The sequence below is a fragment of the Heterodontus francisci genome, chromosome 19, assembly GCF_036365525.1.
Source record: "Heterodontus francisci isolate sHetFra1 chromosome 19, sHetFra1.hap1, whole genome shotgun sequence".
Classification (NCBI taxonomy): domain Eukaryota; kingdom Metazoa; phylum Chordata; class Chondrichthyes; order Heterodontiformes; family Heterodontidae; genus Heterodontus; species Heterodontus francisci.
In genome coordinates, this window is record NC_090389.1 from 12954493 (window position 1) to 13098671 (window position 144179).

The 144179-nt window shown below is 45.9% G+C and overlaps 1 protein-coding gene across 1 annotated transcript; it reads left to right on the forward strand.

The window, feature by feature from the left end:
• Positions 1–325: 325 nt before the first annotated feature.
• parp3 (poly (ADP-ribose) polymerase family, member 3) lies at positions 326–73713 on the forward strand. The gene is made up of 11 exons (XM_068051384.1): positions 326–439; positions 6866–7058; positions 35499–35624; positions 38481–38666; positions 39461–39596; positions 42068–42291; positions 43390–43548; positions 47601–47687; positions 55165–55342; positions 59301–59447; positions 71723–73713. Exons 2-11 carry the CDS (start codon positions 6879–6881, stop codon positions 71890–71892), a joined length of 1593 nt encoding a protein of 530 aa, XP_067907485.1. The 5' UTR covers positions 326–439; positions 6866–6878; the 3' UTR covers positions 71893–73713.
• The last annotated feature ends 70466 nt before the right edge of the window (positions 73714–144179 follow it).

A 144179-nucleotide genomic window follows, 5' to 3' on the forward strand; every position in this document is an offset into this window, starting at 1 on the left:
CTGGAAGGCCTGTCATGAAAGCCCACATGTGTTTTGAGTTGTCAGCTCTAACGGGCAAGCCAGCTTCAGCAGCTGGAGGGGCTCATTCCACACATAAAACATGGCAGGTGAATTTAACTCCTTGCCCTCTCCACTATGTTGGTATTTTTGTCTGTGAATGGCCCTGCAGAATCACAGTGAGGAGTGTGAATGCTGCAAGTGAAATAGCTGACTTCACCATGGCTGGAGCTGCAAGCCCTGTGCAGGGTTAACAGGGAGCTGTGAGAAGGAAGCTGTCCCTATTTTTGATTGGATCAGTGTTTGTTGTGGGAGAGGCCACTTCCTTAGTAGCTAATCCTGCTGCTTGTTTAGACTTGTTCAGCCTGTGTGACAGTGTGCCAGGAGTTTTCTCAGCCAGCAGATTTCATTCAGGATTGTGGGCCAGAATCCTACCCCTTCAGTAAGTAACGTGCAGGCTTTTTTGGGTTGCGGGTGACTGGAAATGCTGACGACCATTGCCCATTTGTACATGTCCTTGATTTGAGTGCCTTGCTGCTTTAGAGGGCAGTTAGGTGTTAACCTTGTTGGAGTAGAACTGGAGTTATGTATAGGCCGGACCTGGTAACGACGGCAGGTTTGCTTCCCTAAAGAACATGAGCGAACCATTTGAAAAGAAAGCAAGATTTGCATTTCTATATTGCTTTATACACCACTGGATGTCTCAAAGTGCTTTACAGCCAATGCAGTACTTTTGAAATGTAGTCACTGGATTTTAATGACAATCCAGCAGCTTCATGGTCACTTTTACTGATACCAGCTGTTTATTTCCAGATTTATTTCTAATTGAATTCAGATTCTTTAATTACAAGGGTGGGATTTGATCTCATGTTTTCTGGATTACCAGACTAGGCCTGTAGTTGAGGCTGTCGAGTTAGAACTTATGATTATATCATCACTGCACTCCCCCTGTTAGAAATACGGCTGCACAGCACTCTCGATTTCTAAGTACCTTAACTGTGAGCTGAAATGAGGCCTTCTACTTGATACCTGTGCTCACTGACTGAATTCATTCCCAGTCCAGCAATGTGTCGATTCTAAAATTATCATAGTTGATTTCAAAGCCCTCCATGGCTTGGCCACTCCCTATCTCTGAACCATAGAAACGTTACAGCACAGAAGGAGGCCATTCAGCCCATCATGTCTGCGCCGGCTGAAAAAAAACAGCCGTCCAATCTAATCCCACCTTCCAGCACCTGGTCCGTAGCCTTACAGGTGCATGTCCAGGTACCTTTTAAAAGAATTGAGGGTTTCTGCCTCCATCACCGTTCCTGGCAGTGAATTCCAGACACCCACCACCCTCTGGATAAAAAAATTTTTTCCTCATGTCCCCTCTAATCCTTCTACCAATCACCTTAAATCTGTGCCCCCGGTAATTGACCCCTCCGCTATGGGAAACAGCCCCTTCCTGTCTACTCTATTTAGGCCCCTCAAAATTTTGTACACCTCAATTAAGTCACCCCTCAGCCTCCTCTGTTCTAAGGAAAACAACCCTAGCCGATCCAATCTTTCCTCATAACTGCAACTTTCAAGCCCTGGCAACATTCTTGTAAATCTCCTCTATACTCTCTCAGAGCAATTATGTCCTTCCTGTAATGTGGTGACCAGAACTGTATTCAATACTCCAACTGTGGCCTAACCAGTGTTTTATACAGTTCCAGCATTACATCCCTGCTTTTGTATTCTATACCTCAGCCAATGAAGGAAAGCATTCCATATGCCGCCTTCACCACTCTATCTACCTGTCCAGTCACCTTCAGGGACCTGTGGACATGTACGCCAAGGTCTCTCACATCCTCTACCCCACTATCCTATCGCTACCCTCCTGTTTGTTGTGTATTTGCTTGTTTTGTTTGCCCTCCCCAAGTGTATTACCTCCAGATTAAATTCCATTTGCCACCTTCCCGTCCACTCAACTGAACCATTGATATAATTCTGGAGTCTACAGCTATCCTCTTCTCTATCAACTACATGGTCAATTTTTATGCCATCTACAAATTTCCTAATCATGCCTCCCATATTTAAGTCCAAATCATCAATATATACCACAAACAGCAAGGGACCCAACACTGAGCTCTGTGGAATGCCATTGAAACCATCTTCCATTCGCAAAAACATCTGTCAATCATTACCCTTTGTTTCCTGTCACTGAGCAAATTTTGGATCCAACTTGCCACATTCCCCTGTATCACATGGGCTTTTACTTTTCTGACCATTCTGCCATTGTCAACTGCCTTACTAAAATCCATGTAGACCACATCCACTGCACTTCCCTCATCAATCCTCCTTGTTACTTCCTCAAAAAATTCAATTAAGTTAATAAGACATGACACTCCCTTAACAAATCCATGCTGACTATCCCTGATTAATTCCTGCCTTTCTAAGTGACAGTTTATCCTCTCCCTCAGAATAGATTCTAATAATTTTCCCAACAGCGAGGTCAGACTGACCGGCCTAGAATTATTTGGCCTATCGCTCGCACCCTTTTTTAAACAGTGATACAACATTCGCTGACCTCCAAATTCTCTGGTACCTCGCCTGTATCTAGTGAGGATTTGAAGGTGATCCTCAGAGCATCCACTATTCTCTCTCTGACTTCCTTTAACAACCTGGGATACAATCCATCCGGTCCTGGTGGTTTATTCACTTTCAAGGATATCAGACCCTCTAGTACTTCCTCTCTCATTATGCTTATCGTATCTAATATTTCACACTCCTCTTTAACTGCAATGTCTGCATCATTCCTCTTCTTTGTGAAGGCAGAGACTAAAAACTCATTAAGATCCCTGCCCACATCTGCATCCATGCATAAGTTCCCTTGTACATCTCTGAAAGGCCCTACCCGTACCTTAGTTATCCTCTTGCTCTTAATGTACTGATAAAACATCTTTGGGTTTCCCTTGATTTTACCTGCCAATATTTTCCATATCCTCTCTTTGCTTCTCTAATTTCCTTTTTTACTTCACCCCTGCACTTTCTATTCTCCTCTAGGCTTTCTCAAGTATTAAGATTTATATGATTGTCAGAAGCTTTCTTTTTCTGCTTTAACTTACCCATAAGCTTCTAGATAACCAGGGGGATCTAGATTTAGCAGTACCACCCTTTTTCTTTTTGATAACATGCCTACACTGTGCTCGTAGAATCTCGCTTTTGAATGCCTCCACTGGTTCACCACTGATTTTCCTTCAAGTAGCTGTATCCAGTCTACTTTCGCCAGATCACCTCTCAGCTTCCTAAAATTTACCTTCCCCCAATTTAGAACTTTTATTCCTGTTCTATCTTTGTCCTTTTCCAGAATAATGCTATATCTAACTGTATCATGGTCACTATCTCCAAAATGGTCACCCACTGCTACTTCATCCACTTGCCCAGCTTCATTTCCTCAGACTATATCTAAAGTTTCGCCCCCTATCGTTGGGCTTGTTACATGTAGTTCAAGGATTTTGTGCTCTCTGTACCCAGTTTGTATCCCAGTTGATATTAGGGTAGTAGAAATGCTCAACTATTATTGCCTTATAGTTTGAACACTCAGAAATGTACCTACATATTCTTTTATCTCGCTCTCACTATTTGGGGGTCTATAATACGCTCCTAGTAGTGTGGCTGCCCCTTATTTATTTCTTAGCTCCACCCAAATGGCCTCATTTGATGATCCATTTAGCATATCATCCCTCCTCAAAGCTGTAATTGATTCTTTAATCAATAATGATACACCCCCTCCTTTTTTATCCCCCTCTCTATCCTGCCTGAAAACTCTATATTGAGCTGCCATTTTTGCTCCTCTTTAAACCACGTTTCTGTTGTAGCAATGATATCATGTTGCCACGTGTCTATCTGTGCCCTCAGCTTGTCGGCTTTATTTACTATACTCCTTGCATTTGAATAAACATTGCATTGAAACAAAGTCCCCAGCACTAGCATGGTGAACAAATGCAAGTTCATTACCTTCTTACTTATATCACTGTGTGTTTTCAAGCAACAGGAAAGCATATTTTAGTGACACTGCGCCTTTAAGAGTTTTTTAAAAGTCTGTTAATGCTGTTTATCTGTAGAGTTAAGTTGAGGATTTATTTCTGCCTCATTGTGCAGGAACCTCTCCTGGGTAGCAGCTGCACTGTCACAGGCCAGGCCTGTTTGTTGTGTTGCAGGCCCCAGACCTGGGTGTGATCGGCTGTCTTTTAAAACAACATCTTGTTCATCGCTTTACGGATAAACTAGAATTGCAGCTTTTGGACACTGCGGGCAATTTATGATCCAGGATGAAGGCCCAGAAATGTTGGTTGATGGGAAATCCTGGTTTTGCACATCCTGGTTTTACTTGCTATGTGAAAAATAGAAACATAGAAAATAGGAGCAGGAGTAGGCCATTCGGCCCTTCGGACCTGCTTCACCTTTGGCCCTTCGGACCTGCTTCACCATTCAAAAAAGATCATGGCTGATTGTCTAATTCAGTACCCTATTCCTGCTTTCTCCCCATATCCCTTGATCCCTTTGGCATTAAGAAATATATCTATCTCCTTTTGAATATATTTAATGACTTGGCCTCCACTGCCTTCTGTGGTAGAGAATTCCACAGGTTCACCACCCTCTAAGTGAAGAAATTTCTCCTCATCTTTGTTCTAAATGGTATACCCCGTATCCTGAGACTGTGATCCCTGGTTCTGGACTCCCCAGCCATCGGGAACATCCTCCCTGCACCTAGCCTGTCTAGTCCTGTTAGAATTTTATAGGTTTCTATGAGATCCCCTCTCATTCATCTGAACTCTAGTGAATATAGGCCTAGTCGACCCAATCTCTCCTCATACGTCAATCCTGCCATCCCAGGAATCAGCCTAATAAATCTTCTTTGCACTCCCTCCAAGAACATCCTTCCTCAGATAAGGAGACCAAAACTGCACACAATGCTCCAGATGTGGTCTCACCAAGGTCCTGTATAACTGCAGTAAGACATCCTTGCTCCTGTACTCAAATCCTCTTGCAATGAAGGCCAACATACCATTCGCCTTCCTAACTGCTTGCTGCACCTGAATGCTTGCTTTCAGTGACTGGTGTACAAGGACACCCAGGTCTCGTTGCACCTCCCCCTTTCCCAATCTACCCCCCACCCCCAACCCCAGTTTTGTGTTGTCTGCAAACTTGGAAATGTTTCACTCCTCATGGAATGAATCAGGAGAGAAATCATAGAGGCATTAAAATTTGTTTTATTATTTATGAAAATATTGGAGATGGAGGGAAATGACTGTTGGACTGCCCAGGGCTTGTGGAAGAGGGAGATCATGTAGGGAAATCCTCCACGAATATGTCCAACCAGACTTGGTGACCCTACGTCCATTTTAGCCGAGCACCATGGAGATGAAAGGCCTGTGTCATTTATTGGAAGGCCTTTGCAGGCTGCTCTTGCATTGTGGTTAAGCCTCATTTAAGTGTTGAAGTAAAATAGTCTCTCCAAAATTTGCTGGATTTTACATGAGGGTCCCAGAGGTGTCCAGGGTCTTTAACCATTAAATATAAATCATTAACAACCAGGTCTGGGTCCTACTGGAGTATAAGAGCCATAATAATGGTTCCGCTTTGTAAAGCCAAACTGTTTATGCTGCGGGGTTTGAGTTTTTCTATTCTTTTTATTGTGTTTTTTTAACAACTAAATTTATAAAATTAATATTTTAATCTTGTATCCTTCCCCTAGCTGATTTGAGCAGTACTGCCAACACTGGGCAGAGCCAAGGTGTGAGACTTAAGGCCGTCTGCTCAGGTTTGAACCAGAAGTCGGGTTTTTGGCAGTAGCCCATTCTATGGTTCTGTAAAAAAACAAAAACAAAACAGGCTCTGGGGAGAGAACGGAGCAGTTGGAACAGCTTGGATTGTTCAAGCACAAAGAGCCAGGACAGGCATAATGGGCTGAATGGCTTCCTTCTGTGTCACAGCTTCCATGGTTGTATCTTCTGAGGTGACTTTCACTGTGCGATACATTTAGAAAATGAGCAAGCAGTAAAATAAGGTAGTCCCTGAATGCTTTGACCTATTTTTTGCCCTTGAGATAAGTACAAAGTGGAAACACTCTTGAAGATTTCCATGAATTTTGGGCACACTTAAAAGAGCAATCGAATCTGTGTGACTAATGCAAAATCGGTGAGAGTTGCTACACCTGTGAAAATCTGCAACGCTCCAAATTTAAAGAAACTGAATTCATGCTCCTCCCCTCCCTGCCCCGTCCTGCACAGTGGAACCTCCTTCAACTCCGGCTTGCTGTGAGCTTGCTTTTGGGAAGGTGCCTGTCTGCCTTCAGTTTAGGGAGTGCCTGTAGCTGTGGTCTATGCATGGGATAGACTCCCAGCTTTGGTCATTGTTAATTAACGTTGTACAGAAAGAGCTGGGTACTACCAGATGGCTTAGTTAGCGGGCAAAGGAGCTGCTTAGTATGGTACAGGTCAGGGAAGCTCCAGACTTCAATCCCTGATCCATGCTTAGTTAGCGGGTAGAGGCAGCCTCAGTACAATTGGCTCCTGGCCAAGAGTGAAGTACAACAGGAAAGTACAAAGACTAGACAACGAAATCCCCAGCACAAGACACTGCCTTCTGGAGTGGATGGAAAGTGAAAACTGAGCTGGATGTATTTATAATTAGGAATGGAATGGAGGGCTGAAAGGATAACTATGGATGGAGCTCATCACGAGCTGTGGAAAATGATGGTCCCTGAAGGCTGTCAACTTATGACCGGCAGGGAAAGGAAGGAAGCAGGTTGGGGGAGGGGTGGAGGAAGCACGGGATGTGGAATTCAACATCAAAATTAGCCCTGGACCACTCACCTGCTCAGTTTTCTGTCTTCCAGCTCTGTTGCAGCCATGCCACCAAAGAGGAAATCGGCCGCCAGCAAATCGGCCACCGGGCAAAAGAAGGTCAAAGCTGAACCAGAGGAGGACAACGTCAAGTCAACCATTGAGGCTCTAAAAGCTGCCCCGAAAGACCAGGTCAAGGCCAAGATTGATGAGCAGTGCCAGTTGAGTTCTAACGCACTGGCTGCGGTAAGTGGGCTCCAGTGTTATGACATTCTTGGAATTCCCGGTTCTGGCACACACTCTCCTGCCATCATTTCCCTACACTGTCCAAAAGATCGTAACCCTTTGAGGACCACAAGGCACCTCTACACTGAAGCAATGTGTCAATGCCTCCCACTGTGGCAGACAATTCAAAATATTCCACTTTATCCCCAGAATTCTGGTTTTGTATTGAAATTAAAATAGTGAATAATCAAAAAAAACTTCCTTCCCCCAATCTCCTTTTCTGCAGTTCTGCAGCACAGTTCTGCAGTGTCAGCTGCCTGCCAGTGCCCAAGTAGCTATCATTCACTCACAAACCCAGACAGCGAGTGCCAGTTGGCTAGAAGCCCATCGGGGGTGGTGGTGGACATTTTACCAAACCCAATCCAATCTCTACACTCCCAGCAGGAGTCGTGGGCCAATTGAATTGTTTCATATTGTAACTTGGAAGGCACGGATTGATGTCACAGCGAGGCTGTGTCAGAGATCAGCGTGGGTGCTGAGGTCAAAGTTGAGCGCCCCCTCCAGCAGCCTCCCTGCTGAGGCAGCCCAACTCACCACAGGCTAGCGATTGAATTATTAGCTGCTGGGTTCACATTTTAGAAGTTTCCAGAAATCTCACTCGGCAAAGAAACTGGAATGAAGGCATAAAATGTCAGAAGCACACAGTGAGTCAGTTGACATTGGTAAGGAGGAAAGATTGGTTATGGCATTTAGGATGTTTACCCTGCATCAGAACTGAAGAGAAGAGGGCATTTCCAGAGAATCATATAGCACAAGAGGGGATCATTTGTCCCATTGTGATCGTGCTGGCTCTTTGATAGAGCTTTCAACTGGTAGCACTCTTTCCTCTGACCTGGAAGGTTGTAGGTTCAATCCCCACTCTAGGGGCTTAACCACAAAGATTCAGGCTGACGTTCCAGAGCAGTATTGTCTGAGATACCATTTTTCTGATAAAACATTAAACTGAGGTCTTGTCGGGCCAATCTTAAAAAAGAGCAGGTGAACCAACCAGAGAGCAGGTTATATTTGACTTGATATTGTGTAATGTGTCATTTCAATTAATTACCTCAGAATAAAGGCATTTCTAGGTAGCAGCGACCACAATATTATTGAATTTTACATCCAGTTTGAAAGAGAGAAAAATGGGTTTAAGACAAGTATTTTAAACTTGAATAAGGGGAACTATGTGGGCATGAAAGCTGAACGAGCTGAAGTGAACTGGGTTACTAGGCTAGGAGATAGATCAATAGAGAAGCAGTGGCAGACATTTAAGGGGATATTTCAGAATACTCAGAATAAGTATATTCCTACTACAAAGAAAAATTCTAAGAGGAGGACCCACCATCCGTGGTTAACTAAAGAAGTTAAGGAAAGCATCAAACTTGAGGAAAAGGCATATAATTACACAAAGATGAGTGGCAATTCAGATGATTGGTCAGAATATAAAGAATGGCAGAAAATAATGAAAAGGTTAATCAGGAGAAAGAAATTAGAGTGTGAGAGGAAGCTAGCTAGATATGTAAAAATGGATAGCAAGAGTTTCTACAGGTATTTAAAAAGGAAAAGAGTAAGTAAAGTGAGTGTTGGCCCTTTCGAGAGTAAGAATGGGGAGTTCATAGGAGATAATAAGGAAATGGTGGATGAAATGAACAAATATTTTGCTCTGTCTTCACAATAGAGAATACAAAAAACATTCCAGAAATAGCTGTAAATCAGGAGGTGGAAGGAACTTGGTGAAATTAGAATCGCCAGGGAAACGGTACTGAGCAAACTGATGGAGCTGCGGGCTGACAAGTCCCCAGGTCCTGATGGGCTTCATCCTAGGATCCTAAAAGAGGTGGCTAATGAGGTAGTAGATGCGTTCATGTTAATTTTTCAAAATTCACTAGTTCTGGAAAGGTTCCATCAGACTGGAAAGGAGCAAATATAACCCCTCCATTCAAGAAGGGGGGGGGGGGGGGAGGCAGAAAACAGGTAATCAGATTGGCAGAGGGAACATGGAAGACGAATTTGTAGAGTGCATCAGGGATTGTTACTTAGAGCAATACATTGCAGAACCTACCAGGGATCAGGCTATTTTAGATCTAGTAATGTCCAATGAGGTAGGATTAATATGAGATATCGTAGTTAAGGATCCTCTATGGGGTAACATGGTAGAATTTCAAATTCAGTTTGAGGGCGAACAACTCTGTTCTCAAACCAGTGTCCTCAGTTTAAACAAGGGCAATTATGGAGGTATGAAGAAAGAGTTGTCTGAAGCGGGCTGGGAAAATAGACTAAGGGGAAGGTCAGTGGATGAGCAGTGGCAGACACTTAAGCAGATATTTCATAACTCTCAGTAAAAATTTATGCCAGTCAAAAAGAAGGACTCGATGAGAAAGATGAACCACCCTTGGTTAACAAAGGCAGTCAAGGAGAGTATCCAATCAAAAACTAAGGCATGCAAAGTGGCGAGAAATAGTGGTAGGCCAGAGGATTGGGAATATTTTAGGAACCAGCAGCGGATGACTAAAAAGCTAATAAAGAGGGAGAAAATTGATTATGAAATTTAATTGGCAAGAAATATAAAAACAAACAACAAGAGCTTCTACGGGTATATAAAAAGAGAGTAGCTAAAGTGAGCGTGGGATCCTTGGAGGATGCGACTGGAGAATTGATAACGGGTAAATGGCAGATACTTTAAACCAATATTTTGCATCGGTCTTCACGATGGAGGACACTATAAACATCCCACAGATATCACATAAGCAAGGAGCTAATGCGAGGAAAGATCTTGTAACAGTCTCTGTCACAAAGGACAAAGTATTTGACAAACTAATGGGACTAAAGGCAGACAAGTCGCCAGGACCTGATGGCCTGCATCCAAGGGTTTTAAAGGAAGTGGCTGCAGAGATAGTGGAGGCATTGGTCGAAAAATTCCAGAACTCACTGGATTCCCAGAGGGTCCCAGCAGATTGGAAAACCGTCAATGTGACACCCCTGTTCAAGAAATGAGGGAGACAAAATGCTGGAGACTCTCGGCCAGTCAGCCTAACATCGGTTGTTGGGAAAATGCTAGAGTCCATTATTAAGGAAGAAATAGCAGGCCATTTGGAAAAGCTTAACACAATCAAACGGAGTCAACATGTGAAAGGGAACTCATGTTTGACAAGTTTGCTGGAGTTCTTTGAGGATATAACAAGCAGAGTTGACAAAAGGGAACCAGTAGATCTAGTGTATTTAGATTTCCAGAAGGCATTCAATAAGGTGCCACATAAAAGATTATTGCACAAGATAGGAGTTCACAGTATTGGGGGTAATGTATTATCATGGATTGAGGATTGGTTAACTCACAGAAGACAGAGTCAGGATTAATGGATCTTTTTCAGGTTGGAAAGACATAACTAGTGGAGTGCCACAAGGATCAGTCCTGGGGCCTCAATTATTTACTATATGTATTAATGACTTGAAGGAGGGGGGCAGAGTGTAATATATCCAAATTTGCTGATACAAAAATAGGTGGGAGGATATGTTATGGTGATGACATAAGGAATCTGCAAAGGGGATATAGATAGGTTGAGTGAGTGGGCAAAAGCTTGGCAAATGGAGTTCAATGTAGGAAAATGTGAGGCCATGCACTTTGGTAGGAAGAATCAAAAGGCAGACTATTTAAATGGAGAGAGACTTCAAAAAAGTGCAGCACAGAGGGATCTGGGTGTTCTTGTGCATGAAACAGAAAAGGTTAGCATGCAGGTGCAGCAAATAATTAAGAAGGCAAATGGAATTTTGGCCTATATTGCTAGGGGGTTGGAGTTTTAAAATAGGGAAGTCTTGTTACATCTGTACAGGGTGTTGGTGAGGCTGCAGCTGGAGTACTGTGTACAGTTTTTGTCCCCGTATTTAAGAAAGGATATACTGGCATTGGAGGCAGTTCAAAAGAGATTCACCAGGCTGATTCCTGGGATGAAGGGGTTGTCTTATCAAGAATGGTTAAATAGGTTAGACCTTTATTCATTAGGGTTTAGAAGAATGAGGGCTGGTCTTATTGAAACGTACAAGATTCTAAGGGTGCTTGACAGGGTAGATGTTGAGAAGATGTTTCCACGAGTAGGGGAAATCTTGAACTAGGGGACATAGAATAAGGGAACACTCATTTAAAACTGAGATGCAAAGGAATTTCTTCTGAGGGTAGGGAATGTCTGGAATTCTCTACCCCAAAGAGTCGTGGAGGCTAGATCACTGAAAGTATTTGAAGAGGAGGTCGATAGATTTTTGAAATATTGGGGAGTTGAGGGCTATGAGCGCTGACACGAAAGAGGAGTTGAGGTCTGGGGCAGATCAGCCATCATCTTATTGAATGATGGGGCAGGCTTGAGGGGCCGAATAGCCTACTCCTGCTCCTATTTCTTATGTTCTTGTGTTAACTATAGGCCAGTTAGCTTGACATCTGTTGTGGGAAGGTGTTAGAATTGATCATTAAGGAGTTTGTAGCTGGGCACTTTGAAAAACTCAAGATAATCGGAATAGTCAACATGGTTTTGTGAGAGGGAAATCATGTTTAACTAATTTGTTGGAGTTCTTTGAAGGAGTGACATATGCTGTGGATAAAGGGGAGCCTGTTGACGTACTGTACTTGGATTTCCAGAAGGCATTTGACAAGATGCCACATAAAAGGTTATTGCGCAAAGTAAGAGCTCATGGTGTAGGGGGTAACCTATTAGCCTGGATAGACGATTGGCTGGCTGGCAAAAACAGAGAGTATGCATAAATGGATCCTTTTCTGATTGGCAGGATGTGACGAGTGGAGTCCCACAGGGGTCTGTGCTGGGGCCTCAACTTTTTACAATTTATATCAATGACTTAAATGAGGGGAGCAATGGCATGGTAGCTAAATTTGCAGATGACACAAAGATAGGTAGGAAAGTATGTTGTGAAGAGGACATGGGGAGGTTGCAGACCGATATAGATAGTGTTATGACCAGGTGAGAAAGATGTCTAGGGGTCCCTTTCAGCCTTCACCTGGTCTGACTGGAACAGGGTTTTATTTTTAAACAGAATGTGTTTTTAGCTCCCCCTTGGTGAATCCTTGTTCACTGCTTTCCAATTATAGGGCAGAGAAGCCAGCACACGCACACTGGTTTAAAGAAGAACGATTGAAATTTATTAAAACTTAAACTCTAATTCGGTTCACGCCTACGGATTCATGACGCGCCCACGCGAGCATGCATATGCGATACACACATGCAAATAGAGACAGAAAAGAGCAGAAGAAATAAAGTGGAAAAGTTTGAGGCAATATCTGAAGAATTTTTGTGATGGGTCTTCGAGCTCACTGTATTGCCCTTGATTGTAGGTAGTTCTTGCTTTTCGTTGGAGCCCAGTATTCTTAGACTTATTCACTGCAGGAGACTTTTCTCTCTTGGGGTTCATGTGTCTTAAGTTAGTTTTTGGAGTTCCGTGAGAAAGAGATGGAAGCAGACGGGAGAGGCTGTGGTGAGCCTACCAGGAAAGGTCTTTACAATCCAGGAGCAAACAGCTTTTTGCCAGTTCAAGCTGTCTGTACAATTTAAAACTCCCCAAGTTGTCCAGCATGTGACCGACTGGTATAACCACTTCTGGCTTTATGTATTATGTGTGTCAGGGGATGGTCCTTTGTCTACAAGCAGTGTCTATTATGCAAAAATGTCCTGCCAGCCAGGTGCCTGGCAACCCCTTGTAACAGGCCTTCTCTTCCCAGCAACAATTTGAAATTTAATGTGGCAAAATTAATGTACCTCATTCTTGGCAGGTGGGGGCCTGCATGACAATAGGTTGAGTGCGTGGGCAAAAATCTGGCAAATGGAGTATAATGTGGGAAAATGTGAAGTTGTTCACTTTGGCAGGAAGAATAAAAAAGCAGAATATTACTTAAACGTAGAACAACTGAAGAATTCCGAAGTGCAGAGGGATCTAGGTGTTCTAGTGCATGAGTCACAAAAAGTTAGTATACAGGTACAGCAAGTAATAAAGAAGGCTAATGGAATGCTATCCTTTTTTATGTGAGGCATTGAAAATTAAAGTAAGGATGTTATGCTTTAGGTATACAGGGCACTGGTGAGACCACATCTCAAATACTGTGTGCAGGTTGGTCTCCATATTTAAGGAAGGATGTAAATGCGTTGGAGGCGGTTCAGAGGAGGTTTAGTAGATTGATACCTGGAATGAGCTGGTTATCTTATGAGGAAAGGTTGGACAGACTGGGCTTGTTTTCACTGGAGTTTAGAAGAGTGAGGGGAGACTTGATTCAAGTTTATAAGATCCCAAACGGTCTTGACAAGGTGGATGTGGAAAGGATGTTTCCTCTTGTGGGTGAGTCCAGAACTAGGGGGCACTGTTTTAAAATTAGGGGTTGCCCTTTTAGGATAGAGATGAGAAATTTTTTCGCTCAGAGGGTTGTGCGACTTTGTAACTCACTGCCTCAGAAGGTGGTGGAGGCGGGGTCATTGAATATTTTTAATGTGGAAGTAGATAAATTCTTGTTAGGCAAGGGAATCAAAGGTTATCGGGGGTAGATGGGAGTGTGGAATTCGAAACACAAACAGATCAGCCATGATCTTATTGAATGGAGGAGCAGGCTAGAGGGGCTGTTCGTAGTTATGCTGTCACCTGGCCAATAATAATCCCTCAATCAACATCATTAAAACAGATTATTTGGGCATCAACACCTTGCTGTTTGTGGGATCTTGCTGTGCACAAATTGTCTACAGTATTTCCTACATTACAACAGTAACAAAAGTACTCCATTGGCTGTAAAGTGCTTTGGAACGCATGTAGTCATGAAAGGCACAATAGAAATGTAAGTCTTTTTTTAATCCAATACATCCCGTTCCCCTGCTCTTTCATTCATTCATGCCACACAAGTGCCAGGCATCCCATCTACAACCTTAAACGTTGACTCCCTCCACCACTGACGCACAGTGGCAGCGGTGTGTACCATCTACATAATGCACTGCAGCAACTTGCCGAGGCTCCTTAGACAGCACCTTCCAAACCCACGACCTCTACTACCTAGAAGGACAAGGGCAGCAGATACGTGGGAACACCACCACCTGCAAGTTCCCCTACAAGTCTCACACCATCCTGACTTGGAACTATATCACTGTTCCTTCACTGTCGCTGGGTCAAAATCCTGGAACTCACTCCCTAACAGCACTGTAGGTGTACCAACCCACATGGACTGCAGTGGTTCAAGAAGGCAGCTCACCACCACATTCTCAAGGGCAATTAGGGATGGGCAATAAATGCTGGCCTAGCCAGCGATGCTCACATCCCAGGAACAAAGAAAAAAAAAATGCCCATACCCCTTCATTTCCTCTTCCTTTCAAATATTTATCCAGTTCCCTTCTGAAAGTTGTTGTTGAATTTGCTTCCATCACCCTTTCAGTCTCATTCCAGATCATAACCAATTGCTGCATTAAAAAAAAATTCTCTCATCTGGGTCTTTGAAACTTATCATAAATCTGTGTCCTCTTGTTATCATCTCTCCTGCCAGTCGAGACAGTTCCCCTGTCTGCTCTGTCAAAACCCCTGATACTTTTGAAAACCTTGATTTAAATCACCCCTTCACCTTTTTTGCTCTTAACAATCCCAACTTCTCTAGTGTCTCTATATAACTGAAATCCCTCATCCCTGGTATCATTCAGGTAAATCTCCTCTGTATCATCTGCCTGGTTGGAAAAACAAGAGGGAAAGAATCAGCCGCTGAGTTGAATGCTTAATTGAGGGGTAATCTGATCAACATGTTTAAAATGATAAAGGGATACAATAGGGTAAATACAGGGTTAGGTGGGGGGAGAATTTCTTTACCCTGCGGCAGGTGGTGGGTGAGAGAACCAACATGAGGGGAAACACATACTTGATCTCTTTTTGAGGATGTTACTTGCAGCAGAGATAAAGGAGAACCAGTGGATGTGGTGTATTTGGATTTTCAGAAGGCTTTTGATAAGACCCCACACAGGAGGTTGGTAAATAAAATTAGAACACGTGGGATTGGGGGTAATATACTGGTATGGATTGAGAATTGGTTAACAGACAGAAAACAGAGAGTACGAATAAATGGGTCATTCTCAGGATGGCAGGCTGTTTAGTTTAGTTTAGAGATACAGCACTGAAACAGGCCCTTCGGCCCACCGAGTCTGTGCCGACCAGCAACCACCCAATTATACTAATCCTACACTAATTCCATATTCCTACCACATCCCCACCTGTCCCTATATTTCCCTACCACCTACCTATACTAGTGACAATTTATAATGGCCAATTTACCTATCAACCTGCAACTCTTTTGGCATGTGGGAGGAAACCGGAGCACCTGGAGGAAACCCACGCAGACACAGGGAGAACTTGCAAACTCCACACAGGCAGTACCCAGAATTGAACCCGGGTCGCTGGAGCTGTGAGACTGTGGTGCTAACCACTGCGCCGTTATACTAGTGGGGTACTGCAAGGATCAGTGCTGGGGCCACAACTGTTGACAATCTATATTTTTTTAATTCATTCATGGGATGTGGGTGTCGCTGGCCAGGCCAGCATTTATTGCCCATACCTAATTGCCCTTGAGAAGGTGGTGGTGAGCTGCCTTCTTGAATCGCTGCAGTCCATGTGGGGTAGGTACACCCATAGTGCTGTTAGGAAGGGAGTTCCAGGATTTTGACCCAGCAACAGTGAAGGAACGGCGATATAGTTCCAAGTCAGGAGGGTGTGTGACTTGGAGGGGAACTTGCGGGTGGTGGTGTTCCCATGTATTTGCTGCCCTTGTCCTTCTTGTTGGTAGAGGTCGCAGGTTTGGAAGGTGCTGTCAAAGGAGCCTTGGTGTGTTGCTGCAGTGCATCTTGTAGATGGTACACACTGCTGCCACTGTGCGTCGGTGGTGGAGGGAGTGAATGTTTGTAGATGGGGTGCCACTCAAGCGGGCTGCTTTGTCCTGGATGGTATCGAGCTTCTTGAGTGTTGTTGGAGCTGCACCCATCCAGGCAAGTGGAGAGTATTCCATCACACTTCTGACTTGTGCCTTGTAGATGGTGGACAGGCTTTGGGGAGTCAGGAGGTGAGTTACTCGCCTCAGGATTCCTAGTCTGTGACCTGCTCTTGTAGCCACGGTATTTATATGGCTACTCCAGTTCAGTTTCTGGTCAATGGTAACCCCTAGGATGTTGATAGTGGGGGATTCAGCGATGGTAATGCTGTTAAATGTCAAGGGGAAATGGTTAGATTCTCTCTTGTTGGAGATGGTCATTGCCTGGCACGTGTGGCGCGAATGTTACTTGCCACTTATCAGCCCAAGCCTGGATATTGTCCAGGTCTTGCTGCATTTCTACACGGATTGCTTCTGAAGTATCTGAAGAGTCACGAATGGTGCTGAACGTTGTGCAATCATCAGCAAACATCCTCACTTCTGACCTTATGATTGAAGGAAGGTCACTGATGAAGCAGCTGAAGATGGTTGGGCCTAGGACACTACCCTGAGGTACTCCTGCAGTGATGTCCTGGAGCTCAGATGATTGACCTCCAACAACCACAACCATCTTCCTTTGCGCTAGGTATGACTCCAGCCAGCGGAGGGTTTTCCCCCTGATTCCCATTGACCTTAGTTTTGCTCGGGCTCCTTGATGCCATACTCGGTCAAATGCTGCCTTGATGTCAAGGGCAGTCCCTCTCACCTCACCTCTTGAGCTCAGCCCTTTTGTCCATGTTTGAACCAAGGCTGTAATGAGGTCAGAAGCTGAGTGGCCCTGGCGGAACCCAAACTGAGCGTCACTGAGCAGGTTATTGCTAAGCAAGTGCTGCTTGATGGCACTGTTGATTACACCTTCCATCACTTTACTGATGATTGAGAGTAGGCTGATGGGGTGGTAATTGGCCGGGTTGGATTTGTCCTGCTTTTTGTGTACAGGACACACCTGGGCAATTTTCCACATTGCAGGGTAGATGCCAGTGTTGTAGCTGTACTGGAACAGCTTGGCTAGGGGCATGGCAAGTTCTGGAGCACTTCAAGTACTATTGTCGGAATATTGTCAGGGCCCATAGCTTTTGCAGTATCCAGTGCCTTCAGTCGTTTCTTGATATCACACGGAGTGAATCGAATTGCTGAAGTCTTGCATCTGTGATGCTGGGGACTTCAGGAGGAGGCCGAGATCATAAGATCATAAGAACTAGGAGCAGGAGTAGGCCATCCAGCCCCTCGAGCCTGCTCCGCCATTCAATAAGATCATGGCTGATCTTTTCGTGGACTCAGATCCACTTACCCGCGCTCCCATCGTATCCCTTAATTCCTTTATTGTTCAAAAAGATATCTACCTTAGCTTTCAAGACGTTTACTGAAGAAGTGTCAACTACTTCACTGGGCAAGGAATTCCATAGATTAACAACCCTCTGGGTGAAGAAGTTCCTTCTTAATTCAGTCCTGAATCTGCTCCCTCTAATCTTGAGGCTATGCCCTCCTGTTCTAGCTTCACCTGCCAGTGGAAACATCCTCTCTACTTGTATCTTATCTATTCCCTTAATGATTTTATATGTTTCTATAAGATCCCCCCTCATTCTTCTGAACTCCAATGAATATAATCCCAATCTACTCAGTCTCTCCTCATAAGCCAACTCCCTCAACTCCGGAATCAACCTAGTGAACCTCCTCTGCACCCTCTCCAGTGCCAGTATATCCTTTCTCAAGTAAGGAGACCAAAACTGCACACAGTACTCCAGGTGCAGCCTCACCAGTACCTTATGCAGCTGCAACATAACCTATCTGCTTTTAAACTCAATCCCTTTAGCAATGAAGGACAAAATTCCATTTGCCTTCCTAATTACTTGCTGTACCTGCAGACCAACCTTCTGCGATTCATGCACAAGGACACCTAGGTCCCTCTGCATAGCAGCATGCTGCAACTTTTTACCATTCAAGTAATAATCCTTTTTCCTGTTACTCCTACCGAAATGAATGACTTCACATTTATTAACATTGTATTCCATCTGCCAGACCTTTTCCCACTCACTCAATGTATCTATGTTCCTCTGCAAAGTTTCACAGTCATCTGCACACTTTGCTCTGCCACTCATCTTAGTGTCATCTGCAAACTTTGATACCCTACACGTGGTCCCCAACTCCAAATCATCTATATAAATTGTAAATAATTGCGGTCCCAACACCGATCCCTGAGGCACACCACTAGTGACTGATTGCCAACCAGAATAGCACTCATTTATCCCCACTCTCTGCTTCCTGTTAGTCAACCAATCCTCTATCCATGCTAATACTTTACCCCTGACGCCATGCATCCTTATCTTATGCAGCAGCCTCTTGTGCAGCACCTTGTCGAAGGCCTTTTGGAAATCTAGGTACACCACATCCACTGGGTCCCCATTGTCCACCTTGCTCGTAATGTCATCATAGAATTCCAAAAGATTTGTCAAGCATGACCTGCCCTTCATGAACCCATGCTGTGTCTGCCCAACGGGACAATTTCTATCGAGATGCCCTGCTGTTTCTTCCTTGATAATAGACTCGAGCATCTTCCCCACTACAGAGGTTAAGCTAATCGGTCTATAATTCCCCATCTTTTGTCTACCTCCCTTTTTAAACAGTGGCGTCACATCTGCTGTTTTCCAATCTGCTGGGACTACCCCGGAGTCCAGCGAATTTTGGAAAATTACCGTCAGTGCACCTGCTATTTCTCCCGCCATCTCTTTTAGTACCCTGGGATACATTCCATCAGGGCCAGGAGACTTATCAATCCTTAGCTCCTTTAGCTTGCCCAACACTACCTCTTCCGTAATAATGATTGTTTCCAGGTCCTCACCTACATTCGTCTCTTTGTCAATTACTGGCATGTTATTAATGTCCTCCACTGAGAAGACCGATACAAAATACCTGTTCAATGCCTCGGCCATTTCATCATATCCCACAACTAAATTCCCCTTCTCATCCTCTAAAGGACCAACGTTTACTTTAGCCACTCTTTTTCGTTTTATATATTTATAGAAACTTTTGCTATCTGTCTTTATATTCTGTGCTAGTTTTTTCTCATGTTCCATCTTACTTTTCTTTATAGCTCTTTTTGTAGCTTTCTGTTGACCTTTAAAGTTTTCCCAATCTTCTAGTTTCATGCTGCTTTTGGCCACTTTGTATGCCTTCTTTTTCAATTTGATAGCCTCCCTTATTTCCTTAGACACCCATGGCAGATTACCCCTTTTCTTCCAGTCCTTCTTTTTCACTGGAATATACTTTTGCTGAGCACTTTGAAAAATTGCTTTGAAAGTCCTCCACTGCTCGTCAACTGTCCCACTGTAAAATCTTTGTTTCCAGTCCACTTTAGCCAAGTCCTCCCTCATTCTATTATAGTCCCCCTTGTTCAAGCACAGGACCCTGGTATTGGATTTTATCTTCACACTCTCCATCTGTATTCTAAATTCAACCATACTGTGATCACTCCTTCCAAGAGGATCCCTGACCATGAGGTCATTAATTATTCCTGTCTCATTACACAGTACTAGATCTAGGATAGCTTGCTCCCTCGTCGGTTCCATTACATACTGTTCAAGAAAACTATCACGGATACACTCAACGAATTCCTCCTCAAGGCTACCCTGACTGAGCTGGTTCGACCAATCTACATGTAGATTAAAGTTCCCCATGATGATTGCCATACCATTTTTACAGGCATTAGTTATTTCTTTGTTTATTGCCCGCCCCAATGTGATATTATTTGGTGGCCTATAGACTACGCCTATCAATGACTTTTTCTTCTTAGAGTTTCTAATTTCCACCCAAATGGATTCACCTCATTTTCCATAGAACCTATATCATCTCTCAGCACCGCCCTGATGTCGTCCTTGAGTATCAGAGCTACACCACCTCCCTTACCTTCCTGTCTGTCCTTCCGAATAGTCTGGTACCCCTGGATATTTAACTCCCAGTCGTGACCAACCTGCAACCATGGATCATCAACTCGGCACTTCTGGCTGTCGATTGTTGCAAATGCTTCAGCCTTATCTTTTGCACTGATGTGCTGGGCTCCCCCATCATTGAGGATGGGGATATTTGTGGAGCCACCTCCTCCAGTTAGTTGTTTAATTGTCCACCACCATTCATGGCTGGATGTGGCAGGACTGCAGAGCTTAGATCTGATCCATTGGTTATGGGATCGCTTAGTTCTGTCTATCGCTTGCTGCTTACGCAGTTTGGCATGCAAGTAGTCCTGGGTTGTAGCTTCACCAGGTTGACACCTCATTTTGAGGTATGCCTGGTGCTGCTCCTGGCATGCCCTCCTGCACTCTTCATTGAACCAGGGTTGGTCTCCTGGCTTGATGGTAATGGTGGAGTGGGGGATATTCCGGGCCATGAGGTTACAGATTGTGGTTGAGTACAATTCTGCTGCTGCTGATTTACATAATTTGGATGTGGGGATCGAATGTAATATTTCCAGATTTTCTGATGACACAAAGCTAGGATGGAATGTAAGTTGTGAAGAGGATGCAAGGAGGCTTCAAGGGGACTTGGATAGGCTACGTGAATGGCCAAGAACGTGGCAGATGGAATATAATGTGAATAGTGAGAAGTTAAGCACCTCGGTAGAAAAAACAGAGACAGAGTATTTCTTAATTGGTGCAAGGTTGGGAAGTGTTGATACCCAAAGAGACCTGGGTGCCCTTGTTCATGAGTCACTAAAAGTTGGCATGCAGGTGCAGCAAGCAATTAGCAAGGCAAATGGTATGTTGGCCTTTATCACAAGGGGTTTTGAGTACAGCAGTAAACAAGTCTTGCTGCAGTTGTGTTGGAGAAATCCAAATTATGCCAAATTGTTGAACAAATTCTCCGGACTCAGACGTTGAGAATAAACACTTTATTGCATGATATCATGGGCAACACACCTTACCTAAAGGCGGTCCAGTGCCACTCCACCGAACAAAGGAAAATCCACAACGGATATACAGTTACTCAGCCCATCCTGGCTGGACATAATCCAATCATAACGGTTATTGATTACATACATTACACATATTACCAATTAGATTACTCATTAGGCATCATGTGGCTACGTGATCAGCTCGTGCAAGCCCCCTGATCATCTTGTGATGTTTCTCAGACCCCATCAATTATCCTTGAGTCTTCCTTTCACCTTTATCAAGCCTGCATTCCTGAGTGCTTCGTGCAGTCTGCAGTTACACTGATGAGAGGGGCCCTGCTTAGTGTTTGTGCTAAGGCGTACCATGCTCAAGGCTGCAAGCTAACTAACTTGTCCCACAATGCCTTGGGTAAATACTCCATTTTGTAACAATATGTGGCTATACTTTCAACTTGTATATGAGTGTGTGTGTATATATATATATATATATATATTTCACTAGGATTATATTAATCTACTTACTCAAATAACAGCTTGCTACCACAAGTTGTATAGAGCCTTTGTGAGATCGCACCTGGAATATTGTGTACAGTTTTGGTCTCCTCATCTAAGGAAGGATATACTTGTCATAGAGGGAGTGCAATGGCGGTTCACCAGACTAATCCCTTGGATGGCAGGATTGTCCTATGAGGAGAGATTGAAGAAACTGGGCCTGTATTCTCGAGAGTTTTGAAGAATGGGAAGATCTCATTGAAACTTACATAATTCTTACAGGACGGTGACGGGGGGATGGAGATGGTACTATGAAAATGTTTCCATTTTTTGCTAAATATTTTTTGAGGACAACTATTTTAAGTATGGAAATTTGGAATTTGGAAGACTGAGGATTTCATAGATGCTGGACTTTGTTTTTTTTTGTTGAAAGTTCACAGAAAGGTCTTGTTTGAAAACAACCTGGATATCACCTGTCTTGAGCTCAATAAACAACAAAAATCTTGGTGACTTGGGAGAGATGTTTATGGAGAAGTGCCATGCCAAGATTTATGAGGGTCCAGAGGTGGTTTCGCTTCTGAGATATTGTTTGGTTCAGTTGGGGTGTAAACAGTGCTGAAAAGCCGTTGGTTTTGTAGCCTGCTGAAAAGAACCCTCCAGCTCATCTTTCCTTCAACTCTCTGAGACCCTGAGAAATCCAGTGTCTCAGCTCCTCTTTCTCTACCTCTTTGAAAAAACCCAGAGTATGATAACTGAAACCCCTGATACCACATTTCCCATGGAAAGCCTACTGGACTATTTCTCGACATCTCCAGAACAAACTGCTTCTGAAAAGATCCCAGTGACCTGTCGCCATATACCTGGACACCAGACCAAAAGGGATAACTGACATCCTTCCATATCTGATTTTTTTTCCTGCAATAATTAACAAGTATTTGGCTAAAGTATTCCTTTATTTCCCCTTTTTTCTGTGAAAGATCTCTGCAGGGAGAATTTCTTTTTTTTCCAGTATGTGTGTGAAGGGTGTTTAAAACAGGAGCTTTCATACTTCACTCTATGTGCTAATGCTTACTCCGTTACTGGATAAGTCTTGTTTTGTAATAAACTGAAATGTTGTTGTTTATTATAGATTTAAAGTGATTGGTAGAAAGATTAGAGGGGGATGAGGAAAAGTTTTTTTCACCCAGAGGGTGGTGGGGGTCTGGAACTCACTGCCTAAAAGGGTAGTTGAGGCAGAAATCCTCGACTCATTCAAAAGAAGTCTGGATATGCACCTCAAGTGCCGTATTCTGCAGGGCTACGAACCAAATGTTGGAAGGTGGGATTAGAATGGGTGGAAGGATTTTCGGCTGGCACAGACATGATGGGCCAAGTGGCCTCTTTCTGTGCTGTAAACTTTCTATTCTATGATTAAAGAAACCCGGTTGGTGTATTTTATTCTGGGATAAACAGCAGAGTCTATGATTGACTGTATCGATAACTGGGTAAATATTTAAAATACATGTTGTGACCAGTGCACTCCTCAGCCCTCGGTCGAAACAGGGGCTCTGTGTGCGATAACCCAAAGCCGTGCAATTGTAAGTGGGTGATAATAATTGAAAAGGGAAAAGGAAAACACCAGGTTGCTTGTGCATTAGAGTAACGTTTACACGACTGGAATGTCTTTCAGTTGGTAAGACCTTTCTGGGAAGGAGGAATTATCCCTGAGTGATTTAACAAAGGCTAAGCTAAAGGAATTGGCAGAAATGTTGGCATTAGAGTTAAAACCAGGAGCTAAGAAAGCTGACATAATTGAAGTAATAGCACAGCATTTGAAATTGGAAGAAGAAAAAGGCGATCCAGATGGTAGTTCAGTTGAATTAGCTAGGATTCAGTTGCAATTGGAAATGAAAAAGCTTGAACAGGAAAAAGAAATAAAGAAGGTTTCAACTACAATTTCAAAGGGTCCAATTAGAGTGGCAGGAAAGAGAAGGAAGGGAGTTTGAATTTTAAAAAGCTGGAACTAAGACAAAGGGGTGGCCTTGGCTCCAGTGAAAATTCTGGTGAGAAAAGAATTGACCCCAGCCCAGGACCCAGTGGGGAGCTGTTTAAATTTGTGCAAGCAATCCCAAAGTTTGAGGAAAGAGATGTTTTTTTCATTTCTTTTGAAAAGATAGCCAGATAGATGAAGTGGCCGAAGGAAAGGTAGACACTGCTATTGCAAAGCAGGTTGATGAGCAGAGCTCATGAAATTTCTGCTATGCTTTCTGAGGAGGCTTCTGCAGACTGAGATGGCAAAAAAAGGTTATTCTTACTGCTTACGAGTCAGTCCCTGAAGCTTGCCCGCAGAAATTTCAGACCTCCGGAGATTGTCTGGGCAGACTTGTATAGAATTTGAGAAGGTAAAGCAAATTAATTTTGATGGTTGGATGCAGGCACTAAAGGTAGAGGCCGCATATGAGAACCCTAGGGAAATAATTCTCCTGGAAGAATTTAAAATTCACTCCCTCTGTTAGTAAGAACCCACGCAGAGAACCAGAAGGTTTCAACAGCCAGACAAGCAACTGAGATTGCTGATGTTTACAAGCCAAAACCCTTTGTCCATCACCCCCACAGAGTAGGATAGAAGGTGTGAGGATGAAAGGAAGGCAAGTAGCCGGGGCAAGAAGGGACAGCTGGGAACACCCCAGAATCTCCTCCTCAGGCCAGAAAGGAAGATTCCCAGTGTGGAAGTGAGGTCCGCAAGCCAAAGTTTTATCATTGTCACAAGGTGGGACATTATCGTTCAGAATGCTGGAAGTTGAGGTAAACCTGTTGGGGTAGACAAAGCTAATCGAGAAAAAGGGGCTCTGACTGAGAGTACAGCAGATCAGGCAGCTGTAAAAACCAAATACAAAACCAATGTGAATGGAGGGGTTGTGAATACAATAACTGAAAATTATAGGGAATTCTTGTCAAAAGGAAAGGTAACTCCTTATCCCTCAAGTGAGGCAGGCAAACCTATCGTTATTCTTAGGGATACAGGAGCAACCCAAACTCTTTTGCTGGGGAAAGGTATAACATTTCCACCAGAGAACGCACTGAATGCTAATGTTTTAGTGAATGGTATTGGCGTGTGTATATACCCATACCTTTGTATCGAGTGCATGTAAATTGTGAACTAATGTCTGGGACAGTAACTGTAGGAGTTGTCCATATTTGCCAGTAGGTGGTATTGACCTATTCCTAGGGAATGATTTGGCCGGAGCAAAAGTATTAGTTTCTCCCGTAGTCACAGAGAAACCAAATGAAGTTAAAGAGATGGAACAATTACAGGAAAAAGTTCCAAGAATTTTTCCTTTGTGTATCAAAACCCGCGCAATGGCTAAGCAAGTTCCATTGTCAGAGGTTACATTGGCACCACAGACAGATAGCCGAATATCTGAAGCTTTCTTTGGAGATTTAGATAATCCAAATGAAATGTTTAATAAATCTTCTCTGATCACAGCTTAACAAGCTGATCTAGATTGAAATAAAGTGGCACAATCAGCTCTAACAGAAGCAGTGGCAAAAGGAATTCCAGAAGGCTAGTCTGCTAAAGACTGGGTTCTGATGAGGAAATGGGGATCACCTCGTAGACCTGCGGACAAGGTGGACGGTTGTTCGACAGATAGTGGTACCACCTAAATATCGCCGGGAATTAAGGTTAGCACATGAAATTCCCATAGCAGGACATATGGAGATCCGGAAGCCCAAATGACGTACAAGTCAACATTATTACTGACCAGGTCTTGCCAAGGACATGGTGCAGTTTTTGTAAAATATGCCATACATGCCAGATTGTGGGAAAACCGCAACCTGCCATCAAATCAGCACCTCTAATTCCCATACCAGTTATTGAGGAATCATTTAGTAGGGTGTTGGTACACTGCGTAGGACCCTTACCGAAAATAAAGGTGGGACGACAATATATACTCACTATCCAAGAGGCCATTCCCTTGATGACATTTACTGCTAAGGTAGTGGTAGAGACGTTAGCTCAATTCTTTGAGATATAAATTACCAATTGAAGTTCAGTCGGATCAAGGTTCCAATTTTATGTCTAAAATATTTGAAGATGTGTGGGTAATTTGGGTTTCCAACAGTTAAAATCTTCAGCATATCACCCACAGACATAGGGAGCTTTAGAAAGATATCATCACACTCTCAAATCAATGATTACAGCAGACTGTCATGAGTATCCCCATGATTGGGATAAAAGGCTAGACTTTCTTTTATTTGCCACTAGAGATTCACCAATGAGTCTACAGGTTTTAGTCCTTTCGAATTGGTTTACGGACATAAGATAAAAGGCCCTCTAAAACTAATGAAAGAAAGGTTTTTAGAACAGAGGGATGAATCTTCTGTATCCGTGTTCCGGGAATAGTTCACGAGAGCCTGCAAAGTGGCTCAGGAACACCTTAAAGCTTCCCAAACAACCATGAAGAAATGGGCAGACAAACATGCCAAGACCCGAATATTTCAACCAGGGGATGAAGTGTTAGTATCACTACCTTTACAGGGTGAACTATTAAAAGCACGGTAAAGTGATCGAAAGAATTGGTAAAGTGAATTATTTGATTGACACCCCAGATCACCAGAAAAAGAGTATGTCAGGGAATAGGGCAGTGAAGAATGAAAGGGATAGTGAGGGTGAGGCAGAAGGAGGCCTCGACAATTCTCAAATTAAACCTCCTATCCGATTAGCTAATACTGAATTGTTAGGAAGGCTGGACACCGTGCTTTCATATTTAGATGCAGAACAACAAGAAGACCTAACAAGGCTGCTCACAACGTTTAAAAAAAAAAGTCTGTAGGGAAAAGCCAGAATGTACAACCTCATCCACACATGATGTGGATGTAGGAGAATCCGTTCCTACAAAACAGCATCCTTACTGCTCAAGTCCAGACCAACAGACCCAAGCAAAATCAGAAATCCAATACATGCTGAAAAACAACTTAATTGAACCTAGTCAAAGCAGCTGGAGCTCAGCAATAGTATTAGTGCCTAAACCTGATGGGTCAACCAGACTTTGCATAGACTACAGAAAAGTTAATGCAGTAACAAAGGCAGACTCCTACCCAATTCCTCACTTGGAAGACTGTATTGACAGAGTGGGCAGTGCTATGGTTCTTTATAAAGATAGCTTTGTTAAAGAGATACTGGCAAGTCCATTTAACACCCCAAGCTAAAGAAATATGAGCTTTTGTCACACCGGACGGTCTTTACCAATGCCGAGTGATGCCATTCGGGCTTAAAAATGCCCTAGCAACCTTTCAAGACTAATGAACCAAGTGGTAGCCAGTGTTCCTAATTGTGTAGTTTATCTTGATGATGTGTGAGTATACAGTAACTCTTGGAAGGAACACTTGAAACAACTAGAAACTCTGTTTAAAAAATTACAAGCAGCTGATTTAGTGGTAAACCTGACCAAAAGTGAATTTGCAAAAGCGAGAGTGACCTACCTCGGACATATAGTAGGGCAAGGACAGGTGTTGCCAAGAACGATGAAAGTACAAGCCTTGGTGGAGTTCCGTACCCCTAAGACTAAGCGGGAAATCATGAGGTTTTTGGCGATGTGTGGATTCGACAGAAAGTTTGTACCAAATTTCAGCACTGTAGCTGCTCCACTATCATATTTGCTACAGAAAAGAAAACCAAGGTAGTGTGGTCAGGGGAGTGCCAGGCATCTTTTGAAAAGCTGAAGGCCATTTTGACTAATGAACCACTGTTGGCTGCTCCAAATTTCACGAAGCCCTTCAAGCTAGTGATTGATGCTAGTGACCTGGGGTCAGTGCAGTCCTGTTACAAGATGATGAATTGGGCATAGAAAGACCAGTGGGATACTTTTCAAAAATTAAATGGCCACCAAAAAGATATTCCACCATGAAAAAAGAAATGTTAGGTCTTTTATTAGCTTTTAAACATTTTGAAGTCAGTCTGCCATGACTACAGAGGAACACTCATATATACTGATCATAACCCATTCACTTTTGAAAAAATTTAAAACCCAGAATGCCTGAATATTTTGATGGCATTTACTGTTGCAACCCTATAATTTAAAACTTGTCTACATTTCAGGAAAAAATAATGTTATTGCAGATGCTTTGTCGAAATCTAACTTTGTTGGGTATATGATGTGGTATAAGTTGTGTATATGATGTGGTACAAAGCAAAATTGTATTAAGTACAAGTATCGAGTGAATTTTTTTGTAAAAGAGAATTTATTTTTTTCCTCTGTGTGTGTGTGTGTGTGTGTCATTTAAAAAGGGAACTTTCATATTTCAATCTGTGTGTTAATGCTTTCCTTCGTTACTGGATCAGTCTTGTTTTTATAATAAACTGATAATTTTGTTATTTATTAAAGAAACCTGGGTTACTGTATTTTATTCTGGGATAAAGAGTATATGATTGACTGTATTGGTAACTGGGTAAACATTTAGAGTACATGTTGTGACTTGTGGAGAAGTGGAACTCGAAAAGACGGTGCACTCCTCCCACCTTGGTCGTAACAGTAGGATGTTTCTCCTGGCTGGGGTTCTAGAACTGGGGGACATAGTCCCAGAATAAGGGGCAGGCCATTTAAGACTGAGATGAGGAAGGATTTCTTCACCAGGGTGGTGAATCTTTGGAACTTTCTACCTCAGAGGGCTATGGAAGCTCAATCATTGAGCATGTTCAAGACAGAAATCGATAGATATCTGGATACTAATGACAGCAAGGGATACAGGGATAGTGCGGGAGTGTGGCATTGAAGTAGATGATTAGCCATAATCTAATCGACGGGCTGAATGGCCTACTCCTGCTCCGATGTTCAACAATCTACCTGTAGCATCTGTTTGTGGCAGTATTGGTAGGAGTGACCTTTGTGAGTGACCCACAGTCTTTGTGGGGACAAAGTCCTATCTTCACACTGAGGTCACCTCCATCTTATAGTGTGGCACTACCACCATGCGAAATGGGATAGATTTCAAACAGATCTAGAAGCTCAAAACTGGGCAACCGTCAGGTGCTGTGGATCATCAACATCAGAATTGTATTCAAGCACAATCTGTAACCTCATGGCCCGGCACATCCCTCACTCTACCATTAACATCAAGCCAAGGAACCAGACCCAGTTCAATAAGGACTGCAGGAGAGCATGCCAGGAGCAGCACCAGGCATATCTAAAAATGAGATGCAAACTTGGTGAAGCTACAACATAGGATTACCTGCGAATGACAGCTAATCATCTACCTCAATGCCACACTCCTGCGCTATCCCTGTATCCCTTGCTGTCATTAGTATCCAGATATCTATTTCTGCCAAATAGCAGAAGCAGCATGCATAGACAGAACTAAGCGATCCCAGAATCAACAGATCAGATCAAAGCTTTGCAGTCCTGCCGCATCCAATCGTGACTGCTGGTGGACAATTAAACAATTAACAAGAGGAGGCTCCACAAATATCCCCATCGTCAATGATGGGGAGCCCAGCACGTCAGTGCAAAAGACAAGGCTCAAACTTTTGCAACCACCTTTAGCCAGAAGTGCCGAGTGGATGATCAATCTCTGCCTCCTCCTGAGGACCCCAGCATCGCAGATGTCCGTCTTCAGCCAATTCGATTCACTCCACATGATATCAAGAAACGGCTAAAGGCATTGGATAATGCAAAGACTATGCGCCCTGACAACACCCGGCTGTAATACAGAAGACTTGTTCTCCCAGAACTTGCCGCGGCCCTAGCCAAGCTGTTCCCGTACAGCTACAGCACCTGACTAATGTGGAAAATTTCCCAGGTATGTCTTGTCCACAAAAACCAGGACAAATCCAATCTGGCCAATTATTGTCCCTATCAGACTACTCTCAATCATCAAATTGATAGAAGGTGTCATCGATAGAGCTATCAAGAGGCACTTAAGTCAGCAACAACCTGCTCACCAATGCTCAGTTTGCGTTCTGCCAGTACCACCCGGCTCCTGACCTCATTACAGTCTTGGTCCAAACAAGGACAAAAGAGTTGAATTCTGGAAGTGAGGTGACGGGGACTGCCCTTGACATCAATGCAGCATTTGGCCGAGTGTGGTATCAAGGAGCCATAGCAATATTGAAGTCAATGGGAATCATGGGGAAACTCTATAGGTTGGAGTCATACCTCGCACAAATTTTGTGACTGAGGGTAATTAAGGTTTAGTTGTATCTAAAATCTAGTCTTTTAAGTAGTAAATTAACTTAACGGTTGCTGTTTGGGTTGGAGAAGGTGAGTTTTAGACTAGCTTTAAACAGAGTTCACTCAGGCTCTGCTTGCAGCTGCACCTTGTTAATTAGATAATTGGCTTAAACCTGTTTTTCAGGGGCTAGAGTCAGACAGTATAAAAGTGGGCCATCTTATAGTGCTGACTTGGGTTGCATTAGAGTGCTGAAGTGTGAGTTTTGTGACTGAGGGAGTTTGGTGAGGAGGGAGCGAGGAGCTCCTTTCATTTCCTACCTGTCCTCAAAGAGGGTGAGGGGAGCCGAGAGTTTCCACAGCGCACAGTTGACTGGTGAATAAGTCTTGGTGGGTATTTTTCAAACTGGGTTGAATTGTAAGTCATTGTTTTAGCAAGACTTAGTTGATTTATTTTTTATTATAATAGTCTTTTAAAGTTTTAAATTTAAAGGCTTTAGTCATGGCAGGAGAGCTTAAAGCCATGGTTTGCTCCTCTTGCTGCATGTGGGAATCCAGGAACATTTCCAGTCCCCGGGATCAGCATGTGTGCAGGAAGTGTGTCCAGCTGCAGCTCCTGGAAGCTCTGGTTTCAGAGCTGGAACGGCGGCTGGAAACACTGTGGAGCATCCGCGAGTCTGAGAGCATTGTGGATAGTGCGTATAGAGAGGTGGTCACACCGCAGCTGAAGGGACTTGAGGAAGGAAGGGAATGGGTGACCACCAGGCAGTCCAAGAGAATCAGGCAGGTAGTTCAGGAGTCCCCTGGGGTCCCATTTGCAAATCGGTATTCCATTTTGGAGGCTGATGAGGCTGGTTCCTCCAGGGAGTGCGGACAGAGCCAAACTTCTGGCACCACAAGCAGCCTGTCTGCACAGGAAGGGGGAAAGAGAGGAAGAGCAATAGTAATAGGGGATTCTATAGTCAGGGGAACAGATAGGCGCTACTGTGGCCATCAACGTGACTCCAGGATGGTGTGTTGCCTCCCTGGTGCCAGGGTCCGGGATGTCACTGAACGGCTGCGGGGCATCCTGAAGGGGGAGGGTGATAAGGCAGAGGTCATGGTACATGTTGGTACCAATGACATAGGTAGAAAGAGGGATGAGGTCTTGCATCAAGAATTCAGGGAGTTAGGCAGCAGACTAAAAAGCAGGACCTCTCGGGTTGTAATCTCTGGATTACTCTCAGTGCCACGTACTAGTGATAATAGAAATAGGAGAATAGTACAGATGAATGGATGGTTTAAGAGTTGGTGCAGGAAGGAGGGTTTTAGATTCCTGGACCACTGGGACCGTTTCTGGGGAAGGTGGGACCTGTACAAGTGGGACGGTCTACATCTGAACCAGAGGGGGACTAACATCCTTGCTGGCGGGTTTGCTAGTGCTGTTGGGAGGAGTTTAAACTAATTTGGCAGGGGGAGGGGATGCAGACTCCTAGCAGAATAGGGACACAGCTAAACACAGGAAAGCAAACAACTCCGAGGGAATACAGCGGAAGTAAGTTTCAAGGGAGTAAGACCGGGATGGATCGCCTCTACTTTAATGCCAGGAGTATTACAGGTAAAACGGATGAGTTAAGGGCAAGGATTGACATGTGGAATTGTGATATAGTAGCCATCACGGAGACATGGTTGAGGGAGGGGCAGGGTTGGCAGCTCAATATCCCGGGATATAGAATCTTCAGGCGAGAAAGAGGAGGAGGCATTGCAATATTAGTTAAGGAGTCAGTTACTGCAGTAAGGAGAGATGATATCTTGGAGGGGGCATCAAATGAAGCTTTATGGGTAGAGTTTAGGAATAAAAAAGGGACAGCCACATTGCTAGGTGTTTATTATAGACCCCCAGATAGTCAGTGGGAAATTGAGGAGCAAATATGTGCGCAATTTGCAGAGGTGTGTAAAAATAATAGGGTAATTATATAAGGTGATTTCAACTTTTCCAACATTAATTGGGATAGTCATCATGTTGAGGGCTTAGATGGAGTGGAATTCTTAAAATGTATACAGGAGAACTTTTTAGCTCAATATGTAGAGGAATCCAACAAGGGAGGGTGCAGTGCTGGACCTAATTCTGGGGAATGAAGCCATTGATGTGTTGGTGGGGGGGCATTTTGGTGATAGCGACCACAACATGGTACAATTTAAGCTTGTTATGGAGAAAGAAATAGACAAGTTGCAAAAAAAGGTTTTGGAATGGGGGAGAGCAAATTTTAGTAAAATAAGGCAGGATCTGGCCAAGGTAGATTGGAAAGAGTTACTTGTTGGGAAATCTACAGAACATCAGTGGGGGGCATTCAAAAAGGAAATGGGGAGGGTACAGGCCCAACATGTTCCCTCAATGGTAATAGGTAAGAGCAACAAGCCCAGAGTACCACGGATGACCAGAAACATTCAGGGTACGATGAGAAGGAAAAGAGAGGCTTTTAGCAAATACAAGGAGAGCAAATCAATGGAAGCATTAGTGGAGTATAGAAAGTGTCGGATGGAGCTTAAGAAAGCAATTAGGAGAGCAAAGAGGGGATATGAGAAAGCTCTGCTGGTAAAAGTAGGGAAAATCCCAAGATATTCTATGTATATCAATGGGAAGAAGATAACCAGGGAAAGAGTAGGACCCATTAGGGACCAAGGGGGAAATCTGTGGGTGGAGCCAGAGGACATTGGTAGGGTGTTGAATGAATACTTCACATCTGTCTTAACCCAAGAGAATGAGGATGTAGATATGGAACTTAGAGAGAGAGACTGTGAGGTTCTTGAGCAAATTGTCATAGGGAGTGACAAGATATTGGAGGTTTTGGCAGGCTTAAAAGTGGACAAATCTTCAGGTCCGGACGATTTGTGTCCCAGGATGCTGTGGGAGGCGAGGGTGGAGATTGCAGGGGCTCTGACCCACAATTTTAATTCCTCTCTGGCCACGGGAGTGGTGCCAGAGGACTGAAGAACAGCTAATGTGGTCCCACTATTTAAGAAAGGTTGTAGAGATAAGCCAGGGAACTACAGACCAGTGAGTCTCACGTCAGTGGTAGGGAAACTATTAGAGAAAATTCTGAAGGAGAGAATCTATCTCCACTTGGAGAGGGAAAATTTGGTTCAGAATAGTCAGCATGGCTTTGTCAGAGGGAGGTCATGCCGAACAAATTTGGTTGAATTTTTTGAGCATGTGACCAGGTGTGTAGCCTTTGACAGGGTCCCACGTGGGAGACTTATCAAGAAAGCAAATGCACATGGGATACAGGGTAACTTGATAAGGTGGATTCAAAATTGGCTTAGCTGTAGGAGACAGAGTGATGGCAGACGGCTGTTTTAGTGACTGGAAGCCAGTGTCCAGTGGCGTACCACAGGGATCTGTGCTGGGTCCCCTATTGTTAGTCATCTATGTCGTTTATATAAATGACTATGTGGGGGGTAGGATCAGTAAGTTCGCGGATGACACAAAGATTGGCCGAGTGGTTAACAGTGAGGTTGAGTGTCTTGGGTTACAGGAAGATATGGACGGGATGGTCAAATGGGCAGAAAAGTGGCAGATGGAATTTAACCCTGAAAAGTGTGAGGTGATACACTTTGGAAGGAGTAATGTGACACGGAAGTATTCAATGAATGGCCTGACACTGGGAAGTTCCGAGGAACAAAGGGACCTTGGCGTGTTTGTCCATAGATCTCAGAAGCCAGAAGTGCAGGTTAATAGGGTGGTGAAAAAGGCATATGGGACACTTGCCTTCATCAATCGAGGCATAGATTACAAAAGCAGTGAGGTCATGTTGGAGTTGTGTAGAACTTTGGTAAGGCCACAGCTGGAGTAGTGTGTGTAATTCTGGTCGCCACATTATAGGAAGGATGTGATTGCACTGGAGGGGGTGCAGAGGTGATTCACCAGGATGGTGCCTGGGATGGAACATTTAAGCTATGAAGAGAGGTTGGACAGGCTTGGGTTGTTTTCGCTGGAGCAGAGAAGACTGAGGGGTGACCTGATCGAGGTGTACAAGATTATGAGGGGCATGGACAGGGTGGATAGGGAGCAGCTATTCCCCTTAGTTGAAGGGTCAGTTACTAGGGGTCACAAGTTTAAGGTGAGGGGCAGGAGGTTTAGGGGGGACTTGAGGAAGAACCTTTTTACCCAGAGGGTGGTGACGGTCTAGAATGCACTGCCTGGGAGGGTGGTAGAGGCGGGTTGCCTCACATCCTTTTAAAAAGTACCTGGATGAGCACTTGGCACGTCATAACATTCAAGGCTATGGGCCAAGTGCTGACAAATGGGATTAGGTAGACAGGTCAGGTGTCTTTAATGCATCGGTGCAGACTCGATGGGCCGAAGAGCCTCTTCTGCACTGTATTACTCTGATTCTGTGAAAGGAATATCATCATTGTGATTGTTGGAAGCCAATCATCTCAACCCCAGGACATTGCTGCAGGAGTTTCTCAGGGTAGTGAACTAGGCCCAACCATCTTCAGCTGCTTCATCAATGCCGTTCCCTCCAACCTAAGGTGAGAAATGGGGGTGTTCACTGATTATTGCACAGTGTTCAGCTCCATTCGCAACTTCTCAGATACTGAAGCAGTCCATATCCATATGCAGCAAGACCTACATAGCATTCAGGCTTGGGCTGAAAAGTGGGAAGTTAGATTTGTGCCACCTAAGTGCCAGGCAATGACTATCGCCACCAAGAGAGAATCTAACTATCTCCCCTTGACATTCAATGGCCTTGCCATCGCTGAATCCCCACCATCAACATCCAAGGGGTTATCATTGACCAGAAACTTAACTGGACCAGCCAGATGGACTGCAGTGGTTCAAGAAGGGGGCTCACCACCACCTTCGCAAGGGCAATTAGGGATGGGCAATAAATGCTGGCCTCGCCAGTGACACTCACCACATGAAAAAAAAACATAAAAGAGCAGGCCAGAGGCTGGAAATTCTGTGGCAAGTATCTCCCCTCCTGACTCCCCAAAGCCTGTCCACCATCTACAAGGCATAAGTCAGGAGTGTGATGGAATACTCTCCACTTGTTTGGATGACTGCATCTCCAACAACAGTCAAGAATAGTCATTTGCAAGTACACAACTTGAGTATTGATGAAAATAAAGACATGTTGTCGAAGTTTTTCGTCTTGCACTCATCAAGACAATCCGCAAGAATACCAATGTAAGGGAAAACAACCACTTTATACTATGAGAAGAGTGCTGATTGGTTGGCTAGCGAACTCTGGTAGAGGCATTGCCATGGAGAATGCACCAGTTTACAGTGACTGACAGTTAACTGTCAAGCTTTGTTTGAAATTTAAACCAGGCAGCTTGACTCTGGTCAAGGCATTACCCTGAGGAATGAACTAGCGAATGGCTGTCTCTTATTTTGTTTAGCTGAAACAGGCGCGATGTTGGTACATGTTCTTTCTGTTTGCAAAGAACGGGGCTCTGTGTATTAATATATGTAGCCTCCAGTACGTGCAAATGCGCCACACTGCGAACCCTACTGACAATCTTAAATTGGTTGTCGTTGTCAAATGAAATAAGTGACAGCCATTCGCTGGTCAACACGTTTCCCCGAGGAATGAACCAATCCGAGTCAAGCTGCCTGGTTTAAATTTTAAATAACGCTTGGCAGTTAACTGTCAGTCACTGCCTTGCCAGTGACACCCACATCCCATGAATGAGTTAAAAAAAAAAGGCAGTGGGGTAAAGAGATAATGAGAACATAGGTCACAGCCAAAGCAAATCTGAAATTGAAACCATGAACTTTGGCAAAATTAAGGGCATCGCAACAAGTGTTTATAGTGCAGAAAGTCTGGCTAGGACCAGATTACATAGGTGTTACAGCTCAGAAACAGGCCATTCTCATGCGTATCTGCGGGACTGTAAGAATTCCCATTACACAGATCCGTGACAGCTTACTTTTGTTGCAGATTCATGAGGACTATGACTGCATGTTGAACCAAACCAACATCGGAAACAATAACAATAAGTTCTACATCATCCAGCTGATCAAACTGAATGACTCGTATTACTGCTGGAACCGCTGGGGCCGGGTGGTAAGTACCAGAGGCAGCTACAACATTTCTCCTTCCCACCCCAGACTTCTGAAGTGATTTATGACTTTAACCCCTTATAGGGACTAAACCAAATCAGGAGTACATCCCTATGAATCTCCTTTAATTAAGTTCAAACCAGACAAACTCTTATAGACACTTATTTGGGTCCAAAGAATTAAACTAGTTTCCCCTCAAAGAAAGAAAACTAACAGATAATATTACCATTTTTTGGATACTTTTTTTTAATAATTATGGCTAAGTCATAAATATCCCAGATATTATAAGGGTCTGGGAAACTCTTCAATATGTATCTCTCCACTTAGAGACACAGAGCAGGTTCTTGTTGTTGTATACAAATGCTACGAGACAATTTTTTAACTTTTATATATTTATTAAAGAATTTAACATGCAATACACTTTTAAGTGGATAAGTATACTACAATATCAAATATTACTAAGAGATGTAAAACATCTTATTTCTAAAATAGAATCCAAAAGTTCAACCTTGACAATGTTGCAGCAAAATATCTTAGAATATCCATCAAAATTCAAAGTAAACTGTTACCTTGAATCCCCCGAGTAAGCCTCCTGCTTAACAAGACAAAACATTGTCAGTTAAGAGCAGAATTCTCTTTGTCATGCAGTCAGCCGTTCTTACCATAGGTTGAGAACATTGATGAGGAATTTCAATACCTCTGATTTTTCGATTCAAAACTCTCACATTTATACTGTTTCTAATCTATTAACTCATCTTTTGGAATGTAGGTGTTACCTTTCTGTGCTTGTTTTTCCCGCTTTCGTTATCCATTTTTGATCATTTGATTAGCTACTTATTCCTAATTAATTAGTTGCTGAGAATTCCCTTCTCATGAAGTTGAGCTTTTATCTGGTCAAAATGTTTGTAGTGTTTTACAGTAATACCCAAGACTTAACTTTATAAATGTGTTTTATACTTGAAAGATATTTAATTACATTTGTGCAGTAAATCTTTTTCCTTTTAGGGTTAAATTGGGTTTACGTGGCATCTGTTTTTGTAGGTAATATTCCATTTTGTGATTGATCATCTGTGAGGGTTCTTTGTTGGTCCCTTGTACCATCTCCTTAAGTCATTCTGTCTATATCATAACTATAATCCTAATTAGTTGATAATATTAATCAGTACGGACCATGTATAGCCTGTCTCATTTAACTTAAAAGGTGTTTCTGGTACACATTCCATTGTAACGGGGATGTTCATGGATTTTTAACTCTGCCCTTGAAGGGAATTTCAGTGAGTCTTGAAAACTGACCATTTATTCAATCTTTAATTCTAAAAGGTATAATGTATTAATTATATCTAAATTCCACCTAATTAGGCCTATCATACCTATATTTCATCACACTTCAACGTAAACCCTACTAGCTGCTGGAACATTGTGTGGGGAGCTAATGTCCTTTCATCAAACCCTAGGGAAGGAATTGGGATAACCCAGGCAAAGATCAGGGCTGGGTGTGGGAGAGGAGGTTCTGGGCCGAGATTGGGACTGGGTAGGATGGTTGGTGGGAGTAGAGGCTGTGGTCTCTTATCAGGGCTAATGATGGTGAGAGACACTGCTCCAAGAGGATGAGGCTCTGGTCAATGTTTGGGATTGGTAGAGTCCAAAGGCATCTTTGTGAGGCCTGGGGAGAGCCCTCCTCCTACATAAGGAGGGCAATGTGGGCCTCGGATCAGATGCCAGGCAGCCGGCAGCGTGGGCCTCCCACCGCCAACCCCCATTTCCTGTCAAAGTTCAGTCGCAGCATTGACAATGTTATCAGGCAGTGACTTTGGACTGTTAATGAGGACCCTGCCTACCCCGGATCGTCACTGGACTGTTTTCTGTATGTTAAAGTCTAAAGGGGTGGGAATGGGACCGTTTGCCTGATCCTGAAATTTTAACTGCCATCCGACCCTTTCGCACCAATCGAATGTGGGGTGGGGTTTAAAATGGAAGACAATGAGCCACCCCATTAACAAAAATGTACCACGTCTCTTTGAAAGTCGCATTTCTTGTTTATTTTAACTGATTTTCTTTTCAAAATTAGTAAATATCTATGGAAATAACACATTAATAGTGTGAAGTAGTGGGAGGACTGGCAGGGTGATTAACAGGCTGACAGGGTGATGATAGTGTTGTTGTATGTTTACACTCTTCCTTTGGAGAACAGTGTGTAGTAGTGGGAGGATGTGCAGGCTAATTAGTGATGCGATGTGAATGCTCTTTTCTTGACTGTAGCCATCATTAAATTGGCTGGTAGATGGGTTAGTCCGATACAGCGGGAGGGATTTATGGGCTCCCCCGTCCACCAGACACGAGTATCCCACTTAACGCAACATTCCGAGCCGGAATGCTGGCCACTGCTCGCAGGGACTGTCAGGAGTGGTTTTCAAACCCTACACCTTTGGATTCAGACATGGGAATGTTACGACACTGCAGCATGTTGGAAGATCAACAAATTGAGAGAAATGCAGAAATGTGATGACTTGAGGGACCCTCTGGTGAATCCCTAGGGTCTGGGGGCCTGAGATTGAAAACCAATGATTTCGGAAAGAATGGCCTTGCTAGGCCTAAGTGCCCCAATTGCATTGAAAACCCTGTCCTGGTCTGAGGACACGCACTGAGTACTTGATGCTGGCTTTGGGGAACTAAAGTGCAAATGTGCTCCATTCTGTGAACCCCTGACTTTTTATCTCCATAAGCATAAAAAAAAACTACCAACATACTTTAGGAGTGGCATTTATGGGCCACTGATCTGAGTCCCTTTAATGTCCCTTGTTCTCTTTACCACCCCCCCCCCCCCCCACCCCCCCTCCCTCTCGTGCTCTTTCATGTTTAGGGAGAAGTTGGCCAAAGTAAGCTGAGCCCTCCGGGTACCCTGAATGATGTTGTGAAGGATTTTGAAAAGAAGTTCAAAGACAAGACCAAGAATGGCTGGGCGGACAGAGCTTCCTTCGTTGCACAGCCTGGAAAATACACAATGATTGAAGTGCAGCATGGCTATGAGGAAGCGACAGTTATGAAGGTAGGTTAAACTCAGGTTTATATCCAGTTTTAACTCACCTTTATTTAGTCTGGGATTGTGCAAGCCTCATGTCTCCCAGAGTTGGTTGTGGTTGGTTTACTTGACTGGAATCGAGTGGTGTGTTTCAGCTGGGCATTACGCAGTGAAAGCTATGACAGGGAGGAGGATAAAAAGGTTGGGATAGATTTCCGTGTTGACCACTGGGCGTCAATCTGTTGGAACCGATCTCCCACCTGTGACAGGCCCTGCCTGATGGATTATCGCCCAAGCCATGAAGGCAAAAACCTGCTTGTATTTAATTGGAGACATTTGGTTGAAGGTTTGAAGGCCTGTAGTGCAGGAAAAAACCAAGGCTCAAAAGAGATGAAGTAAATCAAATGCTTCTGGGTTTCAAAAAAACGGCAAATTGCACAAGGGTCAGGAGAATGTTTGAGGTCCATGGAAAGTATGGGTTGGAGTAGGAGACAGTATGAAGAATCTTGATTTTAACCAGGTGTATTGGAGTTTAGGAGTAACAAGAGATGGATATTTAGAGGAGAAAGGAGGATCTAATATTATAAAGTACAAAAAGATGAAAAGGTTGTGATGTGGAATTTGAAGGTTCGTGATAAGAGAGGAATGACTTATCACATGACAAGATGGAGACATAGTGAGGGTTGCCATGTTAACTGAATGTGTGGGCGTGGTGGGAAGGTTCCAAGAGCAGGACTGGATAGGGCAAGTGCTGGGTTTTGTCTACTTGGACAGAGTGATGAGTGGGAGAATTCTTATGCCACGCATTGTCTGATTTGCAGACTGATACTGTGGACGGAGGCTCTGTGGTGAATAAGAAAGTTCGATCTTGCACTTTAGACAAACCAACCCAGGATCTGATCACTCTCCTGTTCAGCCATGATATGTTCAAGGAGCAGATGCAAACCATGAATCTTGGTAAGTCCTTCATCTTAGTTTCACATTCTAACTAAGAAGCTGTTCATAAGGTAGTAGCCACAGCCTGATAGACCAGAACCTGGAACTTCAGATTAAAATGAAGCTAGACATCTGGACCATTGAACTTATTCCCTGCTCCTAAAGTTCAAGACAGAGGTGCCCAGAAGATGTGGCTCTCCACTGGGTATCTGCTTGTACTTCATAAATTCCCCTACTTCTTGCTTTGACTCAATAGCTTTGTGAAACAGTATACAGTATTTTACCCCCTCTGAGGTTCCATTGTGTCTCATCTACTGAATGTAAATAATGTTCTTCCAGTCTATACTCCCACAACCCCACTACACAGCAACTATCTACTCTTCACGTGCGGATATCATCCCTACCATTACACTGTCCCGTACTGAAAAAGATGGGAATCCCATCTACAGAATCGTTGGTGGTAAGATCTGTTTATCCACATTAAGACTTTACGTGTTCAAGGCCCTGGTGATGCTACAATGCTGCAATTATACTGTATAACTAATTTGGGCTGGAAAATATGTTCTAATTAGTTTGAGCAGTGGGAGGTTAGATGTCAGCCATGGCTCAGTTGGTAACACTCTTTCCTCTGAGTCAGAGGTTGAGGGTTCAAGCCCCACTCCAGAGACTTGAACACAAAATCTAGGCCGACACTCCGGTGAGTACTGAGGGAGTGCTGCACTGTTGAAGGTAGGGTCTTTTGGATGAGAAGTTAACTGAGGCATTTTCTGCCCTCTCAGGTTGATGTGAAATACCCGACTATTTCCAAGAAGAGCAGAGGCGTTCTCCCCTCTGTCCTGGGCCAATATTTATCACTCAACCAACACCACTAAAACAGATTATCTGGTCATTATCACTTTGCTGTTTGTGGGAGCTTAGAGCATGGCTACCCAACCCAAACCCGACAGGACCCGACGACATGTGTCGGGTTCAGGTCGGGTCGCACGTCCGGGTCCGGCATTCGGGCTCGGCTCGGGTCGGGTCGAACACGCTCCATCACCACCTCTGGTAAGTGGCTCCAATGTTAATGTACTTTTTGGACTAGAAAGGTTGTTTAGTTACAATTTTTTTTTAAGCTTATGCAGGTAAGTAACAAAAGGATAAAACAGAAAGTAGGTTAACTGATGGTCGGGTTGGGCCTGGGAAAAAAGGAAAGGACTCGGGCCGGGTCGGCCTCGGGTCAGATGTGGTTCCGTCGGGCTTCATTTGCAGACCTGAGCCGGCCTTTATGGGAGCTTGCAGTTCACATTGGCTGCTGTATTTCTTACTTTACAACAGTGACTACACTTCAAAAGTGCTTCATTGGCTATAAAGTGGTTTGCAATGTCCTCTGAAAGGTGCTATATAAATGCTAGTTCTTCCTATTTTCTTGTTTAAAATTGAAAGATAATCTACAGAGGGAATGGATGGTATAATAGTTTCAACGTTGACTTCTCACCTCTGGGACCTATGTTGATATAGAGCCTCTTCCTGTTCAAGATGAAGCTCTGTCAGCTGTAAGATCCTCAGTCAAATGAGTTTAGGCTGTTCCTAGTGGGTAAGTGCCTACAACACACAATTGTCCTGAATTCAGCACCATTTGAATGAGAAGCCTGCCAGCCCTCGGGTGCATATGAAAGATCCCATGGCATTACTTTAATGACAAGCGGGGGAGTTATCCCTGGTGTCCTGGCCAATATTTATCCCTCATCCAACATCATTAAAACAGGTTATTTTGTCATTATCACCTTTTGACATTAATACAAAAGCAAAATACTGCAAATGCTGGAAATCTGAAATAAAAACTGATAATGCTAGACACACTTATTTGGTCAGGCAGCATTTGCAGAGAGAGAAATAGAGTCAATGTTTCTTACCACGTGCCTCGATAACCTTTCATCAAAACTTTTGGTCATTTCCTTAACTTTATTCCCTCCAGTTACTGACTCACTGGCTGATGAAATAGCCAAGACTGCATATTTTTGAACCCCTCCACTAAATATCCTCTTAACCTTTGATGAGCAGAAATGTTTATCCTGCTCAATTATTTCCTCCAAAAGCTTTGAACAACGTCTTTGCTGATTGGCATTGGTGGCTAAAACATTGAGCTATGGGGGCTCGGAAGGTCCCAGGTTTGTTCCCTGTTCAATGCTGAGATAAGTAATCTCGGCTGAGGGGATAGTGGGGCATTGCTCTTGGCCTTAATATTCTGGACTACGGTAGAGAACATTTCAGTTTGCCTTCCTGTCCTGATTGCTATCCATTGGTCTCATTTTTTGCAAAATGTGTGTTTGGTGATGGTAGAATTGCTCTCCAAGCTCCTTACCGTGAGCTTACATGTGGAAAGACCAATTGGAGAGTTTACCAAGCAACATAGTGGACCCCAATCCTGGTTAAACCCCTTCAGGAGAGAAGCGGGGAGAAGGCTGTTGAGTTGCTTTAATGGTTGTTATGTTTGCTATTGGTCCAATCAGATCTGAAGAAGATGCCTCTTGGAAAGTTGAGCAAGCAGCAAATTGCCAAGGGTTTTGATGCGTTGGTTGAGATTGAGGAAGCCTTGAAGCAACCACGCAACAACAAGCAGTTGGAAGAGCTATCCTCAAAATTCTACACTATCATTCCTCACTACTTCGGGCGCAATAGACCCCCAGTGATTGATACTGCAGAAGTGGTCCAAAGCAAAAAAGACATGCTGCTGGTAATTGTCATTGAAAGTCGGCCAAAGTTTTTTGGTAGGACCATGATTGGTGTTAATATCAGTGTAGACTCTCTAAGCAGAACTGGGCAGAGATAAGGTACTTCAGAGTCTATCTCTTTCTGTCATATAACAAGGACCCATTGAGTTGGTGGGTTATGCAAGCCAATATTACTTGCCAGCCATCTTGTTCTTATTTTTGTGTTGTCCTCCGACAATGTTCATTGGGTCTAATAATGCCACTGATTAATCTCAACCTTACCACATCCATGGACCCCACCTTCTCACCATATCCTTCGATCAGGCACTCTGCACTCAGTACTGCCATTACAGTATGTAGAATTATCCAGCAACTGTTCAAACAGCTAACTAGCTGCACGTCATAGGGAAATTGTCCACATTTCCAATGGCATTGTAATGACAACTCCAAGAGCTTCCAGTCGAGGAGGTAAGCGCTGAGAGCAAAACCAACCAAAAAATATGGTCCATCCCAGAATGGCCATGACAACAATGAAGATAGAGCCAATCCTGATGACCTCATGTTCTCTGATATCACTATTCTGTGATGGTTGTCCTTTTATGAACAGGACATGTGATGGTTGTCTGTGATCCAACAGATCACCAAACCAGATGACACACCAGATCTTTGTGCTTCTGGTGTGAGTATGCTGGGCGCAGAGCCTACGGTCAATGTAGAAGTCACAGGATAAAGTAAACAATTTTGCTGGTTTGATTAATCCATGCTGAGTTAGTGGATCTTAGCTGGAACAGCAACAGAGGGTTTAACAATGAGCCTCATTCTCTCTGAGGTAGGGAGTGCTGACATCAGCACTCTTGATCGCTATGTAGCCGGCTCCTGCTGGGAAGTGTACGAGAGTGCTCGTCATGAGAGCAGGTTCGGTCGCCATGATCTGTTAGGCTGCTGGAACCTGCTCTCCAGACATGCATATGTTGAATGGCCATTTAGTCCAGTGCCATAGAACCAAAGGCCATCAGGAATTGGTTGAGGGGTAGAGGGAAGTGAAGCAAACTGATAATGTAGCTTTCCAAGAAATCATCAACATTCAGAGCTAAATTGTGAACTCCTATCTAAATAACCAGGTGCTTGCCGATATAGAACTCGCCCAGAGTCTTCAAGCTGAGAAAGAGCAGAAAGCCAAGACGGAAATTATTGAGGAGGTACCACATCCTCTGGATGAAGACTATAACCTGCTGAAGTGTGAGCTCTCGCTGCTGCCGCCCACTTCCGATGAATTCAAGGTAAAATTTGAACTCCACCTCACATCCAGTACGTCACTCCCGAGCCCCACCTCACCTCCAGTACGTCACTCCCGAGCCCCACCTCACCTCCAGTACGTCACTCCCGAGCCCCACCTCACCTCCAGTACATCACTCCCGAGCCCCACCTCACCTCCAGTATGTCAACCCCGAGGGACCCAACACTGAACCCTGTGAAATGCCACTGGAAGCTGCTTTCCATTTGCAAAAACATCCGTCGACTACTACCCTTTGTTTCCTGTCACTGGACTTTGGTTCCAGCCTGCCACATTCCTCTGTATCCCATGGGCTTTCATTTTTCTGACTGGTCTGCCATGTGGGACCTTGTCAGATGCCTTACTAAAATCCATATAGACCACATCCACTGCACTACCCTCATCAATCCTTCTTATTACTTCCTCAAAAAATTCAATCAAGTTAGTAAGACTTGAGCTTCCCTTAACAAATCCATGTTGACTACCCCTGATTAATCCATTCCTTTCTAAGTGGCAGTTTATCCTGTCCCTCAGAATTGATTCTAATAATTTACCCAGCATCAAGGTCAGACTAACCAGCCTAGAATTATTTGGCCTATGCCTCACACCCTTTTTAAACAATGGTACAACATTCGCAGACCTCCAATCATCTGATACCTCGCCTGTTATACAGAGAAGATTTGAAGATGATCCTCGGAGCATCCACTATTTCCTCCCTGGCTTCCTTTAGCAACCTGGAATACAATCCATCCAGTCCTGGTGATTTATCCACTTTCAAGGATGTCAGACCCTCTAGTATTTCCTCTGTCATTATGCTTATCGTATCTAATATTTCACACTCCTCATTTACTATAATGTCTGCATCATCCCTCTCCTTTGTGAAGACAGAGACCAAAAACTCATTAAGAACCCTGCCCACATCTGCATCCACGTGTAAGTTCCCTTGTACATCTCTGATAGGCCCTACCCTTTCGTTAGTTAGCCTCTTGCTCTTAATGTACTGAGAAAACATCTTCGGGTTTTTCTTGATTTTACCTGCCAATAATTTTTCGTGTCCTCTCTTTTTGCTTTTCTAATTTGCCTTTTTACTTCACCCTGCACTTTCTATACTCCTCTAGGCTTTCTAAAGAATTAAGTTTTTTGTGATCGTCATTAGCTTTCTTTTTCTGCTATAGCTTATCCTGTAAGCTTTTAGATAGCTGGGGGCTCTCGATTTTATCTTTGTGGGGACATGCCTACACTGTGCCTATAGAATCTCAATTTTGAATGCCCCCCACTGGTTTGCCACTGAATTTCCTTCAAGTAGCTACATCCAGTCTACTTTTGCCCGATCACTTCTCAGTTTCGTAAAATTTGCCTTCCCCCAATTTAGAACTTTTACAACTGTTTGATCTTTGTCCTTTTCCATGATTATACTAAAACTAACAGTATTATGGTCACTATCTCCAAACTGGTCACCCACTGCTACTTCATCCACTTGCCCAGCTTCATTACCGAGGACTTGAATTCCGCCCCCTCTTGTGCCCTTTGTGCCTTCACTCTGTTTATTGAAATCCCCAACTATTGTTGCCCTATAGTTTTTGCACTCAGATATTTGCCTACATATTAGTTCTTCTATCTCCCTCTCACTATTTGGGGGTCTATAGTATACTCCTAGTGGTGTGGCTGCCCTTTTTTTTATTTCTGATCTCCACCTGTATGACCTCATTTGATGATTCATTTAGCATATCATTTCTCCTCACAGCTACTATTGATTCCTTAACCAATAATGTTACACCCCCTTTTTTTATCCCCCTCTCTATCATGCCTGAAAACTCTATATCCAGGGATGTTGAACTGCCATTCTTGCCCCTCTCAAAGCCAAGTTTCCGTTATATCAATGATATCCTGTTGCCATGTGTCTCCCTGTGCCTTCAGCTCATTGGCTTTATTTCCTATACTCCTTACATTTAAATAAACATTGCATTGAAACAAAGTCCTCAGAACTAGCAACGTTATTCTCCTGCCGAGTGCTCACAGAATGTTGGTCATGAGCCAATTCTCACTGGTAGGGGGTTTAGGAAATTGCGCACAGAGTTCTGTAGATCAAAGACCTTTCCGACCCCAGCAACAACTAACCAACCTAACAAGAGACTCTGCTTTTATCCACTCAATTCCTTTGAGTAAGGGATGCAAAATTTGAAAGATAATGTCCAAGAGTAGAACAAGAGAACACTTCACAGCTCCTGCACAGTTCATAGCCAATTTCAAGTGCAACCATCACTGCCCAGGAAATCACACTCCAGTTTCACTTCACATGGCATTGAAATTCCTGTGAATGTGTGTCAGCTGTAGCTCAGTTGGTAGCACCCTCGCCTCTAAGTCACAAGGTTCTGAGTTCATGTCCCAACCTAGGACTTCAGCTCAAAAATCAACAGTGATACTCCAGCATAATACTGATGGAGTGCTGCATTGTTGGAGGTGCCATGGTTTGAATGAGACATTAAACTGAGGTCCCATCTGTCATTCTCAGGTGGACGTAAAAGATCCTATGGCACTATTTCAATGAAGAGCCCGGGAGTTGTGTCAACATCACAAAAACAGATTATCTGGTTCTTATCACATTGCTGTTTTTTGTGTGAAAATTGGCTGCTGGATTTCCTGCCTTACAACATTGGCTCTGATGTGCTTTGAGATGTCCAGTGGTCATGAAAGGCACTATCGAAATACAAGTCTTTCTTTTTTGCTCCAAATTGACTAGGTCCAAATTATGGAGTTTCATTCTGTTAGTGGTTGCAAAATACAGAGCCCAAGATTTACCCTTTAGCACTTCCTAAGCTAGTTTTCCACCCCCTGCCCCACCTCACCAAGAACAAAGGCCAGCAAAACCACTTTGGAGTGAAGTAAACGCAGCCACATGCATGAAAGCATATCACTCGTCTTTTAAAAATGAAACAGCGGCAAGTTTCCATATTGTGACACCATGTTATAAGATCATAAGAATTAGGAGCAGGAGCCTGCACGGCCATTCAGTAAGATCATGGCTGATCTGATTGTGGCCTCAACTGCACGTTCCTGTCTGTGCACCCGCCCCCATCATAACCCTTGGCTTCCTTGTCGATCAAAAATCAATCTAACTCAGCCATATTCAATGAGCCAGCCTCCACTGCTCTTCGAGGAAGAGAATTACAACCCTCTGAGCACTTCACTGTCTTCAAAGTCCACCCCTCTTTGAAGGACCATGTTCTGGAGAGTGCAGCAGACCACCACCATGCACAAGACCCTTGCAGGAGTGTACTGCAGGGCACCATCCGACTAGTCCAGGCACTGAAACCACATATTCATGTGCCCGATGGCCTGTTCAATGGTTATCCCATTTCAGGGTCATGGAAAGGGGTGAGTAGCCATCTCTTCCAGCGATATCCCTCGTCCCCTAGAATCCATCACGTAGTTTGGGGGCTCTCTGTGCTGCCGCTGGTTGCTTGAAATGGAAATTGTCCCACTTCTCAACATTGACGTTCCTCACTGTAATGACACAAAGTTCAACAAAAAATAAAGACTGGGGCACTGAAATTCCCTGAGTTGCATTTCCGCCCCTGGAACCCAGTTCCACCAGGATTCCGCGCCATTTAGACCGGACCTTTCTATTCTGGTCGGGGGTGCAGGGGGCCCCTGTGAGGATCTTCCACCTGCACCACAACATCAAGGGTGGGGGTTGCGGTTTGTTGGGAGTGAACTTGGGCTTCCCAGAAAGTTCCTTCACTGTTCAAGTCTCGCTTGAGACCTGGAATGAGTGGCTTTGAGGCCTCCTAGACCTGAACCCTTTACTGGACTGAGATGATTGATCCTGCTAGTCAGCAGTTTTTGCATTCGTACCATTAGTTCTAGCTACCTTCCGATATCACACTCAACCTCTGCAGCTTCTTTGTTTAAGCTCTGTTCATCGGGAAGGAGGGGAATTGTTTTCATTGCCAGCTCCTCACTGCTTCCTGCCTTTAATAGTAACCTGAATCATTTTCCTCACACCCCCCCACAACTCACTTTTCTAATGGGACCATCCAACTTTTTGTTTCATTACAGATGATTAAGAAATATGTGGATATGACTGGGAGCGGCTACAGATCACTGAAAATTCTCAACATCTGGACGTTGAACAGAGACGGAGAGGTGAGCTTGCAGGCAGGGGGCCAGGTCCCATCGTGGGTTTAGTGCAGACATGGTATTTGTGTTGTGACTGTCAGTGCCATCACACGGAGAGTGAAGGCTCCAACGCACCTACTGAGGTAAGTGCTGCCAGGACCTTTGCTGCTTTCTGCCAGAAACTGGTCAGTGCTCTCCTCACTGGGCTGTAGGAAGCATGTTTACCCTGGGGAGGGACCAGTCACAAGGTAACATTTGGGACAAAGCTCGAGCCCCTTGACAGAAAGGAAAGAGAAACACCTGGCATCGAAAATCTCTCAAAGAAGGTAAATTAAAATCAGTTTGAACAATAATGAACAGGATATTGCATGAATCTGGAAATGGGTATAAGTAGTTGAAGGTGAACACGAGACGGGACTGATTAGGAGACGGGAGGAGGGACAGTCCAACTAGACTGTCTGTCTGTGATGTGACCTTGCCATAAAATACACAAGAGGGGCCTGGGGTATAAAGGCTGCTATACCCTAGGTCCCTTTTGTGTATTTTATGTTGGGGGGGCCTTTATTCCTCAGGCCCCCCCTTATATACATTTTATAAAATAACAGTATGAAGACAGATAAATAACACAAAACTCAAATTAAAATGCCTTTCTCGGCATCAATTATGACCTCCAGTGCCTGCAGTGCTCACCGGTCATGGAAGGTTTCAAATGTACCGGCGGACACTGCATGTTCCTTCTCTAGGGACACCAGGGCGCGAATGTAACTGCGGAAGAGGGGCAGGCAATTAGGGCGGAGAGACCCCCCGACAGCTCGCGGCCTGGACCTGTGAATTGCCACCTTGGCCAGGAGCAGACCGACAAGGAGATCCTCCTCCCGGCCCACGCCCCTCTACACCGGGTGCCCAAAGATCAGGAGCGTGGGGCTGAAGTGCAGCCAAAACTTGAGGACCAGCCCCTTTAAATACTGGAACAGGGGCTGGAACCTCACACGTTCCATGTATACGTGGAACACGGACTCGTCCAGGCCGCAGTAATTACAGGCGGCCTGGGAGTCAGTGGACCTGCTTAAAAGTCTATTGCATGGGACTGCCCAGGTCCCCGATGTTAAGGGGGAGGACTTCCATGTAGATAGACCTCCACCGCGTTTCCCCTCACCGCCAGATGGCAGCACGGAACGCCAGGGTGTTTCCGGTTGGCTGACAAGGGCGGGGAAGTGGAGAGCGTGCAGGAGCAGCCCATACAGAAAACCCCTCCGCTCCATTTGGAATGGCATGGAGGGCATTTCCAAGAGGCGGCTCGGATTGTGTGGGACCGACTTCCAAGGAGGGTTTCGGGGACTAGGTCTGATGAGCAGTTCCAGCCGAGCGGGTATCAGCTCGGCCAGGAGCGCTCCGTACTCCCAAGCCCCCTCGTCACCCGCAGTGAGGGGTGTCCCAGTGGCTTCGGCTATTGCTCTGCCCGTCAGTCCGTTCCTGGGCTGGCCACCTGGACAGCCGAGGTGCTCTCTTCTGCTGGCAGGGGAGCACCCTGAAGGGAGGCGAACATGTTCCAGACTCTGAATAGATCCCAGTAGAAGACAGGCAACTCCCTCAGAGATGCACGGCTAACGTTCTCCGCTGGGAGCTGCGTGTCGTCTTGAAGGCAGTGCCCCTGGCGGAAAAAATACATCGCCAGCGCACACCATCTGGGAGGACACTCGACGTACAGGTATCTCTGCAGGGTCAGAAGGCGGAGAGTCGCAGCCTGTCGCACACCAGCGACTGGCTGCATTCCTCAAGTGGGAAACTCAGGACCGCGGCAGAGACCCAGTGTTTCCTTTTTCCCCAGAAGAAATCAACGAGCTTCTTCTGGATCTTGGTGGCAAATGCAGGGGGCGGGGTCAAAGTGACCAACCGGCACCACACCGCCGCCAGCAGTTGGTTTCTGACGAGGGCTCGGCCCCTGTAGGGAAGCACTTGGAGTAGTCCTGACCAGCGCCCCAGCCAAGTGGTGCCTTTCACCTCCAACTCGTGCCAGTTTGCCGGCCAGGCTTCCTCAGCGGGGCTAAGGTTGGACTCCCAGGTAGAGGAGGTGCGTGGTGCTCCATGCAAAAGGTGTTAAATCCTCCAGCAGAGAGTTCACCCACCAGGAGTCCGGAACACTTTTCCCAATTGATCCTTGTGGAGGACGCGGCAGAAAAGGTCTGCTGGCAGTCGCACATCCTCCACAAGTCAACGGGATCTGTGACCGTGAGGAGCACGTCATTGGTGTAAGCCGAGAGGCCGACCTGCATGGCTGGCCCACACAGAGCCAAACCCGTCAACCTCCTGTGAAGAAGGCACAGGAATGGCTCCATGCAGATGGTATACAATTGGCCAGACATGGGGCATCCCTTATGCACTCCTCTCCCAAAGCGAAGGGGTGCCGCCAAGGACCTGTTAACTTTAACCAGACATTCTGCGACGGCAAATAAAAGTCGTAGCCAGACCACAAAATGCGGCCCGAGTTCGAATGCGTACAGAGTCCCGAAAAGGTTATTTGTGATCCACCCTGTCAAACGCCTTCTCCTGATCGAGTAGTCCAGTCCTCTGGGAAAGATGGACCAGGTCCCGGACCAGGTGGATGTTGTCCTGGATGGACTAGCCCGGGACCGTATATTGGTCGGGGTGGATCATGTGGGCCAGCACGGAGCCCAAGCGGGTAGACATAGCCCGGGCAAAGATCTTATAATCCGTGCTGAGGAGGGACATCGGACGCCAGTTCTTAAGCGGAGATCGACCCTCTTAGGCAGCAGGACGATGACCGCCCTGTGCCACAAGAGGGGCATCTCCCCAGTCGGCAGGCTTTCCCCCAGGACCTGCGTGCAATCGTCCCCCCAGGACGTCCCAGAATGCCCTGAGGAACTCCATGGTCAGCCTATCCAGCCCTGGGGATTTGCCCCTCGAGAGCTGGTGGTGGGCTCTGGTCAGCCAACGTGAGCGGAGCTCCAATCCTTTCGGTGCCCTCTGGGCTGACCTTTGGCACGTCCTCCCACAAAACTCTGCGCGCGTCCTCGCTGGAAAGATCCGGAGAGAACAACACACTGTAATAGGTACGGACTAGGAAACCCGTTCCCTCCAAATCCATGATGGAGAATCCGTCATCAGCCAGCAGCCCAATGAGCTGCTTACAGACCCCCCTGCCATTTTTCTAGCGGGTAGAAGAAGGGCGAGGCGCGGTCCAAAATATTCCAGGATCTGGATCCATGACCTCATTTATGCGCCTCAGGAACCTACGAGCTGCAGATTCCCTCAGCGGACCCTTCTTCTCTTTGTATGCCTGCCACAGGGCCGGGTCTGCAACGGCATGACCGAGTTGGGACTCCAAGTCGAGCACTTCCCTCTCTAGGCAACCGACCTCTTGGTTGACCACTTCGTGTACTCTTGACAGAAGACACGGATGTAAGTCTTGCCCACAACCCATCATAGCCTCAAGGAGGGGAAGCTCCCCTGCTTCCTTCTCCAGTCGGCCCAGAATTGACGGAACGAGTCCGGGAATCGCTTGTCCTCCAGCAGCCGGTTGTTAAAGCCAATATGCGGACCCTGCCCACATACGAAGTGGAGTGAACTCCGCCCACACCAGGTGGTGGTTCGAGCACTGCACCAAGCACTTGGAGGCCGCTGAGACGTGGGAGACATACACCTGTGAAATGTAGAGGTGGTCGATTCGGGACCCTCCTCCTCCAGACCTCCATGTGAAGGCACTGGAGTCGGGACGGAGATTCCGCCTGACGTCCACCAAGTTGAGGGAGCTGATCAGTTCCCTCAACTTCTCCACCGACGCTTGGCTGCGCTGGGGACCGTAGTGGTTTCCCCCACCTCGAGGTACAGTTAAAATAACCACCCCCCAACCGCTCCCCCCCTGAGGATGATGCAATCGCCACTATCGATAGAGCTCAAGAGAGCAGACACTTCAAACAAGCACACTAGTGACGCACCGGGCCTAGGCGTGTACACGTTCACAAAGTGGAACGGCATGCTACCCAGGCGAACGGCGAGGTAGAGCAAACGGCCCGGCACAAGCTCCTTGACCCCAAGATCTCTGGCTGAAAAGTTGGGGCCAACAAGATAGCCACCCCACTAGAAATAGGGGTGAGGTGACTCATGTAGACTCCACCCTGCCACTCAATGAGTCAGGTGGCTTCGTCTCCCGGAACGGTGTGGGCTCCCTGCAGAAAGCTCATCGCGTATCTCCCTTCCCTGAGAACTGAGAGATTGTGAAATCTGCGGTGAGACCTCCTGCTACCACTGATGTTGAGGCTGGCTATGGTTATCTTCATGTCAAAAGTACTTCAAAACCTGTCACCAACACCTCACTGTGAGGAGGGAGCGGAAGTGCACCTGGCCTTCCACTCCCCCAGCAACCCATTGAGGAACACATTAAAACGGCGCCTCTCAACCAGTTTGACACCCGCGCGCTTGCCTGTTATCTTCAGGGCGGCACGGACGGACTGGATCATCAGCGCCAGATTCGACCAGCGGTCGAGGGCCAGCTGAACTTTATTGCGGCAGCCCCTGCAAACCGCGAGGAAATCCCGGAGTTCCGCTGTGCGGATGAGAGGAGATTCGGTGGGAGGCACGAGGGACTCCACCACCTCACTGGCGATGGAATCAAGGTCATCCTCCGTGCCCCCCACCGAATCCCCATCATCCTCCGGGTCGTCACCGCCAGCGGGCGACACATCCACCACACACGGTGGGGCGGAAGTCCCGACTGCGCCAGCTGGTCCTGCCTCCGTCACGATCCCACCCCCAGGATCGATGGCGGAGGAGTCCTCTCTGGGTTTTACTGTAAAACTGGAGCCTGTGGGCGCCAGCAGCCCAGGACTCCCCTCCACCTCCGTCCCCAGGCCAATGAGTGGTCCAGGGGAGACAGAAGTTCCCGACTCCGGAAATCCAGCTGGAGCCGAGACTGGAGGCGGAGAGAGGAGGCCATCTCCCGCTCCGCCAGCACCCACAGGCCCAGCAGATGGGGCAGCATTCTCAGTTTTCACCGGGTCGGGTGTCTCCTGGCTGGTGGTGGACTCCGGCTGGGAGGGCTGACCCTCTGGGGCGTCGCCCTCCCCTTCATTCAGGGCACCCGACCCAGTGGCAATGGCAGAATGGGCAGCATCCCCAGGCTCCCCCACCACAAGCAGGGCCCCACTTACTCCTTCAGGAGGGGCCTCATGTACCGAGGCCTTCCCCTCCCCTCCATCCTGAGGAATAGGGAGCTCCTGCCCGGACTTTGCAGCCTTGGTGGTGGCGGTAGGGGGAACCTGAGGACCCGAAACAGGAGGAGACAGCTCCCCTCCAACAGATGGGCCCTGCACCTCAGGGCCCTGTGTTATTTCTGTGGAGGGGTGCCTTCTCCTCTTTTTCCCACCAGGGCGCAGAGGCTCAGAGACCTCCATGTCATCAGAGGCCTCCACCTCCGCACCCTCCTTCTTTTTAGTCACCCTGGGCCTGAGCCCAGCCCTGGGACAGGTGGATCCCATGAGAACGGGCTTTGGGCTGAGCTCAGGCTCGGGTTGTTTCAATGTGTCCAGGGGACGCGCCTCTTGATGTTTCTTTTGCCTCCGCGTCTTCCTTCCACACGGACAGGCACTCCCCTCCCCGCTGGAGGCGGTGTCTGTTGGATGTGTGGGGGTAGTGGGAGGAGGTGCTGTGGAACCACCCTGGGCCGCCGAGGTGGAGCTGGTGGCCGGGAGGTTGGGGCAGTTCTTACGAACATGCCCCACCACCTTGCAGACGTGACACCGCGCCCCGTCAGAGGTCCAAAAGACGCAGTAGGCCGTCCCCTGGAACTCCACATTAAATTGGCCCTCCGTGTCCTCCTCCCGCGCCAGCTGCATAAATAACTGGCGGCGGAAGGAGTAGACATGTTGGAGGCTGTGTTCCCGAAGACCAAGCCGGACTGGGGTGATCCCCGACCTCACCTCCCCCAGATGGTGCAGGTGGGGGAGGAGGAGCTCACTGGGAATGAAGGGTGGGACGTTGGACAACATTATCCGATGCTCAGTGGCCCCCAGAGGGTCCACTGGCAGGAAGGTCCCCCCCCACAGTGAGCCCCTTACTCAGTGCCAGGGACACCGCCCGCTCGGTCCTCAAAAAGAACACAGCCTTCCCATACATCTTTGAGGCTGCAATAATGGCCGAGGGGCCGACAACCTCGGCCATAGCCTTTACACAGGCCTCAATAGACATGTTGGGGTGGGGATAGCTCTTCACCCCATGGCTGGATGTTAGTAATTTAAAGGGTGACGGTGCCACGTGGGCAGCCACAGAAGCTGCATAGGTAGTAGAGGGCCCCGCCACCGGTGATGAAGGGCTTGCCATGGGTCTAAGAGCTAAACCCACCCCAAATTGTGGCCTTGTATACCAAATATCAGCGATTCACCGAAAATATTCAATATGTATGAAAACAAAGCAAACAAACAATAGGTTAGGGGAGAGGCTGAGGGAATAGAGGAGAGGCAAAGGCAGGCTGTAAGGGATGACTTGCTTTCTGGAGGTGGTGCTCACAGCACACTTAAAACAGTCTTTGAACTTGGTCTTCTGGTTGGGGGAGTCGTCTTCACCTGGGTCAGCTGAAGCTGCCCAGGCACTATCTATCCCCTTCCATCTGTTTAGCCGGGCAGCTTCAGCTGATCCAGGCTTGGCAATTGGGGTGGGGAGGGAACTTCCCTGTGTGCTTGTGCAGCAGCACAGATTCCTGTTGAATTGGCAGCCCCACCCCTTGTTGTTCCCGCCACTTGTTCTTCCCCCAACAGTCCAAAGTAAATTACTGGTGTTCAGCACCCACCTCCAGACAAAGCCTCGTTTCCAACCAAAGTCTCTTTCTTAACTGTAAAGGTGATTGTTGTTCAAGCTTTCCTCTGCTCAGTGTGGCTCCTCTCTCCACCTCTGCAACCTCCAACTGCCACCAGCACTGTTAGCTGAGACTCGTTGCTGCAATCAGCAGTCAGCACCTACAATCAAGCAACAGCCAACCCTGTGCTGTACCTGTCCTGGGAGTGTTTGATGGGGACAGTGTAGAGGGAGCTTTACTCTGTATCTTATCTTTTCTTTTGTTTTTTAAGTTGTGTTCTCATTTCACTGGCCCTGATCTGGCTTGCTGTGAGGTATCCTGGCTGAAAGGGGCTAGAGACAGATTCTCTGATCAGTCGGGAATGGCTTTATCAAACACGACCGGCCCTCGCTTTCAGCACCGACTCAGAGGCCACTGAACAGTTTGGGTCGGGAAACCCATGGGGCTCTGTTTGCAATTGGGTGCAGAAGCACATTATAGGGATAGTGTAGTGGGAGCTTTACTCTGTATCTAACCTGTGCTGTACCGGCCCTGGGAGTGTTTGATGGCAACACTGAGAGCAAAAAGAGTAACGGTGATCCATTGCCCAGCACAAAGCCTGAACTAGATGAGAACACTGATCTGTGCAGGGGGGAGGAATATATCCGAGGTGCAGGCATCGCCAGACACTCATGCAGACTCTTCCTGTGTTTCTAGGGTGAGCGTTTCAAGGTCCACAATAACATTGAGAACCGTCGCCTCCTGTGGCATGGCACCAACGTTGCAGTGGTTGCTGCCATTCTGAAAACAGGGCTGCGGATCATGCCACACTCGGGGGGTCGTGTTGGATGTGGAATCTATTTTGCATCTGAAAACAGCAAGTCGGCAGGATATGGTAATTAAAGCAATCTGAGTGCACAAATTCCTGATCATCAGACACATCCCAGGAATGTAGTAAACATTGAGAAAGACAGTAACAAGAGGATAGACAGACTGGTAAACTGGACAGACACATGGCAGATGAAATTTAATGCAAAGAAGTATGAAGTGATACACTTGGGTCATGATTTAAAAATAAGGGATCGCCCATTTAAGACACAGATGAGGAGAAATATTTTCTCTCAAAGGGTCATGAGTCTTTGGAATTCTCTGCCTCAAAAGGCAGTGGAAGCAGAGTCTTTAAATATTTTTAAGGCAGAGATAGATAGATGCTTGATAAGCAAGGGGGTGAAAGGTTATCAGGGTTAGGTGGGAATGTGGAGTTGAGGTTACAATCAGATCAGCCATGATCTTGTTGAATGGCAGAGCAGGCTTGAGGGGCTGAGTGGCCTACTCCTGCTCCTAGATCCTTGATCGCCATGCACCCCTCTCCCATATAGTTTACTTCCTGCTTCCATTCCAAATTAAGGCTGATTAGCATTCTCATAAGGAAGGAAATTGAGTTCTGTGCTTTTATATTTGTTCATTCTGCAGTTTTGGTCATCAGAGAGTGATCTCTTTGTATTGCAAAAACTGTCTCCCTTATCCAGTCAGCTGACTTTGTGGACTCAGGTTTTCATGGGCCCATGATTCGATTGCTGAGATTCAGTAGCAGGTTTTACAATGTATACCCAGGAAGCCACGGTACAGATATCACTCTGCTATCAAGAGAACTGTAAAAGCACCAAATATAAAAGCACGTTTAGTTGTAAATGGAGACCTGATGACAGCATCAAGACTCAGGATAAACTCGGGCTGGGAATTTCTGGGCCCCCCGAAGCAGGGTCAGAGGCGGGAGGGCACAGAGAATCACGACGGGTGGCAGGGCAGAGAGCCTGTCACCTTCCCATCGCCCAGTGATCTTCCCGGGGGTGGGACAGGCTGACGATGGCCTTCCCGCCCTGAGGCCAATTTGAGGCCCTTAAGTGGCCACTAAGGACCTCTTCCAGCTGCTGCTGGGATCTTACCAGTGGCGGGGTGGGGGGGGGGGGGGGGCCTCCGCCGCATACGGTGGATGCCTTGTAAAATGAGGCACCCTCCCTGCTGGCTTGGCGGGTGGGGGTTGGTGAGGGTCCCTCCTTCGTGCGCAATTTCCCCACTGGGAACAACTTTATCCCCGGGACACCCCTCCTCCTGGACTGAATGACAAACCACCAGCCACCCCCCCCCCCACCCCCTCAAACCTGCACCCCTCACTGGGGCGTTCCGGACTAGCCCAGGTGACCCCGCCTCACTTACCTCTGCACCAGGGTTTCACTGCTGAGCCTGGGTCCAAGGCCTCTGCAGTACCGGCAATGGCCACCGCTCGCAGCAGTGCTGCTGATACTGCTGAGCTGCCGGCCCTCTGATTGGCCAGCAGCTCTTTAAAGGACCCTTTAAAGATCCACCTCCTAAAACCCTTTACTCAAAAAGACCGGAGGATTGCTCCGGGGGCGTGGGGGAAGAAGAGGTAGAGGCAGGGTTCCCTCTGCCTTTTCAGTCCAGCGCCGGGGGCCTTGCATCCAGCACAAAATCCAGCTCTATGGGGCACTTATAGGACAATTCCATCAGTGACACTCCATCCCCGTCAGTATAAACCATCCTAGTAACACTCACATAAGCAGATAGAAATAACATTGATATCACAATGATTCAGCATTTAATCATCCAGACACTAAATAATTAATTAATTTTCTTGTCTAAATGAATATTTTGGCAGGGGAAATCATATTTTGTATTTTACCATTTTAAATTATATTAAGTGAACTTCATCATAAAAAAATGATTACAACTTGATCAAAACTATAACATTTTCCATTGTGTCTTTTACTTAATATCAGTATAACATGTGTAGTCATATTATGCGTAGTTTATGCAAGTATTGGATGTCGGAAAATTTACAAACCATTCACTAATTGTAATGCTGCAATTGTTTATATAATTAGTGTGTACTGTGCCTTTAACAGTAGCAGGGTACTTATCTCTTTAAAAGTGATGAGTGCTGTTTTGTAAGAAGAGGTTGGGGGCTGAGCACAATATTAAAAAAGAAGCCAGCGTGCATTCAATGCCTTGCAGAGCTGCTCTCTGTACTCAGTTGGTGGTCAGCAAACAAAGAGTCAGCAACCCTGCCTCGCCCCAACTCCCTGAGCAGCAATCGAAAGGAAAATGCAGAGTAGTGCTGACCAGTTTACTTCATTTCAATTCTAACCCAGTATAAAGGTACAAAGATTGTGCTGGAGTCAGCCAAACAGATGAAGGATTTAACATTTGCTAGCAGCTTTCACTTATTCCCTGAATTTTCAATTTAAAGTGGTGCCTGCAGAAATTAAATGTATTCTAAGAAACCTCCTACCTGAAAGCAATTATACAATGCAATGTGTAGAAAACGTGAGACTTCAAGAGCCCAGTTGCAAGATTGCGAGAGAGACTTAATTTTACTAAGAAACTGCGTCTCCCACAATAAAATCGTGAAAGTTGGCTTGTCTTGTACACTAATCTCTAAAAATAGCAGGGCTAGTTAAAAAGGCAGACAGTATCCTGGGCTTTATTAACAGAGGCATAGAGTGCAAAGGCAAGGAAGTTCAGCTAAACCTTTATAAAACATTGGTTAGGCTTCCGCTGGAATATTATGTTCAGTTCTGGGCACTGCACTTTAGGAAGGATGTGAAGGCCTTGGAGAGGGTGCAAAGATTTACTAGAATGGTGCCAGGGATGAAGGACTTCAGTTACGTGGAGAGACGAGAGAACTTGGGGTTATTCTCCTTATAGCAGTGGAGGTTAGGGACAGGTTTGATGGAGGTAATCAAAATCATGAAAGGTTTTAATAAATATGGAAAAACTATCTCTGGTGGCAGGAGGATCACTTACAAGAGGACATAGATTTAAGCTAATTGGCAAAAGGATCAGAGGTGACATAAGGAGAAAAAAATTATGCAATGAGTTGTTGTGATCTAGAACTACCTGAAAGGATGGTGGAAGCAGATTCAATAACTTTCCAAAGAATATTGGATAAATACTTGATAGGGAAAGATTGGCAGGGCTATGGGGAAAGAGCAGGAGAGTCAGACTAATTGGATAATTCTTTCAAAGAGCTGGCATAGGCATGATGGGCCGCATGGCCTCCCTCTGTGCTAAATCATTCTCTGATTCTATTACAAAAGGAAGGGTTTTTTCACATGTACTCTCCTCCTCTCCTGAAGGTGCTGACACTCTCTGGGGTATGGCTGACATAGTGCTGCTGCCTCCCAGCACCTTGCACAACAACCATTCATCAGGTGTGCGCCTGGACGGTGAACGTCAGCAGGTTATTTGACTGTGTGGGCCATCACATTTGAGCCCAATCCCTGTTCTCTTTCAATTTCTGCACATGTAGTTTCCAGCAGGGGTCCCTGACAACTGATTGGGAGCATGAACCCTGGCTGATATATCCCCTTCGATGAATCCATGGAAGAATTGTAACCAGGACTGACGTCAGTTGAATTTGATCTTGATTCTTGCTGAGCACAGGGAGATTTGAATAAAGTCAACTTTGGAGCAGTTGTAATCTAGCTTATGGAATCAGGAAATTTAGTTCTGGCACAAGTGGCACTCTTGCCTCTGAGTCAGAAGCTTGTGGGTTCAAGGCCCGCTCCATAGACTGGAGTACTGAGGGAATGCTGCACTGTTGGAAGTGCCATCTTTCAGATGAGAGTTTAAACCAAGATTCCGTTTTCCCTTTCAGTGGATGTAAGAGATCCCATGGTAATATTTCAAAGAATAGCAGGGGTCTTCTCTTCTGAGCCAATATTTATCCCTCTACCAACATAACTAAAAGCAGGCGATCTGATCATTTCTCTCTCAGATAGCACTGAACCAGCATTAACATTGCACTGTGACAGTTCTGTTCTCTTTTGCAGTTGGATATACATCCAAGAACATTGGTATCATGTTCCTGACCGAAGTGGCTTTGGGGAAAGAACATTCGATTTTCAAAGATAACCACTGTCTGAAAACTGCTCCCAAAGGCTTTGACAGTGTTGTCGCCCGCGGTCAAACCGAGCCAGGTATGGACACCCTATATTCAGTAATGGCTTTCCCCTCAAACACACAGGATCAATACATTTTTTTTTTTACTTTTTCCCCCCATCCCCCCCACACCCAGTTCTCTCCCTCTTCTTGGGCCCTGGTTCCATGGGTATGATCAGCCTGTGGTACCTTCCCCAACTGGCTAGCTTGAGTAGTCAGTGAGTGTTGACTGTTTAACTGTGTCTGGATTGAGCCCGAATGTTGAACACGTGCCCAAGTCCACAGTGGCCAATGAAGAGTGATTGGGAGAGGAAACCAAGCTGATGCTCTGCTCTTCATCTCCTTCCCCAAGTCAAGGGTCAATCCTTGTTGAGAGGGATCAAATCTGAGACCTTGATCTCCATGACTGAACTCAACATTACATTTAACCAACAGTGTTTTTATCAAGAGGCAGAGCACATTATTATGTAAACTGTTTTACACACAGTAACATACATTGGGGGTCATTTTAACTCTGAATCGCTGGACCACAAGTGGGCACTAGCAAATCAGCCACCAGTTTTATGGCCATCCCACTGTCGTTTCTGAGTGCTATTATTGGTACTCCTGTATCAACAACAACTTGCATTTATGTAGTGCCATTAACATAGTAACACGCCACAAGGCACTTCACAGGAGCATTGCCAAACAAAATTTGATGAACTGCAAAAGGAGATGTTGGGTCAGATGACCAAAAGCTTAGCCAAAGAGGTTTAAGGAGTGTCTTAAAGCAGGAAAGAAAGGTAGAGAGACAGAGAGGTGTACGGAGGAAATTGCAGCACCTAGGGCCTAGGCTGCTGACGTTGCAGCCACCAGTGGTGGAGCCATTAAAATCGGGAATGCTCAAGGCCAGAATTGGAGGAGCACGGATATCTCAGAGCTGTAGAGCAGGAGGAGATTACGAAGGTGGGGGGAGTGTGAGAGGCCATGGAGGGCTTTGAAACAAGGATGAGAATTTTAAAATAGAGGCGTTGCTTAACTGAGAGCCAAAGTAGATCAGTGAGCACAGGGGTAATGGTGAACACGACTTGGTGTGAGTTAGGACACAGGCAGTAGTGTTTTGAACAAGCTCAAGTTTACAGAGGATCGAATGTGGGACACCAGGCAGGAATAGTCAAGTCTAGAGGTAACAGAGACATGGATGAGGGTTTCAACAGCAGATGATTTGTTGGGAGGGGCAGAGTCAGATGATATGGAAGTGGAAGTAGGCAGTCTTAGTGACGGCACAGGTAAGAGGTCGGAAGGTCGACTCGGGGTCAACTATGACACCAAGGCTGCAAAGAATCCGTTGAGCCTCAGTTGGCAGGGAGAGGGATGGAGTTTGCAGCTAAGGAATGGAGTTTGTGGTGGGGACTGAAGATGAGGACTTCCGTCTTCCCAATATTTAGTTGGAGCAAATTTCTGCTCATCCAGTATTGAATATCAGACAAACAGTCTGATAAACCAGAAACAGTGGAAGGGTTGAGCGAGCTTGGTGGAAAGATAGAGCTGCGTGCCGTCAGCATACACAATAAACCTGACATTGTGTTTCAGATGATGCCACCAAGGGACAGCAAGTAGATGAGAAATAGTAGGGAACCAAGGATAGATATTTGGAGGACACCAGAGGTAACAGTGCAGGAGTGGGAGCAGGAGCAGGAATTGAAGCCATTGCTGATGATTTTCTGGCTAAGACTGGATACGTATGAATGGAATCAGGTGCGAGCAGTCCCACCCAGCTAAAGGGCAGTGGAGAGACATTGGGCTGGATTTTTTAAGAGCCCACCATACTCTCGGCGGCAGGCTCAAAAAACGGTGGCCTGTATGCGTAGGCTGCACGCCGAAGAACCGCCACAATCTCCTGTGTGGTGGCTTATTTAAATAGCCGGGCCGGCCACCACCACCCCCCACCCCCCCCCCCCCACCCCCCCACCCAGTCACTTGGAGGGGGCAGGCTGTCCATCACTGGCAATGGTGTCAGCTGCCTGTGCGCAGGCACTGGCGCTGTTTTCAAAGGGCAGCCATCCCTGCTGCAAATTTGCATTTTTAAAGTCAACCCCACCCAAAATTTGCAAAATGAGATTGTAACGCCCCTTTCCAAACCCCCAGTAAAAATTACATTCGATAGTTGTCCTTTCTCCCCCCACAAAACACTTACCTTTGAATTCTGACCTTCTCCCCCACCCCATCCAAGACTGTACAAAGCTGAAAGTTTACCCCTTCCCTACACTGATGATGCTTATTTGACCCCATTCTCCACCCCCCCGCCCACCCCCCCATACACCGTATTATGCCTGCTATCCCCAGACGGGGAGTTGAAGGCGCGGGCGGTGCCAAAGATCGCGGTGGGACCGGAAGATTGCCGGTAAGTATATTTAAATGAATTTGCTTAATTGATTTAAATATGGAAATTAAGGTCCCATCACCCAGTGGCTGAGGGGCCACCACGGAGCCTTGCTGCTGCTGTGAGCATCTGGCCGGGCCCTCCTGGCATCGGTCTCCATGGCAGCCCTCTGCTGGAATCATCTTCCACCCCCATCCCCACCCCCGCCACAGAGCCTGATGTCAGAGGCTCAGTAAGATCCAGCCCATTGGAGGAGGATGGTATGGTTGATCATGTCAACGGCTGCAGACAGGATGAGAAGGATGAAGAGGGATAGTTTACCTTTGTCGCACTCCTGTAGGATATGATTTGTGACCTTGATAAGAGCTGTTTTGGTAAATGGCCGACCCCTAATCCTGAGTCTTTGACCCCTTGTTCTAGACTCTCCAGCCAGGTGAAATAGCGTCTCAGTATCCACTGTGTCAGACCCTTCTCTTGCCCATGAGGATGCTCTGATGGCTGGTCAGACTGTAGTGATGGGCAATGGAAGGCCTTGCAGCATGTCTTGGACCGAAAGGGCCATTCGTCACTCTGGCTATGCCCATGCTGCACCAGGTTGACTTTTAATTAATATTTCTGCCTTAAAGTTGTATCCTTGACCTTGGTCTCTTCTTCCTGAATTGTTATCACTTCCAGAAGAAAAAAAAGCATAAAACTCCAAAGAAGTGAAAAACCCACTAATTAGAGTAGAAAGTCTTTAATTTTGCCAGCCAAGGACAACTATAATTACAATAAGATGCCATAAAGCTAACTACAGCTAAGTACATTCTACCATATCACCGTTCTGACATGATTTGCACCTTCTTCAGCCATACAGTGGAATCACAGCAGCTCTAAACTCTGTAGCCTGCTTGCCTGATACTGGATCAAATTATGCATTCCAGACAAACTGTCAGGTGTATCTTGTCTTCCAAGGGGACAAATCAGAAATCTGGTCCAATCCACTTGTGTTGCAAATAAGCATGATCAAAACAGTATACATTTATTCCAGGCATGGTTTCACCAAAGCCCTATATAATTGCAGCAAAGCATCCTTACTCTTAGCCTTTATTGCAAGAAGGTCGGAGTATAACATATCATTTGCTTTCCTAATTGCTTGCTGTACCAGCATATTAACTTTCTATGATTTGTGTATAAGGACTGCCAAATCCCTCTGAATGCCAACAATTACTAGTCTTCAGTTTTTAAAAACATTTTTTCCCATTCTTCCTACCAAAGTGGATAATTTTACACTTTTCCCTTATTCCCCGTCTTCTTGCCCACTCTCTTAACCAGTCTATATCTCTCTGCTGTCTCTTTGCCTCCTTCACACTTACTTTCCCACCTAGTTTTGTATTATCAGAAAACTTGGATATATTATAGTTGGTTCCCTCATCTAAGTCATTGATATAAAATGTAATTAGCTGAGGCCCAAGCACTGATCCTTGCATCACCCCACTAGTTACACCCTGCCTTCCTGAAAATGGCCCATTTATTCCTGCTCTCTGTTTTCTGTCCTTTAACCAATCCCCTATCGAGGCTAATGTATTATCCCTAATCCCATGAGCCCCGAACAGATGTTACTTGCATCAAATGGCTACACTTGCAGGGGTTCAGGAAGACAGGCCTGTGAGTGGTTTGTTTGGGCACCTCAGAAGACCGTTAAGAGTCAACAATGTTTACATGGGACTGGAGTCACATATAGGCCAGGTAGGGACAGCAAATTTCCTTCCCGTAGGAATATTAGTGAACCACCTGAAGTTCTACAGCAAATTGACAACTTCATGGTCACTTTTACTAATGCCAACTACTTCTTCCAGATTTTAACTTAAATTTGAATTCTCAAACTGCTACAGTGGGATTTGAACTCCCATTCTCTGGATTACTGGTGTTGCAGCATAACCAGAATACTGTTGCACCGCTAATAGTAATGGGACATTGTATAAAGGATGGTAACAGAGATCACAGAGGTTTAACTCTCCACAGTGAGGGGAAGGAGGGACAATGAAAGGGCCAATCATCGGCCATCATGAAAGAAATAAGGCTGAAAATTGGATTGCACCGTTAATCAGGCATGGGGATTTCGATTTGCAACCTGCCCTTGCTGGTTCCAGTGGAGGTGGGCAACACGCAAATTTGGCGCTGCCACCTCATTTAACTGATAGGATAGGGCCAAGCGGCTGTCATGCTGCTGGCTGTCTCTGCACTCTGTGGGGAGCTGAACAGCGCTATGCAGATAGCACATGGTGCAGCCAGCCTTCTATTCTTAAAGGAAGTCTGTCCCTCTTAAAGGAAAGCTGCACTAAATTAAAGCAGGCTGCAGCTGAATACTATTGCTGCAATTGTAAACAAGAAAGACAGAAGACCAAAGCACAGAGAGGGCTGCAGGGTCACAAATACTATGTTGGAGGCTTTACTGGTGCAAATGGACATGAGGAAAGACTCCATGGTACCGCTAGGGGCCAGGTGGCCCTCAAGGACAACCCTCGCAAGGGATGGTGAACAGGTGACCAGGCAGGTCAATTCCGAGCGTCTGGACTCGAGGAGCTTGCATCAGTGCTATAAGTCTAATGACCTCATGTGAGCATCTCCAGACAATCGGACCACCAGTTTCTCACGCTGCTCCATGCACCATAACCCCATTACTCGCCCATCAGCACTCCCTGCCACTTGGGACTCATGTCTAACATCCAGATACTATGCCTCACCCTCACACACCTACCAATGCTACCAGCCTCACACCCACCTCTCACTGCCTGCACATAGCTCCAACTATGGCAGGCACATCACCCAAACACAATACAACACAATCATTGACATTCAGGACAAGGTTGCACACAAGAGAAAGGAGCAGAGCAGAACTGGTGGGAGACCAGGATGGGTGCATCTCCTGAACCCTACGGAGGCGATGGTGCTCCAGATCGTGGGGCCAGCTGCAACAGAGCCCAAGATCTGGTGTTGCTGATAACATTGAGGTTGATGGTATGGTCCTGCCTTATGCCGCTCCTCAACCCCCAGCTCAGCCTCATTGCTATCTGACATGATGAGCAAGTTGCAGACGGTGTAACCATGAATCTCTTCCTTCCCTACCCTCCTACCAACCTTTCCCTTCTGACTTTCTGCTGACACCTGAGAACTGTCGTCTTACCAGTTGGAGGTGAGAGAGCAATGCCAGGGCACTGCTGAAGAGGTCCCATCACTTGACCTGCCACTTGCAGGCACCAGCTCAGATCCTGGCACTGCACGTACCTTACAGGCTGGTATAGAGTTGGGAACTGAGTCACTGAGTATGAGTGGACTGCAGCCAGGCCAGGGGGAAAGGATGGTTTGTGTTCCAGCTGACTGGAGGATGAGGTGGCAGCCAAGTACTGCTGCAGAGGATTCAGATGAGGACCTCCATGGGGTGGCATACAGGGAATGCACAACGAGATGCTGGGTGCATTGTCTGGCCTGCCAGACAGCCTCCTGTCACTGTCAGGGAGCATGGAGGAGTCTGGTTCTGGTTGGCAGAGGGCCTCGCACAAAGCTTGCCCTCTCCACAACCTCTTCTCCATCTCCCCTGCAGACCCAGAGGCTTGACAACTCTAGCTCCCATACCTGTTGCAATCTTTGTGTGACCAGATCCTCTGCCCTCCCTGTGAGGATGCAGCACACTCCCTGCCAAATCCTGGAACACGCACAAGGTCTCCAAAAACACTCCAGAGTACTTCCAGAGACTTTGCAATTGCTGCAGTTGTTCAAAATCACTGTACCTGCAAGTCAGGTGCCAGGCCCGTTAAGTAACGTTAGTGCAGGGCCCAACTTGCAGCTGAATGCTTGAACTTTTTTGAGTGACATGTAAATTTGTGGAATGGACCTGTAGTGTCATATCAGACGGTAGGTCTGTGTAATGTTGAGAGCACAGATTCAGTTCCATCCCCTGGAGGGCGATTGGCTTCAGTGACACGGCCTCCAGCAGCACTAATAAACCAAATATTGCATCCGAAGGAGCACAGTACAAGTGGCTTAGCAGCTCCAGCCTTTGTCACCATTCAATGACATCATGGCTGATCTGTGATCTAACTCTATATACCTGCCTTTGCCCCATATCCCCTATATTTTTGTTAAGTAAAGTTATCAACCTCAGTTTTAAAATTAATAGATCTAGTGTCAATCTACCCAACAATGTGGAAAATTGCCCAGGTATGTTCTGTACACAAAAAAGCAGGACAAATCCACCTGGCCAATTATCGCCTTATCAGTCTACTCTCGATCATCAGAAAAGTGATGGAAGGTGTCATTGACAGTGCTATCAAGCAGCACTTGCTTGACAATAACCTGCTAAGTGACGCTCAGTTTGGGTTCCGCTAGGGCCACTCAGCTCCTGACCTCATTAAAGCCTTGGTTCAAATATGGACAAAAGAGCTGAACTCGAGAGGTGAGGTGAGAGTGACTGCCCTTGACGGCAAGGCAGCATTTGACTGAGCATGGCATCAAGGAGCCCTAGCAAAACTGGAGTCAATGGGAATCGGGGGGGAAAACTCTGCGAATTGCAGTCGGACCAAGCGCAAAGGAAGATGGTTGTGGTTGTTGGAGGTCAATCATCTGAGCTCCATAACATCACTGCAGGAGTTCCTCAGGGTCGTGCCCTCGGCCCAACCATCCTCAGCTGCTTCATCAATGACCTTTCTTCAGTCATAAGGTCAGAAGTGGGGATGTTCGCTGATGATTGCACAATGTTCAGCACCATACGTGACTCCTCAGATAATGAAGCAGTCCGTGTAGAAATGCAGCAAGACCTGGACAATATCCAGGCTTGGGCTGATAAGTGGCAAGTAACATTCAGGCCACACAAGTGCCAGGCAATGACCATCTTCAGCAAGAGAGACTCTAACCATCTCCCCTTGACATTCAACAGCATTACCATCGCTGAATCCCCCACTATCAACATCCTGGGGGTTACCATTGACCAGAAACTGAACTGAGTAGCCATATGAATACCATGGCTACAAGAGCAGGTCAGAGGCTAGAAATCCTGCAGTGAGTAACTCACCTCCTGACTCCCCAAATCCTGTCCACCATCTACAAGGCACAAGTCAGGAGTGTGATGGAATACTCTCCACTTGCCTGGATGGGTGCAGCTCCAACAACACTCAAGAAGCTTGACACCATCCAGGACAAAGCAGCCCGCTTGATTGGCACCCCATCCACCACTAATGCACAGTGGCAGCAGTGTGTACCATCTACAAGATGCACTGCAGCAATGCACCAAGGCTCCTTAGGCAGCACCTACCAAGCCCGTGACCGCTACCATCTAGAAGGACAAGGGCAGCAGATGCATGGGAACACCACCACCTGCAAGATTGCCTCCAAGCCACACACCTGACTTGGAACTATATCGCCGTTCCTTCGCTGTTGCTGGGTCAAAATCCTGGAGCTCCCCTCTTAACAGCACTGTGAGTGTACCTACCCCCATGGACTGCAGCAGTTCAAGAAGGTGGCTCACCACCACCTTCCTGAGGGCAATTAGAGATGAGCACTAAAAATTGGCCTAGCCAGCGATGCCCACCTCCCATGAAAGAATAAAATTTTTTAAAATGGCATTTGCGGAAGACTGTTCCAAATTTCTACCATCCTTTGTGTGTAGACGTTTTCCTAATTTCACTCCTGAAAAGTCTGGCTCTAATTTTTAAGACTATGTCCCCTAGTACTAAACTCCCCACCCAGCAGAAATAGTTTCTCTCGATTTTCCTTATTTGTTCCCCTTAGTATCTTGAAAACTTTAATCAAAGCATCCCTTAATCTTCTAAATTGCAGGGAATACAACTCTAGTTTGTGTAATCTCTCTTTGTAGGTTAACCCTTGGAGTCCAGATGTCATTCTACACTCCCTCAAGGGCCAATATATCCTTCCTAAGGTGTGGTGCCCAGAACTGCTCTCAATACTCCAGGTGTGGTCTAACCAGGGCTTTGCATAGCTGAAGCATGACTTCTACCCCCTTGTATTCTAGTCCTCTAGATATAAAGGACAGTATTCCATTAGTATTTTTGATTATTTTCTGTACCTGCTCATAATATTTTAATGATTGATCTACCTGGACCCCTAAGATTCTTTGGACCTCCACTGTTTCTAGCTTTTCACCATTTAGCAAGTACCTATTCTATCCTTTTTAGGTCTAAGGTGGATGACCTCATATTTGCCTACATTGAAATCCATTTGCTGCTGTTTTGCCCATTCACTTAATCGATTAATATCTCTGGAATTTTGTGCTTCCGTCTACATTGTTTACAATGTTACCTATCTTTGTGTCATCAGCAAATTTGGATCGGGGAGGTGGTGTTATAGTGGTAATGTCACTGGACTAGTAATCCATCGGCCTAGGCTAATGTTCTGGGGACATGGGTTTGATTCCCACCACAACAGATGGTGAAATTTGAATTAAATTGTTAAAAATTTGGAATTAAAAGCTAGTCTAATGGTGACCATGAAACCATTGTTGATTGTTGTAAACAACATCTGTTTCACTAATGTCCTTTAGGGAAGGTAATTTTCTGTCCTTGTCTGGTCTGGCCTATATGTGACTCCAGACTTGCAGCAATGTGTTGATTCTTAAATGTCCTCTAAAATGGCCTAACAAGTCACTCAGTTGTAGCAAACCCAGCCCTGTCGACCCTGCAAAGTACTCTTTACTAACATCTGGGGCCTTGTACCAAAAGTGGGAGAACTGTCCCACAGACCTGTCAAGCAACAGCCTGACATCGTCATACACTCTGAATCATACCTTACAGACAATGTCCCAAACCCCGCCATCACCTTTTCCGGGTATGTCCTGTCCCACCGGCAGGACAGACCCAGCAGAGGTGGCGGTGCAGTGGTATACAGTTGGGTGGGAGTTGCCCTGGGAGTCCTCGACATTGACTGCGGACCCATGAAGTCTCATGGCTTCAGGTCAAACATAGGCAAAAAAACCTACCACTCCCCCACCCCTGTCCCCCACCCTGACCTTGGCTGATGAATCAGTACTTCTCCATGTTGAACATGAATTGGAAGAAGCCCAGAATGTACTCTGGGTGGAGGACTTCAACATCCATCACCGAGAGTGGCTCGGTAGCACCACTACTGGCCGCGTGCTAAAGGACATAGCCGCTAGACTGGTCTGTGGCAGCTGGTGAGGGAACCAACAAGAGGGAAAAACCTACTTGACCTCGTTCTCACTAATCTACCTGTCGCAGATGTATCTGTGGATAACAATATTGGTAGAAGTGACCGCTGCACAGTCCTTGTGGAGACAAAGTCTTGTCTTCACATTGAGGATACCCTCCATCGTGTTGTGTGGCACTAGCACTGTGCTAAATGCAATAGACTTCAAACAGATCTACCAACTCAAAACTGGGCATCCTTGAGGCACTGTGGGCCATCAGCAGCAGAATTGTATTCAACCACAATCTGTAACCTCGTAGCCTGGCATATCCCCCACTCTGCCATTACCATCAAGCTAGGGAACCAATGCTGGTTCAATGAAGAGTGCAGGAAGGCATGCCAGGAGCAGCACCAGGCATACCTGAAAATGAGGTGTCGACCTGGTGAAGGTACAACACAGGACTAATTGAATGCCCAACGGAAGCAGCATGAGATAGGCAGGGCTATGTGATCCCATCATCAACGGATCAGATCTAAGCTCTGCAGTCCTGCCACATCCAATCATGAATGGTGGTGGACAATTAAACAACTAACTAGAGGAGGAGGCTCCACAAATATCCCCATCCTTAATGATGGGGGAGCCCAGCACATCAGTGCGAAAGATAAGTCTGAAGCATTTGCATCTATCTTCAGCCAGAAGTGCCGAGTTGATGATCCATCTCGGTCTCCTCCTGATGTCCCCAGCATCACAGATGCCAGTCTTCAGCCAATCCGATTCACTCCACGTGATATCAAGAAACGACTGAAAGCACTGGATACTGCAAAGGCTATGGGCCCTGACAATATTCCGGCAATAGTACTGAAGGCTTGTGCTCCAGAACCAGCCGCGCTCCTAGCAAAGCTGTTCCAGTACAGCTACAACACTGGCATCTACCCGGCAATGTGGAAAATTGCCCAGATATGTCCTGTACACAAAAAGCAGGACAAGTCCAACCCGGCCAATTACCGCCCCATCAGCCTACTCAATCATCAGCAAAATGATGGAAGGGGTCGTTGACAGTGCTATCAAGCAGCACTTGCTCTGCAATAACCTGCTCAGTGACGCTCAGTTTGTGTTCCACCAGGGCCACTCAGCTCCTGACCTCATTACAGCCTTGGTCCAAACATGGACAAAAGAGCTGAACTCCAGAGGTGAGGTGAGAGTGATAGCCCTTAACATCAAGGCAGCATTTAACCGAGTATGCATCAAGGAGCCCTAGCAAAACTGGAGTCAATGGGAATTGGGCTGTCCACTGTTTGGAATCATACCTAGCACAAAGGAAGATGGTTGTTGTTGTTGGAGGTCAATCACCTCAGCTCCAGGACATCACTGCAGGAGTTCCTCAGGACAGTGTCCTAGGCCCAACCATCTTCAGCTGTTTCATCAATGACCTTTCTTCAATCACAAGGTCAGAAGTGGGGATGTTCGCTGATGATTGCACAATGTTCAGCACCATTCGCGACTCCTCAGATAATGAAGCAGTCCGTGTAGAAATGCAGCAAGACTTGGACAATATCCAGGCTTGGGCTGATATGTGGCAAGTAACATTCGAGCCTTAAAGTACCAGGCAATGACTATCTCAAACAAGAGAGAATCTAATCATCTCCCCTTGATGTTCAATGGCATTCCTATCACTGAATCCCCCACTAACGTCCTGGGGGTTACCATTGAACAGAAACTGAACTGGACCAGCCCATAATTACTGTGGCTATAGCAGCAGGTCAGAGGCTGGGAATTCTGCGGTGAGTAACTCACCTCCTGACTCCCTAAAGCCTGTCCACCATCTACAAGGCACAAGTCAGAAGTGACTTGCCTGGATGGGTGCAACTCCAACAGCACTCAAGAAGCTTGACACTATCCAGGACAAAGAAGCCTGCTTGATTGGCACCCCATCCACCACCTCCAACATTCAGTCCGTTCACCACCGTAGTGGCAGCAGTGTGTACCATCTACAAGATACACTGCAACAACTCACCAAGGCTCCTTAGACAGCACCTTGCAAACCCGTAATCTCTACCACCTAGACGTAAAAGGACAACAGACTCATGGGAACACCACCACCTGCAAGTTCCCCTCTAAAACACACACCAGCCTGACCTGGAAGTATATCGCCGTTCCTTCACTGTCACTGGGCCAAAATCCTGGAACTTCCTTCCTAACAGCACTGTAGATGTACCTACACCCCAAGGACTGCAGCAGTTCAAGAAGGCAGCTCACCACCACCTTCTCAAAGGCAATTAGGGATGGGCAATAAATGCTGGCCTGGCCAGCGATGGCCACATCCAATGAACGAATTAAAAAAAAAAGTGGCTTTCACTCCCATCAGCTAAGTCATTAATAAATACAGTGAATAGTTGAGGTCCCAACACAGATCCTTGTGGATCACCACTAATCTCATCCTGCCAGTTCGAGTACCTGCCCATTATCGCTACTTTCTGTCTCCTTCTGCTGAGCCAATTTCCTAACCAGGTCAATAATTTGCCCTCAATTCCATGAGCTTCAACTTTAGCAAACCGTCTCTTATGAGGGACTTTATCAAATTCCTTCTACAAGTTCATAGATATTCCCTTGTCCACTATAGTTACCTCTTCAAAAATTCAATCAGGTTTGTCAGACATGACAAATCTATGCTCGCCCTGATCAGCCGGAAATTTTCAAAGTATTTAAGATACGAAATGCTCAGCGAGTGAAGGTGTGTGACATTAGTGCAGGGGTCAAGAATTTGAAATGTAGAAGAAAGTCTGTTATTTTTTTCTCTGTCTTGTTCTCTGAAGATTGTTTTCAGGACAAGGAGTTAATTATGGACGGGAAGAAAGTGATGGTGCCCCAGGGAAAGCCCAAGCAGATGAAGCTGCAAAAGGAAACCTACTTTTCCCAGAGCGAATACGTCATCTACAAGGAGAGCCAGGCCCGCCTTCGCTACATACTGCAGCTGAAGTTCTGAGTGGCCATCGCCACTCTTCCACCCTGAAAGGCTACATGTGCTCATTTCCCAGGAATGTTCGAGTTGCCTTAATTGAAGAAGAAAAGCAACATTTACTTTCTGCTGCGGTTTGGTACATTTTGGTTAGTACCCCTGCACACCTGTCTGGATTTGCTACTTTATCTGTTATCCCTGCTGTAACTATCAATTTCGTTAGCTCCTGTCTGCAAGATGTAACAGAAAGTGAAAGATGAAAACTGATCAGGAATACTCAGCATTCTGGGTTCCCCTTCCATTGATGAGTCTAATGCCGTTCAGCTGGGGCTTTTAGTGGCTTCATTCGCAACCCAGACTGCAGCCAAATTAATCATTAAACAATAGATACTGACTGAAAATATCAACTGTCACGATGTTGGTGCTGGGATTAAACAATAGATACTGACCACCAGGAGAGTTGCAGGCCATGGGGATATTAATCCTATACCGGCAACAGTGCTGATAGCTGGACAAGGGAGGGAACTGACAGGCCTCTGCCTCTACAGCCCAACCCCCCTTTCCCCCCACCCCCTCCCTAGGCCACACTGAGTAACCTTTACTAAACTGCTAGGCTCTGTCCCTCAGCTTCCCTCATCAGGCCACACTGAGTAAATCAGTGTACTGACCGGCTCTGCCCACAGGCCACTGAATGACTAGGGCATTCTGGCTCGAGGTTTCACCGCACCCCAACGCACCCTTCCCTCCCCTCCCCGCCACCAAAAACTTTCAGCATTAAATCTTTTGTAAAATCACTTTCGCTCACTGAATATTCCTGACTACAGATTGGCAATGCGAGCTGCACATGTCCCTCATCAATCAATATAACCTTAACTCTCATACAACCATCAGTAACATTCTCACATGGCTCTTGTGACTCTCTAGCAGAACAATAACTGACCCCTCCTGTCCAGTTATGCTGTATTTCCTGACGAACCAGTCTCTGTTCCCCAGCAGCCTCCCATAGGCCAACGGGAGACCAGCAGCAGACTGAAATATAGAAATGAGAGAAAGAGGTGCCTTGCTGCCAACTTCCAGCCATATTGGGCTGCAAGACTGGGTGAATCGGCGTTTGATCCTGGGCCCTCCCCATGACTTATCCTTAATCAGCCCATTCCCCTCAGGATCACATCCCCTTCCCCAGGCTGCATTAACTGAACTGACAAACTGCTCCCACCTGTATGCACCACCCCACCAACCATTATATTAAGAATTATGTTATGGACCACTTAACTGACATGCTGTAGTGACCTCCTGAACCCTAATAGACTGGTCCTTCTCATTGTAGGATGGAGTAAGGACAGTGCAGGCTGACCTTTGAACTGCAGTATGTGTGTGGTTGCCATTGGCCATGAAGAAAGACAGCAGTTTACGGTTCATAGGAAGTTGAGGGATGTGTGGCAAAAGCCCCACAGTGACCACACAGGCTCCACAGGCCTCTGTCTCCAAGCAGCTGTCATTAGCTGTATGGGGGAATGCAGGTTAAAGGTCGCCCTTGATATTCGGAGGTAAAATCATTTTTGGAAGTCAGAGGTGTTTGGAAGTAGAGCTGACTGCAGATTATCACCATGGAAGGCGACGATCCGAGGTTGCTTTACTGGAGAGACTGTGGTGCAGGACAAGTCCCCTGTGGCTGTACTTGGCGCTGTTACTCTGTTGGAAGCTGAGATTCCCCTCTCACTGTGGAAAATTTTCTATGTTAATAGATTGTATCCTGATAGCTGGTCATTGTTACCACTGTCCCCATTAGTCCTAACTGGATGGTCCCAGGCGTATGTTTGCACTATTAAAGCATTCTGTTATTCTGCACTCAACTCTAAACTGGATGAATTGACTCTTGTTATTAAACCCTTTTGCTTCCTTCAATGTCTCTCTCCCTGGACCCTCCCCCTCCCCCACCCACTCTCCTGAGGGTGCTGATTTATGCCTCTCTTGATATCGGCCCCCTCCTCTTTTGTACATCACTCCAATGACCTTTCTTCATGCAGGATCCTGGACAGTGAGTATCAGCAGCTTAATAGACTACAGGAGGAGGGGTGTTACAGCAGAGTCCAATCCTGTTTTCACCATTCCCCTGGTCCTACGGGGTGGTTCACCAACTGGGTTAGGAGATGGATTCCCTCCTCAGCTCAGAATCCTCTTTTTGTCCATTCCTCAGCTCCACACAGTATTTAATGACAGAGGCAGAGGAACCACTCTGAATTCTGCTTCAATCTTTTCTCCACTTACACTCACTGGCTGGCTGTGGCTCAGCGGGAGCACTCTTGCCTCTAAGTCAGGTCATGGATTCAGGTCCCACTCCAGAGACTTGAGCACACAATCTAGATTGACAATCCAGTGCAGTACTGAGGGAGTGCTGCACTGTCAGAGGTGCCAGCATTTGGCTGAGATGTTACAAAAGTGACTACACTTCAGAAGTAGTTTATTGACTTTGGACGTCCTGAGGCCATAAAGGCACCATATTAAATACAAGTCCTTTCTTTCTGACCTTGATCTGGTTGTTGCCACAAATCCCGAATGTTGCCTTGGTTGAGCTCAGGATGATGTATGTTGCTGACAAGCCTAGGGATTTTCTGGTGTGGTGCAGTTTAGTGTGATGGTAATGTTGTGGATGATCTATTTTACACAGTGCCCGGTAACACTGGGATCCCTGTCCCTCCACAGGAGGAAACATTTGTAGGGAACGTCAACCAGTGCTAGAGTCCTGTGCTGAGGTAAGTGGTCTCAGAGCAATGGGATCTGCCATGAAGTGAGTCTGGGTGCTGCATCAGATGTGATCCTACTGGGCCACACGGCCATAATTTGACATGAATCAGTCTGTCAGAGCACCCAGGGTCAGCCAGTGCAGGAATTCCAAACTTCACTCTTGAGCAGTAAGCGGTTTGATGGTCCACACTTGGGGCCTTTAGGACTGGGTTTATGATTTTGCTACAGCTGAGAGCAACCCTTATGTTGAGGCAAAGTGTCATGCAGGCCCCCACCTGCCAAGCATGAGGCATATTAATTTCGTCACATGGACATTAAATTTCAAACTGTTGTTGAAGTGAAGGAAGGACTTGCTTTAAAAAATTGCCAGATCTTGGCTGGAAAGACATTTGCATATTAACAGACAGTGTTTGGAAGGACAAAGCAGCCATTCCCTGACACGTTCTACCCACAATGGACTTTTGATCACCAGATGTTGAAGGTGGGGGAGGCTCACATTCCAGGTTGACTGCTAAGATGGCTGAATACACAAACAGACATAGTCAAACTAGCTAGTCACATGACTAACCTGCTGAGCAGCCTGATTTTTTTGAATTTGTACAAACAGTTTGGGCAGAAAAACAGAACGCTCCTGGACTGAGAAGATCTTTCCTGGCTGGCTTGCCACAGCCTCTCCTGCCTGCTCCATCTCTTTCTCACAAGCCTCTGAATCCACTGAAGACAGATGAATCCCAAGAGAGAAAAGTCTCCTAAAGAGAACAAGATTTATGAAGAATACTGGACCCCAACGAAAAGCAAGATCTGCCTACAATCAAGGACTCTACAGTGAGCTCGAAGAACCCGCAGTGGTTAGCACCACAGCCTCACAGCTCCAGCAACCCGGGTTCAGTTCTGGGTACTGCCTGTGCGGAGTTTGCAAGTTCTCCCTGTGACCGCATGGGTTTCCGCCGGGTGCTCTGGTTTCCTCCCACAGCCAAAGACTTGCAGGTTGATAGGTAAATTGGCCATTGTAAATTGCCCCTAGTGTAGGTAGGCGGTAGGAGATGGTTGGGATGTAGTAGGGAATATGGGATTAATGTAGGAATAGTATAAATGGGTGGTTGTTGGTCGGTACGGACTCGGTGGGTCGAAGGGCCTGTTTCAGTGCTGTATCTCTAAATAAAATAAATAAATAAATAAACCATAACAAAAACTCTTCAGATATTGCCTCAAACTTTTCCACTTTATTTCTTCTGCTCTTTTCTGTCTCTATTTGCATGTGTGTATCGCGTATGCATGCCAGCATGGGCGTGTCGTGTATCCGTAGGCGTCAACCGAATTAAAGTTTAAGTTTCATAAATTTCATCTTTTTTTCTTTAAATCTAAAATAGCCTGTTTGTGCTGGTTTCTTTGCCTTATAATTGAAAAGCAATGAACAAGGATTCACCAAGGAGGAGCGAAAAACACAGGCTGAGAGGGACCCGTAGACACCTTTCTCACCTGGTTGTTACACAAAGCTTTTATCTGCATTTAAATTATGGCGGTGCCACACCTGGCATGAGTATCCTCACCTTATCTACACAATCTCTTTGCAAAAAAAAATGCATATATCGTAACAACTATAGATGCACAAAGATTAATCCTTACCCTGTTGAACAAACAGGAACTCTATAGCGACATAGAGTAATCCTTACCTGGCTGAACAAACAGGAACTCTACAAAGTTATACAGTGATTAATCCTTACCCTGTTGAACAAACAGGAACTCGAGAGCGATGTAGAGTAATCCTTACCTTGGGATGTAAGGGAGTAGTGGCACCTCCCACCGGCAGGCTCGCCGCACTCCTTGGAGTGGCTCATCTAGGTCAAGGAACCACTGATATGGTGTTTGCAGTCGGATATTTCCAGGAGAAATGCCAAACACAGAACATAGACCTCTACACCCACATTTGTTGTCCTGTCCAAGGCCTTCAACACAGTCGTGAGGGCCTTTGGAAGGTAATGCAGAAATTTGGCTGCCCTGAGAAATTCATCACAATGGTTCGACAGTTCCACGAGGTAATGCTCGCGCGTGTCCTGGATGATGGTGATCCTGGTGTCAAAATCAAATATCGCATGGATGGGAAGATGTTAAGTCTGAGACGACTCTGGGCAAAATCCAAGGTCTCCAAGGACATACTTCACGATTTCCTGTTTGCCGATGACTGTGCACGAGTTGCTGGTTCAGAGCTGGACATGCAATGCAGCTTAGTCTTGTTCTGCAAAGCATGCGACAACTTCAGCCTTATGATCAGCACAAAGAAAACTGAAGTTATACAGCAGCCTGCTCCAGGAGAGCCCTATCTCGAGCCCAGGGTTTCAGTCCATGACCAGAACCTGTCAGCAGTGGATAAGTTTACTTATCTCAGCAGCACACTCTCTCGAAATGTGTATACGAGACACATGCAAGAATTGTGAAAGCAAGTGTAGCCTTCAGCAGACTTTGAACCTCAGTCTGGGAATGAAGAGGAGTAAGTCTGCCCAGCAAACTGAAAGTCTGTTGAGCAATAGACCTGCCCATTCTGCTCTAGAATCTGCATGCGAGACTTTGTGTCCCATGTCATCGAAGCTCAACCACTTTCACTTGAGCTGCCTTCAGAAGCTTCTAAAGATCAGAGGGCAGGACAAAATACCAGACAATGAGGTGCACACCCAAGCTGGCATTGCCAAGCATTCACACCATATTGCGACAGTCACAACTGAGCTGGGCTGGACATGTAACGAGCATGCCTGACACTCGCTTACCAAAGCAAATCTTGTATGGAAAGCTTGAGACTGCAGTGCGCTCTCATGGCAGTCATAGGAAGTGCTACAAGGACACTCTGAAAGCTTCACTTAGGAATTTTGACATTGACCCCGAGTCCTGGGAGAAGCTCACCCAGAATCGCTGCATGTGGCATGACCAAATAAACAAGGGTGCAGTCTCCTTCGAATGCAAGCACATTTCTGAGGCAGAGAGAAAACACAAGGAGAGGAAATCCCGAGCCAGCAGCACAGCCAAAACTCAATCGTCTGTGGTATCCTGCACTATTTGCAGCAAAACCTTTGGGTACAGATTGGCCCTAGCTGCCACCTAGGTACCCACCAAAACTCTGCCAAACACCCCAGATGATGGACATGGTCACCTTCACATCAAAGGATGAACGACAATCCTTACCCTGTTGAACAAACAGGAACACTATATAGTTATACAGTGATTTATCCTTACTCTGGGAGCAACTCGGTAATGTTACACAGGAAGTGAACCTAAAACTGCTGAGTCAATTGATATTCAGTCCAGTGAAGACTCCAACCAAAACTTGGATCTTTTCGAACATTAGGCTTCATTCCACAGCCCATCAGGTTGAAGTATTTAGTTAGATCTTGTCAGTTGACACAATGAACTTTTAATTACGGGAGAGACTATGATAGAAAAGAGATCCCTGATGCATACAGTCCTAATGCTTGGCTGTTTTAATATGAATTCTCTTAAAAGTATGAAGAGAAAAAAATATATGCCATCTCAGAGATTGTTTAAGGAGTAGGATTCAGAGAGGAAGCTTTGAGAATCAGTAAGTCAGACTAAACAAACTCTGTCAACAGAAACAGGTAAAATAGGCTGCGTGTACCAGTCCAACAAACTGATCCAGGTGGTGACACATAATGCAGACCAGCATTCTGGACTCACAGTTCTACAGATGCTCATACACAGAACATACATTCCTTGGGTGATATTGCACTGAACAGACTCACATTCCCCAGGTGATTATACACTGAACACAGACTCACATTCCCAAGGTGATCATCCACAGAACACTGACCCACATTCACCTAGTGATCAGACACTGAATACAGACCAACATTCGCCCTGTGATTATGCACTGAACACGGACCCACATTCCCCAGTGATAACACACTGAACAATGACCCACATTCCCCATCTGATTATAAACTGAACACTGACCCAAATTCCCCATCTGATTATACTCTGAACACTGACCCACATTCCCCATCTGATTATACACTGAACACTGACCCACATGCCCCTCGTTTTTATACAGTGAACACTGACCCACATTCCCCATCTGATTATAAACTGAACACTGACCCACATTCCCCATCTGATTATAAACTGAACACTGACCCACATTCCCCATCTGATTATACTCTGAACACTGATCCACATTCCCCATCTGATTATACACTGAACACTGACCCACATGCCCCTCGTTTTTATACACTGAACACTGACCCACATTCCCCATCTGATTATAAACTGAACACTGACCCACATTCCCCATCTGATTATACACTGAACACTGACCCACATTCCCCATCTGATTATAAACTGAACACTGACCCACATTCCCCATCTGATTATAAACTGAACACTGACCCACATTCCCCATCTGATTATACACTGAACACTGACCCACATTCCCCATCTGATTACACACTGAATAGTGAACCATTTCCCCATCTGATTATACACTGAACACTGACCCACATTCCCCATCTGATTATACACTGAACACTGACCCACATTCCCCATCTGATTACACACTGAATAGTGAACCATTTCCCCATCTGATTATACACTGAACACTGACCCACATTCCCCATCTGATTATACACTGAACACTGACCCACATTCCCCATCTGATTACACACTGAATAGTGAACCATTTCCCCATCTGATTATACACTGAACACTGACCCACATGCCCCAAGTGTTTATTCACTGAACACTGACCCACATTCCCCATCTGATTACACACTGAATAGTGAACCATTTCCCCATCTGCTTATACACTGAACACTGACCCACATTCCCCATCTGATTATACACTGAACACTGACCCACATTCCCCATCTGATTACACACTGAATAGTGAACCATTTCCCCATCTGATTATACACTGAACACTGACCCACATTCCCCATCTGATTATACACTGATCACTGACCCACATTCCCCATCTGATTACACACTGAATAGTGACCCACATGCCCCCAGTGTTTATACACTGAACACTGACCCACATTCCCCATCTGATTACACACTGAATAGTGAACCATTTCCCCATCTGATTATACACTGAACACTGACCCAAATTCCCCATCTGATTATACTCTGAACACTGACCCACATTCCCCATCTGATTATACACTGAACACTGAACCCACATTCCCCATCTGATTATACACTGAACACTGACCCACATTCCCCATCTGATTTTACACTGAACACTGACCCGCATTCCCCATCTGATTATACACTGAACACTGACCCACATTCCCCATCTGATTATACACTGAACACTGACCCACATTCCCCATCTGATTATACACTGAAGACAGAACCACATTCCCCATCAGATTATACACTGAACACTGACCCACATTCTCCATCAGATTATACACTGAAGACAGACCCACATTCCCCATCAGATTATACACTGAAAACTGACCCACATTCCCCATCAGATTATACACTGAACACTGACCCACATGCCCCGAGTGTTTATACACTGAACACTGACCCACATGCCCCCAGTGTTTATACACTGAACACTGACCCACATGCCCCTAGTGTTTATACACTGAACACTGACCCACATCCCCATCTGATTATACACTGAACACTGACACCCATTAGCCATCTGATTATACATTGAACACTGACCCACATGCCCCGAGTGTTTATACACTGAACACTGACCCACATGCCCCCAGTGTTTATACACTGAACACTGACCCACATGCCCCTAGTGTTGATACACTGAACACTGACCCACATCCCCATCTGATTATACACTGAACACTGACCCCCATTCCCTATCTGATTATGCACTGAACACTGACCCACATGCCCCTAGTGTTTATACACTGAACACTGACCCACATGCCCCCAGTGTTTATACACTGAACACTGACCCACATGCCCCTAGTGTTTATACACTGAACACTGACCCACATCCCCATCTGATTATACACTGAACACTGACACCCATTAGCCATCTGATTATACATTGAACACTGACCCACATGCCCCGAGTGTTTATACACTGAACACTGACCCACATGCCCCCAGTGTTTATACACTGAACACTGACCCACATGCCCCTAGTGTTGATACACTGAACACTGACCCACATCCCCATCTGATTATACACTGAACACTGACCCCCATTCCCTATCTGATTATGCACTGAACACTGACCCACATGCCCCTAGTGTTTATACACTGAACACTGACCCACATGCCCCTAGGGTTTATACACTGAACACTGACCCACATCCCCATCTGATTATACAATGAACACTGACCCCCATTCCCCATCTGATTATGCACTGAACACTGACCCACATTCCCCATCTGATGATACACTGAACACTGACCCACATTCCCCATCTGATTACACACTGAATAGTGAACCATTTCCCCATCTGATTATACACTGAACACTGACCCAAATTCCCCATCTGATTATACTCTGAACACTGACCCACATTCCCCATCTGATTATACACTGAACACTGACCCACATTCCCCATCTGATTACACACTGAACACTGACCCAAATTCCCCATCTGATTATACACTGAACACTGACCCACATTCCCCATCTGATTATACACTGAACACTGACCCACATTCCCCATCTGATTACACACTGAATAGTGAACCATTTCCCCATCTGATTATACACTGAACACTGACCCAAATTCCCCATCTGATTATACTCTGAACACTGACCCACATTCCCCATCTGATTTTACACTGAACACTGACCCGCATTCCCCATCTGATTATACACTGAACACTGACCCACATTCCCCATCTGATTATACACTGAACACTGACCCACATGCCCCCAGTGTTTATACATTGAACACTGACCCACATGCCCCATCTGATTATACACTGAACACTGACCCACATTCCCCATCTGATTATACACTGAAGACAGACCCACATTCCCCATCAGATTATACACTGAACACTGACCCACATTCCCCATCAGATTATACACTGAAGACAGACCCACATTCCCCATCAGATTATACACTGAACACTGACCCACATTCCCCATCAGATTATACACTGAACACTGACCCACATTCCCCATCTGATTATACACTGAACACTGACCCACATGCCCCGAGTGTTTATACACTGAACACTGACCCACATGCCTCTAGTGTTTATACACTGAACACTGACCCACATCCCCATCTGATTATACACTGAACACTGACCCCCATTACCCATCTGATTATACATTGAACACTGACCCACATGCCCCCAGTGTTTATACACTGAACACTGACCCACATGCCCCTAGTGTTGATACACTGAACACTGACCCACATCCCCATCTGATTATACACTGAACACTGACCCCCATTACCCATCTGATTATACACTGAACACTGACCCCCATTACCCATCTGATTATACACTGAACACTGACCCACATTCCCCATCTGATTATACACTGAACACTGACCCACATCCCCATCTGATTATACACTGAACACTGACCCACATTCCCCATCTGATTACACACTGAATAGTGAACCATTTCCCCATCTGATTATACACTGAACACTGACCCAAATTCCCCATCTGATTATACTCTGAACACTGACCCACATTCCCCATCTGATTTTACACTGAACACTGACCCGCATTCCCCATCTGATTATACACTGAACACTGACCCACATTCCCCATCTGATTATACACTGAAGACAGAACCACATTCCCCATCAGATTATACACTGAACACTGACCCACATTCTCCATCAGATTATACACTGAAGACAGACCCACATTCCCCATCAGATTATACACTGAACACTGACCCACATTCCCCATCAGATTATACACTGAACACTGACCCACATGCCCCGAGTGTTTATACACTGAACACTGACCCACATGCCCCCAGTGTTTATACACTGAACACTGACCCACATGCCACTAGTGTTTATACACTGAACACTGACCCACATCCCCATCTGATTATACACTGAACACTGACACCCATTAGCCATCTGATTATACATTGAACACTGACCCACATGCCCCGAGTGTTTATACACTGAACACTGACCCACATGCCCCCAGTGTTTATACACTGAACACTGACCCACATGCCCCTAGTGTTGATACACTGAACACTGACCCACATCCCCATCTGATTATACACTGAACACTGACCCCCATTACCCATCTGATTATACACTGAACACTGACCCCCATTCCCCATCTGATTATGCACTGAACACTGACCCACATGCCCCTAGTGTTTATACACTGAACACTGACCCACATGCCCCTAGGGTTTATACACTGAACACTGACCCACATCCCCATCTGATTATACAATGAACACTGACCCCCATTCCCCATCTGATTATGCACTGAACACTGACCCACATTCCCCATCTGATGATACACTGAACACTGACCCACATTCCCCATCTGATTACACACTGAATAGTGAACCATTTCCCCATCTGATTATACACTGAACACTGACCCAAATTCCCCATCTGATTATACTCTGAACACTGACCCACATTCCCCATCTGATTATACACTGAACACTGACCCACATTCCCCATCTGATTACACACTGAACACTGACCCAAATTCCCCATCTGATTATACACTGAACACTGACCCACATTCCCCATCTGATTACACACTGAATAGTGAACCATTTCCCCATCTGATTATACACTGAACACTGACCCAAATTCCCCATCTGATTATACTCTGAACACTGACCCACATTCCCCATCTGATTTTACACTGAACACTGACCCGCATTCCCCATCTGATTATACACTGAACACTGACCCACATTCCCCATCTGATTATACACTGAAGACAGAACCACATTCCCCATCAGATTATACACTGAACACTGACCCACATTCTCCATCAGATTATACACTGAAGACAGACCCACATTCCCCATCAGATTATACACTGAACACTGACCCACATTCCCCATCAGATTATACACTGAACACTGACCCACATGCCCCGAGTGTTTATACACTGAACACTGACCCACATGCCCCCAGTGTTTATACACTGAACACTGACCCACATGCCACTAGTGTTTATACACTGAACACTGACCCACATCCCCATCTGATTATACACTGAACACTGACACCCATTAGCCATCTGATTATACATTGAACACTGACCCACATGCCCCGAGTGTTTATACACTGAACACTGACCCACATGCCCCCAGTGTTTATACACTGAACACTGACCCACATGCCCCTAGTGTTGATACACTGAACACTGACCCACATCCCCATCTGATTATACACTGAACACTGACCCCCATTACCCATCTGATTATACACTGAACACTGACCCCCATTCCCCATCTGATTATGCACTGAACACTGACCCACATGCCCCTAGTGTTTATACACTGAACACTGACCCACATGCCCCTAGGGTTTATACACTGAACACTGACCCACATCCCCATCTGATTATACAATGAACACTGACCCCCATTCCCCATCTGATTATGCACTGAACACTGACCCACATTCCCCATCTGATGATACACTGAACACTGACCCACATTCCCCATCTGATTACACACTGAATAGTGAACCATTTCCCCATCTGATTATACACTGAACACTGACCCAAATTCCCCATCTGATTATACTCTGAACACTGACCCACATTCCCCATCTGATTATACACTGAACACTGACCCACATTCCCCATCTGATTACACACTGAACACTGACCCAAATTCCCCATCTGATTATACACTGAACACTGACCCACATTCCCCATCTGATTATACACTGAACACTGACCCACATTCCCCATCTGATTACACACTGAATAGTGAACCATTTCCCCATCTGATTATACACTGAACACTGACCCAAATTCCCCATCTGATTATACTCTGAACACTGACCCACATTCCCCATCTGATTTTACACTGAACACTGACCCGCATTCCCCATCTGATTATACACTGAACACTGACCCACATTCCCCATCTGATTATACACTGAACACAGACCCACATGCCCCCAGTGTTTATACATTGAACACTGACCCACATGCCCCATCTGATTATACACTGAACACTGACCCACATTCCCCATCTGATTATACACTGAAGACAGACCCACATTCCCCATCAGATTATACACTGAACACTGACCCACATTCCCCATCAGATTATACACTGAAGACAGACCCACATTCCCCATCAGATTATACACTGAACACTGACCCACATTCCCCATCAGATTATACACTGAACACTGACCCACATTCCCCATCTGATTATACACTGAACACTGACCCACATGCCCCGAGTGTTTATACACTGAACACTGACCCACATGCCTCTAGTGTTTATACACTGAACACTGACCCACATCCCCATCTGATTATACACTGAACACTGACCCCCATTACCCATCTGATTATACATTGAACACTGACCCACATGTCCCCAGTGTTTATACACTGAACACTGACCCACATGCCCCTAGTGTTGATACACTGAACACTGACCCACATCCCCATCTGATTATACACTGAACACTGACCCCCATTACCCATCTGATTATACACTGAACACTGACCCCCATTACCCATCTGATTATACACTGAACACTGACCCACATTCCCCATCTGATTATACACTGAACACTGACCCACATTCCCCATCTGATTACACACCGAATAGTGAACCATTTCCCCATCTGATTATACACTGAACACTGACCCAAATTCCCCATCTGATTATACTCTGAACACTGACCCACATTCCCCATCTGATTTTACACTGAACACTGACCCGCATTCCCCATCTGATTATACACTGAACACTGACCCACATTCCCCATCTGATTATACACTGAACACTGACCCACATGCCCCCAGTGTTTATACATTGAACACTGACCCACATGCCCCATCTGATTATACACTGAACACTGACCCACATTCCCCATCTGATTATACACTGAAGACAGACCCACATTCCCCATCAGATTATACACTGAATACTGACCCACATTCCCCATCAGATTATACACTGAAGACAGACCCACATTCCCCATCAGATTATACACTGAACACTGACCCACATTCCCCATCAGATTATACACTGAACACTGACCCACATTCCCCATCTGATTATACACTGAACACTGACCCACATGCCCCGAGTGTTTATACACTGAACACTGACCCACATGCCTCTAGTGTTTATACACTGAACACTGACCCACATCCCCATCTGATTATACACTGAACACTGACCCACATTACCCATCTGATTATACATTGAACACTGACCCACATGCCCCCAGTGTTTATACACTGAACACTGACCCACATGCCCCTAGTGTTGATACACTGAACACTGACCCACATCCCCATCTGATTATACACTGAACACTGACCCCCATTACCCATCTGATTATACACTGAACACTGACCCCCATTGCCCATCTGATTATGCACTGAACACTGACCCACATGCCCCTAGTGTTTATACACTGAACACTGACCCACATCCCCATCTGATTATACACTGAACACTGACCCACATTCCCCATCTGATGATACACTGAACACTGACCCACATGCCCCAAGTGTTTATTCACTGAACACTGACCCACATTCCCCATCTGATGATACACTGAACACTGACCCACATGCCCCAAGTGTTTATTCACTGAACACTGACCCACATTCCCCATCTGATGATACACTGAACACTGACCCACATGCCCCAAGTGTTTATTCACTGAACACTGACCCACATTCCCCATCTGATTAAACACTGAATAGTGAACCATTTCCCCATCTGATTATACTCTGAACACTGACCCACATTCCCCATCTGATTACACACTGAATAGTGAACCATTTCCCCATCTGATTATACTCTGAACACTGACCCACATTCCCCATCTGATTCTACACTGAACACTGACCCACATTCCCCATCTGATTACACACTGAATAGTGAACCATTTCCCCATCTGATTATACTCTGAACACTGACCCACATTCCCCATCTGATTCTACACTGAACACTGACCCACATTCCCCATCTGATTACACACTGAATAGTGAACCATTTCCCCATCTGATTATACTCTGAACACTGACCCACATTCCCCATCTGATTCTACACTGAACACTGACCACATTCCCCATCTGATTCTACACTGAACACTGACCCACATTCCCCATCTGATTACACACTGAATAGTGAACCATTTCCCCATCTGATTATACTCTGAACACTGACCCACATTCCCCATCTGATTCTACACTGAACACTGACCCACATTCCCCATCTGATTACACACTGAATAGTGAACCATTTCCCCATCTGATTATACTCTGAACACTGACCCACATTCCCCATCTGATTCTACACTGAACACTGACCCACATTCCCCATCTGATTACACACTGAATAGTGAACCATTTCCCCATCTGATTATACTCTGAACACTGACCCACATTCCCCATCTGATTCTACACTGAACACTGACCCACATTCCCCATCTGATTACACACTGAATAGTGAACCATTTCCCCATCTGATTATACTCTGAACACTGACCCACATTCCCCATCTGATTCTACACTGAACACTGACCCACATTCCCCATCTGATTCTACACTGAACACTGACCCACATTCCCCATCTGATTACACACTGAATAGTGAACCATTTCCCCATCTGATTATACTCTGAACACTGACCCACATTCCCCATCTGATTCTACACTGAACACTGACCCACATTCCCCATCTGATTACACACTGAATAGTGAACCATTTCCCCATCTGATTATACTCTGAACACTGACCCACATTCCCCATCTGATTCTACACTGAACACTGACCCACATTCCCCATCTGATTCTACACTGAACACTGACCCACATTCCCCATCTGATTACACACTGAATAGTGAACCATTTCCCCATCTGATTATACTCTGAACACTGACCCACATTCCCCATCTGATTCTACACTGAACACTGACCCACATTCCCCATCTGATTATACACTGAACACTGACCCACATGCCCCCAGTGTTTATACATTGAACACTGACCCACATGCCCCATCTGATTATACACTGAACACTGACCCACATTCCCCATCTGATTATACACTGAACACTGACCCACATGCCCCCAGTGTTTATACACTGAACACTGACCCACATTCCCCATCTGATTATACACTGAACACTGACCCACATTCCCCATCTGATTATACACAGAACACTGACCCACATTCCCCCAGTGTTTATACATTGAACACTGACCCACATGCCCCTAGTTTTTGTACATTGAACACTGACCCACATGCCCCTAGTGTTTATACACTGTGCACAGACTCACATTCCCCATGTGATTATACACTGAACACTGACCCACATTCCCCGTCTGATTTACACTGAACACTGACCCACATTCCCCATCTGATTATACAGTGAACACTGACCCACATTCCCCGTCTGATTATACACTGAACACTGATCCACATTCCCCGTCTGATTATACACTGAACACTGACCCACATTTCCCATCTGATTATACATTGAACACTGACCCACATGCCCCATCTGATTATCCACTGAACACTGACCCACATTCCCCATCTGATTTACACTGAACACTGACCCACATTCCCCATCTGATTATACAGTGAACACTGACCCACATTCCCCATCTGATTATACACTGAACACTGACCCACATTCCCCATCTGATTATACATTGAACACTGACCCACATGCCCCATCTGATTATCCACTGAACACTGACCCACATTCCCCATCTGATTTACACTGAACACTGACCCACATTCCCCGTCTGATTATACACTGAACACTGACCCACATTCCCCGTCTGATTCTCCACTGAACACTGACCCACATTCCCCATCTGATGAAAGATTGAACACTGACCCACATGCCCCTAGTGTTTATACACTGAACACTGACCCACATTCCCCATCTGATTATACACTGAACACTGACCCACATTCCCCATCTGATTATACACTGAACACTGACCCACATTCCTCATCTGATTACACACTGAACACTGACCCACATTCCCCATCTGATTATACACTGAACACTGACCCACATTCCCCATCTGATCATACACTGAACACTAACCCAAATTCCCCATCTGATTATACACTGAACACTGACCCACATGCCCCTAGTGTTTATACACTGAACACTGACCCACATTCCCCATCTGATTAGACACTGAACACTGACCCACATTCCCCATCTGATTATACACTGAACACTGACCCACATTCCCCATCTGATTAGACACTGAACACTGACCCACATTCCCCATCTGATTATACACTGAACACTGACCCACATTCCCCATCTGATTAGACACTGAACACTGACCCACATTCCCCATCTGATTAGACACTGAACGCTGACCCACATTCCCCATCTGATTATACACTGAACACTGACCCACATTCCCCATCTGATTAGACACTGAACACTGACCCACATTCCCCATCTGATTATACATTGAACACTGACCCACATGCCCCTAGTGTTTATACACTGAACACTGACCCACATTCCCCATCTGATTATACACTGAACACTGACCCACATTCCCCATCTGATTATACACTGAACACTGACCCACATTCCCCATCTTATTATACACTGAACACTGACACACATTCCCCATCTTATTACACACTGAACACTGACCCACATTCCCCATCTGATTATACACTGAACACTGACCCACATTGCCCATCTGATTCTACACTGAACACTGACCCACATTCCCCATCTGATTATCCATTGAACACTGACCCACATTCCCCATCTTATTATACACTGAACACTGACACACATTCCCCATCTTATTACACACTGAACACTGACCCACATTCCCCATCTGATGAAACACTGAACACTGACCCACATTCCCCAACTGATTATACACTGAACCCTGACACACATTCCCCATCTGATTATACATTGAACACTGACCCACATGCCCCTAGTTTTCATACACTGAACACTGACCCACATTCCCCATCTTATTATACACTGAACACTGACACACATTCCCCATCTGATTATACATTGAACACTGACCCACATGCCCCTAGTTTTCATACACTGAACACTGACCCACATTCCCCATCTGATTATACACTGAACACTGACACACATTCCCCACCTTATTACACACTGAACACTGACCCACATTCCCCATCTGATTATACACTGAACACTGACCCACATTCCCCAACTGTTTATACACTGAACACTGACACACATTCCCCATCTGATTATACATTGAACAGTGACCCACATGCCCCTAGTTTTCATACACTGAACACTGACCCACATTCCCCATCTTATTATACACTGAACACTGACACACATTCCCCATCTTATTACACACTGAACACTGACCCACATCCCCCATCTGATTATACACTGAACACTGACCCACATTTCCCATCTGATTATACAGTGAACACTGACCCACATTCCCCATCTTATTATACACTGAACACTGACCCACATTCCCCATCTGATTATACACTGAACACTGACCCACATTCCCCATCTGATTATACACTGAACACTGACCCACATTCCCCATCTGATTATACACTGAACGCTGACCCACATGCTTCCAGTGTTTATACATTGAACACTGACCCACATGCCCCATCTGATTATACACTGAACACTGACCCACATTCCCCATCTGATTTTACACTGAACACTGACCCACATCCCCATCTGATTATACACTGACCACTGACCCACATTCCCCATCTGATTATGCACTGAACACTGACCCACATTCCCCATCTGATTATACACTGAACACTGACCCACATCCCCATCTGATTATACACTGAACACTGACCCACATTCCCCATCTGATTATGCACTGAACACTGACCCACATTCCCCATCTGATTATACACTGAACACTGACCCACATTCCCCATCTGATTATACACTGAACACTGACCCACATTCCCCATCTGATTATACACTGAACACTGACCCACATTCCCCATCTGATTATACACTGAACACTGACCCACATCCCCATCTGATTATACTCTGAACACTGACCCACATCCCCATCTGATTATACACTGAACACTGACCCACATGCCCCTCGTGGTTATCCACTGAACACTGACCCACATGCCCCCAGTGTTTATGCACTGAACACTGACCCACATTCCCCTAGTGTTTATAGATTGAACACTGACCCACATTCCCCATCTGATAATACACTGAACACTGACCCACATTCCCCATCTGATTATACACTGAACACTGACCCACATTCCCCCAGTGTTTATACATTGAACACTGACCCACATGCCCCAAGTGTTTATACATTGAACACTGACCCACATTCCCCATCTGATTATACACTGAACACTGACCCACATTCCCCATCTGATGATACACTGAACACTGACCCACATGCCCCTAGTGTTTATACACTGAACACTGACCCATATTCCCCATCTGATTATACACTGAACACTGACCCACATTCCCCATCTGATTATACACTGAACACTGACCCACATTCCCCATCTGATGATACACTGAACACTGACCCACATGCCCCATCTGATGATACACTGAACACTGACCCACATGCCCCTAGTGTTTATACACTGAACACTGACCCACATTCCCCATCAGATTATACATTGAACACTGATCCACATTCCCCATCTGATGATACACTGAACACTGACCCACATGCCCCTAGTGTTTCTTCACTGAACACTGACCCACATTCCCCATCTGATTATACACTGAACACTGACCCACATTCCCCATCTGATGATAAACTGAACACTGACCCACATGCCCCTAGTGTTTATACACTGAACAATGACCCACATTCCCCATCTGATTATGCACTGAACACTGACCCACATGCCCCTTGTGTTTATACACTGAACACTGACACACATGCCCGCAGTGTTTATACACTGAACACTGACCCACATTCCCCATCTGATTATACACTGAACACTGACCCACATTCCCCATCTGATTATACACTGAACACTGACACACATGCTTCCAGTGTTTATACATTGAACACTGACCCACATGCCCCATCTGATTATACACTGAACACTGACCCACATCCCCATCTGATTATACACTGAACACTGACCCACATTCCCCATCTGATTATACACTGAACACTGACCCACATTCCCCATCTGATTATACATTGAATACTGACCCACATGCCCCTAGTGTTTAGACATTGAACAATGACCCACATGCCCCATCTGATTTTACACTGAACACTGACCCACATCCCCATCTGATTATACACTGAACACTGACCCACATTCCCCATCTGATGATACACTGAACACTGACCAACATTCCCCATCTGATTATGCACTGAACACTGACCCACATTCCCCATCTGATTATACACTGAACACTGACCCACATTCCCCATCTGATTTTACACTGAACACTGACCCACATCCCCATCTGATTATACACTGAACACTGACCCACATCCCCATCTGATTATACACTGAACACTGACCCACATTCCCCATCTGATTATACACTGAACACTGACCCACATTCCCCATCTGATTATACATTGAATACTGACCCACATGCCCCTAGTGTTTAGACATTGAACAATGACCCATATGCCCCATCTGATTTTACACTGAACACTGACCCACACCCCCATCTGATTATACACTGAACACTGACCCACATTCCCCATCTGATGATACACTGAACACTGACCCACATTCCCCATCTGATTATACACTGAACACTGACCCACATTCCCCATCTGATTATGCACTGAACACTGACCCACATTCCCCATCTGATTATACACTGAACACTGACCCACATTCCCCATCTGATTATTCACTGAACACTGACCCACATTCCCCAACTGATTATACACTGAACACTGACCCACATGACCCTCGTGGTTATCCACTGAACACTGACCCACATGCCCCCAGTGTTTATGCACTGAACACTGACCCACATGCCCCTAGTGTTTATACACTGAACATTGACCCACATTCCGCATCTGATTATACACTGAACACTGACCCACATTACCCATCTGTTTATACACAGAACACTGACCCACATGCCCCCAGTGTTTATACTCTGAACACTGACCCACATTCCCCATCTGATTATACATTTAACACTGACCCACATGCCCCTAGTTTTTATACATTGAACACTGAACCACATTCCCCATCTGATTATACATTTAACACTGACCCACATGCCCCTAGTTTTTATACATTGAGCACTGACACACATGCCCCATCTTATTATACACTGAACACTGACCCACATTCCCCATCTGATTATACACTGAACACTGACCCACATTCCCCATCTGATTAGACACTGAACACTGACCCACATTCCCCATCTGATAATACACTGAACACTGACCCACATTCCCCCAGTGTTTATACATTGAACACTGACCCACATGCCCCAAGGGTTTCTTCATTGAGCACTGACACACATGCCCCATCTTATTATACACTGAACACTGACCCACATTGCCCATCTGATTATACACTGAACACTGACCCACATTCCCCATCTGATTATACACTGAACACTGACCCACATTCCCCTCGTGTTTATAGATTGAACACTGACCCACATTCCCCATCTGATTATACACTGAACACTGACCCACATTCCCCTCGTGTTTATAGATTGAACACTGACCCACATTCCCCATCTGATAATACACTGAACACTGACCCACATTCCCCCAGTGTTTATACACTGAACACTGACCCACATTCCCTTCGTGTTTATAGATTGAACACTGACCCACATTCCCCATCTGATTATACACTGAACACTGACCCACATTCCCCATCTGATTATACACTGAACACTGACCCACATTCCCCCAGTGTTTATACATTGAACACTGACCCACATGCCCCAAGGGTTTATACATTGAACACTGACCCACATTCCCCATCTGATTATACACTGAACACTGACCCACATTCCCCATCTGATGATACACTGAACACTGGACCACATGCCCCTAGTGTTTATACACTGAACACTGACCCACATTCCCCATCTGATTATACACTGAACACAGACCCACATTCCCCATCTGATGATACACTGAACACTGACCCACATGCCCCTAGTGTTTATACACTGAACACTGACCCACATTCCCCATCTGATTATACACTGAACACTGACCCACATTCCCCATCTGACCATACACTGAACACTGACCCACATGCCCCTAGTGTTTATACACTGAACACTGACCCACATGCCCCATCTGATTATACACTGAACACTGACCCACATTCCCCATCTGATTATACACTGAACACTGATCCACATGCCCAGAGTGTTTATACACTGAACACTGACCCACATTCCCCATCTGATTATACACTGAACACTGACCCACATTCCCCATCTGATTATACAGTGAACACTGACCCACATTCCCCATCTGATTATACACTGAACACTGAACCACATGCCCCTAGTGTTTACACAGTGAACACTGACCCACATTCCCCATCTGATTATACATTTAACACTGACCCACATGCCCCGAGTTTTTATACATTGAACACTGACCCACATTCCCCATCTGATTATACACTGAACACTGACCCACATTCCCCATCTGATTATACACTGAACACTGACCCACATTCCCCATCTGAGTATGCACTGAACACTGACCCACATTCCCCATCTGATTATACACTGAGCACTGACCCACATTCCCCATCTGATTATGCACTGAACACTGACCCACATTCCCCATATGATTATCCACTGAACACTGACCCACATTCCCCATCTGATTATGCACTGAACACTGACCCACATTCCCCATCTGATTATACACTGAACACTGACCCACATTCCCCATCTGATTATACACTGAACACTGACCCACATTCCCCATCTGATTATGCACTGAACACTGACCCACATTCCCCATCTGATTATACACTGAACACTGACCCACATTCGCCATCTGATTATGCACTGAACACTGACCCACATTCCCCATCTGATTATCCACTGAACACTGACCCACATTCCCCATCTGATTATGCACTGAACACTGACCCACATTCCCCATCTGATTATACACTGAACACTGACCCACTTTCCCCATCTGAGCATACACTGAACACTGACCCACATTCCCCATCTGATTATCCACTGAACACTGACCCACATGCTTCCAGTGTTTATACATTGAACACTGACCCACATGCCCCATCTGATTATACACTGAACACTGACCCACATTCCCCATCTGATTATCCACTGAACACTGACCCACATTCCCCATCTGATTATACACTGAACACTGACCCACATTCCCCATCTGATTATACACTGAACACTGACCCACATTCCCCATCTGATTATCCACTGAACACTGACCCACATTCCCCATCTGATTATACACTGAACACTGACCCACATTCCCCATCTGATTTTACACTGAACACTGACCCACATCCCCATCTGATAATACACTGAACACTGACCCACATCCCCATCTGATTGTACACTGAACACTGACCCACATTCCCCATCTGATTATACACTGAACACTGACCCACATTCCCCATCTGATTATACACTGAACACTGACCCACATTCCCCATCTGATTATACATTGAATACTGACCCACATGCCCCTAGTGTTTAGACATTGAACAAATACCCACATGCCCCATCTGATTTTACACTGAACACTGACCCACATCCCCATCTGATTATACACTGAACACTGACCCACATTCCCCATCTGATGATACACTGAACACTGACCCACATTCCCCATCTGATTATACACTGAACACTGACCCACATTCCCCATCTGATTATGCACTGAACACTGACCCACATTCCCCATCTGATTATACACTGAACACTGACCCACATTCCCCATCTGATTATTCACTGAACACTGACCCACATTCCCCAACTGATTATACACTGAACACTGACCCACATGAACCTCGTGGTTATCCACTGAACACTGACCCACATGCCCCCAGTGTTTATGCACTGAACACTGACCCACATGCCCCTAGTGTTTATACACTGAACATTGACCCACATTCCGCATCTGATTATACACTGAACACTGACCCACATTACCCATCTGTTTATACACAGAACACTGACCCACATGCCCCCAGTGTTTATACTCTGAACACTGACCCACATTCCCCATCTGATTATACATTTAACACTGACCCACATGCCCCTAGTTTTTATACATTGAACACTGAACCACATTCCCCATCTGATTATACATTTAACACTGACCCACATGCCCCTAGTTTTTATACATTGAGCACTGACACACATGCCCCATCTTATTATACACTGAACACTGACCCACATTCCCCATCTGATTATACACTGAACACTGACCCACATTCCCCATCTGATTAGACACTGAACACTGACCCACATTCCCCTCGTGTTTATAGATTGAACACTTACCCACATTCCCCATCTGATAATACACTGAACACTGACCCACATTCCCCCAGTGTTTATACATTGAACACTGACCCACATTCCCCCAGTGTTTATACATTGAACACTGACCCACATGCCCCAAGGGTTTATACATTGAGCACTGACACACATGCCCCATCTTATTATACACTGAACACTGACCCACATTCCCCATCTGATTATACACTGAACACTGACCCACATTCCCCATCTGATTATACACTGAACACTGACCCACATTCCCCTCGTGTTTATAGATTGAACACTGACCCACATTCCCCATCTGATTATACACTGAACACTGACCCACATTCCCCTCGTGTTTATAGATTGAACACTGACCCACATTCCCCATCTGATAATACACTGAACAGTGACCCACATTCCCCCATTGTTTATACACTGAACACTGACCCACATTCCCTTCGTCTTTATAGATTGAACACTGACCCACATTCCCCATCTGATTATACACTGAACACTGACCCACATTCCCCATCTGATTATACACTGAACACTGACCCACATTCCCCATCTGACCATACACTGAACACTGACCCACATGCCCCTAGTGTTTATACACTGAACACTGACCCACATGCCCCATCTGATTATACACTGAACACTGACCCACATTCCCCATCTGATCATACTCTGAACACTGACCGACATTCCCCATCTGATTATGCACTGAACACTGACCCACATGCCCCTAGTGTTTATACACTGAACACTGACCCACATGCCCCTAGTGTTTATACACTGAACACTGACCCACATTCCCCGTCTGATTATACACTGAACACTGACCCACATTCCCCATCTGATTATACAGTGAACACTGACCCACATTCCCCATCTGATTATACATTGAACACTGACCCACATGCCCCTAGTTTTTATGCATTGAACACTGATCCACATGCCCCTAGTGTTTGCACATTGAACAATGACCCACATTCCCCTTCTGATTATACACTGAACACTGACCCACATTCCCCATCTGATTATACACTGAACACTGACCATCATTCCCCATCTGATTATACACTGAACACTGACTCACATTCCCTGTCTGATTATACACTGAACACTGACCCACATGCCCCTAGTTTTTATGCATTGAACACTGATCCACATGCCCCTAGTGTTTGCACACTGAACACAGACCCACATTCTCCATCTGATTATACACTGAACACTGACACACATTCCCCATCTGATTATACACTGAACACTGACCCACATTCCCCACCTGATTATCCAGTGAACACTGACCCACATTCCCCATCTGATTATACACTGAACACTGACCCACATTCCCCACCTGATTATCCAGTGAACACTGACCCACATTCCCCATCTGATTATACACTGAACACTGACCCAATTTCCCCATCTGATCATACTCTGAACACTGACCCACATTCCCCATCTGATTATACACTGAACACTGACCCACATTCCCCATCTGATTATACATTGAACACTGACCCACATGCCCCTAGTTTTTATGCATTGAACACTGATCCACATGCCCCTAGTGTTTGCACACTGAACAATGACCCACATTCCCCTTCTGATTATACACTGTACACTGACCCACATTCCCCATCTGATTATACACTGCACACTGACACACATTCCCCATCTGATTATACACTGAACACTGACCCACATTCCCCATCTGATCATACTCTGAACACTGACCCACATTCCCCATCTGATTACACACTGAATACTGACCCACATTCCCCATCTGATTATGCACTGAACACTGACCCACATGCCCCTAGTGTTTATACACTGAACACTGACCCACATTCCCCATCTGATTACACACTGACCACTGACCCACATTACCCATCTGATTATACACTGAATCCTGACCCACATGCCACTAGTGTTTATACACTGACAACTGAGCCACATTCCCCATCTGATTATACACTGAACACTGACCCACATGCCCCGAGTGTTTATACACTGAACACTGACCCACATCCCCCCAGTGTTGATACACTGAACACTGACCCACATGCCCCTAGTGTTTATACACTGAACACTGACCCACATTCACATCTGATGAGACACTGAACACTGACCCACATTCCCCATCTGATTTTGCACTGAACACTGACCCACATTCCCCATCTGATTGTACACTGAACACTGACCCACATTCCCCATCTGATTATACACTGAACACTGACCCACATTCCCCATCTGATTATACACAGAACACTGACCCACATTCCCCATCTGATTATACACTGAACACTGACCCACATGCCCCATCTGATTATACACTGAACATTGACCCACATGCCCCTAGTGCTTATACTCTGAACACTGACCCACATTCCCCATCTGATTATACACTGAACACTGACCCACATTCCCCATCTGATTATCCACTGAACACTGACCCACATTCCCCCAGTGTTTATACATTGAACACTGACCCACATGGCCCAAGTGTTTATCCATTGAACACTGACCCACATTCCCCATCTGATTATACACTGAACACTAACCCACATGCCCCTCGTGTTTATCCACTGAACACTGACCCACATGCCCCCAGTGTTTATGCACTGAACACTGACCCACATGCCCCCAGTGTTGATACACTGAACACTGACCCACATGCCCCTAGTGTTTATACACTGAACATTGACCCACATTCCCCATCTGATTATACACTGAACACTGACCCACATTCCCCATCTGATTATACACTGAACACTGACCCACATGCCCCATCTGATTATACTCTGAACACTGACCCACATGCCCCCAGTGTTTATACACTGAACACTGACCCACATTCCCCATCTGATTATTCACTGAACACTGACCCACATGCCCCTCGTGTTTATCCACTGAACACTGACCCAAATGCCCCTAGTGTTTATACACTGAACACTGACCCACATTCCCCATCTGATTATACACTGAACACTGACGCACATTCCCCATCTGATTATTCACTGAACACTGACCCACATGCACCTCGTGTTTATACACTGAACACTGACCCACATTACCCATCTGATTACACACTGAACACTGACCCACATTCCCCATCTGATTACACACTGAACACTGACCCACATTCCCCATCTGATTATACATACAACACTGACCCACATGCCCCTAGTTTTTATGCATTGAACACTGATCCACATGCCCCGAGTGTTTGCACACTGAACACTGACCCACATTCCCCTTCTGATTATACACTGAACACTGACCCACATTCCCCATCTGATTATACACTGAACACTGACCCAAATTCCCCATCTGATCATACTCTGAACACTGACCGACATTCCCCATCTGATTATGCACTGAACACTGACCCACATGCCCCTAGTGTTTATACACTGAACACTGACCCACATGCCCCTAGTGTTTATACACTGAACACTGACCCACATTCCCCGTCTGATTATACACTGAACACTGACCCACATTCCCCATCTGATTATACAGTGAACACTGACCCACATTCCCCATCTGATTATACATTGAACACTGACCCACATGCCCCTAGTTTTTATGCATTGAACACTGATCCACATGCCCCTAGTGTTTGCACACTGAACAATGACCCACATTCCCCTTCTGATTATACACTGAACACTGACCCACATTCCCCATCTGATTATACACCGAACACTGACCCACATTCCCCGTCTGATTATACACTGAACACTGACCCACATGCCCCTAGTTTTTATGCATTGAACACTGATCCACATGCCCCTAGTGTTTGCACACTGAACACTGACCCACATTCCCCTTCTGATTATACACTGAACACTGACCCACATTCCCCATCTGATTATACACAGAACACTGACACACATTCCCCATCAGATTATACACTGAACACTGACCCACATTCCCCACCTGATTATCCAGTGAAAACTGACCCACATGCCCCTAGTTTTTATGCATTGAACACTGATCCACATGCCCCTAGTGTTTGCACACTGAACACTGACCCACATTCCCCTACTGATTATACACTGAACACTGACCCACATTCCCCATCTGATTATACACAGAACACTGACACACATTCCCCATCAGATTATGCACTGAACACTGACACACATTCCCCATCTGATTATACACTGAACACTGACCCACATTCCCCACCTGATTATCCAGTGAACACTGACCCACATTCCTCATCTGATTATACACTGAACACTGACCCACATTCCCCACCTGATTATCCAGTGAACACTGACCCACATTCCCCATCTGATTATACACTGAACACTGACCCAATTTCCCCATCTGATCATACTCTGAACACTGACCCACATTCCCCATCTGATTATACACTGAACACTGACCCACATTCCCCATCTGATTATACATTGAACACTGACCCACATGCCCCTAGTTTTTATGCATTGAACACTGATCCACATGCCCCTAGTGTTTGCACACTGAACAATGACCCACATTCCCCTTCTGATTATACACTGAACACTGACCCACATTCCCCATCTGATTATACACTGCACACTGACACACATTCCCCATCTGATTATACACTGAACACTGACCCACATTCCCCATCTGATCATACTCTGAACACTGACCCACATTCCCCATCTGATTACACACTGAATACTGACCCACATTCCCCATCTGATTATGCACTGAACACTGACCCACATGCCCCTAGTGTTTATACACTGAACACTGACCCACATTCCCCATCTGATTACACACTGACCACTGACCCACATTACCCATCTGATTATACACTGAATCCTGACCCACATGCCACTAGTGTTTATACACTGACAACTGAGCCACATTCCCCATCTGATTATACACTGAACACTGACCCACATGCCCCGAGTGTTTATTCACTGAACACTGACCCACATCCCCCCAGTGTTGATACACTGAACACTGACCCACATGCCCCTAGTGTTTATACACTGAACACTGACCCACATTCACATCTGATGAGACACTGAACACTGACCCACATTCCCCATCTGATTTTGCACTGAACACTGACCCACATTCCCCATCTGATTGTACACTGAACACTGACCCACATTCCCCATCTGATTATACACTGAACACTGACCCACATTCCCCATCTGATTATACACAGAACACTGACCCACATTCCCCATCTGATTATACACTGAACACTGACCCACATGCCCCATCTGATTATACACTGAACATTGACCCACATGCCCCTAGTGCTTATACTCTGAACACTGACCCACATTCCCCATCTGATTATACACTGAACACTGACCCACATTCCCCATCTGATTATCCACTGAACACTGACCCACATTCCCCCAGTGTTTATACATTGAACACTGACCCACATGGCCCAAGTGTTTATCCATTGAACACTGACCCACATTCCCCATCTGATTATACACTGAACACTAACCCACATGCCCCTCGTGTTTATCCACTGAACACTGACCCACATGCCCCCAGTGTTTATGCACTGAACACTGACCCACATGCCCCCAGTGTTGATACACTGAACACTGACCCACATGCCCCTAGTGTTTATACACTGAACATTGACCCACATTCCCCATCTGATTATACACTGAACACTGACCCACATTCCCCATCTGATTATACACTGAACACTGACCCACATGCCCCATCTGATTATACTCTGAACACTGACCCACATGCCCCCAGTGTTTATACACTGAACACTGACCCACATTCCCCATCTGATTATTCACTGAACACTGACCCACATGCCCCTCGTGTTTATCCACTGAACACTGACCCAAATGCCCCTAGTGTTTATACACTGAACACTGACCCACATTCCCCATCTGATTATACACTGAACACTGACGCACATTCCCCATCTGATTATTCACTGAACACTGACCCACATGCACCTCGTGTTTATACACTGAACACTGACCCACATTACCCATCTGATTACACACTGAACACTGACCCACATTCCCCATCTGATTACACACTGAACACTGACCCACATTCCCCATCTGATTATACATACAACACTGACCCACATGCCCCTAGTTTTTATGCATTGAACACTGATCCACATGCCCCGAGTGTTTGCACACTGAACACTGACCCACATTCCCCTTCTGATTATACACTGAACACTGACCCACATTCCCCATCTGATTATACACTGAACACTGACCCAAATTCCCCATCTGATCATACTCTGAACACTGACCCACATTCCCCATCTGATTATACATTGAATACTGACCCACATGCCCCTAGTGTTTAGACATTGAACAAATACCCACATGCCCCATCTGATTTTACACTGAACACTGACCCACATCCCCATCTGATTATACACTGAACACTGACCCACATTCCCCATCTGATGATACACTGAACACTGACCCACATTCCCCATCTGATTATACACTGAACACTGACCCACATTCCCCATCTGATTATGCACTGAACACTGACCCACATTCCCCATCTGATTATACACTGAACACTGACCCACATTCCCCATCTGATTATTCACTGAACACTGACCCACATTCCCCAACTGATTATACACTGAACACTGACCCACATGAACCTCGTGGTTATCCACTGAACACTGACCCACATGCCCCCAGTGTTTATGCACTGAACACTGACCCACATGCCCCTAGTGTTTATACACTGAACATTGACCCACATTCCGCATCTGATTATACACTGAACACTGACCCACATTACCCATCTGTTTATACACAGAACACTGACCCACATGCCCCCAGTGTTTATACTCTGAACACTGACCCACATTCCCCATCTGATTATACATTTAACACTGACCCACATGCCCCTAGTTTTTATACATTGAACACTGAACCACATTCCCCATCTGATTATACATTTAACACTGACCCACATGCCCCTAGTTTTTATACATTGAGCACTGACACACATGCCCCATCTTATTATACACTGAACACTGACCCACATTCCCCATCTGATTATACACTGAACACTGACCCACATTCCCCATCTGATTAGACACTGAACACTGACCCACATTCCCCTCGTGTTTATAGATTGAACACTTACCCACATTCCCCATCTGATAATACACTGAACACTGACCCACATTCCCCCAGTGTTTATACATTGAACACTGACCCACATTCCCCCAGTGTTTATACATTGAACACTGACCCACATGCCCCAAGGGTTTATACATTGAGCACTGACACACATGCCCCATCTTATTATACACTGAACACTGACCCACATTCCCCATCTGATTATACACTGAACACTGACCCACATTCCCCATCTGATTATACACTGAACACTGACCCACATTCCCCTCGTGTTTATAGATTGAACACTGACCCACATTCCCCATCTGATTATACACTGAACACTGACCCACATTCCCCTCGTGTTTATAGATTGAACACTGACCCACATTCCCCATCTGATAATACACTGAACAGTGACCCACATTCCCCCATTGTTTATACACTGAACACTGACCCACATTCCCTTCGTCTTTATAGATTGAACACTGACCCACATTCCCCATCTGATTATACACTGAACACTGACCCACATTCCCCATCTGATTATACACTGAACACTGACCCACATTCCCCATCTGACCATACACTGAACACTGACCCACATGCCCCTAGTGTTTATACACTGAACACTGACCCACATGCCCCATCTGATTATACACTGAACACTGACCCACATTCCCCATCTGATCATACTCTGAACACTGACCGACATTCCCCATCTGATTATGCACTGAACACTGACCCACATGCCCCTAGTGTTTATACACTGAACACTGACCCACATGCCCCTAGTGTTTATACACTGAACACTGACCCACATTCCCCGTCTGATTATACACTGAACACTGACCCACATTCCCCATCTGATTATACAGTGAACACTGACCCACATTCCCCATCTGATTATACATTGAACACTGACCCACATGCCCCTAGTTTTTATGCATTGAACACTGATCCACATGCCCCTAGTGTTTGCACATTGAACAATGACCCACATTCCCCTTCTGATTATACACTGAACACTGACCCACATTCCCCATCTGATTATACACTGAACACTGACCATCATTCCCCATCTGATTATACACTGAACACTGACTCACATTCCCTGTCTGATTATACACTGAACACTGACCCACATGCCCCTAGTTTTTATGCATTGAACACTGATCCACATGCCCCTAGTGTTTGCACACTGAACACAGACCCACATTCTCCATCTGATTATACACTGAACACTGACACACATTCCCCATCTGATTATACACTGAACACTGACCCACATTCCCCACCTGATTATCCAGTGAACACTGACCCACATTCCCCATCTGATTATACACTGAACACTGACCCACATTCCCCACCTGATTATCCAGTGAACACTGACCCACATTCCCCATCTGATTATACACTGAACACTGACCCAATTTCCCCATCTGATCATACTCTGAACACTGACCCACATTCCCCATCTGATTATACACTGAACACTGACCCACATTCCCCATCTGATTATACATTGAACACTGACCCACATGCCCCTAGTTTTTATGCATTGAACACTGATCCACATGCCCCTAGTGTTTGCACACTGAACAATGACCCACATTCCCCTTCTGATTATACACTGTACACTGACCCACATTCCCCATCTGATTATACACTGCACACTGACACACATTCCCCATCTGATTATACACTGAACACTGACCCACATTCCCCATCTGATCATACTCTGAACACTGACCCACATTCCCCATCTGATTACACACTGAATACTGACCCACATTCCCCATCTGATTATGCACTGAACACTGACCCACATGCCCCTAGTGTTTATACACTGAACACTGACCCACATTCCCCATCTGATTACACACTGACCACTGACCCACATTACCCATCTGATTATACACTGAATCCTGACCCACATGCCACTAGTGTTTATACACTGACAACTGAGCCACATTCCCCATCTGATTATACACTGAACACTGACCCACATGCCCCGAGTGTTTATACACTGAACACTGACCCACATCCCCCCAGTGTTGATACACTGAACACTGACCCACATGCCCCTAGTGTTTATACACTGAACACTGACCCACATTCACATCTGATGAGACACTGAACACTGACCCACATTCCCCATCTGATTTTGCACTGAACACTGACCCACATTCCCCATCTGATTGTACACTGAACACTGACCCACATTCCCCATCTGATTATACACTGAACACTGACCCACATTCCCCATCTGATTATACACAGAACACTGACCCACATTCCCCATCTGATTATACACTGAACACTGACCCACATGCCCCATCTGATTATACACTGAACATTGACCCACATGCCCCTAGTGCTTATACTCTGAACACTGACCCACATTCCCCATCTGATTATACACTGAACACTGACCCACATTCCCCATCTGATTATCCACTGAACACTGACCCACATTCCCCCAGTGTTTATACATTGAACACTGACCCACATGGCCCAAGTGTTTATCCATTGAACACTGACCCACATTCCCCATCTGATTATACACTGAACATTAACCCACATGCCCCTCGTGTTTATCCACTGAACACTGACCCACATGCCCCCAGTGTTTATGCACTGAACACTGACCCACATGCCCCCAGTGTTGATACACTGAACACTGACCCACATGCCCCTAGTGTTTATACACTGAACATTGACCCACATTCCCCATCTGATTATACACTGAACACTGACCCACATTCCCCATCTGATTATACACTGAACACTGACCCACATGCCCCATCTGATTATACTCTGAACACTGACCCACATGCCCCCAGTGTTTATACACTGAACACTGACCCACATTCCCCATCTGATTATTCACTGAACACTGACCCACATGCCCCTCGTGTTTATCCACTGAACACTGACCCAAATGCCCCTAGTGTTTATACACTGAACACTGACCCACATTCCCCATCTGATTATACACTGAACACTGACGCACATTCCCCATCTGATTATTCACTGAACACTGACCCACATGCACCTCGTGTTTATACACTGAACACTGACCCACATTACCCATCTGATTACACACTGAACACTGACCCACATTCCCCATCTGATTACACACTGAACACTGACCCACATTCCCCATCTGATTATACATACAACACTGACCCACATGCCCCTAGTTTTTATGCATTGAACACTGATCCACATGCCCCGAGTGTTTGCACACTGAACACTGACCCACATTCCCCTTCTGATTATACACTGAACACTGACCCACATTCCCCATCTGATTATACACTGAACACTGACCCAAATTCCCCATCTGATCATACTCTGAACACTGACCGACATTCCCCATCTGATTATGCACTGAACACTGACCCACATGCCCCTAGTGTTTATACACTGAACACTGACCCACATGCCCCTAGTGTTTATACACTGAACACTGACCCACATTCCCCGTCTGATTATACACTGAACACTGACCCACATTCCCCATCTGATTATACAGTGAACACTGACCCACATTCCCCATCTGATTATACATTGAACACTGACCCACATGCCCCTAGTTTTTATGCATTGAACACTGATCCACATGCCCCTAGTGTTTGCACACTGAACAATGACCCACATTCCCCTTCTGATTATACACTGAACACTGACCCACATTCCCCATCTGATTATACACCGAACACTGACCCACATTCCCCGTCTGATTATACACTGAACACTGACCCACATGCCCCTAGTTTTTATGCATTGAACACTGATCCACATGCCCCTAGTGTTTGCACACTGAACACTGACCCACATTCCCCTTCTGATTATACACTGAACACTGACCCACATTCCCCATCTGATTATACACAGAACACTGACACACATTCCCCATCAGATTATACACTGAACACTGACCCACATTCCCCACCTGATTATCCAGTGAAAACTGACCCACATGCCCCTAGTTTTTATGCATTGAACACTGATCCACATGCCCCTAGTGTTTGCACACTGAACACTGACCCACATTCCCCTACTGATTATACACTGAACACTGACCCACATTCCCCATCTGATTATACACAGAACACTGACACACATTCCCCATCAGATTATGCACTGAACACTGACACACATTCCCCATCTGATTATACACTGAACACTGACCCACATTCCCCACCTGATTATCCAGTGAACACTGACCCACATTCCTCATCTGATTATACACTGAACACTGACCCACATTCCCCACCTGATTATCCAGTGAACACTGACCCACATTCCCCATCTGATTATACACTGAACACTGACCCAATTTCCCCATCTGATCATACTCTGAACACTGACCCACATTCCCCATCTGATTATACACTGAACACTGACCCACATTCCCCATCTGATTATACATTGAACACTGACCCACATGCCCCTAGTTTTTATGCATTGAACACTGATCCACATGCCCCTAGTGTTTGCACACTGAACAATGACCCACATTCCCCTTCTGATTATACACTGAACACTGACCCACATTCCCCATCTGATTATACACTGCACACTGACACACATTCCCCATCTGATTATACACTGAACACTGACCCACATTCCCCATCTGATCATACTCTGAACACTGACCCACATTCCCCATCTGATTACACACTGAATACTGACCCACATTCCCCATCTGATTATGCACTGAACACTGACCCACATGCCCCTAGTGTTTATACACTGAACACTGACCCACATTCCCCATCTGATTACACACTGACCACTGACCCACATTACCCATCTGATTATACACTGAATCCTGACCCACATGCCACTAGTGTTTATACACTGACAACTGAGCCACATTCCCCATCTGATTATACACTGAACACTGACCCACATGCCCCGAGTGTTTATTCACTGAACACTGACCCACATCCCCCCAGTGTTGATACACTGAACACTGACCCACATGCCCCTAGTGTTTATACACTGAACACTGACCCACATTCACATCTGATGAGACACTGAACACTGACCCACATTCCCCATCTGATTTTGCACTGAACACTGACCCACATTCCCCATCTGATTGTACACTGAACACTGACCCACATTCCCCATCTGATTATACACTGAACACTGACCCACATTCCCCATCTGATTATACACAGAACACTGACCCACATTCCCCATCTGATTATACACTGAACACTGACCCACATGCCCCATCTGATTATACACTGAACATTGACCCACATGCCCCTAGTGCTTATACTCTGAACACTGACCCACATTCCCCATCTGATTATACACTGAACACTGACCCACATTCCCCATCTGATTATCCACTGAACACTGACCCACATTCCCCCAGTGTTTATACATTGAACACTGACCCACATGGCCCAAGTGTTTATCCATTGAACACTGACCCACATTCCCCATCTGATTATACACTGAACACTAACCCACATGCCCCTCGTGTTTATCCACTGAACACTGACCCACATGCCCCCAGTGTTTATGCACTGAACACTGACCCACATGCCCCCAGTGTTGATACACTGAACACTGACCCACATGCCCCTAGTGTTTATACACTGAACATTGACCCACATTCCCCATCTGATTATACACTGAACACTGACCCACATTCCCCATCTGATTATACACTGAACACTGACCCACATGCCCCATCTGATTATACTCTGAACACTGACCCACATGCCCCCAGTGTTTATACACTGAACACTGACCCACATTCCCCATCTGATTATTCACTGAACACTGACCCACATGCCCCTCGTGTTTATCCACTGAACACTGACCCAAATGCCCCTAGTGTTTATACACTGAACACTGACCCACATTCCCCATCTGATTATACACTGAACACTGACGCACATTCCCCATCTGATTATTCACTGAACACTGACCCACATGCACCTCGTGTTTATACACTGAACACTGACCCACATTACCCATCTGATTACACACTGAACACTGACCCACATTCCCCATCTGATTACACACTGAACACTGACCCACATTCCCCATCTGATTATACATACAACACTGACCCACATGCCCCTAGTTTTTATGCATTGAACACTGATCCACATGCCCCGAGTGTTTGCACACTGAACACTGACCCACATTCCCCTTCTGATTATACACTGAACACTGACCCACATTCCCCATCTGATTATACACTGAACACTGACCCAAATTCCCCATCTGATCATACTCTGAACACTGACCGACATTCCCCATCTGATTATGCACTGAACACTGACCCACATGCCCCTAGTGTTTATACACTGAACACTGACCCACATGCCCCTAGTGTTTATACACTGAACACTGACCCACATTCCCCGTCTGATTATACACTGAACACTGACCCACATTCCCCATCTGATTATACAGTGAACACTGACCCACATTCCCCATCTGATTATACATTGAACACTGACCCACATGCCCCTAGTTTTTATGCATTGAACACTGATCCACATGCCCCTAGTGTTTGCACACTGAACAATGACCCACATTCCCCTTCTGATTATACACTGAACACTGACCCACATTCCCCATCTGATTATACACCGAACACTGACCCACATTCCCCGTCTGATTATACACTGAACACTGACCCACATGCCCCTAGTTTTTATGCATTGAACACTGATCCACATGCCCCTAGTGTTTGCACACTGAACACTGACCCACATTCCCCTTCTGATTATACACTGAACACTGACCCACATTCCCCATCTGATTATACACAGAACACTGACACACATTCCCCATCAGATTATACACTGAACACTGACCCACATTCCCCACCTGATTATCCAGTGAAAACTGACCCACATTCCCCATCTGATTATACACTGAACACTGACCCACATTCCCCACCTGATTATCCAGTGAACACTGACCCACATTCCCCATCTGATTATACACTGAACACTGACCCAAATTCCCCATCTGATCATACTCAGAACACTGACCGACATTCCCCATCTGATTACACACTGAATACTGACCCACATTCCCCATCTGATTATGCACTGAACACTGACCCACATTCCCCATCTGATTACACACTGACCACTGACCCACATTACCCATCTGATTATACACTGAATCCTGACCCACATGCCACTAGTGTTTATACACTGACAACTGAGCCACATTCCCCATCTGATTATACACTGAACACTGACCCACATGCCCCGAGTGTTTATACACTGAACACGGACCCACATCCCCCCAGTGTTGATACACTGAACACTGACCCACATGCCCCTAGAGTTTATACACTGAACACTGACCCACATCCCCATCTGATGAGACACTGAACACTGACCCACATTCACCATCTGATTTTGCACTGAACACTGACCCACATGCCCCTAGTGTTTATACACTGAACACTTACCCACATCCCCATCTGATGAGACACTGAACACTGACCCACATTCCCCATCTGATTGTACACTGAACACTGACCCACATTCCCCATCTGATTTTGCACTGAACACTGACCCACATGCCCCTAGTGTTTATACACTGAACACTGACCCACATCCCCATCTGATGAGACACTGAACACTGACCCACATTCCCCATCTGATTGTACACTGAACAATGACCCACATTCCCCATCTGATTCTACACTGAACACTGACCCACATTCCCCATCTGATTATACACTGAACACTGACCCAAATTCCCCATCTGATTATACACAGAACACTGACCCACATTCCCCATCTGATTATACTCTGAACACTGACCGACATTCCCCATCTGATTATGCACTGAACACTGACCCACATTCCCCATCTAATTATACACAGAACACTGACCCACATGCCCCATCTGATTATACACTGAACACTGACCCACATTCCCCATCTGATCATACTCTGAACACTGACCGACATTCCCCATCTGATTATGCACTGAACACTGACCCACATTCCCCATCTGATTATACTCTGAACACTGACACACATTCCCCATCTGATTATGCACTGAACACTGACCGACATTCCCCATCTGATTATGCACTGAACACTGACCCACATTCCCCATCTGATTATACTCTGAACACTGACCCACATTCCCCATCTGATTATACACTGAACACTGACCCACATGCCCCATCTGATTATACACTGAACACTGACCCACATTCCCCATCTGATTATACTCTGAACACTGACCGACATTCCCCATCTGATTATGCACTGAACACTGACCCACATTCCCCATCTGATTATACACTGAACACTGACCCACATTCCCCATCTGTTCATACTCTGAACACTGACCGACATTCCCCATCTGATTATGCACTGAACACTGACCCACATTCCCCATCTGATTATACACTGAATACTGACCCACATGCCACTAGTGTTTATACACTGACAACTGAGCCACATTCCCAATCTGTTCATACTCTGAACACTGACCGACATTCCCCATCTGATTATACACTGAATACTGACCCACATGCCACGAGTGTTTATACACTGACAACTGAGCCACATTCCCCATCTGTTCATACTCTGAACACTGACCCACATTCCCCATCTGATTATACACTGAACACTGACCGACATTCCCCATCTGATTATGCACTGAACACTGACCCACATTCCCCATCTGATTATACACTGAATACTGACCCACATGCCACTAGTGTTTATACACTGACAACTGAGCCACATTCCCCATCTGTTCATACTCTGAACACTGACCGACATTCCCCATCTGATTATACACTGAATACTGACCCACATGCCACTAGTGTTTATACACTGACAACTGAGCCACATTCCCCATCTGTTCATACTCTGAACACTGACCGACATTCCCCATCTGATTATACACTGAATACTGACCCACATGCCACTCGTGTTTATACACTGACAACTGAGCCACATTCCCCATCTGTTCATACTCTGAACACTGACCCACATTCCCCATCTGATTATGCACTGAACACTGACCCACATTCCCCATCTGATTATACTCTGAACACTGACCCACATTCCCCATCTGATTATACACTGAACACTGACCCACATGCCCCGAGTGTTTATACACTGAACACTGACCCACATTCCCCACCTGATTATACACTGAACACTGACCCACATTCCCCATCTGATTATACACTGAACACTGACCCACATGCCCCGAGTGTTTATACACTGAACACTGACCCACATTCCCCACCTGATTATGCACTGAACACTGACCCACATGCCCCGAGTGTTTATACACTGAACACTGACCCACATTCCCCATCTTATTATGCACTGAACACTGACCCACATTCCCCATCTGATTTTACACTGAACACTGAACCACATTCCCCATCTGATTATACACTGAACACTGACCCACATGCTTCCAGTGTTTATACATTGAACACTGACCCACATTCCCCATCTGATTATGCACTGAACACTGACCCACATTCCCCATCTGATTATACACTGAACACTGACCCACATTCCCCATCTGATTATACACTGAACACTGACCCACATGCCCCGAGTGTTTATACACTGAACACTGACCCACATTCCCCACCTGATTATGCACTGAACACTGACCCACATGCCCCGAGTGTTTATACACTGAACACTGACCCACATTCCCCATCTGATTTTACACTGAACACTGAACCACATTCCCCATCTGATTATACACTGAACACTGACCCACATGCTTCCAGTGTTTATACATTGAACACTGACCCACATTCCCCATCTGATTATGCACTGAACACTGACCCACATTCCCCATCTGATTATCCACTGAACACTGACCCACATTCCGCATCTGATTTTACACTGAACACTGACCCACATGCCCCGAGTGTTTATACACTGAACACTGACCCAGATGCCCGCAGTGTTTATACACTGAAAACTGACCCACATTCCCCATCTGATTAGACAGTGAACACTGACCCACATTCCCCATCTGATGAGACAGTGAACTCTGACCCACATTCCCCATCTGACCATACACTGAACACTGACCCACATGCCCCGAGTGTTTATACACTGAACACTGACCCAGATGCCCGCAGTGTTTATACACTGAAAACTGACCCACATTCCCCATCTGATTATACACTGAAAACTGACCCACATTCCCCATCTGATTAGACACTGAACACTGACCCACATTCCCCATCTGATTATACACTGAACACTGACCCACATGCCCCCAGTGTTTATACACTGAACACTGACCCACATGCCATTAGTGTTTATACACTGAACACTGACCCACATCCCCATCTGAATATACACTGAACACTGACCCACATTCCCCATCTGATTATACACTGAACACTGACCCACATCCCAATCTGATTATACACTGAACACTGACCCACATCCCCATCTGAATATCCACTGAACACTGACCCACATCCCCATCTGATTAAACACTGAACACTGACCCACATTCCCCATCTGATTATACACTGAACACTGACCCACATCCCCATCTGATTATACACTGAACACTGACCCACATGCCCCTCGTGTTTATCCAATGAACACTGACCCACATGCCCCCAGTGTTTATGCACTGAACACTGACCCACATTCCCCATCTGATTAAACACTGAACACTGACCCACATGCCCCTCGTGTTTATACACTGAACACTGACCCACATGCCCCCAGTGTTTATACACCTAACACTGACCCACATTCCCCATCTGATTAAACACTGAACACTGACCCACATGCCCCTCGTGTTTATACACTGAACACTGACCCACATGCCCCCAGTGTTTATACACTGAACACTGACCCACATTCCCCATCTGATTATTCGCTGAACACTGACCCACATGCCCCTCGTGTTTATCCACTGAACACTGACCCACATGCCCCCAGTGTTTATACACTGAACACTGACCCACATTCCCCATCTGATTATACACTGAACACTGACGCACATTCCCCATCTGATTATACACTGAACACTGACCCACATTCCCCATCTGATTGTTCACTGAACACTGACCCACATGCCCCTCGTGTTTATCCACTGAACACTGACCCACATGCCCCCAGTGTTTATACACTGAACACTGACCCACATTCCCCATCTGATTATTCACTGAACACTGACGCACATTCCCCGTCTGATTATACACTGAACACTGACCCACATTCCCCATCTGATTATACACTGAACACTGACCTACATGCCCCATCTGATTATACTCTGAACACTGACCCACATGCCCCCAGTGTTTATACACTGAACACTGACCCACATTCCCCATCTGATTATTCACTGAACACTGACCCACATGCCCCTCGTGTTTATCCACTGAACACTGACCCAAATGCCCCTAGTGTTTATACACTGAACACTGACCCACATTCCCCATCTGATTATACACTGAACACTGACGCACATTCCCCATCTGATTATTCACTGAACACTGACCCACATGCACCTCGTGTTTATACACTGAACACTGACCCACATTACCCATCTGATTACACACTGAACACTGACCCACATTCCCCATCTGATTACACACTGAACACTGACCCACATTCCCCATCTGATTATACATACAACACTGACCCACATGCCCCTAGTTTTTATGCATTGAACACTGATCCACATGCCCCGAGTGTTTGCACACTGAACACTGACCCACATTCCCCTTCTGATTATACACTGAACACTGACCCACATTCCCCATCTGATTATACACTGAACACTGACCCAAATTCCCCATCTGATCATACTCTGAACACTGACCGACATTCCCCATCTGATTATGCACTGAACACTGACCCACATGCCCCTAGTGTTTATACACTGAACACTGACCCACATGCCCCTAGTGTTTATACACTGAACACTGACCCACATTCCCCGTCTGATTATACACTGAACACTGACCCACATTCCCCATCTGATTATACAGTGAACACTGACCCACATTCCCCATCTGATTATACATTGAACACTGACCCACATGCCCCTAGTTTTTATGCATTGAACACTGATCCACATGCCCCTAGTGTTTGCACACTGAACAATGACCCACATTCCCCTTCTGATTATACACTGAACACTGACCCACATTCCCCATCTGATTATACACCGAACACTGACCCACATTCCCCGTCTGATTATACACTGAACACTGACCCACATGCCCCTAGTTTTTATGCATTGAACACTGATCCACATGCCCCTAGTGTTTGCACACTGAACACTGACCCACATTCCCCTTCTGATTATACACTGAACACTGACCCACATTCCCCATCTGATTATACACAGAACACTGACACACATTCCCCATCAGATTATACACTGAACACTGACCCACATTCCCCACCTGATTATCCAGTGAAAACTGACCCACATTCCCCATCTGATTATACACTGAACACTGACCCACATTCCCCACCTGATTATCCAGTGAACACTGACCCACATTCCCCATCTGATTATACACTGAACACTGACCCAAATTCCCCATCTGATCATACTCAGAACACTGACCGACATTCCCCATCTGATTACACACTGAATACTGACCCACATTCCCCATCTGATTATGCACTGAACACTGACCCACATTCCCCATCTGATTACACACTGACCACTGACCCACATTACCCATCTGATTATACACTGAATCCTGACCCACATGCCACTAGTGTTTATACACTGACAACTGAGCCACATTCCCCATCTGATTATACACTGAACACTGACCCACATGCCCCGAGTGTTTATACACTGAACACGGACCCACATCCCCCCAGTGTTGATACACTGAACACTGACCCACATGCCCCTAGAGTTTATACACTGAACACTGACCCACATCCCCATCTGATGAGACACTGAACACTGACCCACATTCACCATCTGATTTTGCACTGAACACTGACCCACATGCCCCTAGTGTTTATACACTGAACACTGACCCACATCCCCATCTGATGAGACACTGAACACTGACCCACATTCCCCATCTGATTGTACACTGAACACTGACCCACATTCCCCATCTGATTTTGCACTGAACACTGACCCACATGCCCCTAGTGTTTATACACTGAACACTGACCCACATCCCCATCTGATGAGACACTGAACACTGACCCACATTCCCCATCTGATTGTACACTGAACAATGACCCACATTCCCCATCTGATTCTACACTGAACACTGACCCACATTCCCCATCTGATTATACACTGAACACTGACCCAAATTCCCCATCTGATTATACACAGAACACTGACCCACATTCCCCATCTGATTATACTCTGAACACTGACCGACATTCCCCATCTGATTATGCACTGAACACTGACCCACATTCCCCATCTAATTATACACAGAACACTGACCCACATGCCCCATCTGATTATACACTGAACACTGACCCACATTCCCCATCTGATCATACTCTGAACACTGACCGACATTCCCCATCTGATTATGCACTGAACACTGACCCACATTCCCCATCTGATTATACTCTGAACACTGACACACATTCCCCATCTGATTATGCACTGAACACTGACCGACATTCCCCATCTGATTATGCACTGAACACTGACCCACATTCCCCATCTGATTATACTCTGAACACTGACCCACATTCCCCATCTGATTATACACTGAACACTGACCCACATGCCCCATCTGATTATACACTGAACACTGACCCACATTCCCCATCTGATTATACTCTGAACACTGACCGACATTCCCCATCTGATTATGCACTGAACACTGACCCACATTCCCCATCTGGTTATACACTGAACACTGACCCACATTCCCCATCTGTTCATACTCTGAACACTGACCGACATTCCCCATCTGATTATGCACTGAACACTGACCCACATTCCCCATCTGATTATACACTGAATACTGACCCACATGCCACTAGTGTTTATACACTGACAACTGAGCCACATTCCCAATCTGTTCATACTCTGAACACTGACCGACATTCCCCATCTGATTATACACTGAATACTGACCCACATGCCACGAGTGTTTATACACTGACAACTGAGCCACATTCCCCATCTGTTCATACTCTGAACACTGACCCACATTCCCCATCTGATTATACACTGAACACTGACCGACATTCCCCATCTGATTATGCACTGAACACTGACCCACATTCCCCATCTGATTATACACTGAATACTGACCCACATGCCACTAGTGTTTATACACTGACAACTGAGCCACATTCCCCATCTGTTCATACTCTGAACACTGACCGACATTCCCCATCTGATTATACACTGAATACTGACCCACATGCCACTCGTGTTTATACACTGACAACTGAGCCACATTCCCCATCTGTTCATACTCTGAACACTGACCGACATTCCCCATCTGATTATACACTGAATACTGACCCACATGCCACTCGTGTTTATACACTGACAACTGAGCCACATTCCCCATCTGTTCATACTCTGAACACTGACCCACATTCCCCATCTGATTATGCACTGAACACTGACCCACATTCCCCATCTGATTATACTCTGAACACTGACCCACATTCCCCATCTGATTATACACTGAACACTGACCCACATGCCCCGAGTGTTTATACACTGAACACTGACCCACATTCCCCACCTGATTATACACTGAACACTGACCCACATTCCCCATCTGATTATACACTGAACACTGACCCACATGCCCCGAGTTTTTATACACTGAACACTGACCCACATTCCCCACCTGATTATGCACTGAACACTGACCCACATGCCCCGAGTGTTTATACACTGAACACTGACCCACATTCCCCATCTTATTATGCACTGAACACTGACCCACATTCCCCATCTGATTTTACACTGAACACTGAACCACATTCCCCATCTGATTATACACTGAACACTGACCCACATGCTTCCAGTGTTTATACATTGAACACTGACCCACATTCCCCATCTGATTATGCACTGAACACTGACCCACATTCCCCATCTGATTATACACTGAACACTGACCCACATTCCCCATCTGATTATACACTGAACACTGACCCACATGCCCCGAGTGTTTATACACTGAACACTGACCCACATTCCCCACCTGATTATGCACTGAACACTGACCCACATGCCCCGAGTGTTTATACACTGAACACTGACCCACATTCCCCATCTGATTTTACACTGAACACTGAACCACATTCCCCATCTGATTATACACTGAACACTGACCCACATGCTTCCAGTGTTTATACATTGAACACTGACCCACATTCCCCATCTGATTATGCACAGAACACTGACCCACATTCCCCATCTGATTATCCACTGAACACTGACCCACATTCCGCATCTGATTTTACACTGAACACTGACCCACATGCCCCGAGTGTTTATACACTGAACACTGACCCAGATGCCCGCAGTGTTTATACACTGAAAACTGACCCACATTCCCCATCTGATTAGACAGTGAACACTGACCCACATTCCCCATCTGATTAGACAGTGAACTCTGACCCACATTCCCCATCTGATTATACACTGAACACTGACCCACATGCCCCCAGTGTTTATACACTGAACACTGACCCACATGCCATTAGTGTTTATACACTGAACACTGACCCACATCCCCATCTGAATATACACTGAACACTGACCCACATTCCCCATCTGATTATACACTGAACACTGACCCACATCCCAATCTGATTATACACTGAACACTGACCCACATCCCCATCTGAATATCCACTGAACACTGACCCACATCCCCATCTGATTAAACACTGAACACTGACCCACATTCCCCATCTGATTATACACTGAACACTGACCCACATCCCCATCTGATTATACACTGAACACTGACCCACATGCCCCTCGTGTTTATCCAATGAACACTGACCCACATGCCCCCAGTGTTTATGCACTGAACACTGACCCACATTCCCCATCTGATTAAACACTGAACACTGACCCACATGCCCCTCGTGTTTATACACTGAACACTGACCCACATGCCCCCAGTGTTTATACACCTAACACTGACCCACATTCCCCATCTGATTAAACACTGAACACTGACCCACATGCCCCTCGTGTTTATACACTGAACACTGACCCACATGCCCCCAGTGTTTATACACTGAACACTGACCCACATTCCCCATCTGATTATTCGCTGAACACTGACCCACATGCCCCTCGTGTTTATCCACTGAACACTGACCCACATGCCCCCAGTGTTTATACACTGAACACTGACCCACATTCCCCATCTGATTATACACTGAACACTGACGCACATTCCCCATCTGATTATACACTGAACACTGACCCACATTCCCCATCTGATTGTTCACTGAACACTGACCCACATGCCCCTCGTGTTTATCCACTGAACACTGACCCACATGCCCCCAGTGTTTATACACTGAACACTGACCCACATTCCCCATCTGATTATTCACTGAACACTGACGCACATTCCCCGTCTGATTATACACTGAACACTGACCCACATTCCCCATCTGATTATACAGTGAACACTGACCCACATTCCCCATCTGATTATACATTGAGCACTGACCCACATGCCCCTAGTTTTTATGCATTCAACACTGATCCACATGCCCCTAGTGTTTGCACACTGAACACTGACCCACATTCCCCATCTGATTATACACTGAACACTGACACACATTCCCCATCTGATTACACACTGACCACTGACCCACATTACCCATCTGATTATACACTGAATCCTGACCCACATGCCCCATCTGATTATACACTGAACACTGACCCACATTCCCCATCTGATTATCCACTGAACACTGACCCACATTCTCCATCTGATTATACATTGAACACTGACCCACATGCCCCTAGTGTTTATACACTGAACACTGACCCACATTCCCCATCTGATTATACACTGAACACTGACCCACATTCACCATCTGATTATACACTGAACACTGACCCACATTCCCCATCTGATTATACACTGAACACTGACCCACATTCCCCATCTGATTACACACTGAACACTGACCCACATTCCCCATCTGATTACACACTGAACACTGACCCACATTCCCCATCTGATTACACACTGACCACTGACCCACATTACCCATCTGATTATACACTGAATCATGACCCACATGCCCCATCTGATTATACACTGAACACTGACCCACATTCCCCATCTGATTATCCACTGAACACTGACCCACATTCCCCCAGTGTTTATACATTGAACACTGACCCACATGCCCCAAGTGTTTATACACTGAACACTGACCCACATTCCCCATCTGATTATCCACTGAACACTGACCCACATTCCCCCAGTGTTTATACATTGAACACTGACCCACATCCCCATCTGATTATACACTGAACACTGACCCACATGCCCCCAGCGTTGATGCACTGAACACTGACCCACATGCCCCTAGTGTTTATACACTGAACACTGACCCACATTCCCCATCTGATTACACACTGACCACTGACCCACATTACCCATCTGATTATACACTGAATCCTGACCCACATGCCACTAGTGTTTATACACTGACAACTGAGCCACATTCCCCATCTGATTATACACTGAACACTGACCCACATGCCCCGAGTGTTTATACACTGAACACGGACCCACATCCCCCCAGTGTTGATACACTGAACACTGACCCACATGCCCCTAGAGTTTATACACTGAACACTGACCCACATCCCCATCTGATGAGACACTGAACACTGACCCACATTCCCCATCTGATTTTGCACTGAACACTGACCCACATGCCCCTAGTGTTTATACACTGAACACTGACCCACATCCCCATCTGATGAGACACTGAACACTGACCCACATTCCCCATCTGATTGTACACTGAACAATGACCCACATTCCCCATCTGATTATACACTGAACACTGACCCACATTCCCCATCTGATTATACACTGAACACTGACCCACATTCCCCATCTGATTATACACTGAACACTGACCCACATTCCCCATCTGATTATACACTGAACACTGACCCACATGCCCCATCTGATTATACACTGAACACTGACCCACATTCCCCATCTGATCATACTCTGAACACTGACCGACATTCCCCATCTGATTATGCACTGAACACTGACCCACATTCCCCATCTGATTATACTCTGAACACTGACCGACATTCCCCATCTGATTATGCACTGAACACTGACCCACATTCCCCATCTGATTATACTCTGAACACTGACCCACATTCCCCATCTGATTATGCACTGAACACTGACCCACATTCCCCATCTGATTATACACAGAACACTGACCCACATTCCCCATCTGATTATACTCTGAACACTGACCGACATTCCCCATCTGATTATGCACTGAACACTGACCCACATTCCCCATCTGATTATACACAGAACACTGACCCACATTCCCCATCTGATTATACACTGAACACTGACCCACATTCCCCATCTGTTCATACTCTGAACACTGACCGACATTCCCCATCTGATTATGCACTGAACACTGACCCACATTCCCCATCTGATTATACACTGAATACTGACCCACATGCCACTAGTGTTTATACACTGACAACTGAGCCACATTCCCCATCTGTTCATACTCTGAACACTGACCGACATTCCCCATCTGATCATACTCTGAACACTGACCGACATTCCCCATCTGATTATGCACTGAACACTGACCCACATTCCCCATCTGATTATACTCTGAACACTGACCCACATTCCCCATCTGATTATACACTGAACACTGACCCACATGCCACAAGTGTTTATACATTGAACACTGACCCACATTCCCCATCTGATTATACACTGAACACTGACCCACATTCCCCATCTGATTATACACTGAACACAGACCCACATGCCCCGAGTGTTTATACACTGAACACTGACCCACATTCCCCACCTGATTATGCACTGAACACTGACCCACATGCCCCGAGTGTTTATACACTGAACACTGACCCACATTCCCCATCTTATTATGCACTGAACACTGATCCACATTCCCCATCTGATTTTACACTGAACACTGAACCACATTCCCCATCTGATTATACACTGAACACTGACCCACATTCCCCATCTGATTATACACAGAACACTGACCCACATGCCCCCAGTGTTTATACATTGAACACTGACCCACATTCCCCATCTGATTATGCACTGAACACTGACCCACATTCGCATCTGATTTTACACTGAACACTGACGCACATTCCCCATCTGATTATACACAGAACACTGACCCACATGCCCCCAGTGTTTATACATTGAACACTGACCCACATTCCCCATCTGATTAGACAGTGAACACTGACCCACATTCCCCATCTGACCATACACTGAACACTGACCCACATGCCCCGAGTGTTTATACACTGAACACTGACCCAGATGCCCGCAGTGTTTATACACTGAAAACTGACCCACATTCCCCATCTGATTATACACTGAACACTGACCCACATTCCCCATCTGATTAGACAGTGAACACTGACCCACATTCCCCATCTGACCACACACTGAACACTGATCCACATGCCCCGAGTGTTTAAACACTGAACACTGACCCAGATGCCCGCAGTGTTTATACACTGAAAACTGACCCACATTCCCCATCTGATTAGACACTGAACACTGACCCACATTCCCCATCTGATTATACACTGAACACTGACCCACATGCCCCCAGTGTTTATACACTGAACACTGACCCACATGCCATTAGTGTTTATACACTGAACACTGACCCACATCCCCATCTGATTATACACTGAACACTGACCCACATTCCCCATCTGATTATACACTGAACACTGACCCACATCCCAATCTGATTATACACTGAACACTGACCCACATCCCCATCTGATTATACACTGAAAACTGACCCACATCCCCATCTGATTATACACTGAACACTGACCCACATGCCCCTCGTGTTTATCCACTGAACACTGACCCACATGCCCCCAGTGTTTATGCACTGAACACTGACCGACATGCCCCCAGTGTTGATACACTGAACACTGACCCACATGCCGCCAGTGTTTATACACCTAACACTGACCCACATTCCCCATCTGATTAAACACTGAACACTGACCCACATGCCCCTCGTGTTTATACACTGAACACTGACCCACATGCCCCCAGTGTTTATACACTGAACACTGACCCACATTCCCCATCTGATTATTCACTGAACACTGACCCACATGCCCCTCGTGTTTATCCACTGAACACTGACCCACATGCCCCCAGTGTTTATACACTGAACACTGACCCACATTCCCCATCTGATTATACACTGAACACTGACCCACATTCCCCATCTGGTTATACACTGAACACTGACCCACATTCCCCATCTGATTATACACTGAACACTGACGCACATTCCCCATCTGATTATACACTGAACACTGACCCACATTCCCCATCTGATTATACACTGAACACTGACCCACATTCCCCATCTGATTATACAGTGAACACTGACCCACATTCCCCATCTGATTATACATTGAGCACTGACCCACATGCCCCTAGTTTTTATGCATTGAACACTGATCCACATGCCCCTAGTGTTTGCACACTGAACACTGACCCACATTCCCCATCTGATTATACACTGAACACTGACCCACATTCCCCATCTGATTATACAGTGAACACTGACCCACATTCCCCATCTGATTATACATTGAGCACTGACCCACATGCCCCTAGTTTTTATGCATTGAACACTGATCCACATGCCCCCAGTGTTTATACACTGAACACTGACCCACATTCCCCATCTGATTATACACTGAACACTGACCCACATTCCCCATCTGATTATACACTGAACACTGACCCACATTCCCCATCTGATTATACACTGAACACTGACCCACATTCCCCATCTGATTATACAGTGAACACTGACCCACATTCCCCATCTGACTATACATTGAGCACTGACCCACATGCCCCTAGTTTTTATGCAATGAACACTGATCCACATGCCCCTAGTGTTTGCACACTGAACACTGACCCACATTCCCCATCTGATTATACAGTGAACACTGACCCACATTCCCCATCTGATTATACATTGAGCACTGACCCACATGCCCCTAGTTTTTATGCATTGAACACTGATCCACATGCCCCTAGTGTTTGCACACTGAACACTGACCCACATTCCCCATCTGATTATACATTGAGCACTGACCCACATGCCCCTAGTTTTTATGCATTGAACACTGATCCACATGCCCCTAGTGTTTGCACACTGAACACTGACCCACATTCCCCATCTGATTATACACTGAACACTGACGCACATTCCCCGTCTGATTATACACTGAACACTGACCCACATTCCCCATCTGATTATACAGTGAACACTGACCCACATTCCCCATCTGATTATACATTGAGCACTGACCCACATGCCCCTAGTTTTTATGCATTGAACACTGATCCACATGCCCCTAGTGTTTGCACACTGAACACTGACCCACATTCCCCATCTGATTATACACTGAAAACTGACCCACATTCCCCATCTGATTATACACTGAACACTGACGCACATTCCCCGTCTGATTATACACTGAACACTGACCCACATTCCCCATCTGATTATACACTGAACACTGACCCACATTCCCCATCTGATTATACACTGAACACTGACGCACATTCCCCGTTTGATTATACACTGAACACTGACCGACATTCCCCATCTGATTATACACTGAACACTGACCCACATTCCCCAACTGATTTTACACTGAACACTGACCCACATTCCCCAACTGATTTTACACTGAACACTGACCCACATTCCCCATCTGATTATACAGTGAACACTCACCCACATTCCCCGTCTGATTATACACTGAACACTGACCCACATTCCCCAACTGATTTTACACTGAACACTGACCCACATTCCCCATCTGATTATACATTGAGCACTGACCCACATGCCCCTAGTTTTTATGCATTGAACACTGATCCACATGCCCCTAGTGTTTGCACACTGAACACTGACACACATTCCCCATCTGATTATACACTGAACACGGACCCACATGCCCCTAGTTGTTATGCATTGAACACTGACCCACATTCCCCATCTGATTATACACTGAACACTGACCCACATTCACCATCTGATTATACACTGAACACTGACCCACATTCACCATCTGATTATACACTGAACACTGACCCACATTCCCCATCTGATTATACACTGAACACTGACCCACATTCCCCATCTGATTACACACTGAACACTGACCCACATTCCTCATCTGATTACACACTGAACACTGACCCACATTCCCCATCTGATTACACACTGAATCCTGACCCACATGCCCCATCTGATTATACACTGAACACTGACCCACATTCCCCATCTGATTATCCACTGAACACTGACCCACATTCCCCCAGTGTTTATACATTGAACACTGACCCACATGCCCCAAGTGTTTATACACAGAACACTGACCCACATTCCCCATCTGATTATCCACTGAACACTGACCCACATTCCCCCAGTGTTTATACATTGAACACTGACCCACATGCCCCAAGTGTTTATACATTGAACACTGACCCACATCACCATCTGATTATACAATGAACACTGACCCACATGCCCCCAGTGTTTGTGCACTGAACACTGACCCACATGCCCCCAGTGTTGATACACTGAACACTGACCCACATTCCCCCAGTGTTTATGCACTGAACACTGACCCACATGCCCCCAGTGTTGGTACACTGAACACTGACCCACATGCCCCCAGTGTTGATACACTGAACACTGACCCACATGCCCCCAGTGTTTATGCACTGAACACTGACCCACATGCCCCCAGTGTTGATACACTGAACACTAACCCACATGCCCCTCCTGTTTATCCACTGAACACTGACGCACATTCCCCATCTGATTATACACTGAACACTGACCCACATTCCCCATCTGATTATACACTGAACACTGACCCACATTCCCCTTCTGATTATACACTGAACACTGACCCACATGCCCCTAGTTTTTATGCATTGAACACTGATCCACATGCCCCCAGTGTTTATACACTGAACACTGACCCACATTCCCCATCTGATTATACACTGAACACTGACCCACATTCCCCATCTGATTATACACTGAACACTGACCCACATTCCCCATCTGATTATACACTGAACACTGACCCACATTCCCCATCTGATTATACAGTGAACACTGACCCACATTCCCCATCTGACTATACATTGAGCACTGACCCACATGCCCCTAGTTTTTATGCAATGAACACTGATCCACATGCCCCTAGTGTTTGCACACTGAACACTGACCCACATTCCCCATCTGATTATACAGTGAACACTGACCCACATTCCCCATCTGATTATACATTGAGCACTGACCCACATGCCCCTAGTTTTTATGCATTGAACACTGATCCACATGCCCCTAGTGTTTGCACACTGAACACTGACCCACATTCCCCATCTGATTATACATTGAGCACTGACCCACATGCCCCTAGTTTTTATGCATTGAACACTGATCCACATGCCCCTAGTGTTTGCACACTGAACACTGACCCACATTCCCCATCTGATTATACACTGAACACTGACGCACATTCCCCGTCTGATTATACACTGAACACTGACCCACATTCCCCATCTGATTATACAGTGAACACTGACCCACATTCCCCATCTGATTATACATTGAGCACTGACCCACATGCCCCTAGTTTTTATGCATTGAACACTGATCCACATGCCCCTAGTGTTTGCACACTGAACACTGACCCACATTCCCCATCTGATTATACACTGAAAACTGACCCACATTCCCCATCTGATTATACACTGAACACTGACGCACATTCCCCGTCTGATTATACACTGAACACTGACCCACATTCCCCATCTGATTATACACTGAACACTGACCCACATTCCCCATCTGATTATACACTGAACACTGACGCACATTCCCCGTTTGATTATACACTGAACACTGACCGACATTCCCCATCTGATTATACACTGAACACTGACCCACATTCCCCAACTGATTTTACACTGAACACTGACCCACATTCCCCAACTGATTTTACACTGAACACTGACCCACATTCCCCATCTGATTATACAGTGAACACTCACCCACATTCCCCGTCTGATTATACACTGAACACTGACCCACATTCCCCAACTGATTTTACACTGAACACTGACCCACATTCCCCATCTGATTATACATTGAGCACTGACCCACATGCCCCTAGTTTTTATGCATTGAACACTGATCCACATGCCCCTAGTGTTTGCACACTGAACACTGACACACATTCCCCATCTGATTATACACTGAACACGGACCCACATGCCCCTAGTTGTTATGCATTGAACACTGACCCACATTCCCCATCTGATTATACACTGAACACTGACCCACATTCACCATCTGATTATACACTGAACACTGACCCACATTCACCATCTGATTATACACTGAACACTGACCCACATTCCCCATCTGATTATACACTGAACACTGACCCACATTCCCCATCTGATTACACACTGAACACTGACCCACATTCCTCATCTGATTACACACTGAACACTGACCCACATTCCCCATCTGATTACACACTGAATCCTGACCCACATGCCCCATCTGATTATACACTGAACACTGACCCACATTCCCCATCTGATTATCCACTGAACACTGACCCACATTCCCCCAGTGTTTATACATTGAACACTGACCCACATGCCCCAAGTGTTTATACACAGAACACTGACCCACATTCCCCATCTGATTATCCACTGAACACTGACCCACATTCCCCCAGTGTTTATACATTGAACACTGACCCACATGCCCCAAGTGTTTATACATTGAACACTGACCCACATCACCATCTGATTATACAATGAACACTGACCCACATGCCCCCAGTGTTTGTGCACTGAACACTGACCCACATGCCCCCAGTGTTGATACACTGAACACTGACCCACATTCCCCCAGTGTTTATGCACTGAACACTGACCCACATGCCCCCAGTGTTGGTACACTGAACACTGACCCACATGCCCCCAGTGTTGATACACTGAACACTGACCCACATGCCCCCAGTGTTTATGCACTGAACACTGACCCACATGCCCCCAGTGTTGATACACTGAACACTAACCCACATGCCCCTCCTGTTTATCCACTGAACACTGACCCACATGCCCCCAGTGTTTATGCACTGAACACTGACCCACATGCCCCAGTGTTGATACACTGAACACTGACCAACATGCCCCTAGTGTTTATACACTGAACATTGACCCACATTCCCCATCTGATTATACACTGAACACTGACCCACATTCCCCATCTGATCATACACTGAACACTAACCCATATTCCCCATCTGATTATACTCTGAACACTGACCCACATGCCCCCAGTGTTTATACACTGAACACTGACCCACATTCCCCATCTGATTATTCACTGAACACTGACCTACATGCCCCTCGTGTTTATCCACTGAACACTGACCCACATGCCCCCAGTGTTTATACACTGAACACTGACCCACATTCCCCATCTGATTATTCACTGAACACTGACCCACATGCCCCTCGTGTTTATCCACTGAACACGGACCCACATGCCCCTCGTGTTTATACACTGAACACTGACCCACATTCCCCATCTGATTATACACTGAACACTGACGCACATGCCCCCAGTGTTTATACACTGAACACGGACCCACATGCCCCTCGTGTTTATACACTGAACACTGACCCACATTCCCCATCTGATTATTCACTGAACACTGACATACATGCCCCTCGTGTTTATCCACTGAACACTGACACACATGCCCCCAGTGTTTATACACTGAACACTGACCCACATTCCCCATCTGATTATTCACTGAACACTGACCCACATTCCCCATCTGATTACACACTGAACCTTGACCCACATTCCCCATCTGATTATACACTGAACACTGACGCACATGCCCCCAGTGTTTATACACTGAACACTGACCCACATTCCCCATCTGATTATTCACTGAACACTGACCTACATGCCCCTCGTGTTTATCCACTGAACACTGACCCACATGCCCCTAGTGTTTATACACTGAACACTGACCCACATTACCCATCTGATTATACAATGAACACTGACCCACATTCCCCATCTGATTACACACTGAACACTGACCCACATTCCCCATCTGATTATACATTGAACACTGACCCACATGCCCCGAGTTTTTATGCATTGAACAGTGATCCACATGCCCCTAGTGTTTGCACACTGAACACTGACCCACATTCCCCATCTGATTATACAATGAACACTGACCCACATTCCCCATCTGATTACACACTGAACACTGACCCACATTCCCCATCTGATTATACATTGAACACTGACCCACATGCCCCTAGTTTTTATGCATTGAACAGTGATCCACATGCCCCTAGTGTTTGCACACTGAACACTGACCCACATTCCCCTTCTGATTATACACTGAACACTGACCCACATTCCCCATCTGATTATACACTGAACACTGACCCACATGCCCCCAGTGTTTATACACTGAACACTGACCCACATTCCCCATCTGAATATTCACTGGACACTGACCTACATGCCCCTCGTGTTTATCCACTGAACAATGACCCACATGCCCCCAGTGTTTATACACTGAACACTGACCCACATTCCCCATCTGATTATTCACTGAACACTGACGCACATTCCCCATCTGATTATACACTGAACACTGACCCACATTCCCCATCGGATTATTCACTGAACACTGACGCACATTCCCCATCTGATTATACACTGAACACTGACGCACATTCCCCATCTGATTATACACTGAACACTGACGCACATTCCCCATCTGATTATTCACTGAACACTGACCCACATTCCCCATCTGATTGTACACTGAACACTGACGCACATTCCCCATCTGATTATACACTGAACACTGACGCACATTCCCCATCTGATTATTCACTGAACACTGACGCACATTCCCCATCTGATTATACACTGAACACTGACCCACATTCCCCATCTGATTATACACTGAACACTGACGCACATTCCCCATCTGATTATTCACTGAACACTGACCCACATTCCCCATCTGATTGTACACTGAACACTGACGCACATTCCCCATCTGATTATACACTGAACACTGACGCACATTCCCCATCTGATTATACACTGAACACTGACCCACATTCCCCATCTGATTATACACTGAACACTGACGCACATTCCCCATCTGATTATACACTGAACACTGACCCACATTCCCCATCTGATTATACACTGAACACTGATGCACATTCCCCATCTGATTATACACTGAACACTGACCCACATTCCCCATCTGATTATACACTGAACACTGACCCACATTCCCCATCTGATTATACACTGAACACTGACGCACATTCCCCATCTGATTATACACTGAACACTGACGCACATTCCCCATCTGATTATACACTGAACACTGACCCACATTCCCCATCCGATTATACACTGAACACTGACGCACATTCCCCATCTGATTATACACTGAACACTGACCCACATTCCCCATCTGATTATACACTGAACACTGACGCACATTCCCCATCTGATTATTCACTGAACACTGACGCACATTCCCCATCTGATTATACACTGAACACTGACCCACATTCCCCATCTGATTATACACTGAACACTGACGCACATTCCCCATCTGATTATACACTGAACACTGACCCACATTCCCCATCTGATTATACACTGAACACTGACGCACATTCCCCATCTGATTATACACTGAACACTGACCCACATTCCCCATCTGATTATACACTGAACACTGACGCACATTCGCCATCTGATTATACACTGAACACTGACGCACATTCCCCATCTGATTATACACTGAACACTGACCCACATTCCCCATCTGATTATTCACTGAACACTGACGCACATTCCCCATCTGATTATTCACTGAACACTGACGCACATTCCCCATCTGATTATACACTGAACACTGACCCACATTCCCCATCTGAATATTCACTGAACACTGACCTACATGCCCCTCGTGTTTATCCACTGAACAATGACCCACATGCCCCCAGTGTTTATACACTGAACACTGACACACATTCCCCATCTGAATATTCACTGAACACTGACCTACATGCCCCTCGTGTTTATCCACTGAACAATGACCCACATGCCCCCAGTGTTTATACACTGAACACTGACCCACATTCCCCATCTGATTATTCACTGAACACTGACGCACATTCCCCATCTGATTATACACTGAACACTGACCCACATTCCCCATCTGATTATACACTGAACACTGACCCACATTCCCCTTCTGATTATACACTGAACACTGACCCACATTCCCCATCTGATTATACACTGAACACTGACCCACATGCCCCCAGTGTTTATACACTGAACACTGACCCACATTCCCCATCTGAATATTCACTGAACACTGACCTACATGCCCCTCGTGTTTATCCACTGAACAATGACCCACATGCCCCCAGTGTTTATACACTGAACACTGACCCACATTCCCCATCTGATTATTCACTGAACACTGACGCACATTCCCCATCTGATTATACACTGAACACTGACCCACATGCCCCCAGTGTTTATACACTGAACACTGACCCACATTCCCCATCTGATTATTCACTGAACACTGACCCACATTCCCCATCTGATTATACACTGAACACTGACCCACATTCCCCATCTGATTATACACTGAACACTGACGCACATTCCCCATCTGATTATACACTGAACACTGACGCACATTCCCCATCTGATTATACACTGAACACTGACGCACATTCCCCATCTGATTATACACTGAACACTGACCCACATTCCCCATCTGATTATACACTGAACACTGACGCACATGCCCCTAGTGTTTATACACTGAACACTGACCCACATTCCCCATCTGATTATACACTGAACACTGACGCTCATTCCCCATCTGATTATACACTGAACACTGACCCACATTCCCCATCTGATTATACACTGAACACTGACCCACATTCCCCATCTGATTATACACTGAACACTGACCCACATTCCCCATCTGATTATACACTGAACACTGACGCACATTCCCCATCTGATTATACACTGAACACTGACGCACATTCCCCATCTGATTATACACTGAACACTGACCCACATTCCCCATCTGATTATACACTGAACACTGACGCACATGCCCCTAGTGTTTATACACTGAACACTGACCCACATTCCCCATCTGATTATACACTGAACACTGACCCACATGCCCCTAGTGTTTAGACATTGAACACTGACCCACATTCCCCATCTGATTATACACTGAACACTGACCCACATGCCCCCAGTGTTTATACATTGAACACTGACCCACATTCCCCATCTGATTATACACTGAACACTGACCCACATTCCCCATCTGATTAGACAGTGAACACTGACCCACATTCCCCATCTGACCATACACTGAACACTGACCCACATGCCCCGAGTGTTTATACACTGAACACTGACCCAGATGCCCGCAGTGTTTATACACCGAAAACTGACCCACATTCCCCATCTGTTTATACACTGAACACTGACCCACATGCCCCCAGTGTTGATACACTGAACACTGACCCACATGCCCCCAGTGTTTATGCACTGAACACTGACCCACATGCCCCCAGTGTTTATGCACTGAACACTGACCCACATGCCCCAGTGTTGATACACTGAACACTGACCCACATGCCCCTAGTGTTTATACACTGAACATTGACCCACATTCCCCATCTGATTATACACTGAACACTGACCCACATTCCCCATCTGATTATACACTGAACACTAACCCACATTCCCCATCTGATTATACTCTGAACACTGACCCACATGCTCCCAGTGTTTATACACTGAACACTGACCCACATTCCCCATCTGATTATTCACTGAACACTGACCTACATGCCCCTCGTGTTTATCCACTGAACACTGACCCACATGCCCCCAGTGTTTATACACTGAACACTGACCCACATTCCCCATCTGATTATTCACTGAACACTGACCCACATGCCCCTAGTGTTTATCCACTGAACACTGACCCACATGCCCCTCGTGTTTATACACTGAACACTGACCCACATTCCCCATCTGATTATACACTGAACACTGAGGCACATGCCCCCAGTGTTTATACACTGAACACTGACCCACATTCCCCATCTGATTATTCACTGAACACTGACCTACATGCCCCTCGTGTTTATCCACTGAACACTGACCCACATGCCCCCAGTGTTTATACACTGAACACTGACCCACATTCCCCATCTGATTATTCACTGAACACTGACCCACATTCCCCATCTGATTATACACTGAACACTGACGCACATTCCCCATCTGATTATACACTGAACACTGACCCACATTCCCCATCTGATTATACACTGAACACTGACGCACATTCGCCATCTGATTATACACTGAACACTGACGCACATTCCCCATCTGATTATACACTGAACACTGACCCACATTCCCCATCTGATTATTCACTGAACACTGACGCACATTCCCCATCTGATTATTCACTGAACACTGACGCACATTCCCCATCTGATTATACACTGAACACTGACCCACATTCCTCATCTGAATATTCACTGAACACTGACCTACATGCCCCTCGTGTTTATCCACTGAACAATGACCCACATGCCCCCAGTTTTTATACACTGAACACTGACACACATTCCCCATCTGAATATTCACTGAACACTGACCTACATGCCCCTGGTGTTTATCCACTGAACAATGACCCACATGCCCCCAGTGTTTATACACTGAACACTGACCCACATTCCCCATCTGATTATTCACTGAACACTGACGCACATTCCCCATCTGATTATACACTGAACACTGACCCACATTCCCCATCTGATTATACACTGAACACTGACCCACATTCCCCTTCTGATTATACACTGAACACTGACCCACATTCCCCATCTGATTATACACTGAACACTGACCCACATGCCCCCAGTGTTTATACACTGAACACTGACCCACATTCCCCATCTGAATATTCACTGAACACTGACCTACATGCCCCTCGTGTTTATCCACTGAACAATGACCCACATGCCCCCAGTGTTTATACACTGAACACTGACCCACATTCCCCATCTGATTATTCACTGAACACTGACGCACATTCACCATCTGATTATACACTGAACACTGACCCACATGCCCCCAGTGTTTATACACTGAACACTGACCCACATTCCCCATCTGATTATTCACTGAACACTGACCCACATTCCCCATCTGATTATACACTGAACACTGACCCACATTCCCCTTCTGATTATACACTGAACACTGACCCACATTCCCCATCTGATTATACACTGAACACTGACGCACATTCCCCATCTGATTATACACTGAACACTGACGCACATTCCCCATCTGATTATACACTGAACACTGACCCACATTCCCCATCTGATTATACACTGAACACTGACGCACATGCCCCTAGTGTTTATACACTGAACACTGACCCACATTCCCCATCTGATTATACACTGAACACTGACGCACATTCCCCATCTGATTATACACTGAACACTGACCCACATTCCCCATCTGATTATACACTGAACACTGACCCACATTCCCCATCTGATTATACACTGAACACTGACCCACATTCCCCATCTGATTATACACTGAACACTGACGCACATTCCCCATCTGATTATACACTGAACACTGACGCACATTCCCCATCTGATTATACACTGAACACTGACCCACATTCCCCATCTGATTATACACTGAACACTGACGCACATGCCCCTAGTGTTTATACACTGAACACTGACCCACATTCCCCATCTGATTATACACTGAACACTGACCCACATGCCCCTAGTGTTTAGACATTGAACACTGACCCACATTCCCCATCTGATTATACACTGAACACTGACCCACATGCCCCCAGTGTTTATACATTGAACACTGACCCACATTCCCCATCTGATTATACACTGAACACTGACCCACATTCCCCATCTGATTAGACAGTGAACACTGACCCACATTCCCCATCTGACCATACACTGAACACTGACCCACATGCCCCGAGTGTTTATACACTGAACACTGACCCAGATGCCCGCAGTGTTTATACACCGAAAACTGACCCACATTCCCCATCTGTTTATACACTGAACACTGACCCACATGCCCCCAGTGTTGATACACTGAACACTGACCCACATGCCCCCAGTGTTTATGCACTGAACACTGACCCACATGCCCCCAGTGTTTATGCACTGAACACTGACCCACATGCCCCAGTGTTGATACACTGAATACTGACCCACATGCCCCTAGTGTTTATACACTGAACATTGACCCACATTCCCCATCTGATTATACACTGAACACTGACCCACATTCCCCATCTGATTATACACTGAACACTAACCCACATTCCCCATCTGATTATACACTGAACACTGACCCACATGCTCCCAGTGTTTATACACTGAACACTGACCCACATTCCCCATCTGATTATTCACTGAACACTGACCTACATGCCCCTCGTGTTTATCCACTGAACACTGACCCACATGCCCCCAGTGTTTATACACTGAACACTGACCCACATTCCCCATCTGATTATTCACTGAACACTGACCCACATGCCCCTCGTGTTTATCCACTGAACACTGACCCACATGCCCCTCGTGTTTATACACTGAACACTGACCCACATTCCCCATCTGATTATACACTGAACACTGAGGCACATGCCCCCAGTGTTTATACACTGAACACTGACCCACATTCCCCATCTGATTATTCACTGAACACTGACCTACATGCCCCTCGTGTTTATCCACTGAACACTGACCCACATGCCCCCAGTGTTTATACACTGAACACTGACCCACATTCCCCATCTGATTATTCACTGAACACTGACCCACATGCCCCTCGTGTTTATCCACTGAACTCTGACCCACATGCCCCTAGTGTTTATACACTGAACACTGACCCACATTCCCCATCTGATTATACACTGAACACTGACCCACATTCCCCATCTGATTATACACTGAACACTGACCCACATTCCCCATCTGATTACACACTGAACACTGACCCACATTCCCCATCTGATTACACACTGAACACTGACCCACATTCCCCATCTGATTATACACTGAACACTGACCCACATTCCCCATCTGAATATTCACTGAACACTGACCTACATGCCCCTCGTGTTTATCCACTGAACACTGACCCACATGCCCCCAGTGTTTATACACTGAACACTGACCCACATTCCCCATCTGATTATTCACTGAACACTGACCCACATTCCCCATCTGATTATACACTGAACACTGACCCACATTCCCCATCTGATTATACACTGAACACTGACGCACATTCCCCATCTGATTATACACTGAACACTGACCCACATTCCCCATCTGATTACACACTGAACACTGACCCACATTCCCCATCTGATTATACACTGAACACTGACCCACATGCCCCTAGTGTTTAGACATTGAACACTGACCCACATTCCCCATCTGATTATACACTGAACACTGACCCACATTCCCCATCTGATTATACACTGAACACTGACCCACATGCCCCTAGTGTTTAGACATTGAACACTGACCCACATTCCCCATCTGATTACACACTGAACACTGACCCACATTCCCCATCTGATTATACACTGAACACTGACCCACATGCCCCTAGTGTTTAGACATTGAACACTGACCCACATTCCCCATCTGATTATACACTGAACACTGACCCACATTCCCCATCTGATTATACACTGAACACTGACCCACATGCCCCTGTGTTTAGACATTGAACACTGACCCACATTCCCCATCTGATTATACACTGAACACTGACGCACATTCCCCATCTGATTATACACTGAACACTGACCCACATGCCCCTAGTGTTTAGACATTGAACACTGACCCACATTCCCCATCTGATTATACACTGAACACTGACGCACATTCCCCATCTGATTATGCACTGAACACTGACCCACATTCCCCATCTGATTATACACTGAACACTGACCCACATTCCCCATCTGATTATACACTGAACACTGACCCACATGCCCCCAGTGTTTATACATTGAACACTGACCCACATTCCCCATCTGATTATACACTGAACACTGACCCACATTCCCCATCTGATTAGACAGTGAACACTGACCCACATTCCCCATCTGACCATACACTGAACACTGACCCACATGCACCGAGTGTTTATACACTGAACACTGACCCAGATGCCCGCAGTGTTTATACACTGAAAACTGACCCACATTCCCCATCTGTTTATACACTGAACACTGACCCACATGCCCCCAATGTTGATACACTGAACACTGACCCACATGCCCCCAGTGTTTATGCACTGAACACTGACCCACATGCCCCCAGTGTTGAGACACTGAACACTGACCTTCATGCCCCTCGTGTTTATCCACTGAAAACTGACCCACATGCCCCCAGTGTTTATGCACTGAACACTGACCCACATGCCCCAGTGTTGATACACTGAACACTGACCCACATGCCCCTAGTGTTTATACACTGAACATTGACCCACATTCCCCATCTGATTATACACTGAACACTGACCCACATTCCCCATCTGATTATACTCTGAACACTGACCCACATGCTCCCAGTGTTTATACACTGAACACTGACCCACATTCCCCATCTGATTATTCACTGAACACTGACCTACATGCCCCTCGTGTTTATCCACTGAACACTGACCCACATGCCCCCAGTGTTTATACACTGAACACTGACCCACATTCCCCATCTGATTATTCACTGAACACTGACCCACATGCCCCTCGTGTTTATACACTGAACACTGACCAACATTCCCCATCTGATTATACACAGAACACTGACGCACATGCCCCCAGTGTTTATACACTGAACACTGACCCACATTCCCCATCTGATTATTCACTGAACACTGACCTACATGCCCCTCGTGTTTATCCACTGAACACTGACCCACATGCCCCTAGTGTTTATACACTGAACACTGACCCACATTACCCATCTGATTATACACTGAACACTGAAGCACATTCTCCATCTGATTATACACTGAACACTGACCCACATTCCCCATCTGATTACACACTGAACACTGACCCACATTCCCCACCTGATTATCCAGTGAAAACTGACCCACATTCCCCATCTGAATATTCACTGAACACTGACCTACATGCCCCTCGTGTTTATCCACTGAACACTGACCCACATGCCCCCAGTGTTTATACACTGAACACTGACCCACATTCCCCATCTGATTATTCACTGAACACTGACCCACATTCCCCATCTGATTATACACTGAACACTGACCCACATTCCCCATCTGATTATACACTGAACACTGACGCACATTCCCCATCTGATTATACACTGAACACTGACCCACATTCCCCATCTGATTACACACTGAACACTGACCCACATTCCCCATCTGATTATACACTGAACACTGACCCACATGCCCCTAGTGTTTAGACATTGAACACTGACCCACATTCCCCATCTGATTATACACTGAACACTGACCCACATTCCCCATCTGATTATACACTGAACACTGACCCACATGCCCCTAGTGTTTAGACATTGAACACTGACCCACATTCCCCATCTGATTACACACTGAACACTGACCCACATTCCCCATCTGATTATACACTGAACACTGACCCACATGCCCCTAGTGTTTAGACATTGAACACTGACCCACATTCCCCATCTGATTATACACTGAACACTGACCCACATTCCCCATCTGATTATACACTGAACACTGACCCACATGCCCCTGTGTTTAGACATTGAACACTGACCCACATTCCCCATCTGATTATACACTGAACACTGACGCACATTCCCCATCTGATTATACACTGAACACTGACCCACATGCCCCTAGTGTTTAGACATTGAACACTGACCCACATTCCCCATCTGATTATACACTGAACACTGACGCACATTCCCCATCTGATTATGCACTGAACACTGACCCACATTCCCCATCTGATTATACACTGAACACTGACCCACATTCCCCATCTGATTATACACTGAACACTGACCCACATGCCCCCAGTGTTTATACATTGAACACTGACCCACATTCCCCATCTGATTATACACTGAACACTGACCCACATTCCCCATCTGATTAGACAGTGAACACTGACCCACATTCCCCATCTGACCATACACTGAACACTGACCCACATGCACCGAGTGTTTATACACTGAACACTGACCCAGATGCCCGCAGTGTTTATACACTGAAAACTGACCCACATTCCCCATCTGTTTATACACTGAACACTGACCCACATGCCCCCAATGTTGATACACTGAACACTGACCCACATGCCCCCAGTGTTTATGCACTGAACACTGACCCACATGCCCCCAGTGTTGAGACACTGAACACTGACCTTCATGCCCCTCGTGTTTATCCACTGAAAACTGACCCACATGCCCCCAGTGTTTATGCACTGAACACTGACCCACATGCCCCAGTGTTGATACACTGAACACTGACCCACATGCCCCTAGTGTTTATACACTGAACATTGACCCACATTCCCCATCTGATTATACACTGAACACTGACCCACATTCCCCATCTGATTATACTCTGAACACTGACCCACATGCTCCCAGTGTTTATACACTGAACACTGACCCACATTCCCCATCTGATTATTCACTGAACACTGACCTACATGCCCCTCGTGTTTATCCACTGAACACTGACCCACATGCCCCCAGTGTTTATACACTGAACACTGACCCACATTCCCCATCTGATTATTCACTGAACACTGACCCACATGCCCCTCGTGTTTATACACTGAACACTGACCCACATTCCCCATCTGATTATACACAGAACACTGACGCACATGCCCCCAGTGTTTATACACTGAACACTGACCCACATTCCCCATCTGATTATTCACTGAACACTGACCTACATGCCCCTCGTGTTTATCCACTGAACACTGACCCACATGCCCCTAGTGTTTATACACTGAACACTGACCCACATTACCCATCTGATTATACACTGAACACTGAAGCACATTCCCCATCTGATTATACACTGAACACTGACCCACATTCCCCATCTGATTACACACTGAACACTGACCCACATTCCCCATCTGATTATACATTGAACACTGACCCACATGCCCCTAGTTTTTATGCATTGAACACTGACCCACATTCCCCATCTGATCATACACTGAACACTGACGCACATGCCCCCAGTGTTTATACACTGAACACTGACCCACATTCCCCATCTGATTATTCACTGAACACTGACCTACATGCCCCTCGTGTTTATCCACTGAACACTGACCCACATGCCCCTAGTGTTTATACACTGAACACTGACCCACATTACCCATCTGATTATACACTGAACACTGAAGCACATTCCCCATCTGATTATACACTGAACACTGACCCACATTCCCCATCTGATTACACACTGAACACTGACCCACATTCCCCATCTGATTATACATTGAACACTGACCCACATGCCCCTAGTTTTTATGCATTGAACACTGATCCACATGCCCCTAGTGTTTGCACACTGAAGACTGACCCACATTCCCCTTCTGATTATACACTGAACACTGACCCACATTCCCCATCTGATTATACACTGAACACTGACCCACATGCCCCCAGTGTTTATACACTGAACACTGACCCACATTCCCCATCTGAATATTCACTGAACACTGACCTACATGCCCCTCGTGTTTATCCACTGAACACTGACCCACATGCCCCTCGTGTTTATCCACTGAACACTGACCCACATGCCCCTAGTGTTTATACACTGAACACTGACCCACATTCCCCATCTGATTATACACTGAACACTGACCCACATTCCCCATCTGATTATACACTGAACACTGACCCACATGCCCCTAGTGTTTAGACATTGAACACTGACCCACATTCCCCATCTGATTATACACTGAACACTGACCCACATGCCCCCAGTGTTTATACATTGAACACTGACCCACATTCCCCATCTGATTATACACTGAACACTGACCCACATTCCCCATCTGATTAGACAGTGAACACTGACCCACATTCCCCATCTGACCATACACTGAACACTGACCCACATGCCCCGAGTGTTTATACACTGAACACTGACCCAGATGCCCGCAGTGTTTATACACTGAAAACTGACCCACATTCCCCATCTGTTTATACACTGAACACTGACCCACATTCCCCATCTGATTATACACTGAACACTGACCCACATTCCCCATCTGATTATACACTGAACACTGACCCACATTCCCCATCTGATTATACACTGAACACTGACCCACATTCCCCATCTGATTATACATTGAACACTGACCCACATCCCCATCTGATTATACACTGAACACTGACCCACATTCCCCATCTGATTATCCACTGAACACTGACCCACATTCCCCATCTGATTATACACAGAACACTGACGCGCATGCCCCCAGTGTTTATACACTGAACACTGACCCACATTCCCCATCTGATTATTCACTGAACACTGACCTACATGCCCCTCGTGTTTATCCACTGAACACTGACCCACATGCCCCTAGTGTTTATACACTGAACACTGACCCACATTACCCATCTGATTATACACTGAACACTGAAGCACATTCCCCATCTGATTATACACTGAACACTGACCCACATTCCCCATCTGATTACACACTGAACACTGACCCACATTCCCCATCTGATTATACATTGAACACTGACCCACATGCCCCTAGTTTTTATGCATTGAACACTGATCCACATGCCCCTAGTGTTTGCACACTGAACACTGACCCACATTCCCCTTCTGATTATACACTGAACACTGACCCACATTCCCCATCTGATTATACACTGAACACTGACCCACATGCCCCCAGTGTTTATACACTGAACACTGACCCACATTCCCCATCTGAATATTCACTGAACACTGACCTACATGCCCCTCGTGTTTATCCACTGAACACTGACCCACATGCCCCTCGTGTTTATCCACTGAACACTGACCCACATGCCCCTAGTGTTTATACACTGAACACTGACCCACATTCCCCATCTGATTATACACTGAACACTGACCCACATTCCCCATCTGATTATACACTGAACACTGACCCACATGCCCCTAGTGTTTAGACATTGAACACTGACCCACATTCCCCATCTGATTATACACTGAACACTGACCCACATGCCCCCAGTGTTTATACATTGAACACTGACCCACATTCCCCATCTGATTATACACTGAACACTGACCCACATTCCCCATCTGATTAGACAGTGAACACTGACCCACATTCCCCATCTGACCATACACTGAACACTGACCCACATGCCCCGAGTGTTTATACACTGAACACTGACCCAGATGCCCGCAGTGTTTATACACTGAAAACTGACCCACATTCCCCATCTGTTTATACACTGAACACTGACCCACACTCCCCATCTGATTATACACTGAACACTGACCCACATTCCCCATCTGATTATACACTGAACACTGACCCACATTCCCCATCTGATTATACACTGAACACTGACCCACATTCCCCATCTGATTATACACTGAACACTGACCCACATTCCCCATCTGATTATACACTGAACACTGACCCACATGCCCCTCGTGTTTATCCACTGAACACTGACCCACATGCCCCCAGTGTTTATGCACTGAACACTGACCCACATGCCCCCAGTGTTGATACACTGAACACTGACCCACATGCCCCCAGTGTTTATACACCTAACACTGACCCACATTCCCCATCTGATTAAACACTGAACACTGACCCATATGCCCCTCGTGTTTATACACTGAACACTGACCCACATGCCCCCAGTGTTTATACACTGAACACTGACCCACATTCCCCATCTGATTATTCACTGAACACTGACCCACATGCCCCTCGTGTTTATCCACTGAACACTGACCCACATGCCCCCAGTGTTTATACACTGAACACTGACCCACATGCCCCCAGTGTTTATACACTGAACACTGACCCACATGCCCCCAGTGTTTATACACTGAACACTGAACCACATTCCTCATCTGATTATACACTGAACACTGACGCACATTCCCCATCTGATTATACACTGAACACTGACCCACATT

Excerpts from the sequence above, each read along its gene's own strand:
- parp3 (XM_068051384.1), top strand. The coding sequence starts at position 6,879 with ATGCCACCAAAGAGGAAATCGGCCGCCAGCAAATCGGCCACCGGGCAA. Across the intron at positions 38,667-39,460 it reads AGGAAGCGACAGTTATGAAG|ACTGATACTGTGGACGGAGG; the intron begins GTAGGTTAAACT and ends TCTGATTTGCAG. Across the intron at positions 59,448-71,722 it reads CCGCGGTCAAACCGAGCCAG|ATTGTTTTCAGGACAAGGAG; the intron begins GTATGGACACCC and ends TGTTCTCTGAAG.